At 42.1% G+C, this 144,179-nt stretch overlaps 1 pseudogene; it reads right to left on the bottom strand.

Moving 5' to 3' along the window:
- Positions 1-5,939: 5,939 nt before the first annotated feature.
- LOC134400436 (cathepsin K-like) lies at positions 5,940-78,676 on the bottom strand (annotated as a pseudogene).
- Between the last annotated feature and the right edge of the window lie 65,503 nt (positions 78,677-144,179).

A 144,179-nucleotide genomic window follows, 5' to 3' on the forward strand; every position in this document is an offset into this window, starting at 1 on the left:
TAAGATTCTGGGGAGAAAAGATGGCACCCATTACAAAAATAATCTGATGCTAGTGGAGGCCACCCAGAATGCCCTAGAATGATGCAACACCTGGAGCATTCTGGGAAAACAAAACCAGCAGCTGTTAGGAACAGCTGCTAAATTCTGCTCCACTGCCACCACCATTATAACCAACAGGAAAAAAATATTTCTAAAGAAAGCAACATAATGAATATGAATGTAACTAACAACATCAATGTGAGTCTAACAAATGAATAATGAAATGAATGTGATTGTAATGAATGAATGATGAACAAAAGAAGTCTTTTACACTGAAAACAAATGGAGCAACGAAATGAACATATTTTCCCGCTCACCCCTACTTTGGAGTAGGAGACATTTTGTGCTTGGGAAGAAAGGGCAAATATAATCCCTACAAAATCTCTACCATCTCCATTTTAATTGCTTTAGTGTCACTTTTTCAGAGCAATGTTTTTTGGCAATTCCAAAGAAATGTAGTTACAAATGTTGTCCTTCAGACCCATGCAAAATGAGGAGAACTTTACTCCCTATTTACAAGTGGTCTATCCATAGAGTGAAGTACTATTTACAGTGCAATGCTGTGCATATCTACTCATATGTAAGCCCCATTGCACTCAGTGAAATTTACCCCCAGGTAAGTGAGTATAGCGGCATGTCTACACCACAAGGGTGTAGGAGGAGGATCATGGACTTACCAGTTTATGTAATCGTCCCTGGGTGTCTTGATGGCCATGCGATGTCCCAGAAAGATGTCATGGCCACCACTTTAAAACAAAACAAAACAAAAAAAAACAATGAGAATAGCACACTTGCACTCCACTGCAAAAGGTAAACAACCCCCCCCAAGAAAACCCAACCCTGCTCCCCACTCCCACCCCCGATGGGCACATACTACTGCCGTGCAGCTCCGTGCCCATTTCAAGTGTCTCGCTACTCATGGAGAGGACGGGACAACCCGGGAGCAGTGGCCATATGGCCCATGCTATGGGGGATGGTTCCAGAACTGCAGAAAAGTTGGGTTTTCCACGGTTTCTGATATCCCGGGGTAAGTCCTTGCTTGTCCCATGTTGCCCTGGGATCCCCTGTGCATCATGTGGACGCACAGGGACGATCCAAGGACTACCCCAGGATATAGGCATGGTATAGACATGCCCTAGGATAGCAGTCTTAATTTGACAGATTCTAACTGAGGGTTAGATTCTGAGTTTGAGAGAATCTAATGTAGGGTGGCCAGATGTAATCTTCAATGGGCAACTATATCATGATTTCCACGTCCACATATCATGACAGATTTCCACTCCATTTGGATAACTCTGATGCCATCCATTGTAACCATCTCCAGAGATGTAGCCAGGTTAAATCCCGTGACAATGGGAGGCATTACTGCTGGTAGAATTACAACCCTATGCATGTTTAGACAGAAAAATGTCCTTCAACTCCCAGCATTCCCTAGCCAGCCATGCCAAGGAGATGTAGCACTTTTTTCTGTCTAAACATGCATAGGATTGTGCATTAAATGACTAATTCACACTTGCATACATGTACCCACACTATAGTGCTATGTTTGCGATAAATGCAAAAGAGAATAGGGCTCCTGCACCTTTAATAGTTGGATAGAAGAGGGGATTTCCACAGGTAATCCTCCATTCACACCCCATTGAAGTCAGAAGGGTGAATAGGCTGAGCATCTAAATTCTTGGCTCAGGAATTTCGGAAAGCTTGATGTAAACAAATCTTAGCCAGTTGTACTTCAAATTGTAAGGTATTTTTTCCTCTGACTGTATCTTTCATGTTCAATACCTCAAGGACACCTTGATATATTACATCATAATGGCACTCAAAATTATTAATTGATCATATATTAATAAAACAGTTTTGAAGCAATAAATACCTGGCCAAACATAGAGTCATATAAACAAAACCTGAGGAAAGAATTCCATATTGCCTAGGTAACTAGCACCCAGTGGGGCCAATTCTGATAGTTTCAGGATCTTGACACTGGAAGGATTATAAAGTAGGATGACCATATGGAAAGGAGGACAGGGCTCCTGTGTCTTTAACAGTTGTACAGAAAAGTGAATTTCAGTAGGTGCCATTTGTATGCATGCAGCACCTAGTGAAATTCCCTCTTCATTGAAACAGTTAAAGCTGCAGGAGCCCTGCCCTCTTGACCAGATATAAAAGAGGGCAGGGGTCCTGCAGCTTTAACTGTTGTGATGAAGAGGGAATTTCACCAGGTGCTGCATGCACACAAATGACACCTGCTGAAATTCACTTTTCTATACAACTGTTAAAGATACAGGAGGCCTGTCATCCTTTTCATATGGTTACCCTGCATAGAGTGTGTGTGTTGTTGTGTTTTAACTTTGTGTTGGTAGAAAAAGGTAGTGCTAGACATTTCTAGATTGCTACGCTGTCTCCCAAAAACAGCACATTGGCTCATCCCTTTGTTTTGTTCTGAGCTGCTCATCTGTCTGCATGCTGGGCAGGCAACTTATCCAAGATCTTTCCTACTGAGGCGGCACAATTGTAAATATTCATTTTACTGCTTAGTGGCAGTGGTGCTGTGTGCAAACTTGATACCAGATTTAAAACTCTGGCTCCATTCAACATGTGGAAATACTAAGTAATTCCAAATGTTGTATTAGGTGGTAGATTTCCCCCTCCTCCAAATCACATTAAGCAATGTTGATGAGATTCTGGATGGCGAACAGACCTTAAAAAGAGAGTCTAAGCATGATTGGGTTTGTGTGGGGGGAGACTTGTAACATGGGCCTTTGGCACTGATGTTCTGCAAGCCTATCCCAATCTCATGAGTGGGATGAAAGAAGAGTTTCTATTTTTCATTCTGATATTATATTTCCTACCTTTCTGAAATTACACTATGGACCATACTGGGGCTTTTCTATCATTCTATCATGGCACTAAAGTGTGTGTGAGTGTGTGTGGGCGGTGTTTGTATCCTTGCCTGTGTGAACTAGAGATTTACTTACATATTTTGGCTCTGTAAATCCTACCAGAAATGTATGGACTTCAGGCCAGATATTGCATTAAGCAGAGTGATGCAGTCACCTCAGGCAGCAGATGCTGGGAGGTGGCAGCAAAGTGTTAGAGCAGAGGCCTGTGCCGTACGGACTTCTCTGTTTCCCCTAACTTAGACTGCTGCCTTCAGCTGCAGTGGAGGATGCTCTCTCATCATCAGTGTTGAAGGCAGATTTCTCTGCCAGTCCAGTTGAAATTTGTTCATGGGATGGGAGGGGGCGCCATCTTGTTCTTCACCTTAGGCAGTGAAATGGTTTGGGCCAGCTCTGGTGTGAAGCTCCAGGAGATGCAAATTGGATAAATGATGGTCAAAATCTCACAAACAGATTTCTCACCCTTCTCTAAGCACAAATCTCTCTTGTTTCTAAAACTGCAATTTCTAGTTTAGCTGTGCAAGCACAAACTCTCTGTTCTAGAGAAGAGAATAATTCTTTGGTCAGAATGCTAATTGTTCTGGCTCTAGCAAAACTCACAAAATATGGACTACAGGTAGATACAGGGAAAGAAATGTCCATAAATATCCTCAAGAATGATATTAACCCCATTTCTCTCTTTCATGGTAATGGAGCTTCTGGATCCCTGGTAAACTGTACCCACCACAGTCCCATACTTGGGCCCTGCTTGTTGTAGCATGTATGTTTTAGCACCCCTTACTTTTATTTGGGTAGTTTTCCTACAAACTGTTCAGTATCCTCTCAGATATCTGATTTGTTATGCAGAGGATTTCAAGGTCATGTAGTGTAAAATTTTAATGTAAATAATCTAGACTTTGCATTCTAGAACACATTCATTGTTGTACTTTTATTATACATTAACTGTTTTACAGATATGCCTTAAAATGTAAAATATTCAGTTCAGGACATAATGGCCACTGGAGTGGGGAATCTGTGTGAGTGAACAGGTCGTATGTGCTCAAACCCACAAGTTTCTGACCATGGTTCAGTACCCAGAGTTATCTCATGAAGCTGATTAGTGGGAGATTCAGGAAGTACTTCTTCATGATGGAGTGAAGGCCACCAATTTGGATGGCTTTAAAAGGGGATTAGACAAATTCCTGGAGGAGAAGGCTATCAATGGCTATTAGTCCTGATGGTTATATGTTGCCTCCCACATCAGAGGCAGCATGCCGATGTCCAGCAGTTGCTGTGGGAGGGGGTACAACTTGTATGTTTCCCAAGGCGGCTGTTTGGCCTCTAAGTGAACAGAATGCTAGACTAGATGATCCATCATGGTTCTTACGTTCTGATTATTTAGAAAATTGGGAGTTGACCTTGTGCTCATGCTTTGACTCCCCACTGCATGCTCAGTTCTGCAAATATAAACAAAGTATGCAACTATGGGCGATATCCAATGCTGCCCTTGCATTCGCAGGAATGACTGCTAGCACATCAGGAAGTTAGCACTTGATAACACAATTGGAAACTAGCTCAGAGTAGTGCTTCCAGAACAGGACAGGACAGGTCAACGGAGCTCATGGAAGAGACTTGCCTTGTTCCAGAAGTGCTACTTTGAACTAACTTCTGTGTTCATTCCTGTTGCACTACCAGTCATTTCTGCTACTGCAATGTGATTGGCACTGGAGGACTGCCAGTGTTGGATACTGCCCTGAGGCTTGTACTGACCTCCCAAACTAGAGCTGGAAAGTGGCTACAAACTGATTTATGATCCTCATTTGAAGGACAAAGCAGTTACATGCATGCATGGAAAATGGGAGAGCTTCCAGCCCCACCCCATTGTGTGTGCTTCCCTTCTACATATTTAGTGTGACATCCGTTCATACATTTCATATGACTGGGACATCCATTGCAGATATCATGCCAAATGCATGTATGTCAAGCAGGCAGGGCCAGTGGCGTGAATGATATTGGGGTGGTACCAGAAGCAGGGTTCCACTCTGTCCTTCTCCATGCTTATATGTATGAATGGCAAACATCTGAAGAGGACTTATGTTTTGCCTGAACTAGGAAGTTGCTACCTGACACTATGAGCTTCATCCCAAGTGTTTCCCTCGAATTATCCCCATAGCATAAAGCTGTCGTTGTTGTTACCTAAATCACACCCCAGGCGGCAGCGCTCCTAAGATCCTTTGCATACCAGGAAAAGGGTTTAAGGGGGAGAAATGTAAAAAAATCATAAAAAAATCAACGGATAACCCAATCTGATTCAAATTTGGAATGCTTAAAGGCCTCCTTAATATCTATTACTGTGCCAATTTTGATGTCTTTATCTTTAAAACTTATGCAGATGTAAGCATTTGTTTAATTTGTACTTTAAACATATCAAAACCATCCTCCTGCGCCCCCAGTGGCCGCTCGGAGAACAACAAAAAATTCGCTCCTAAAGAGGTAGTAAAATACACCGGTTCTTTTGGCTAAGAAGCACAATGAAAGCATGATGCATGGGAGTGCTTCACAGTCAAAGCAGATTATAAGCTGGAAAACTTCAGAGTCCTTTGCAAGCATTTCACAGTGATTGCACAGTATAACGCTGGTGTGATGAAGTTATATGTGAGGGGAAGAGGGAACACATGAGCATGAGGGTTTAGCGCTCCTCATAAACACACTCTTTGTGTATTCAAGAGTGGAACCACTGCCTGCTTTGTATGTGATGGGTGAACATTTAAACACATGGGCCTGTCACTATTTCTTCTAGTTTGGATCTCGGAAAGCTCTTTCTTTGGGGTGGGGGAAGTGGAGCCGCCATGCAAATGAGAAAACTCTCACAGCCAAACTATTTCAGAAACTGGAAGACAAGTACAAGAAGTACAAGTGTTCAAATCATGGCTTCTTGGGAGGTTACAGCAACTTGTGCTGCAAAATATTAGTGAACCGAAGCTGCGGTTTTCGAACAGTCTGTCCCTGTCTGTCTGATTTCATTTAATCTTCCTTTCTGTCTCTTACAGTGTGATTGAAGCCAGCAGCAATTGTGAACAGCATGTACACAGGAATTTTAATATTTGTGGTGAATCGTGCCTTTGCCAAGTTAAAATGAGACAAACATGAACGAGGGAGGCCTGGCAAGGGAATAGCAAACAAAAAATTAACAAGAATAATTACAAATTGAAAACCGCACGCTGGGCAGGCTACACAGGAGGGAATGTGGCAAGCAGGGAGGCACACAAGTGGGCCTAACGTCTCTTTTCAGTGTATTACACAAGTATGTGTAACAGACAAAAAAATAGGAAACCATTTCTCTTGCATTGTATTTTATTTAGGTATTTATTTAGGTATTTACAACCCACTGTTCAAGACAAAAAGAAGCCTTCAAAAAGTGGCTTACGAGATAGCTAAACAAGTATAAACACAACTTAAAACAATAAAAAAATCAATTAAAAGCAAACAATTCCCTGCAAATAATTCATAGTTCTGTGACTAAAATTGCAGTACAAGAACAAATACGATAGAGATGTTTGGCAGTTAGAAGGGGTGGGAGGAATCCTAATTTCCGTGTGTATGTTTGTGGATGGTGGTGGTGAATTGGGACTGGATTGTCTTTTTGAGTTTACCTGAAGGAGCTTGCCATGGTCTGGTCCAGTGATGACATAATTGAGATGGTGCATCAGTAGCTACTCCACAGTTGTTGTCTTTCACGTGGTCAGAATTTCTCCAATAGCTGGACCAGGAGTTCTTGACAAGCCAATACAGTTTTCCTTGGAAGACACTGTAGTCAGCAGCCAGAAACATATGATCCCGCTTACTCCTCTTGATTTTGCATTTCAGCTCATAGTAAATACTGTTGGAATAGAAAGAGAATGTTCTGTGGGATGTATCAGTGCTGACCAACTCAGGGACATGCTTATAGATGGCTGACTTCAGGGATGTAACATTCCCAGGGAAAATGTTCACATAATCCAAGATTTTGCCCACAAGCTGAGTCTCATTGCTAGGACAGTCGTCATTCTGGCCTTTGTAGGGCCCATAGGATTCCATGCTGGCAATGCTACCATGTTTCAGGAACCCTTGCCGCTCCTTGCCACCATCACAGGCATTGTTCCCAAAGCCCCAAGAGCAGTCATTGCAGATATGTTGAAACAGCAGGATGAGCTGCCCAGTCTTGAGGAAAAGAACCTTCTAGGGCTCTGGTGCTAGAAAATCTCCAGCAGGAACTGCATAGCCTGATGCTTGACTGGAGTCACTGCAACATAGAATCACCAATCCAAGCTCTCTGGCAGGATAAAGCCCACGTACATCTTCTCAGGGAAAGGCATGCCTTGTCGGACACTATGCTCTTGATGGCCCTCATGATGGCCATCTCCTCCTGAGTGAGGTCAGACAAGTGGTTCAGGACTAACTTGAAGGAGAGTTTGGGATAGTTCTTGGAGTGGAAAAACCTCCTGTTGTGGGTGAAGATGTGCTTCCTGTGATCTATCCCCTGCTGTATCGTAGGTCTTCCCACACCTTTTTTGTAATTTATTTATTGATTGATTGATTACATTTTTATACCACCCAATAGCCAAAGCTCTCTAGGCAGTTCACAAAAATTAAAATCATGAAGAGCATGATTGGTGGAACACCCAGTGGGCCCAGTCTTCCTGTCCCCCAACAAAATCTTCCATGGTGTTTGCCATGATGTGGCGCTCTGCAAAGTCACCTGGCAATTTATCACATAGTTTCCTTTCATTAAGGCTTCAGGACAAAGACAGAAGATGGGAAACTCTTGGGAGAATTGCTGTAATCCATTTCATTCTTATAGAGGGCTCCCAGCAAAGTATTGTAGCTCCTGATCTCTTAGTGCATATGCAACATGCCACAGCTGGAGTTGGTTATTATTATTATTATTATTATTATTATTATTATTATTATTATTATTATTATTTATTATTTATTTATTTATTTATATAGCACCATCAATGTACATGGTGCTGTACAGATTAAAACAGTAAATAGCAAGACTCTGCCACATAGGCTTACAATCTATAGTGTAGATGTTCTTCTTGTCCCCCATTCGGATATATTCTGCCATACAGTGCAGTACTGGCATCTTTAGTAGTCTCCCTTTGAAGGCTTGAAGGCTTTCAAGTCAGGAAAGACTCCATGTTCTTCTTTGGTGCTGTTCAGCTAGAAACACTTTTTGGCATCACCACTTTCTCTGTGTTTACTGGCATTATCCTGAACATGGTGCAATATAGTTTCAACATCCCAGCTGTAGGGTCACCACCTGGCCATTGTACTTACTTCACCTTTTGTTTTCAGTATGGTTGTACCAAGCTTCAAAGGACTCTTCAATTTCAGCATGAGGGAGGAGGAGGATTTCTTACCCGCCTCTCCCTCTGGATCGAGGCGGGGAACAACATCAAATATAAAAATACTATAAAATAAATAAAACTGATTAAAACATATAAAAAATACAACATTATTAAAATAATAGCCAGACATTTTAAAATTCGACTGGGTAGGCCTGCCGGAAGAGATCAGTCTTTATAGCTTTTTTTAAATTCAGTAAGACAGTTGAGTTGGCGGATCTCTCTCTGCAAGCCAGTCCACAGTCTGGGAACGGCAGAAGAGAAGGTCCTCTGGGTAATGGTTGTCAGCCTAGTTTTCACTGACTGAAGTACCTGAGTGTGCGGGGTGGATTGTATGGGAGAAAGCAATCCTGCAGGTAACCTGGACCCAAACTATGTAGGGCTTTAAAGGTAATAACCAACACTTTATACTTTGCCCGGAAACTAATTGGCAGCCAGTGAAATGATTTTAAAATTGGTGATGATTCCTTTGATATGGTAGAGGATTGTGCTGGAATAATTGCATCCATTTCCTAAAGTAAAAGTCTATGAACCCAGGCGAAAACAACAGCCAATTCTACACATGTCTGCTCTGCGTCTTCCCACCCTGAAGAATTGTATTTCTGTAGCGAACCCTAAGTACCCAAGAAGGATAGTTTATGTATACTTCTTATCACGTAGGCCAAACCCATTGGAGCTATCAAAGAAAATCTCTTCCCCCATAGTCAGGCTTCACATGACCTTCTTCGTACATGCACACCTTGTCACTTCCCCCTGGTGTAATCCCTTACTCCTAAGGAATATTTGAGAGCCAATGTGGTGAAGTGGTTAGAATTTTACTCTAGAACTCAGGATACCCAGGTTCAAATCCCCACTAAGCCATTATGCTCAGCAGGTGACCTTGACCCAGTCACTCTTTCTCAGTCTAACCTACCTCACAGGAGCATTATGAAAATAAAATGTGTGTGGGGTGGGGGAAGGACTATGAATGCATCCAGCTTCTTGGAGGAAAGGTGAGAGAAATATATTTAAATAACCAACCAACCAACCAACCATAAGTAAATAAATAAGATGCATGGTCTTTCCAGCCAATTGGCAACTTGTGTTCCCTTGTGGTACTAATCAGGTGAGAAAGACACATACAATATGCTCTATCCAAGCTGCTCTAATATAGGGTGAGCATATGAAAAGGAGGACAGGGCTCCTGTATCTTTAACTGTTGTGATGAAGAGGGAATTTCACCAGGTTCTCCATATATACAAATGACACCTGTTGAAATTCCCTTTTCTATGCAACTATTAAAGGTACAGGAGCCCTGTTCTCCTTTTCATATGGCCGCCCTACTCTAATATTCACATACATGCTCCAGTGCTGTGGGATTTCACGATGGAGCAGTAGGTCCCACATCATGCTGAAGGGGCATGGGTGGACAGAAGGCAGATTGTTATCTACTGCTAGATTTCTGTGTAATTTGCAGTAAGTCAGGAAGGGGTTTGAACAGCCAGTGGTTGAATAATAGAGATGACACAATAGTTTCCCCACCCACCCCACAGACACATTAGGCTCCTTAGATAAAAAAAAGCTTGGGGGAAATAGGAATCTGTGTGTGTGCAAAATGATTGTTGCGTGAGCTCCAGTTCTGAAAACAAAGTCCTGGGCTGAGCATGTGCTTATTCTGTAATTCTATGAACCCCCCTCCCCTATCTGAGACACTATTTTGTACCTGTCTCCAGCTGGTGGGGCTCAGGGCTCTGGTGAAAACAGTTGCAAAGTCTTCCCACCCCGGAATGGATTACTCCAATTCTCTAGTTACTTCCTGCATCATTGTCAAAGGGCTACAGGTAGGGTGACCCTATGAAAAGGAGGACAGGGCTCCTGTATCTTTAACAGTTGTATAGAAAAGAGAATTTCATCAGGTGCCATTTGAATCCATGCAGCATCTGGTGAAATTCCCATTTATTCACAACAATTAAAGCTGCAGGAGCCTTGCCCTCTTTTGAATCTGGTCAGGAGAGCAGGGCTCCTGCAGCTTTAACTGTTGTGAAGAAAAGGGAATTTCACCAGATTCTGCATGTATACAAATGACACCTGCTGAAATTCCCTTTTCAATTCAACTGCCCTCCTTTTCACATGGTCACCCTTGCTACTGGTAGTCGCATGCCAGTGGCATGGGAAGTATACATATGAGCTATGTACAACAGAGTTCTTAATAGCAGGAAAGAGGTGGGGAATCAGGCCTGCCTATTCCCTTTGATCTGGAAATCCTGCACCGTAACCCAAGATTCCCAGATCTAACTGTGAAGGAAGGCACTCTGCCCATGCCCAGAGACACCCTTTGCTTTGTATTGCCTGTGCATGTCTAAGAAAAAAAAGGTCCTGGGGCTGCACTGTTCACATTAAATTCTTTTAATAATACCCAGTTGCATCAGGGAAAAGAGACTTACAGCAGCTTCAGAGAGAACTACTGTCAGTATGTCAAAATAGCAGCTGCAGAGGTTTTAAACAGCTGCAGAACAGCAGTTTTATAAGACCCATTTTGTGGTAAATGGATTTCTCCTGCCCGCTTTTTCTGGTAACCTGGCAACAAAGTATAGGCCTTTGTTATGTTCCATACAGGTGACCATTTCTGTGAGGGTTGGAGCACAACTGCTTTGCCTCAGTGAGTATAGCTAAAAAAAAAATCTTGCTGCGTTGAAACCTCTCTGTGTTCTCTCCTCTCCACATTCCATGTTCTGTTTTGGAGGCAACCTACTCCTCTGACTCACAAATGCCCTTAGGCCAAGGGTACCTGTTGTTTACAGTACGTGTTTGTTTGAAAAGGGGGAAGAAAGGCAGCTGTGTTTCCTGAGGTGCATAATTCCTTTCCAAACAGGCAATCAACTTATTGGTTTTGTGGTCATGATTCTTGTTTGCTTGTTTGTTTGCTTGCTTTTGCTGCCCTGGAGATTCAGGTTAGTGTAGGAAACGGAGTGGCAGTAGTAGAAAGGAATCTGCCCTAAGCTGCTGTACTAAGGCCTGGTTGACACATGGAGTAACATGAGGAGGGAATAGGATGACTAGAGAAGCCTGAGGCAAGAGAAGGGCTGTACCACATTTAGGGTGACCATATGAAAAGGAGGACAGGGCTCCTGTATCTTTAACAGTTGTATTGAAAAGAGAATTTCAGCAGATTTTATCATTTGTATATATGGAGAACCTGGGGGAAATTCCTCTTCATCACAACAGTTAAAGCTGCAGGTGCCCTGCCCTCTTTTAAATCTGGTCATTCTAGTATAGCTCCTGCAGCTTTAACTGTTGTGATGAAGACAGAATTTCATCAGGATCCCCATATATACAAAGGACACCTGCTGAAATTCCCTTTTCTATGCAACTGTTAAAGATACAGGAGCCCTGTCCTCCTTTTCATATGGTCACCCTAATCAATGATATGAAGGGATGGGATACCAACTAGAATGTTTCTCCCTGCTGTACTTCCCCCACAACCTCCTTTGTGTGTGGGGCGGGTGGGGTTGTTGTTTGTTTTTTGTATTTTTATGGGAGGATTATAAATGGCAGCCATTCCTGCATCCTGAAATGGTACAAGCCATTCTACCAGCCATCTGCATTCTGTGGCAAAGAGGTTTTTAGTAAGGAAGCTGATACAATAGTTGTGGTACACTTATAGTGCAATCCTAAGCATGCTTACTTGCAAATAAATCCCACTGAGTTCAACGCAGGCTGAAGTCTTTCTGATACTGATCAGTGGATTTGGCTGTCTGTTGGCATGTTAAGCTCAACCCATATATTTTTAAGGTAAACTCAAATATTAGCAAATGCCATAACCTTCCAGTGATGCCCTTTCCAAAGGAAACTGAACCAAGGTGAGTGCTGCACCCCAGGAGTTTCTCACTATACTTGGAGAAAGGAGGGGGGAAGCAACAATATCAGTGATACTGCATTTGAATGGATTACTAAACACTGGTAGGATGTGGTGCTAGTAAAGTTGGAAGTCTACCAAGCATACTGCTACTGTGACATGGCAGCAAAGCCTTTATCTAAAAATGTCTCTGGCTTTTTCTTCTCACTTGCCTCAGATTTCTCTATTTCCATCTGGTGAATGGAGCAGGTGAATGTTTAAAAATGCAGACACACAATCTAAGAAGAACAGAAACTTGTGTGCATCATTCGCCTTGTACCTGTGATCATGTGAAGCATGTAGTTAGTTCTTCTTGGAACCAAGTGGCTTCCCGAATGGCGACCAACGGGCAAGACACACATTTGAATGCAAGGCTTGTGGCTTTGCATTTTTAGGTACGCTGTTAAGTTGCTTCTAATATGAGCAGGTAGCCATGTTCTCCGATTTTGTTTGTAGTTGAACAGAACCCATCCTAAATTGCACCATAAACTTTGAAGAGGCACTCTACCAGCATCCTTTAGTGAACCTGGCTTGCCCTTTCCTTTGAAATATTATTGAAATCATCCACATTGCATTGACTAGTGCATAGTTGCTCTTGAATCTTCTGCTCCTCACAAATGTCCCAGGAGATTCAATACTCCCAGTACCTCCACACAGTCCCTCAGCTGTTGCTGGGGCTAACCATACCTATACCTCTTAGGGAAGGGAAGCTGTAGCATGGGATCACAATAAAGTTCAAAAATACTTGCACATATGCATGGGTACATCTGAGCATATTGAAAACTGAAAAAAACTAGTCTTTATATAGGTCTGTGTGGTATAATTGCCTTTAAAATCCTAGCTGTTGCAAGGAAAGTAAAACAGGGAGGTGGTGGCTTCATGAACCATTTAATAGGGTGACCATATCTTTATCTTTAACAGCTGCATAGAAAAGGGATTTTCAGCAGGTGTCATTTGTATGCAATGCAGCACCTGGTGAAATGCCCACTTTATCACAACAGTTAAAGCTGCAGGAGCCCTGCCCTCTGTGACCAGATACAAAAGAGGGCAAGGCTCCTGCAGCTTTAACTGTTGTGATAAAGAGGGCATTTCACCAGGTGCTGCACTGCATACAAATGACACCTGCTGAAATTCACTTTTCTATGCAACTGTTAAAGATATATATGGTCCTTTCCATATGGTCACCCTACCATATGAGTAAATGCTCTTCTAAAGCAGGTGAAAATGGTGCCTCTGATTCACACCTGAAAGGACTGGGGTGGAATTGAAGCTGAACTTAAAACCAAAACAAAAAACAGCTTCACAATGAACTTCTGGGGAATGGGTGAAGACTAGAAAAATGCAATATTCTAGATCAGCTTTCCCCAACTTGGTGTCCTCTAGATGTTTTGGACTGCAACCCCCATCATTCCCAGGGAGCATGGCCATTGGGAGTTGTAGCCCAACAAATCTGGAAGGCACCAGGTTGGGGAACACTGATCTAGCTGAATGTCATCTGGTCCTGATTGATGCCAATGACAGAATATGGAGAGTGTTGAAGTTGCCAAAGAGTATCCCAGTTGCTTCACCCAACAGGTAACTGGGGCTGTATGGGCCTTCACCCAGAAATCTCAATGCTGCTGATCTGATGTGGATGCAGAGATTTTGTAGACGTGCAGGGCACATCTGTGAGTACAAACCTGTTTCCATATATGGATTGCTCCCTCTAGATCAGAAGTTCACTTATAAGAGTTTGAAAAAATAATCAGATCCTCCTAAAATATCAGCTCAGTATCCAGTACAATGATGCATGAGAAAATCAGTACCATAATCAGAAAACAATGCCGGGCAGAGGCTTCCTATGAATCCTATTACAGCACCATTATAGGTTTTTCCAGATTCAATCCATCACACTTGATCTAAGGGGATACAATATCACCTTTACTACTGACACTGATGGTTTCACTGCGTTCATCAACATGATGGTGTTATCTATCAAATGAACATGCCACAAAGAACAGCAGAGCATTATTATTCTGGCCATTACTTTCATCATAACTGTTTCGGAGCTTATACCAAAACCATGGCAGATGTCTTCCATTTCAATAATTACAACTACTAATCATGCCTTGGGCATTTTTAATTTGTCATTTACAATCTCCATTGTGTTTGCCCCATTACAGCCCTGCGAGGTGGACTCCAATTAGTCCCATTGTATAGGGAACTGAAGATGGATGATAATGATTTGGCCAAGTCTATATAATGAGCCATTGGAAGAGAAAGGACATGAATCAAGATTGTACAACTCGCTGTTTTGTACCAACAAATAGCCTCAGCAGTATGGGGGTTCCGGCCCAAAATCAAGGCAAATGTTCAGATTCCAGAAAGCAGGCAAGGCAAGCCAAAGCTGGGCCGAGACCAAGGCAAGGCAAGTCTTCATATAGCATCTGGACAGCAATCACATAAGCACAAGGTGCAAATGTTGCTTCAGCAACCAGCAACCCAAGTCTGAGAGGGGATCTGTACTAGTATATGGAACGTTGTTTTTACAGTCATTGAACGTTTTGTTTTTGAATGATTTAAAATGTAGCAGTTTTTAAAATGTTTACTTACTTTTCTCTTTCCATGGGAATGCATTCCTTTTGGCCACACTAAGAAAAGAAATCCATTTGTTCTTTTTCCCTGTCTGCCAATTTCCCCTCCCACTTCCTCTTCTCTACGAGAATCCTCTACTTACAAACGATCCAGCAAGCAGCCTCCCCAAAGTGAAACTAAAAGTGGCTACAAAAAAGAGGCTTGAAAGAAAAAAACGGCTCCAACTTTGGGCACGGAAATTACATAAACATGCCCCCCAGGAATACGATTGGCTAATTAAGAACTACAGGAAACCCATTTAATAAGATGAAATCGGACACATCATACCAAAAAGAATGACTTATTTCAGAGAAGTTCAAAATAAAAACCGGAGAATAGACAACAATAAAACATCACAAACGGAACATCATGTGGCGAAATACTACCAAACACACACTTTAAAATGGTAAGTCACATTCTAACTTGACTAGTGTAGATCCCTTGGTCATCTTAAATATCTGCACCTCCAGCCAGCTGGCTCCAGTAAGAGAATCCTCTTTGCTTATAGGGGACTACCCTGCTTCAACGGCCACTGACTCCAATGGTGTGAGAAAGACCCTGATTCTGCCAGAGCTTCTGGGATGGAGTCACAGGATGACAAAGCAACCTCCTCAGGCCAGTGAAGTGCTGGCAAAACGGCCTTCTCTTGCACTGCAATGTTGGTGCAATGGGGATGTCCCAGGCCAGTTTAGAAAGCAAATATTTATTTAAAATACTTTTTGGCCACCTTTCAGAATAGAAGCCCTCCCAAGGAGGCCTACAACAATAAAATACATAAAAACAGCAAAAATATTAAAAATGTTAAGGACATAAACACAGTAAAACAACAATAAAAGGCCAATAATAAAAACAGCAATAACAGCAATCATGACAAGAGAAGGCCAAAGTAAAATGATATGTTTTCAAGGCCTATTTAAAAGCCTGCCATGATGGAGCATAATGGACCAACGATGGCAACTTGTGATAACCCACCTAACTGCTCTCATGGGGTTGGCAAATGAGCAGGGCCTCGCTTCCTGATCTTAAAGTGTGGGCAGGCTGATTCCCTCTTCCACTCAGATACCTCCTCTGAGTCCATAGGGACATCCTCTGAAGACGGGGAGTTGGAGCCAGGGTCTCATGTCTCTAGGCCTTCACCATTTGTCACTACACAGACCATTTTGGCTGTCATCATTAACCATTTCTTCTTCTTTTTTAGAAAGAAGAACCAACAAAACCTAGTGCAGAGAATTACAACTTTGAAATGGCGTGTCTTGAGAATGAAAGCTTTGCACCAGCATGCAATTAGATTGTAAGCTCCTTTGGGCTGTGAACTATCCTTTTGTAAGTGTGCTTCAGTTACCTGTAAAGTGCCATGTACATAGGGACATAGGAAACTGCCTTACACTGAATCAGAGCCTTGATCTATCTAGCTAGTATTGTTGACACTGACTGGCAGTGATGGTGCTATATAAATATTACTAATGATAAATAACCAAGCCTTGATTGTCAACAGATCACAACACACTTGCATTGTAGTCCCTGCACAGGAGTGCAGGGTTTACTGCTTGATCCATTGACCTATCTTTACTGCTTGATCCATTGACCAAACCTTGAAGTAATCAATTCTATGGTGTGCATATTTTATGTACCCAATAAAACACAAGTATTTTGTGGTTCTTTTCTAGATTTTCATGGCAAATATTTCCTGCCACTATAAATTGTCAGTTGTATTTTCTGACCACATTAAATGATAAATGGAAATTGTCTAGCTACATATCAGTTGCTTGTGTGTCCAGATCTTCTGCCCAGTTGATCATACTTCATATTTCTTCCCCTTTCATCATAGGCTATAATGGCCTTCTGGAGTTCTGGGTGGCTATATGCATAAGACAGAGTTTGGAATAGTAAAACCTCTTGTGCCACAGCTGTTGCAAACTTTGTTTAAACAAGTGTTTCAGAATATTTCAATTTCCTGAAGTTTCAGAAAGCTAGCATATCTGGTTTCAGACTATTCTGCCACACAAGTGAACATCTGTTGGCCCTGCTAAGGAAGACTGTGCTTCTTGAAATGCCTATTGAGATGATCAAGGGATGGGGGATCTCTTGGTACCCGTTCAGGGAATACGTGCCCTGGATGGTTCTAGTTCCCAGTGGTCTCAAGGGAAAGCCAGAGGTAGAGTGGCATGATTAAAGTCCATGAACTGTGAGTGGGACCTAGAGAGAGGTGACCAAAAGATTACTTGTCGTTCCCCACAGCCTTTCAAGCAGTTAGTTTCTGATCTTCCCTGCCAAAGTTCAGACATAACAGACAGAATTAGGGTGCACCTAGATATTCAACTTGAGGTTGGTATATTCCTCTGAATATAAAATGTCCATACGCATTGTGAATCAGACCAAAAACCACCAGTCCTGTTGTCTCTAAAAGCTCCATCCATCAAGTGTTTTATTACACGCTCATTACTGGGCACTCATGGATTTTGCTCAGGTCCCTCACATGACGTCGTCTGCCTCTAGCACGCCTTCTGCCCCATCTGGCCTTCCTGTCTTTAACAGTTGTATAGAAAAGAGAATTTCAGCAGGTATCATTTATATGCATGCAGCACCTGGTAAAATTCCCTCTTCATCACAACAGTTAAAGCTGCAGGACCCCTGCTCCCATTTGTATCTGGTCAAGAGGGCAGGGCTCCTGCAGCTTTAACTGTTGTGATGAAGAGGGAATTTCACCAGGTGCTGCTGGCATACAAATGACGGCTGCTGAAATTCCCTTTTCTATACAACTGTTAAAGATACAGGAGCCCTGTCTTCCTTCCCATATGGTCACTATATGGAGGTCATACATGGGCACAGCAGGTACAACCCCAATTTCCCCCTTTGCCACTCATTCACTGAATGTCTCCATAAGTCTATACACATTTGCCATCCCATTTACAATGTTCATGCAAGTCCACGGGGTTTATAAGGTGGGTACAATTTAAAATGTGGATTTGTTGTATATACACATTATGTTTTCTGCTGTGGACACAAAACATGAGTATAACTTTAAAACATAGTGTGCGAAAGAGCCCCAAGGAGAATAAGAACTGGAAGTAGGACATGGACATAAAAGAATAGAGGAGAAAGATGGAAGTAATGAGGTGTTAATGGAATGGGCAGAGTTGAACCTCAAAAGAAAAGTGCAAGCAAGAAAAGAGAAAAGAAAGCAGAGCTGGTGTTCCACTTCCCTCCCTCCCCTTTTTTTGCTAACCTTTCACTCATTTTGTGCAGTTCTTGTAGATATTTTCATGCCCTAGCAATCATTCTGGGAAAAGAGAGTATTATGTTTAATCCAGTTAAATATTATAAAATTCCTTGTTTGAGCAAAAACAACAACATTAACAACAACTATAAATGAGAATGTTGAATACATTACCCACCTATTTATTTTGCTTTTCTCTGTCTCTGTTTTTCTAAGCAGGGCCTTTCTTCCTGCACTCTTGAGACATGGCAAGCTATCCTTCCGCCCCCTTCACAAATTATCTTCCTCTGTGGGGAACAGCATAAGAACATTTCCTCAAGAGTAATTCCCTACCCCACCCATGAATGTACAAAAGAGAACATTTTTATGAGCCCGTGTAAAATAATATTTGGGTTTTCCCTTTAGAGAGTCTCCATGGGGAACATTCTCAACAGGTGAAGGAGACAACTTCATATCTAGGCTTTCCATTAATCCATTTCATCTACTGAGATTTAGAGATTGCTCTGCTGCCACACATATATAATAGCTTGAATATAATTTAGAGGTATATTAAAAGCAAAGCATTACAGCCACAATATGAAATTCATCTCTCTCAATGATAATAAAAGTTAATTGGTAGTGCCGAAAGTTATTGAGACATCTGAATGTATTTCAGTTGCAGAACAGTTTAAGTAGCAGCTCATCTCCCCCACCTCTCCGGTCCTTGCATAAAAGGGGAAAGTAATATATTATATATAGCATTGTGAATTGAATAAAGACTGGGATAATGCAATTTTGTATTATATAGATCTTATAGCAGTTCTTTCCTTATGCACAATCTTATACATGTCTACTCAGAAGCAAGCCCCGATGAGTTCAATAAGCCTTACTCTCAGAGAAGTGGGTATGGGATTTCAGCAGGGCTGACCCTAAATATATTGCTGCCCGATGATGAATTGGATCTCTACTATTTTTATGCATTTGATATCTATTGCTGCCTTCCCAAATGATAAACTTAGGCATAATACATGCATTCTGGATCGGCGTAGTGGGACTTGTAATCCATTCAGATCTACACCAGACAGGATATAACACTTTGAAAATAGTTTGAAAATGGTGTATGGAATGTGTCCTAGGCCCGAACAGTTGTCAAAACCATTATAAACCATTATAAAGCAGTAGTGTAGATCCTACCTTGGAGGGCACCATGTTGGGTTAGGCTGCCTTAAAGGTAGAATAGAATAGAATATTTGGAACTGTTTCTCAAAACACTTGTGTGATGCCGTCTCTTTTTTCTTCAAATCCCTACTCAGAATCCATTTCCCATGATACCTTTAGTTCAGTCCCTCAGCTTCCATGACCACCAAGCACCACGATGTGTAATTGAAACAGCTGCATATTCTTTCCCTAACTACCCCCACCTCCACTTGCCTACCCTACCTCTCTTGTTTCCCCTGTGTCCAATTTTGGACTGTGAGCTTATTAGGACAGGGACTTGTCCTCTTGTACTCTGTACAGCACCATTTCATTTATTATTATGGCAACCCTGAATGGGTTTTAGCCAGTTACAAGTCATATATAAAATCAAATACAACAAAAATACATCAATACAACACCATGTGCATTAATGGCCGCTTCCAGCCCAAGGGCCAAAATCCTTGGGGGAGCACATTCCATTGGTGGACCAAAGGCAAAATCGATGGGACCAGAAAATGCCCCATATACCAGCATATTTTATTTTAAAGCTCCTAGGGCCAGTAACTAAGCCTTAGGAGAGGCATTCTAATCTTTTAGAATGGAGAGAGAGAAATTGCACTAAAGCCAGAAAGCCTTAAGATCATCTACAGGGGCCCTTCTCCGTGAGCCCCTGCCAAAGGAAGTGAGGCAGGTGGCTACTAGGAGGAGGGCTTTCTCCGCTGTGGCACCCCGGTTGTGGAACGAGCTCCCCAGAGAGGTCCGCCTGGCGCCTACACTGTACTCCTTTCGTCGCCAGCTGAAGACCTTTTTATTTTCTCAGTATTTTAACACTTAATTTTAACTTAATTTTAAATTTTACTGTTTTAACTCTGTATTTTAACCTTATATCAATTTTGCTGCGTGGTTTTATCCTGGTTGTGCTTTTTATATTGTATTTTGTATTTGTATTTTTAACTTGTTGGTTGTTTTATGATGATTTTAATTTTTGTGAACCGCCCAGAGAGCTTCGGCTATTGGGCGGTATAAAAATGTAATAAATAAATAAATAAATAAAATAAATAAATAAGCCACAAACAATTGGTGGTTAGGGGGAAGGTGGGTGGCACCAGGGGAAGGGGGCATGGCCTTCTTGGCAATCCTGTAGGGCCAGACTGGGTCCCCTGGAGGGCTGGATTAGGGCCTGAGGTTTTGCACTGCTGCATTATATCAGTCAATTAAATCAATGCCACAACATGTGGATGATGTTCCAAGGTTCTGTGCCAACCTTTCCATCGCTATTGAAAAAACCCTGAAGCCTGATCATTTTAACATGAAAGAGTAGTACTCTGAAGAAAGATAGTCAGTATTAACAATGTAGAATGTACATCTGTGAAAGTTTAAGGTCTACAGAGGGAAGGTAATAAAGTCAGGCTTAGAGGCCTGAAATTTTTCTGTTGGGAGGAGATATCCCTGAGAGTAGTTAAGATTCATTCCCTGGTTTCATTTCTCCAATTACTTTCTGTTTGGGGGAAAGAAGGTATAGAAGAGTGAGAGAATCAGCCAGACAAGAGCCAGGGATGATCAGAGCATAAGGAAGGAGCAGAAAGATGCACCTTGAAGAAAACTAGGTGCAGCTTAGGGTAAAGGAACTTGTGTTTTTGCAACTGTTATTTTCTGTTAATATCTTTGTATCACTAAGCTCTATTTACTAAAAACCTTTCATTGTAAGTTGCTTGTTTTACTTTAAACTGTTGTGTTTAACCTAAAGTGTCTGGAGTGTCACTCACCCCCACATCTGTAGCCTAAATCTCACGTTATTGGGAAGGGGAAGGTAAAAAGAAGGAAGGTGGAACTCTTAAGGAGGCAGAGATCCTTTAAGAGTTGCTCAGGGTGTCTAGGTCAGAGAAGGAACCCTGACAACATCTTTCTCATTTACAGAGAAGCCATATAGTGACAGTGCTCTGGGTGGATACTATGACCATTATATACATGAAGAAGTCTTCACTTCACATGAGTAGAGCATATGCAACCATCTGCATATTGCTAATCTAAAACCACATGAGAGAATACTGCTGTGTACAGCTGTAGACTATACATGGATTTTCTCTTAATGAGATCTGCATGTGTCCTGATCTCCAAGATGTGATTGATTTTACACAGGGGATTTTGCCAAAAGAAAGGCCAATCACTGCTAGCAGCTGGGGTTTGCCAACAAAATGACATCATATGTTTCCAGCTAGAATACAGAACTATACACAAAAGATTCCCCACAGTAACATTTGAGAAACAAACCTTATTGGGACATGTTGCACTTTTTTCGGATCCAGCCTGCCAAATGTTAGTTTACTATACTCCCTTGAAGTTCCTGGAGATGGTATTTGCAATGTCGTATCTAAAAAATTGGCTTTGGAATTTGAAAAGTAGGCATATCCAAGGAATGAACTGGTTTTGTCTAGAACTAAAATTGGAAGCAGAATAGCATGAGAGGTCTCAAGTGGACATCCTAAATAAGCATCTCAACAACATGCTGGGCATTTTAAGGCAGGGGTGAGTTGTTCTGGGTTATCGCTTTCAAGCTTAAAGAAAGAAGGCAGGAACATTTGAAAATAGATTGGAAAGAGACTACTTTTCAATGCAGTGTGTGAAAATCTAAAGCTGCACACCATGTTCTCGTCACAGTTAAGAGAAAGTCCCAATGGCATTGTTGTGAGTTACTTCTGAGGATCAGCAGGGGCTGTTCCATTTCTTTCAGGGTCCTGGGCAACTTGACCCCTTGACTGGGCTTGGGGGCAAAAGTGTGATGTGCACATTGAAATTTTCCAGAGGGTGCTCTGTGCAAACTCTTAATAGTTCAGAGAGGAGGAGGAGGAGGAAATGCATCATAAAAAAGAGAGAACTAATGAGGAGCTAGATTTGCATTCAGTTTGCATAGGCTAATTGATATGCATTGATATAAAATTGCTTCTCCTTATTTGGCCCTATCCAGAGATCCAGGGCTGATGTAAACTCATATCCGAACATGCCTAGCCACCATCAAATGGTCGTCACCCCTAGCTTTGATTCTAATTTGGGAGGTATAGAGGAGTTTCCCTCCAATAGGAAAATGGAGGAAATGGTACCGTCAAAGCTGCGTGGGGGCACTCAGCACAACAGACTCTGTTTGAATGTTCTGCTAAATGATTCAGTCCTGCTTACTTCTGAATAGACACACAGAGGCTGAGTTCAGATGACATATTAGGCAACAGAGGGGGTAATAACACACTCAGTGCATTAATTTTCCTGTACTCCTCACACGACATGTTGCCCCATTGCATGGCTGAGAGTCCCAGTGTCCTTCTGGGCTGTTGGTGCTCCTCCCTCCCTCCTCCCTCAGTCCTCTCAGCCACATCCCATCAACCATTGCGACTTCTGCCAGCTGTACAGGAGCAGCAAGGATGGTTTTGGCCTCTCCTGTCAGAGAACTCTAAGGCCAATGGAATAGTGCACTCGACCGAGGGGGAGAACCCTCCACACAACATTTTAGTCGATTGTTTAATGGATAAACAATGGAGCATTTAAAAAAATGTACTGTCTGTTGTGTGTGCGTGTTGTGTGTCCCTCACACGACACAATAATTAACTCAACCGACAGTTGCCTCCTTCCCCGCCCCCCCCCATTGATTATCGTTTCGTCCGAACCCAGCCAGAGCCTTGTCCTTAACATTCTGAATAGGCTTATAATAATTAAGAATGGCATTTTTGTCCTGCCCACTTTCTATTTGGCAATAACCACTTTGCCTTTGGACCCATAGATGGATTGCTGAATTGAAATTCAGCCCTTGGACGAAGAGACATCTTGCAACAGAGAGTGTTCCCACAATAGCTTTCTTATGCCCGTACATCAGCCTTTCTTGGTCTGGTGTTCTCCAGATGTGTTGGAGACTGAAGCCTTAGCTAGACCTAAGGTTTATCCCGGGATCGTCCCGGGGTCATCCCTGTTCATGTAAATGACACACAGGATATCCCGGGAGCAGGCAGGGATGACCCCGGGATGATCCTGGGATAAACCTTAGGTCTAGCTAAGGCCTGGGACTCCCATTAGCCCCACCCAGGCTGTAGAGCACAAAGTTGGAGGACACGTTTGGAAGGCACCAAGTTGGTGAATGCTGCCATATATTATCACTTCTGGATAAGGGCAACAGAGACTGGCAAAAAATACTATTTATTTATTTATTTATTAGCATTTATATACTGCCTTATCTGCTAAGGTGGTGTCCAACCATTTAAAATAATAAAATCCCACAACAATAAAGACAATAATATTTTTTAAAAAACAATAACAACTAAGGCTACATACAGTACATACAAATGGAAGTCCTGGTTTTCTCCTCCTCCTCAGATGATTCTCTTCATTGTTTCCTTGATGTTGTAAACCGAAGCAAAACCCTTCACTATTTGGAATGCAGTCCTGAAACAACTAGCAGTGCAATCTGATTGTGTCTACTCAAGAAGTAAACCCCATTGATTTCAGTGGAGCTTACTCTCATGAAAGTATGCTAGGATTGCAGCTTTACATCTCAATCTTTAGAGATTGGTGCTCTATAGAACCTGGGGGCAGGAGATGGAGAGGTTTGTGGATGTAGGGTTTCAACATCCCTTCCCTCCCTGTCCACTGGCATGCCTCCTTTTAACCCTTCCAAACCTCTGTGGTGACCTCAGAAGAAGCCTGGGAGGGGTCTGTGTGTGCATTTGTTTGTTTGTTTGTGAACCCCCCACTTGAATTTCGCCTCCCAAGGTCATAACTGTGCCTACCACTATAGGAGGGAAAATGCCCTATATTTCATATAGTCCCTGGGATGCTCTCCGGGGGACCATAGGATTGCTCTGTGAATCACTAAAACAGTTCTTCAACCAACTCATTCCAGAATTCTGTCTAATTTCCAAGAATTATGAACACAATATTTCCCCCGAGAATTATTAGGACAGCCTGCTGCAATTGTGCCAAAGAAGAAATGTGACAAAGAGGAAACAAAGCAAAGATGCTGTTTAAGGAAAACAACAACCAGAAGACACGGAAATTTAAATGATTTTGAATCAAAGATTGTTCTGCAAGGTTTTTGCATTTTGATTAATAAAGCAGCTCCACCATTGAAAGCATGTCTACTCCATACCAGAGTTCTTCCTCATTTCTGCATTCCAGTACAAGCTTAGGAAGGATGCAGTTCAGTCATTCCTGCATTGAGCAGCGGGTTGGACTTGATGGCCTTAAAGCCCCCTTCCAACTCTACTATTCTATGATTCTATGTGAATGGTTGGGCTAGACTAATCTGTCCATGACAGTATTTCTCAGTTCCTCATATTTCCCAGTTGTAAGTTTAGTTTTCCACTTTCTGCATCGGTTTGAGAATTGCTTTTTAAAAGTGCACACAAAAATCTGTATATTCTCTAAATATAAGTATTTTTGTATGCAGTAGTTGGGGATGGATTTAGGGACTGCAATCCAGGGCCCTCTGGCCCAATTCCCCCACCCCCATGGCTGCCCAGAGAGCAAACCAAAGAATTTCCCCCCCTATCCCTAGTAAGGATGGGCGGATTCACCCGAGTGAATCCTCAGCGGGTGCTCAAGGAGCCACCACTGTCACCCACCGACGCAAGCCATCTGGTCGCACTGGCAGCCGCCCATCCTCCATGCAAGCCGCCATTTTAAAACAAGATGAGGGCTCTATACTTCTATATATTTAATGTTGTGCACAAAGGTGGCCCTAAAGGGCCATTTCCACAAACATTAGAGGACTTGGTGGTTTGGGGGGCAAGTGGGGAGGAGTCCAATGGACTCCCAGATGCAGTTGGGTGCCTACAACATCCCTAATCCCTGGTGAATGGCATGTGGATTGCTGCCAGGGAGACATTTTGCCAGCCAGCAAAATGACAATATCTCAACTGAAAGATTTGCAATGGATGGCATGCTGAGGTTTCATTTTCAACGCGAGTCTTCATATACTTTTCTCAAGATGCATGGGATTAGTCAGCTTCTATTATCCTTACCCTAATTGCATCTAACTGCGACTCTCTTGACTTGCAAGCGCCACAAATTTCAAAAGCTGCCTTGTTTTTGGTATGCAGGGAGAAACACAGATAGGAAAATAGTCAGGAGGATATATGTCACATTTTTAAAAGCCATTCAGCGTTAATATTGCAAAGGATTATCGGGGGTCACAAGAATGAAAGTCATACGTGCAGTTTATGTTGACAATGTACCGAGAGTGATCCCCATTATGGGTTTTAATGCAATTCAATAGAGCCCCGAGGAGTACTGAAAAAGCTGCAAAGATGGAATACTTTCTACACCTAACTTATGTTCATTGATTAGAGAGAAGGAAGGCACTTTCTCTCTTTAATTAATTTAAGTGAAAAGAAGGCCTCTTCCTCCAGGCGTGCAAGGTGGACAAAGGAAGGACATCACCCCCACTTCAATTTTCAAGGACAGTTCTGACTTCACCTACACTGTTCATTTCTATAGGAGGAATTTCATCTTTTTTAAAACAAACAAAGTAAAAATTGGCCACATTTCTAATGATATAAGGCGGGATGATCTAAATTAAGCTACTGAGTGCAACACACAAGGTTTAGAAAACATTTTAGTCGAAGATTAACTTTCATTGGAATGAAAAGCTGTTCCACCTCTGGATGTGTAATACCACAGATGCCAAACATGGGTTTTTCAGACAGTCATGACAAAAATATTGCTGTTCCAATAATAACTCACATTAGCGTTATTAAATCCCTGAAAGCATATGTTTGTAATCCCCTAATGGCTAATACTTACTTTTCAAACACCACATAAATTTGACCACCAAACATGCTTTTGTGTAGTGCTGTAAAAAATGCTGGCACTGCATCAAGTTGCTTAGCATTACAGGAAAGAATCTGCCTCTGATGAAGATACCCTTCAAGGCACTTAGGGCTGGATTCCTTTAAAGAAAGGATGGGAAATCTGTGACCCCTCCCTCCAGATGTTGGACTCTTAACTCCCATCAGATTCAGCCAGCATGGCCAATAGTCAGGGATGCTGATAGTTGTAGTCCAATCAACAACTGGAAGGCCATACATAGGGACATACAGGAATTTTGATTTTGCTCACAAAACGTGTGATCATGCCCTGTTCAAAGCTACGAGCATTAGCATGAGCTCACATCCACCAAAGATATTCTCAAATTGTCGAACATGTGCTCATGATCATCTTGCTCCCAATTCCCAGTTTGATTTCTACAAATGTCCTAATTTGTACAAATTTCCCCCAGTAGATTGAATCAGCCCCACTTTAGTCGGTGGAGGAAATTTGAGCAAATTGGGAGATTTGTGCAAAGATGGGGAGATTTGTGCAAACTTCCCATTCAATCACTGCTCAGTTTGTGCAAACTTCCCATTCATCCAGAGCAAGGAGAAATCAAAAGTACAAATAGGAATTGGACATAAGACAAGCAGCAAGACAAAGTTCAGAGAATCCAAGAAATCTTGAACATTGCTTGTTCACCCATCTTTAGCGATAGGTTCCCCATCCCTGCTATATGGACATTAGCATGAATAACATAAAAGTTACTATTAAGACAACTTATTCCAACTCAGTCAGACCATAGGCCTTCTCCTTGGGTTTTTCAGGACCTCCACTGGACCTTGAATAGATTTTACTGTGCCCAAGAGAGGCTTCTAGAAATTACTACATCCACTTGTTCTAAGGCCATGGCTAGATCACAGGTCTATATCCCGGGATTGTCCCGGGATCATCCCTGTGGATCCAAATGACACACAGGGGATTCTGGGAGCAGGCAGGGACGACCCCTCCATTTGCCTGGGATAACACTTAGGTCTAGCTAAGGCCTAAGTTAACTGTCAGTGATGTTTGAACTGAAGTCTAGGGTAAGGCATAAAGACTTCCATGAATGCCAGCATTGCTCCCTGACATACCTACTAGTCCTCAGTGGCAGTTACTGGCTTTAATCAGTACCATTACCATTTGGCAGAGTGAGGTGGCTGCCTCAGGTATTATAATGTATTATTGTATTTTCTTTCTTTCTTTTGACTGTGAGGGAGGTAGAGAGGTACTTGAGGGATTTTCTCCCTCAGGTACCAAAATAATTTCCCTTCACTTGAGTTGTTCTATTCACCTTGACTTGGGAGCAGGGGTGCCATTTGCTGCTATGTGTAAGGCAGTGAAATAGCTTGGACTGGCCCTGGCTTTATTTCTGACAAAGAAACTGGTATTCAGCAGTCATATACAACATGAAAAGATTCCTTGCATGATGCTTTTCATCAAGCTAGGAAAGGTCTATGTGACCGAATTTGTGTTTGCTTGTGAAAGGCACAGATCCTCTTATCAGGAAAAGAGGTAGTTCTCCTGTTCATGGTGAAACTAGTATAAGACTTGGCTGAAGTACTCACTTTCATAAATGGCTGTGTACCTAGTGCACCATCTAAAAATTAATCCCCAGTTTTGCTAAAGTAAGGAAAAACATGTTTGTCTTCCCTGCTGCTCTCTGGCTCACAAGGGACGTGTGTATGTTCTGCTAAGTGGTGGAGATAGTGCCAAGTAACTCATGGCTTTTAGAGAGTTGGTGTTTTTTAAATACGGGGGGGGGGGGGGAGGGACCATTGTTGTTTCTCTGATTCTGCCCATGGCACAATTTGAAAACTGCTTTGTATCTAGCAGGGTGTAAGACTGTTAAGAACGTTATAAGCTGCAAACTTACGGACTTTGTTGTTTTGCTTAACATCTAACCCAAAGAACTGAAGAACTCAAAACCTTGCTCACTACTTTGGAACATTTTAGTTTATCCCAATAAAACTTACTGTAGCTGCAATCCTATGCACCCCATTTTGGACTAAGCAACATCATTGAATGCAGTGGGATTTACCTCTGAGTAAATATGCTTAGGGTTGTTCTACATAATATCCATTCCCCCTCCTAACACCTACATTTTTTATCATTTTAATGGGTAGCTTTGTTCTCTTTCCTGCTTCCTCAGAGCGGAGTCAAGATTAATAAACCTACAAATTTGAAACCAGTATGCATATATTGGAGTTAACACTTATACATTATTATCTTATTGCTCTGTTCAAAAACATTATAAGCAAATAACTTACATGGCTGCTGAGAAACATATTGCAACTTGCCTAACCAACTTCTAGGGATCTTTCTAAAAATTATATCAAACTCTGGGGAGTCTTTGGATCACTGCAAAAATTGAATGGACAAATGTTCGTTAAACCAGTGAATCATCTTTGTAATTGCACATCTGCTAGGAAAGTATCATTCATCTCCAACTGGAACAACTAAAACTATTCTTATAGTGCATAAACCCATCCAGTGGTTGTTACGCTCCACACTTTCTTGGAACATTCTGCTATTGGGATGATGATGATGATGATGATGATGATGATTTCATAACCTGAAGATTTTAGTGACCTCTTTTTAGGAGGAAAAGTGGTCTCATCTACCAAAGAAAACTCTTGAGGAGGTTTACTGCCATGTAGTCAATTTTTAGAGGGAGTAGAAGGTGTTCTAGAGCCTCGTGTGGCGCAGAGTGGTAAAGCAGCAGTTTCTGCAGCTGAAACTCTCCCCATGGCCTGAGTTCGATCCCAGCGGAAGCTGGTTTCAGGCAGCTGGCTCGGGTCGACTCAGCCTTCCATCCTTCCGAGGTCAGTAAAATGAGTACCCAGTTAGCTGGGGGAAAGGTAACGGCTGGGGAAGGCAACGGCAAACCACCCCACTATATAAGGCCTGCCAAGAAAACGTCAGCGAAAGCTGGCGTCCCTCCAAGAGTCAGTAATGACTCAGTGCTTGCACGAGAGAGAGAAGGTGTTCTAAAGTTACCCTCACATTTGAAAATAACATGGGAATAATTTTATTTCTTTATACTTTTTACATTCTGAGTAGAAACATGACAAGAATTTAGTTTCTTTGTTACTTGAAGTTTCATCTGTTTTCTCTCATAGAACCCTTGTTGGGAGGGATGAGGGTATACAATCCTACTCATGAGAAGAATAAAAACCAACTTTTAGCATTTTTCTTGAAGAATTGATTTTTCAGTCTCTGCTTAGAAAATCATCTTCGAGACCTCATCCATAATAGATCATTCTCAACTGTTCTTTTTTTGATCAATAGTTTACAGAACTTTTTTTAAACAAACTGTTTTGAATTTCAACATGTTCTCTGTCATTTGCCAGTTGAAAATGACAGCAAAAAAAGTCACAGTGCAAGAATCGTTCATGTTCTTCATCTTTCTTTGAAGCTGGAGATTTCTTAGCTACAAACTATTCAGAAGATTTTGGTGTAGTCTTGATGCTTTAAATAAGGGGAGATCTCTGGGACCGCTACCAACATTTGCACCAGTTGTCCTTCACATACAGAACTATTTAACCTCCATTGATCTGTGAAATGCTTGATAATTGCAACAACAAAAAATTGACAAGGATTTCGGAAAGATGATACAGTTTGGTGTCAAGTAAGATGAATTTCATATATTCTACAGTACTTCTTAAAAATCTAGCTTTAGGCTCGGATCCAGGATCTCCCTGTTGTTGACAGAAGAACTCTGCTCACGAACATTGTCTCTGTCCTCTCCACAGCTCACCCCATTTAGCAGCATCTCCTGACCCTCTGTGTAGCATTTTCGGTTAGAGCCCAGTTTTTATTGAGAAGTTTAGTTTTTAAGGATTTTAATTGGTAATCCCTTTTTTATATATATATATAGGTTTTTACCTAAACATTTTTTTAATGAATTTTTATTGCATTCAATTTGTGTGGTTTTATCTCACACCTGACCTTGAGAGGATTCCGCCCTTAAAGGTGGCCTGGGAATAATTTTAAATAGGTAGGTAGGTGATTAATAGATAGATGCCAGGGGGAGGAGTGGTTGAAGAAGTCTTCCACCAACCCAGTTGTACATGCCTAAGGCCAGATCCAGTCCTTATTCTGTTCACAGAAATATACCACAGCCTTATTGCTGCCATTGGATTTTTGTTGTTGTTGTTGATTTTAAATCAGTTTAAAAATTGAGTTGGGGTGAGTAGTGAGGCAGCTAAGTTTGTCAACACCAAATTCTCTAGCGTGTTTAAAACAAAAAGTGACAGTAAAGAGCTCCAAAAGGATCTCTCCAAACTGGAGGCCTCAGCATTAAAATGGCAAATGTAGTTCAATGTATACAACTGCAGAGTGATGCACAGTGGGGCAGCAAAAAATAATAATCACACACCTTAACTTCACATATATATTGATGGCATCTGAACTGATGAAGATTGACCCTGAAGATATCTTGGGGTTGTGGTGGACAGCTCAATGAAAATGTCGATCCAGGGTGCAGCTGCTGTGGAAAAACATTTCACCTTGGGCAACACCAGAAGCGGTCCAAATGGGCCTAGGTTTAAGCTGAATCAGATGCACATCCTTACAAATAATGCTAGGAGCTGGGACAGCAACAAGACTCTCTGATACTATATAGTTTCTTTCTTATAAAGCAATTGCTAAGCCTTTGCAGGGCCAACATTTGGAAGGAAGCTAGCAATGACTGAAAAAAGGAAATTAACAAATAAATAAAAATAAAATCCATGAAGACAAGGAGCCTATCTTGAAATTTGTGCCATTATGGGTATACTTCTCAAAACATAATAGTGAAATAATAGCTGTTTGTTACCCTGGGGAAATTTACTCAGCATATGTACTCAGCTGGATAGATTTACAATGTCCATGGAATCTCTAATAAGGAAAAATATTTATTCATAGGTTCATACTGCAAAAGGACTATTATGTGTAATGAGGTCTTCTTTGAGTGATTGCACTTGGTGACTAAAGTTGCCCCACTATTTCCATTATCAATTTAGGTGTGGCTGCTCAGACACTTTATATATTCGGAGTGAATGTTACTTAATGTAATGGAGTGCATTTGCTATTCGCATAGAGGCTACACAATAATGTTGATTCTCATTTTCAGCACTCATCAAGTGGTAACAAGCATAAATCTATGCCTTCTAATGGGGCTGCTCCCATCATGAATAAAAGGGCAGTTTCTACATAATTCAGCCACAAGAAGGAAGGCTTATCAAAATACTCATTAACATAGTTTTAACAGTGTAAATAAAGATATTCATAAATACATAAAAATATACCCCTCTATACTGAAGCAAAATAATATAACCCCCTCCCCTGCCCCCCAAAACTAAAAACCCATCCAACAGCAGCAGAGTATTCAAAAACATGGTCAAAACCAACAGCTATGCACCACCAAAAATGGTATCCCAGCTTTCCTGCTCTTCTCTGGGACTCTCATAAGCCACCACATGTGCTCCAGTTAAGATTTTTATCCATGTGAAACATAAAAGCAGAAATAACTAACATGGCAAGAACTGGCAAGCGCAAACGATAAGATACATAGGCTACACCAGTAAGGTGAAACACTCGTTGATTTTATTTGATGGTCTCTCTTCACAAAGTTCTCAGTCTGGCATCCATCTTGGAACCATATCCAAAAAGCACAGCGCTGGAGCATGTTCATTTCCAAATTTTCTAAATAAACATGTTTGCCTTTTGACCACTAGGTTGCAGCAGTATAAACATATATTATGCAGACAATGCAAAAGTGGACACACCTACGGGCCAAACAACATTGTTACATAGAGCCATGTGTAACAAACTACCTGTTGCCGAACATCATTGTAAGTTGCTTTGAATTTGTGCAATTGAGAGTGGAGAGAAAGCAGGGAGTGTTGATGCTTAACTTTTCCTGCAACTCTGCTTTCACCGCGGCTTTTCATTCTGCAGATTTCACATTTGTGTTTCTCTTCATATTTGTTCCTTTGTGACATGTAGTTTGGCTCCAACATGTTTGTGTACTTTTTGACCTTGCAATTGGCACTGAATAGTTGGATAACTTTGCAATCATATTCTCCTATGATTGCTCAGTATTGATTGCAGAATTATGGTGTGCCTTGTGATACAAATGTCCACAGATCTCATGACTGATTGATTGATTGTATACATGCTTGGAAGCAACTAAGGTAGTTTTCAAAACATAAACACCATAATCAAATAAAACATAGCAAAACATTTAAAAATGCATTCAGTAAACCATAACAATAATTTTAAAAGCCAAGTTAAAACATGGGGTTTTGCCCCCTTCCTAAAAGGACTATAGCATATATCTCCTACAAAGGATGAAAGTTACCTGAGCCAGGAATAGTAACTGCTTCACTTACAGTTTTTCACCATTCTAAATCGATGAAATGCCTCTCCTCAGGTTTATTTACTGGCAGGAAGAACTTTAAACTAAAATAGGCTGGTATTTTTGGCCCTGCCCCTTTTTGCCTTCAGGCCCCACCCACCACTAGAATGTGGCTCCCAAGAGCTCCTCCAAAATGGAAGCGAGTCCTTGGGTGGACGGATGTTCAACACCCCTGCTCTAAAATGAGAAGTGCTAGAGGGTTGAAGCTCCATTATGGCTACATTATATCCCTTGACTGTAGCTGCTCGTTCCCCTAATCCCAGATGTTGGAGACTTGTTGAGGGTAGTCAAAAGAGAAGAATGGACATTCTGCACATGCCCAAAGACACTCTTTTTGTTATTTTATCCCATGTCCTAGCATTGAAAATAGGTTTCTGTGCTAAACTCTGCTGGCTCCTACCTTGGATCATGTCCCTTTATGCTCCAGCAGAAAATGACAGATGAGATGAACATTGAGAAGAAATAAATTTTTATTATAAATTTTAGCAAAACAAAACAGAAACAAAAAATTAAACATGTGCGTGTAACTACATACTTCAGACTCCTCAGTTTCAAATATTACAATTTTTTAAAAAAGAAAGCATTGAGGAGAAATAATACAGTACTTTATCCAATAAGAACTGCTATCAGTTCTTATTGCATCTTCTAACAGTTCTAACTGCTATCTTCTCACATCAGTCCGTTGGTTTCTGTTCACCACTCTGCTGCTAAGATCATCTTCTTGGCTCGCCGCTCTGACCATGTAACTCCACTTCTGAAATCTCTTCATTGGCTTCCAATTCACTTCAGAATCCAATATAAACTTTTCCTGTTGACCTACAAAGCTTTTCACTATCTAGCTCCTTCCTATCTCTCCTCTCTCATCTCACACTATTGCCCCGCTCGTGCTCTTCGCTCCTCTGATGCCATGTTTCTCGCCTGCCCAAGGGTCTCTACTTCCCTTGCTCGGCTTCGTCCATTTTCTTCTGCTGCCCCTTATGCCTGGAACGCTCTTCCAGAACATTTGAGAACTACAAGTTCAACCGCAGCTTTTAAAGCTCAGCTAAAAACTTTTCTTTTTCCTAAAGCTTTTAAAACTTGATTTTGTTCTGACTTTATACTGTTAGTTTTACCCTACCCAGTGCCTGTTTACCCTACCCTGTGCCTGTTTGCTTTCTCTTCCCCTCCTTATTGTTTTATTATGGTTTTATTAGAATGTAAGCCTATGCGGCAGGGTCTTGCTATTTACTGTTTTACTCTGTACAGCACCATGTACATTGATGGTGCTATATAAATAAATAAATAAATAAATAAATAAATAAATAAATAATAATAATAATAATATCAAAATGATGAGTAACAATAAGAATAAAAAATCTGGAATACTCCTCTCCTCATATTAGCATTGCAAGCAAACTTTGCCACAGCGACCATTCCATTCCCAGTATGAACCACTGTAAAAGTTGTATCCTGCCCATGTTGTTAGAGGAATATAACATTTAGCAGAGAGAGCTGTAGGGACATTGCACTTTTAATTGAGTGTCATAAAATTCAGACATTTAGTGCTTGCAAGTGGAAGAGGGAGGCAGATTACCGCAGGATTCTCAGACTTCCAGAGGCAACGCCAAAATACCCAGAACAGCAACCTCAAGGCTAGAATGAGTTATTGCAGTCATCTGTACTGAGAAGCGAAATAATCTACAGGGTGGCAAAGATTTGCAGCTGTCTGACAGCAGATGGTCTTTGGAGGTTCTTTCTGTTTTTATGTGAATACATTGCTGGAGCATAGAACAAGCAAACGACTGTGTGGAACACTTTGCCACATGCCTGCTCTTCAAGCCACGTCAGGATTTCGGGTGTTCAGTTAAAGAGGATGAATTAGCATAATTTCCTTAGCAGGAAGTCAATGGGAGTGAGGCAGGCCTGAAGGAGGGAGGGACACGGTGCAATTAGATAGTTTAAATGTGTAGGTGCTGTAAAGAAAAGATTGACAAATAAAATGGACACATCTTTCCCACATTTAGACTTCTTGTTTGAAATCTGTTTATTCCAAGCTATTCATCTTTCTTTCCTTCTTTCCTTTCTTCCCTCTTTCTTTCTCTTTTAACAATCTTCCTATTTTAAAAAGAAAACAAATGTAAGCTTCTGTAAACGTCCAGGCAAATATTATCTGCACGATAATGTGCAACATTTCCCGGTTACAAATTGTTCTTCAAGACCAACCTCAGTCAGATAGTTTTTATTCCAGCCAAAGTTCAACAAGCCCGCTTTAAAGCTCCATCTGCCCAACAGATGATTTCCTGCCTGCTTCCTGCCTTACAGCAGGATTTCTACTGGATTCCATTCCTGTGAAGAACTCATTTCCTCCCTAAAGGACAGGTGGTTTTTTGTTTTTTAGGCTCCAGAACTACCCAAGCAGATGTCAGAAGTGTTCTCTAGTTCAAATTTTCATGCTAATTTTTTTCCATCATGTTTGCAAGTCTGGAATTTTCATTTGCATCCTGTGTCTTTGACATGAGGGAAAGAAAGGAAAATAATATTAAACTTCCATAAAAATGCAAATCAACACAGTTCAGAAGTGTTTGTTACTGTGAGATCTTGCTACAGCTTAAATGATACCCTAGCTACTTAATTATTATTTTTCTGTGTCAGTAACATTTGCTGTTTATAATCCACCATGGTATACGCATTGTTCTTGTAGTAGTTGTATTGTTCCCAAGAATATGGAACTTAGATCCAAACCAGACATTACTTTAAATCTGTGTCTAGCAGCTATATCTCCCCCCCCCCTTCATTTTTACCCCAGGGCAGGCACAGGGAGCCTGATCCAGATGGGCCAACCTGTACCTAATCTCGAAAAAAAAGCCCTTCTAGACACAGATTTAAAGATTTAGGCCACAGCTAGACCTAAGGTTTATCCTGGAATCAACTAGGGTTCGCCCCTGCCTGAGCACTGGATCCCCTGTGTGTCACCTAGATGAACAGGTTTGACCCCTGGACAATCCAGGGATAAACCTTAGGTCTAGCTATTACCTTAAAGTCATGTCTAGCCCTATTCATGCATTCTGTATAAGTGCAATGCAAACACTCTGGGCTCATTCTCTCCTCACACATTTCTGAAGGGACTCACAGAGAGCAACTTTTTGAAGAGAAAGGTCTCCTGTATTTGTGAAAACTCTCAACATGATTGAGTACCCTGATTTTCCTGCATTCTCAAATGCATTGAGACCTTCCATGGGATATAGCAGGCTCTCATCTACAGAACGTTACCCTCCCAGAGTAGAGGGCAATGGGAATGTATGAAGAGACATACACATTTGCCTTCTAGACATATAGAATGCCCGAATAGGGCTTCTGTTTTGGCCCAAAGCAGCTACTTGTAAAAGAAACATTCTGATGGCAAGTACTGTCTGGCCGTGCTGAGGCATCTTTGATTGTCTTAATTACATATAGAAGGTGTTGCATTGTAGGGGGCCATGTGTCCTACTTCACAAAGGACTGTCCTCTATTTGAAGAGCTGTCAGAGGTCAGTCCTCCATTTGAAGATGTCCTCTTTTTGATGAGCTGTGCTGGATTAAAGTCAGTGCAGCAAGGGCCTTGACTTGCTCATCCTTAGTTAGCATTTAGAGAGCAGACTGAGCAGCCACAAGGATCGCTGTAATCCTCACTATAGTGAGATGTATTGTATTTGAATTATAGGGCATTATCCAACACTGTCCCTGTACCTGTTTTGTGGCATGGAGCCAGTGTTTCCTAGAGCAATCCTGGGAATGAGGCAAAATGCTCGTTTCTGGCATGGGACAGGTCAGTGCAGCTGCCTTCTGCAATCTCTGCTTACCTCTTCTGCTCTGAAAACATTGCCATTCGCAATAATAATAATAATAATAATAATAATAATAATAATAATAATATTTGTTACCCACCCTAGCTTCCAATTATGCCATCAGTGGGTCCTGCTGGTGCATGGGCAATGTTGAATACTGCCCATGGTTATTTTTCCCCCCTAAATTTGTGCATCATGTGTATGGGGGTTAGCATATACAAATTTTATGCAAAACTGTGTTATCTTTTTGGTGATGCATTTCCTCTTTTCTTTTCAGTGATGTGTAACAGCCACCCTAATTGTGACTTTTATTTTAGTCGTGTTTTTCAGGAAGGCTCTCTGAGAAAAGTGTCATGTGTAGCTATAGCAGTGATGTTCCTGGCATCACTTGGAAAACCTGTGCAGCGGAAGAAAGGAGCTTGATGCAGATGACTATGTATCAGCGTGGACCACTGTGAAACAAGCAACCACAGCTACCCCATAGCATTTGCATTCTCACTGTAGGGAGGAAAAAACTTTTAGAAGACAACTTTTTTCCTAAACAAATCTGTGATGTGTATTTTCCCTAACATTCAAGTGTCTGTGTGCGTGTGTGTTTTAAAAAGTAAACCAGTTTGTTTGCCTCTAAAATTAACTCATTAAGAAAATAGATCAAAGGCAACACACTTCCCTTGACCTGTTTATTTCATGTTTTGCTTGTCTTTGACCTAGACTTTCTCCTCCTGCATAGCAATCGTATCACTTGATCCATTTCATTGACTTTGGCACACAGCAGGTGGGGTGCCAGAGGTGGGGGAAGTGGATTCCTTCAAAGCCTGCCTTCACAAAAAGTTACAGTAAACTTGTTTAATTTTACTTTCATAAAATGTTTCAGCCAGGATTGTGTGATTAAGAGGACATGGTGGCTGTGTTGCCAAGGCCACTTAAGAGAAATGGAATTTTTCAAGTGTTAATATTTTTGTTGCTAGTTCCCTGTTACTGCACTGGCCTCAGATGCAAAGGCCACAGGGAAGCGAGTGACTCATCAGCAATGGTTAGTCTGAGTCATCCATTAAATTCCTGCAACTGCTCGGAAATGCGTTCCAAAAGTATTTTCTCTCTCTACCTGATGGAAACATAGAAAGCTGCCTTTTACTGAGTCCACCCACTGGTTCATCTAGCCCAATATTGCTGACACTGACTGGCAGCAAATCTCCAGGGTTTCAAGCAGACATTTGTATTAGCCCTACCAGCAGATGTCAGGGATTGAACCTGAGACCTTCTTTATGCAAAGCAGCTGCTCTATTGCACTGAGCTATAGTCCTTCCTGTGAATTCCATTTGAAAAGAACAGTGAGATAACTAAGTTTGATTTAGAAAACTCAACGAGCAAAGGTGGCCCAAGAGCTAGCTAGCGCTCTCTCTCACTCGTTCGCTCTCTTGCTCTCTCACACACACACCAAAAGTAGTGTTCCCCTCCAACACGGTAATCATCACCAGCATCATCTAAGTAATTGATAGTTTGCTGCCTTTTGATGGTACACTAAAAAATTCATGGTATGCTTTTATACCCACAGAAAATTCCAAAATCCTTCATTGCTAACCTGTACAAGTTTTAAACAACATTTGGTGATTTCATATATGGACCTCCCTGCTAACTGCAGATTCTGGTGAATATGGCATCTCCCTTCCTTTCTAGATTTGATTTTAGCCAGAATTGAAATTTGACATTCTTCATAAACCACGACTTATTTCAGTTAAAACAAAAATAAGCAACATATGAAAACAGACTAACATAGCTGATTCTTCCTAAGACAAATAACAACTTATTAACATTATATCATTGTCTGGGGAACAACAAGTAGTCATTAAGTCATCAATGGAATCTTCATTGCCATGAAGCACTTAATATATTGGGGGCGGGGGAGGAATGCCCCGATGCATTTGTGATATCCAGTTAATCCAGGCACTTCAGGGAGTCTTTTTAAAATGTCATGAAAGAAATAAAGAGTTTAACCATGTATTCCTAAGGGAAATTCCCAGCATCCCTCCCTCCTTCCATATATCTTTTTATATAATGTACATAAGAAGATTTTTCATTAAAAAGAAAAAGCTGACCCACTTTCAACACAAATCAACATTTTATGCAACTGTCTTAAATTGATTTAAGAAGATTTTGAAGTATTGCACTGGCTGTTCTGTTTGTTTAAACTTTCAACAACTTCCCACATTGTGTACTGATTGCAGAATATAGTTTGCACCATTTCAAAATAGGATTGAAAATAGCTCACTGGTAGGGAAAATACTTTGCACCCAGAAGGTCCCAGATTCAATCCCTGTCATCTCAAGGTAGGGTTGGGAGAGATTCATGTCTGAAGCCCTGCAACAGGGATGTGTGGATTAGCAAAACTCAACCTGATTGAGGGCATCCCAATTTCACCTTGAAGTTTATTCCAACTTGCATCCCTATCAGATTGCATTTTTCTCCTATCGATTAAAGTATCTTTGCACATTATTTTTCCAGAAGTAGGCATTCACACACACACAATTGTACACAATTTTACAACACATTTTTTGGGTTCTGCAAATCCCGTCACAAACTCAGAAATGTACAGACTTTGAGGGTGGGTTGCATTTATGTCTGTGTTTAGGTCCAGGAGTTGTGAATTAGGTAAATTCTGTTGTTGTTGTTTTAAAAAATGCACTGAAATGAGTCCACCCTAGAGAGCTGATGCCAGTCAGTGTAGACAATACTGAGCTGGATAGATGCCTGATTTGACTCAGTGTTCAGCAGTTTCCTAACCTTCTATACCTGGCTTGAGTAAATGTGTTTCATTTTTGTCCTCAAGGGCAAAATGGATGAATTCTATTTTAAAAAATAATGCATTCAGGAGGAGGGAGCTTTCAAAAATTCTTCCCTCTATTGTTCTTTTGCAGCTATTTTTGAAGACAGCTAAATTAAAAAGTTAATAGAGCTAGCATTCAATTCATAATGGCAATGACAGAAAAATTAGAACCTGTGGCAAAAGGAACGTTAAAATAGAGTCTGCAATGGCATTATTGACAAAAAAATAACCCTACCTATAAATCCAGATGACTTAATCCAGCAAGATCTTATGAATGCTGGAGCTCTAATGACATATCAGAGCATCATGACTGACAGAGGGCATGTCCAGACGAGGGGGGTGGAGGGGAATGATCTTGCGATTTTATGATTGCGAGATCGTCCCCCTCATCTACACGCGCATGCGATGTCTCAGGAGGAAGAGGATGTCGCACCCACCATTTTGGGTTTTTTTAAATCGAAAATGAGCACAGGAGCACTCCTACGCAAAAAGTAAGTTTTTCTTTAAAAACAACAACCTCCCGCTCCCCCCACCCCACCCAATGGGCGCAGAGCTCCTGAAGAGCTCCGGGCTGCATGCCAGGCTCCCTGCTCCTTGCGGTTACTCACAAGGAGTCAGGATGAAAATGGGATGGATGCCCACATGTCCTGCAGTCTCGGGACGAGTCTGAGACTGCGGGAAAAACCAGAATAAAACTTTAGGGCCATATCCTGGGGCATGGGAGGGATCATCCCTCCCTGCCCCTGGGATCCCCTGTGCATCATGTGGACACACAGGGCTGATCCCGGGGCAATCCCTGAGATATCGCCCCCATCTAGACGTGCCCAGAGTTAATCCTAAGGGAAGAGCTGCACCTCAGTGGAAGAGCATGCAAACAATCCTAGGTTCAGTTCCTGGTACATCTAGGTATGGTTGGAAGGGACTAGTCTCAGTCAGTCTAGTAGACCAACAACTTCCAACCTGATGTTCTCCTGATGACTTGGACTATAGTTCCCATCATTCCCAGCCAGCATGATTATTGGCTATGGAAGCTGAGAATGGTGGGAGTTGCTGTCCAACGCATCAGAAAGGCAACTGTTTGGGGAAGTTTACTATGTTCCATTGGCTCCAAAGGAAGGTCGGTGCCCCTCACCCTGATGGAATGTGGAAGCCTGTTCTTTTCATAGGATCTCCATGTGCTCATCAGAGCACATGCCAGGCTCTAGTTAGGAAGTGGCAACAACCCAAGTGTTAATTTTGTGTGCAGCGTTTCTGCCAAATTACTTCTAATGCATTCAATACTTTTATAATAGTATAAATATTTTATAAAATACTATAAAATATGCTGTTATCATGTGTGAATTGCCTTTCCAACCATAGCATTTAGAAACACCAGCTACATCACTAGTCAACATGACAGCGTTAGTTTCCATGTCCCTATTCCACAATTTTCATTAACTTTCATGCAAACAATGAAACGGACAAGGAGATAACATGCTCTTAGATGTCACCAAATACCAACTAGGAGAACCTGACCCATGGCATTGCCATGGCAAGTGTAATGTCTGATCCCATTCAAACCATACAAAGATGTCATTTTAAATCCCTTTTGCCTTCTGTTTCTTGCATTGTTCAGTTTGGAGCTGATAAGGGCAATGAGTTTCTCACACTTCAGGACTCCCTGAATTGCCTTCAATCTGACAGTTGCTTCCAAAGGGTGGGAGAGTGAATCACCCCACAACCGCAAAAAGTGGGAGAATGAGAAACTACAAGACGAGGCTATCAAGTGCTTGGAAAAGCTTCTTGGCTGCATCTGCTGTCATCTTGATTTTTCCTTCTTGGGTGCATAACAGGGAAAGTGGATCCCATGGGGTAACTCTCACACTTGTTACCCTACATTTTCTCAGTCTGACTGAGTGTAAGTAATGGAACAGCTTTTTAATGGCCCACTATCCCAAATGCCCTTATAACCCTTCAGTAGAGCTGGTTTGTGGCTGACAAATATGACAGGCAATGCTAGTGAACCCTTAGGCCAGCAATATTCTCATCTCTAATCCATCATAGACATCAAAAAATAATGAGATCTCTTGAAACAGTGCCAGGAGTGAGCTCATGCGACACTGAGATGATGAATTAACTCAACCACTTAAAAGATAGTATGCCATATCCCAAGAAGTGTCGATAATTTTATGGTTTATGATAGGTTCTTTTTTTGTGGGGAAAGGCTGGTTTGGCCACCTTAGCTGGACTATCCTGGCCTCTAAATCCAATCTATTTCTTTTTCAAAATTCTTGCTCTCAGGATGCAACACTTTTGATTCCCCCACATGGAGCATGCATACACAATTCACACAGTAAGAAGGTGTGTAGCTGACTCAGGGTGCATTGGAGAAATGTTGTCGTAATGCCATGTGAGCAGTTGACAGGCGAAAATATATCTGACATGACAAGATGCCTCCAGGCTTTCCCATTTCCTCAAGCATAGTCCAGGTAATGTGTAACCAGGGCATCTAAGTCCACATCACCACACAAGCACAGGATTTGGTAGCTGGTGCAAAAGTCAACATCCTGAGAACTCCAATCTTTTTTCTTTTCTTTTCGTGTTTTAATTATGTTTTAAAAGCAACTTTGCTAATTTGACTATAGAAATAAGCCTGAAAATGCTAGCTAAACTTTCACAAGCCAGGGAGTGGGTGGGATGAAGTGGAGCTGATTCTTGGTCATGCTGTGGCTTGGTCATGCTGTTAGGGTGATGCATGCTTGAAAGACCAGTATGGCCAAGAGGCAGGGATGTAAGGGCTCTCAAGTGATGCATCTTCTCAGGAGAGAAAGCAACAACGGACACTGCCATCTCCAGTTGCCCTTCAGCATATAGTGTCATAGCTGACAGCAACACTAGAAGAAAGGAACACCTTAGGACCAAGATACTTGAAGACACACCTTTGCCCTTATCATCCTCCCTGTTCACTGAGGTGATTGTATATGGGTCAGAGATCTGCTTGGAAATCACCAGGAGTAGGGCTTTTAATGTGTTGGCTACCATGATGGAAGGTCCTGAGATCAGACATGTGCCGACGTTATTTTGTTTATGGCATTTGCTGAAAAGTTTTCTTTTCAAGCAAGTATTTCCTGACTATTGACTAAATTCCAGATACTGTGTTATTGAAGTTTCTGGTTTATTGGGTTTTTTGGGGTGTGTATGGATATTTTGCATTTTAATTTGTTGTACTCTGCTCTGGTAATGTTTTGATGCAGAGCAATTTATAAATTCTATTTCATTTCATTTCATCATTTCATTTATTGCATTTTTATACCGCCCAATAGCCGAAGCTCTCTGGGCGGTTTACAAAAATTAGAACTACAACAATATTTAACAATATACTAATCAGCAACATCACAATAATACTCAAAAATATACTAAATACAAGTTCACAGCAAAACAAACCAGATAAAAAGAAAAGAAAGCTTGGTTGGAACAGCATTTCTCCCCCTGAAGCAGCGCCTCTCTTCAGCTCCAGCCTTGCTTTTAAAGCCTCCAGGTGGGGGGGGAGGGGAGCAGGTGGAATAGCTCACCCTTGGTGGAACAGCGTTTCTCCCCCTGAAGCAGTGCCTCTCTTCAGCTCCAGCCTTGCTTTTAAAGCCTCCAGGTGGGGGGGAGGGGAGCCAGTGGAATAGCTCACCCTTGGTGGAACAGCATTTCTCCCCCTGAAGCAGCGCCTCTCTTCAGCTCCAGCCTTGCTTATAAAGCCTCCAGGTGGGGGGGGGGAGGGGAGCCAGTGGAATAGCTCACCCTTGGTGGAACAGCATTTCTCCCCCTGAAGCAGCGCCTCTCTTGAGCTCCAGCCTTGCTTTTAAAGCCTCCAGGTGGGGGGGGAGGGGAGCCAGTGGAATAGCTCACCCTTGGTGGAACAGCGTTTCTCCCCCTGAAGCAGCGCCTCTCTTCAGCTCCAGCCTTGCTTTTAAAGCCTCCAGGTGGGGGGGGGAGGGGAGCCAGTGGAATAGCTCACCCTTGGTGGAACAGCGTTTCTCCCCCTGAAGCAGCGCCTCTCTTGAGCTCCAGCCTTGCTTTTAAAGCCTCCAGGTGGGGGGGGAGGGGAGCCAGTGGAATAGCTCACCCTTGGTGGAACAGCGTTTCTCCCCCTGAAGCAGCGCCTCTCTTCAGCTCCAGCCTTGCTTTTAAAGCCTCCAGGTGGGGGGGGAGGGGAGCAGGTGGAATAGCTCACCCTTGGTGGAACAGCGTTTCTCCCCCTGAAGCAATAATTCTATAATTAATAAAGGAAGTAAGGAAGTAAATTTTCCCACATAAGAGATGTGAATTTTAGCATCTCAGAGCAAATTTAGCATCTCTAAAATCCTTGAAAGAGCTAAATATCGCCCAATCTCAACCTTGGTCTAAGGAGGGCTAACTCACCTCAGAGGTCTATAAATCCATTTTCTTGCACTATAACCCCTCACAAAACCCCTGGAAAACAAAACTTGCTTAGGTCCTCATCAGTCTCCACAATGCAGACTTCCAGCTCTCACTATTCCTTGCCACCTTCTTGTCTTTCTCTCCCATGCCATTTACAAAGCAGCCTCTGCAGCTTGGACTCACCCCTGGCATCCCACCCATATCCATTTTCCAAATGCCATAACCATCTTTAGGTGGAACAACCAGTGTGGTGTAGTGGCTAGGGTGCTAGACTGGGAGTCAAGAGATCTGGGTTCTAGTCCCCACTCAGCCATGGAAACCCACTGGGTGACTTTGGGCCAGTCACAGACTCTCCACCCAGCCTACCTCACAGGGTTGTTGTTGTGAGGATAAAAATGGAAAGGAGGAGGATTATGCATGCCGCCTTGGGTTCCTTGGAGGGAAAAAAGGCAGGATATAAATGCAATAACAACAACAACAACAACAACAACAATTCAACCTTATCAAACAACCTACACCATACTATACATACTCACCCGAAACAATCTTGGAAAATGCAGATCATAAAATATACTGGGACAGAACAATTCATACTGACAAAACAATACCTTGCAACTGACCAGACATAGCAATCATAGCCAAAAAACCAATAACACACATACCTCATCGACATAGCAATTCCGAATGACAAAAATGTTGTTGAAAAGGAAGAGGAAGAGCGAAAAAACATACACCACTGGCCATGGAAGTTAAAGAACTATGGCAACAGGAAAAGGTCACTATTGTTCCATTAGTCACATCAGTCACTGGCATAAAAAAAACTATTCAGAAATCCTTCAGAACCTGGGCCTACCAAAATACATCCACACCACCATCCAGAAAGCAGTCATACTTAAAACATGCTCAATTGTCAGGAAATTCCTGAATCTGTAAAAGACAGCATGACTTGGCAATGCCTGTCATGTCCGTCTAGAAAAACCACCATGAGCGAGAAAGAGACAATAATAATAATATTAATAATATATCAGGAGCTAGTGCAGCTGGGTCTCCAGCCCCACACAATCTCTTACAGCTTATATTGAGTCAAACCATTAGTCCTGGCTCATAGTGGCTCTCCAATGTCATAGTCAAAGATATTTCCTAGCCCTTTATCCAAAAGCATTTTAATTAGAGAGGCTAGGGACCAAGCCTGAGATCCAATTCATGCAAAGTAAGGGCTCCATCACAGGGGGTGTTGTCCACCTCCATCAAATCTTCCTGTCGTCAATTGTTGTCCTTAACACCAAGTTAAGCCATTGGCAGGAGGGGGCACCTCTTCCACCCAGCCTCCCTTGCACAACCATTTCATTTTTATTAGTTTATAATAAATAGAACCATTACTGTCACTCATTTCCCAAGGAACATTTGATGGCATTTTAAATTAAGGATGGCTAAATGACGACATCCCTATCTAAAAAAAAAGGGGGAGGGAGAACAGATGTGACCTGAACAATTCCTTTTTCTAGAAGCGGCTTAAATTAAAAACTTTACAAGATTTGGGAATTTTAGGTCCTGGAACAAATCTCAGGGACTCGTGCCAATCTTTAATTTAGGTTATAGTATCTTAGATTCCAAAGTGCAAATACGAAGCTTAGAAAGCTCCAATTCCCAGGAATCAAAACCCAAGCGCAGGTCCTCCGGGGAGAAAAAGATAATGCTGAAAGCTGAGACAACTGGGCTTCCCAAAACTCTAATTTAACGCTTGTCAAATACTGGAGATCCTCAAGGCATGCCACATTAAAAGCCATGTGATACTAGAAATAAAACAGCTGGGGTCTCTGTAACAACATGGGCTCAATCCTGCCAGTTCCCCCAAGCACCAGTCTTTTACAATTGCAACACAATTGTTCACTGGAGTAAAGGGAAATGGCCAGGTACCTTAACATTTAATTTTGTATTGGGGGTTGATAAAGATTTATGCCATGGAATGGTTTGTCAAGGCTTCCTTTGAAGGCATCTTGACCATTGTAGCGCCCAAGAACCTCATATTTTCACACACAGGGAAAGCATCAATAACATGAGTAGGGGATTATCTTGTTCATGCTGGGCTATTTCAAAGTAATGGTGTGGCTTTCAAAGTCCATTTGCTCCATCCTTTGTCCCAGACAACCTAATTGCAAATGCCTGACTTTACCCTCGCCAGCTGTTTCGCACATATTGAACAATGCCGTTGCTTTCCCTGATACAAGGGAAACAGCCTGGGACCACCAAAGCAATAAATACAGACATGAAATAAGATAAAATTACATTTTAATGGGTAAGGTTTTGCTGCATTTTTGTTGTTGTTTGGGAGGGGGAGGGGGGAATGATTTACCACCCACGGGTGGAAATTGCTTTAGCCTTCCAGTTATTATTGCTGTTCAGTAAAGTGGTCCATTTATATCCCCAACTGGGAGTGAAGATATTTTCCTCTATCTAAGCCTGAGAAGATCACATTAGTTCATGAACAAGTAATATCCTCCATCGCTGAGTAGGGTGAAGAGCTATACTTTCTGGCAGATGCAATGCCCCTGATTGCCTTTCAATGGGTATTACATGTTAGATGGTTTTGAATGTTTTGAAGCCCATTGTTCTGCATGGCTCATTGTTTCCTTTGTAATATATTTTCTAGGAAACAACAAAGAGATTGATGTATTTAACTGTATAGCAGGCCATTTAAGATTAGGCTCATCAAAGAAATGGCATGATGTACATGGGAGGGAGCAGCTTCAGGAATCCTATTCCTAAAGTCCCAATTCCTTGTTGTCTGCATTTTTCAACAGGAACTTACTCTCCAGTTGTACTGATTTCAGCCAGGACACCTAAAATATTTGGAGGTCTATCCCATTGGAAACCCCTCCATTTATCCTGGTTTTAATGAGGTAATAATATTTCTTATCACTATAGATGCCTCTATTAGTTAAAAGCAGAAGTACTGAGAGTCAGCATCATTAACAGCTACCAAATTTACAAATAAAACTCTATGTTCTTGGTATTCTTTACCTTATGATGATGTGAAGTATTATAATGGTTGTTTATGTAACTATAAGTTCTCATTGAGACCAGCAAAGAAAGAAACTGATGTAGTTTCTTCTTTTAAATAAAAGCGCTATTATTATTTTTATATTCAAATGCTGAATATATTACTATATTTGTCCGACTATTCTTCCCAGAAGCCTTAGTGCTAAATGCAAATTAGCTGTTTTATTTTTAGTAGTTCCCTTTGCTCCTGCCAGCTCACAGAAAAACAGGGTGCAGGAATGGTTTGGGCAATGAAAATGCTTGGTCAGTCAGCCATCTACTCCCTGAATTTATTGATGACCTACATCAGTCAAAGCTTAACCTAAAGAATAAAAAGAAGGGTGAGCTTTATTTGGGGGCAATTGTTTACTCCTTACCAAACTGCCATGCCGTGGATAAAGCAAGTTGTTTTCTTAGGGGAGCTGTGCACAATTTGTTTCATGCCCTTCACCTCCCAACATTTACTGTGAGTGGCATATTCCATCTATGTCTGTAGACCCATCTACTACCCTACACACAAATAGTGCACTGTGTGTTAGTGACAAACTAAGCTTATGGACTCTGCAGTTAACTTGAGCTGAAAATATTGTTATCATTTGTCAGGGCTGTCTTGATTCCTGGGAAGAGGTCTATCACTCAGGTTTTACCTTAAGTGTCACCTGATGGATTGGACCATGGAACTTTAGTATTTCCTGATGGCCCTAAGCATTTGGAATGGGATGCCCATCAGAGTTTTGGGTGAGGGATGAAGCAGTGTGTCCATTTAAACTTTAAATTTTATAGTATGAGTCAGAAAAAGAGAGAGAAAGAGAGAGATGTGAGTTTGTAGCTGGAGTGTACCAGACTGGGGGACACAGCTTGGGAGACAATAGGGTTCCACTCTTTTGTTTAGCAGAACTTGGTGCCGAATCAATGGTCTTGCTGCCTGTTTGGGAGATTCTGTTTCAAGTTGATTCCAACAGGATCTAATGTATATTTGCAAATTATACATTGTATATTCCCAGTGCTGTCCCATCCAAAGGAAGCGAAATCTAGGAGTACTAACTCACTGCTCGAGAAAGGGGAGAACACTTCAGAATATTAGTAGCGATGCTAGTAGGGTGCCCTTGGCTCTTCAAAGGAGAATATGTTTGTTGGGGCTTCAATCTCCCCATCAGAACAACTTTGGAGTCTGGGATTGTTGCTTTTTGACCAGTCCTGCTTTTTGATAAGCAGTTGCTGTGCTACCTAAGGGTGCTTTAAAAGCAGCAGCAGCAGCAACAGCAGCAGCAGCAGCAGCAGCAGCAACAACAACAACTTCTGTGGAGGCTACTGTCCCTTCTTAGACAGAGAGGAACATGCAAGACCAATTCATGCTTTTGTAACCTCTCTGCTTCTGGACTGCATTTGTGTTGCTGCCCTTGAAGACATCTTGGAAGCGTCATCTTACGCAAAGCACTGTCATGCATCCCCTTTCAGGTTGAAAACACAGCCACCAATTTTGCTCCAAGCAACTGCCTCCATGATTCCATGTTCAGTTCAAGGTGCTTACCTATAAATCCCTTCATTGGCTGAGTTTCACATGTCTCAAAATCACCTGCCCATGTGTTTATTTATTTAGCATATTTATATCCTGCCTTTTAACTCTGAAGTTCCAGCTCCATGCAAAGTAAGAACTGTCATGAGATGCAAGACCTTTTGTCAATCATCCTAAGGCTGTAGACTGAATCCCCTCTGAACTGCACAACTCTTGTTGCGTGAGTGGAGTGCGTAAATAAAGATACGACACACAGAAAATGGATTTAAAATAAGGGCCACTTTTATTGAAAATTCTGCAAGAGGTGGAAGCCTAAGCAGGCATCCTATCTTGGCCATCCATCTGGCCTTAAAGGGATCGGGCGAGTCATTCGTAGCCAGAGAGGTGTGGCCTGTATTCCACCACCCCTCTGGCTTCCCCAGGATGGGGTTGGTAGGCCTTCCGGTGTCACTCCCCCCGTGTTACAAAACTCCGGGTGAGTGAGAAAGGTTGGCCTCAGAGGTAAGCCCTATCTCACCAGCTGTTGCCACAAGACTCCCAGCTGTGAGCCTCAGACGTTGCCCCACACCACTAACGGTGCCAAAGAATGCTCACCATTCCTATGCTCGCCCACAATGCCCGCAAATAACCGCCAAAAGGAAAGGATAAGCGGAGCTTAATCCAACCCTCCCCACCTAAGCCTAATGGCCTCCAACAAACCCTTGTGAAGCTCTTGCAGAAATAAGTCACTGCCCAGGTCCGATAAATGGACCCCATCACGCCTATAGAGCTCCCTCCGGGATCTAGATATCACAGGATGTTTTATGCTAAATCCCCCGTCTGCAACCAGTTGTTTATAAACTTCACTGTTAACTCCACGCCGGGCACGCTCCATTGGCCTGTAATCGCTGTTAACACGCTAAGTGATTCTGGGCAATATGCAAGACCAGACAATCAACACCTTGGGCCAGTGTCTTTGGACTGTTTGGAAATCCGCTAACACTTGCAATACAAGGGCTTTTCCCTTGATTACGCCAATATCGTTACCCCCCAAATGGATAAGTAAAACTTGAGGGGGGGCAAGAAACCAACGCTGCTGAAACAAAGTGGGCAGGAGACCAACCCACTGGATGCTGGCAAAGCAGTCCAAACCGAGGTGTGATCCAATACCCGATGCAGATGCCCTCCGTCCAACCTAGTAGATCAAACTGTTGCCACAGATGATCACTCGCAATGGGGAATGCTCCCCCTGGCTATCTAAAAAAACCATAACATTTCAAACGGAGAATTGTATGAACCTATTTTGGGAATTGTCTAACATAAGAATGAAATGCCTTGGATTTCCACCTGCCCACAGATTGAATTTAGGCTGGAGAAAAACCAATAGCTTCAGCTGTGGAGGCAGCCCCAATGCTGAATGAATGGGTGCCAAAGTTCCTTTTGTCCAGGCCAAGTGCTGACAGAGCTCTCTTAGTAATAGTCCAAAACTGTTGACGGGTACAGACGGAGGTACTGTTAGCGGGTGGTTCATCTATCCAGCGAGGTGATGTTTGCCCTGTCCTGGACGGGGTTGCACTCCCCCTGAAGGATCGGGTCCGTAGTTTGGGGGTGCTCTTGGATCCAGAACTGTCACTTGAGGCACAGGTGAACTCAGTGGCAAAGAGCACCTTTTATCAGCTTAGGCTGATATACCAGCTGCGCCCTTATCTGGACAGAGATAGCCTAGCTACAGTTATCCATGCTCTGATAACTTCTCGTTTGGATTACTGCAATGCGTTATACGTGGGGCTGCCTTTGAAAACGGTCCGGAAACTTCAACTGGTACAAAACAGGGCAGCACGGTTACTAACAGGGACTGGCCGGCGAGATCACATTACGCCAGTCCTTTTACAACTTCATTGGCTGCCAGTCCAGGTCCAGGCCCGATTCAAAGTGCTGGTATTAACATTTAAAGCCCTAAACGGCTTGGGGCCAGGTTATCTGAAGGAACGCCTCCTCCCATATGTACCTGCCCGGACCCTAAAGTCATCCTCAGGGCTCCTTCTCCGCGAGCCCCTGCCAAAGGAAGTGAGGCAGGTGGCTACCAGGAGGAGGGCCTTCTCTGCTGTGGCACCCCGGCTGTGGAATGAGCTCCGCTTGGCACCTACATTATATGCTTTTAGACTCCAGGTGAAGACCTTTTTATTCTCCCAGCATTTTAACAGTCTATAAATAAATTTTAACTTGGTGATTTATATTTGTAATTTTGCATTGCTGCTGTTTTTATCTGGTTGAGCTTTTATATTGTATTTTATATTATGGTTTTATACTGTTGTTTTATACTTTGAATGCTTTTAATTTTGTGAACCGCCCAGAGAGCTCCGGCTATTGGGCGGTATAGAAATGTAATAAATAAATAAATAAACTGGTATTTCATCAGTGGAAGCCTGTCTTGGTGACGGAATAGTATTCCCTCACTTTGACCCCTGATTAAGAGGAATTCTCTCAGAGCCTGGACTGGACATAGCTCAGCTAATGGGGCTGCTAACAATGGCACTAACGTTCCTTTGCCGCCCTGATCTGTTTTGGAAGGCCTTAAATGAATATTTATCCTAAGGCTGTAGACTGAATCCCCTCTGAACTGCACAACTCTTGTTCTTGATTGACCTACTACAAGGTATGCAAAAATCATCTATTCCTTTTGGCCTTCAGTTCAGCTGACTAGCTAGAGGGTTTCCCTCCAGTGGTGCTGAGTTGTCATTGTTTTGTTGGTGTTGGTTTGTTTTTAGTTGTGTTATTGAATTTGTTTTGAGAACATAAGAAGAGACCAATAGCCTATCGCATTCAGCAATCTGTTCACACAGTTCCATCAGTTACAAAATTCCATAATTAACTACATGCTATGTAAAGAATTTCATAGTATGCACTCAATGAAGAAATGCTTCCTTTTGTCTGTCCTGAATCTCCCTTCATTCAACTTCACTGGATGACCCCAAGAGTGTAGTATTATGAGAGAACCCTTCTCAACTTTCTCTGTGCCATACATAATTCTATACACTACTATTACATCTCCCCTTGCTTATTTTCTCCTTGTTTTCTGAGCTAAACTACCCCAGCCACTTGAGTGCTGCAGAGCAGCCAACCAATGGTGAAAGGTAGATAACCAATGGTTTTAAGTTAATAAACAAAATAAGCAATGAATTATTTATTTATTTATTTATTTATTAAACTTATATACCGCTCCCATAGCCAGGGCTCTCTGGGCGGTTTACAGAAATTCTAAAATTGAGGTAAAAACAAGTGTACAAAATTTAAAACTATAAAACACAGAACATACACACATAAAACATTAAAAACCGATTTAAAAACTAAACATGTGGGCAATTAGGATGTGCCACCATATGCCTGGGCAAAGAGGAAAGTCTTAACCTGGCGCCGGAAAGATAGCAGCGTTGAAAGATAGCAGAATAATTATGAGCTCAATTTGCTCAGTTCAAAGTGTGCCACACAGAATTGGACCAAATTCTGCTAAGATCTAATATGGATAAAGGCAGGTTTGGGGGAGGTAATCCCACATGAACATCATCATCAGGAACTTCATGAACTTAAACTTTGAGACTCAATTTCTACTATTCAAAGTGCTTCACACGCATTATCTAGTTATAAGTCTTACAACAACCCTGTAAGATAAGTCAGTATTATTATCCCCCCCCCATATTGCAGAGGCCAAGAAAGAGCAGCTTGCCTAAGTCACCCAGTGAATTTGTGACAGGCATGATTTGGAATGGGGACTTCCTGATTCGTAGTTCAGTCTCTTTTGTCATTATCCTTTCCCATTGCTTTCTTTCTATTATCAGTATCCATTGATCATGACACAGAAGGGACACCTATTTTCCGTCTACTTGATGGAATTTGTTGTATGCTTTTGTCTTGCAAAATTTGTGGCCTATGGAATTGTTCAATATGGTGAGATAGCTCATTTCGGTGATTTTTTTAAAGAGTGAGGCAGTTCCAAACAATAATTGAACAAAGGCCTTAGCTAGACCCAAGGTTTATCCTGGGATCGTCCCACGGTCATCCCTGTTCGTGTAAATGACACACGGGATTCTGGGAGCAGGCAGGGACGACCCCGGGACGATACCAGGATAAACCTTAGGTCTAGCTAAGGCCAGATACTTTTAGAGATGGACAGTCAATAGCTCAGTGTTAACCTTTTGATCACACATAACCTGTAGCAAAAGAACGAGGAACCCTCCATTTTTGTTTTTGTTTTTTCAAAATGTTTTGTAGCCCTTCTTCTTTCCCTGGCTGTTGCCTCCCAAAAGTTAAAGCCATTTCCCCCCTTTTAACTTGCTACACATCAATATCTGCTCAGCTGCTTTAAACAGATTTTTCAAAGTCAATAGAACCAAGAAATACTGACCGAAGAAAATAACCTTCTCGTTACAGCAGCTTATCCAACACTCTGCTTTAGGATAAAACATCTGAAAGGGAATTCTTTGTCTGAAAGCTTTCTTATTCTAAAAAGTTACCCTTTTTAGAATAAGTTACCCTTTTTAGAATAAGAAAAGTTATCCAAAATTTGCCCTTTTGGATTCAATCAACTTGGGAATCTACAATCTTTTGAGTCAATAACATTCTTTCCAGTAGACCGAAATCCTTGAATGGAATGAGCAATGGATACCTTGGCATATGTCAGCAACTGAGTGGAAACTGCTTGCTAAACAATGTTTCTAGATGAGCTGTTTTTGGCCCAATGTTTCTGCGTTGGTTATGTTCTGTCTCTCCCCCCACCCCAAACACACACACACACACACACACACACACACCCTGTCTGAATCATAGATTCCAATTTGCGGACTTTTCCAGAAGACTTCAATTGTACCATGCTTGCCAGATTGGAAGATGGCATCCTTGGCTCCCAAATGGTCACGTGACACTGTTACTGAAGAGTTTTCAAATCTGAGCATGTTAAAAGACAATAGAGTTATATCTCCAGGTCCTGGGGAAGAGGAGTGGATAAGAAAAGAAAAGAAAATTCTGATCAGTCAAGACAGGAGTAGGCAATCTGATGTTCAATAGATGTTTTAGACTACAGATCCCATAAGCCCCAGCCAACATGGCTAATGGTAAGGAATTATTTTGTAGTCCAAATTATCTGGAGAGCACCAAGTTGCCTACACCTGAGTCAAAGATAACGAAGGACACATTTTCCTTATGTACAGGGGAGAAAGATGATTTTTGAATACTTTTGTGTTTTTAGCCCTTTGCTATTCAACTTGCTTGCCATTCTTTTTCCACATCTGTCTTGCGTGTCAATAATGGAGCAGGAGAGAATACAGCCTTTTAATGGACTACTGCATTTTTTCTCATTGCACTGAATGAAAATAAATTGCTGTGCTGTGACCTCTTGGTACATAATGAAATGACACGTCAGTTGCTGAATCTGATATGACTTGGCAGTTGAAGTAAAATGAAATGCCCTTGAAAGCCATCCGGTAGGTGAAAAGTAGTGGCTGCTCTGAAATGGCTTCAAGTTGACTCGGAGAGATTCTACATTGCCCTGAAGGCGGCAAGGGAAATGGCCAAGAAATTTAGTAAACCAGATGCAACCCAGTGCGATATTTTTTTGGCTGAATAAAATGGCTGCCTGCTATTTTGTCTGGATCAGCTCCAGAAACTAGCAAAAACTTTAAAAGGCTATGTCTTTTTCTCAAGTTTCATTGCATCCATTTCTCTTGGCAAAAGTCTATAATGGGGTTAAGTAGAACCCTTCATCAAGGAAATGGAAAGGTGAGCACTTTGTTTCTCCATAGAAAAAGAATGGGCTATGTACATCTTTTAGAATGTTCACACAATCAAGAAAAACCACAAGCACCAGACAGTTAAGCTAAATGGACATGTTTCCAAGGATTCTCTTTATAAAAGTGTGTGATGTACTAACCAGAGGTACATTATTTATTTTTAGGTGGTGCTACTTGCCCTTTTTCCAAGTAGCAATTCATTTTCTTCAAAAAGGCACCAATGAGGGACAGTGTGACACAAAAGAAACTCATCCAGGATTTCTAGTATCTTGCCATCATAGTGTCAGCACACAGTTCTGATTGAAACATCTCAAAAAGATATTGGAAGGGGAATGGATGTCCCCAGCCACTCCTTCTCACTGCAACCCCTCCAGTCCCCTGAAAATGCTACAAAGAAACCAGGCTCACACAATCACCAGCACCCACCATGATTTAATAAGCCACAGTGGGTTGCAGAATGTGCCAGACACCGCTGTGAATATTCAAAGCTGCAGCTTATCGTGCCATTTAAACAACACTACCAAATTGGATACAGATCCCTTCAAAATGCCCCTAGATAAGAAGGTGCTGGGGAAAACTGATGGAACTTTCCCATTTCCGGGACATTCAGTCAGCCTCAGCCACATTGTGAAAGAGCAGTGCTACGGCCTCTTTCTTTTATAATTTGCAATTCCTCCCACTTAGCAATGTGATTGGAGGGGGGACAGGGAGGAGACTGTGGCTATTGGTTAGCTACAGATGTCAGTCTCAAAACTACCTCTCTCTCACCCATCAGCATCTTCCTAATATGATTAGTCATCCATCAACATGAAACGAGCCCTCACATAGCCCAAAAAAGTTCAAATACCTACAGATCCATTCAGGGCTTCCAACTATCTTTTAACTGCAGTGCAAGTTTCTGACGGTTTTGAAACCATCCCCTAACCGCACTAAGATTTTGGAGGTCTGTCAGAGGTCTGACAGAACCCCAAATTATTGGAGTGGAGCGCACACCCCTCGTAGATATGGTTAGACCTGCGCTGGATTGGAATGATGGCATGAGGGAAGATTTTAATTATTTCTCCCCACTGTGGTCCCAAGAAACTCCTCCCATGCCTGCTATTCATAACAGGAAGAAAGCTTACATTTGCAAATAGAAGGTGCAGGATGGAGCCAATCCTGACAGTAACCACAGCAGGCAAAGGTCCTGATCTGGTTCACACACACGCACACACTGGTTATTTGATGATGATGATGATGATGATGATGATGATGATGATGATAAAAAAAAAAGTCAGCCATGCAGGGCCAACTCCAATGAATAAGACCACATCTATTTGGTCCAATAGATTTAGAAAAAAGGCAAGTAAGAGAGGACATGATAGAGGTTTAGAAAATTATGCATAATATATAAAAAGTAACTAGAGATACTGTGTTCTCTCTCTCTCTCTCTCTCTCTCTCGTAAGGCTGTTCACATAACTCGACAGACCACCATCAGTTATTTAATCCATGGTGAGTGGAATGCACGCAGCCACCATTTTGAATATGCAACCTCCCACTCATTACCATTGAACTCAGTGGGACTTACTTCTGAATTACATGATGCACTGGCCATGTTGCTGTTATGTTGTAGGGAAACTTTCTTGTGAATGCTCTGACAAATTGCATCTTGCTGTATCTTGAAATGAAAGAACCTCATGTTTTGGAATGGGCTAGGATGTGTGAGATGCAGAATAGTCACAAGACTAGTTCACTGCACCATCATTACAGTAATACCCTAAAACATGTAGGTTCGGGGAAGGGCATCAGCTAACTTTGTAATTAATTTGTAGGAGGTGGACTTTGGTAATTTTACTAGGCAAACTTATCTACTATATCTTTTATACCATATCAGTTTACATGGCCTGAAATGGCAACTATTAGATGCTCTTTTTTTAACTGAGCACATAGGTTTCTTCCCCTTCCCCTTATCTTCTCTCCCACTGTGGTACTGCATTATCTTCAAAGAACTGCAGCAGGTAAATGAGGTCTGTGTTCCCCTGCTAGAATCGATGCTGGCTGAGTTTAACCAAATTGGCTTTCTCTAGGCACCCTAATGCATGGGGGAGTTTCCAAGCAATGTTGATATAGCTTTATTACAGCTTTCTGAGTTGTCTCTTGACCTTTTTAAAAAATATCAGAGGAAAGATTTTCTCCTGCTCCTCCTCCTCCTCCTCCTTTTCCAGGAATCCTTCACACTCTGAATAAACCTTTCCAAATGTCAGCTAAAGCTTTGCTTATTTCTTTGTTTATTATGCCCTTTCAGCCTCATGAATTCTTGCCACCTGGAAGTGTCCACAATGTACAAATCAACTAAGTTGTTCTTGCTTATTCCTGTGATGAATTTGACTCCATTATTTTACTTGCAGCAAATGCGGTGTCTGCTTCTATACTCAGTCCTTGGCAACCGCTCCCGATAATTGCTTTCCCCTGCAGAAGGCGATATTAAAATATTGTGCTCAGTATGTTGCTGCTTCAGGCCTCCAGAAGTAAGTCATTTGCCTTCAAATTATCACAGTTTGCTCACAATCAGAAAGAAGGTAGACCTCATTCATGGGGACTACATGGGCCACAACACTGCAACTTTAAAGAAGCAGAAGAGGCACAAAGAGCATTACGGCCAGTGTGAAGGGTGGGCTTGGTTGGGCACGTGCTGAGGGCCCACACAGCAGCAGGGACCCACTGACAAGACTTCCATGGAGTTGCTCCTCCTCTTCACCATTGCAACTGGCGTGTTCACCTACCTCTCACTCTGGCCCAGCCAGTGGTGGTGGTGGTGGTGAGAAGGAGGAGGAGGAGAGATGCCACTGCCTGCTTGCTCACTAGCTGTCTACGTGTCAAGCAAGCAATTGGTAGCAATGATGAGGAAGAAGACGAGGAGCAATAGCAGCTCGTGACAATGATGGCAAGTAGATAGATTCACTGAAGGAGGGACACCGTCTGGGTGTTCTGGCAGTTCTGGTTTTTTGCAGGCAACTATGGCACATTGGCACAACCAACCAAGCTACATTTTACCATAGTTGTGCTCTGTAGTGCTACGGAGTGGTTTGCTGCTGAATTTAGATGGCAAACAAGCAAGTTTGCAATTTTCTCTATCTCTTTTGCTTGGGGCACGCCTCAGACTGAGTGGCACAAAATGGCCCCTGGACCTCCCAAAATTGCAGACTCCTGGCCAATGGGAAAACCACAAACAGGACATGAGTGCAACAGTATCCTCCTCCTCATGTTCCCCAGCAAATGGGATTGAGAGGCATACTGCCTCTGATACTGGAGGTAGTCAATATATATTGTTAGCATGACAGTATATCTAAGCCATTGACGTCTGGAATGCTAATGCTACATCCTTAAAGACAGCACCCCATTTCCATCACTCTGTTATATCTAACAGCATTTGCCTGCAACAATGGTCTTCTTCCCCATCCCCCACCCCCGACTATCTAGCCTTTACATAGCCATAAGGTGTAGAGCAACAACCGATTTAGAAAGTTATCATATATACTTTTTGGAACCTCCCAGATCAAAACTGTTAGGGTTTTTTTATGGAAGGAAAACAGATGGAAGAAGTAGTGGGAACATACGAGTGGTGGGGTGGGGTGTGAGGGAGGGAAGGTTTACAAATGGAAGATGTCATTATCTGGACCTTCACAGAATTTAGTAAAGGAGGCAGGGTGATTGCACAAGAAAAGCAGTGGATTACATCCAACAGCATGCTAGCAGAAATCCACTAGTGCAACAGGATTTCCTCTCTCTCCTTCTCCTCCCAGAAACCCTCTCCAAAATCTTCTCCAGAGGGTTTCCCAGCAGATTTTGAGGGTGTGCAGGGGGATTGCATAGGAAGGAGGAATCAGTCCCCTCTCAATAGAATGATACTGTTGGATCCAACCCCTTGTCTGGGAGCCTTCTGGGTGCCTACCCTATTGCTATCTATGACTTCCGCTGGTGCAACTAGTTAAATTTATTTATTACATTTATATACCACCTTTTTTTTCTTTTGCAAGGAACCCAAGGTGGTTTACATCAGTGGTCTTCAAGTGGTCCAGACCTGAGACCCACCTTGAACTCCCAACCTGCAACATGGGACCCACTTTCACAATTTTACAGTTGCTCAGCATGGCAGCAACAGCTTTGCCACAACCCATCTGGATTAATCTTGTGACCCAATTTTGGGTCACGAACCACTGGTTGAAAACCACTGGTTTACCTGGTCCTTCTCCTCTCCATTTTATCCTGTGAGGTAGGTTAGGCTGAGCGTCAGTGACTGACCCAAAGTCACCTAGTGAGTTTCATGCCCAACTGGGGCCTAGACCCTGGATCTCCCAGGTCCCAGTCTAATACTCTAACCACTACACCACACTGGCTCTCATTAAATGCACGTTAAGCAGATGTTAACACATACCATCAGGTACTAGTGTGAACTCATCCGTGGACACAAAGAATTTTGCTTCAGATTGATCCTTGGGTTTCACTTTTGAAAGTGTGTGTTTATTGTTGCCAGAACAAGCTGAACTAGCATTTTATGAAGACAAATGAGAAGGCTGGCATCAGTCCTTACCATGAGACCACAGAGGTTGGTCATGCACATCCGTTTACTATGTACAGTATATAAAAGGATTCTACATTTAAAAAACAACAGGTTTTTTAAACCTGGTGTGTGATGATTAAACTTCATTAAACGTAACTACATTTGGGGAGCTTCAGGTCATTATCCCGTATCTTTACTGAATTGCCTTGACATGTCAGCAAAAATATTAACAATTAACAAATGCACAGCTGTCGTGCCTTTGCCAGGAAAATAAAGACGCTGATTTCCAATGCTCTACCAGCAAACTCCAACCGCTTTAGGTGATGGCTAATTAAGAGGGAGCACGTGCACACAAAAACTGATATCCTGCTTTTAATGAAGTCGGGGAAAGCTCTCCACAACCTGCATGAGGTCAGACATTTACCCAGAGTCATATCTGCATTACACATCATATAAGTAATACAGCCAGGTGAATGTTTATTTTATTTCATGCGATTTTGGCTTTATTAAGAAATTAGAAACTTTGGATTTCACAACTTAGGGCAGCTATGAAAAACCTAACCCATTCAAAGTGAACTTATCAACAAAGGGATCACTATCAATTCATTATTAAGAAGACTGGGGCTGCAATCGTATGCACACCAGGGGCCAAAAATAACACGCAGCTAATTGCATAGATGCATTTTATTTATTTATTTATTTATTTATTTATTTATTTATTACATTTTTATACCACTCAATAGCCGAAGCTCTCTGGGCGGTTCACAAAAATTAAAACTATGAAGTGCATAATAAAACAACCAACAATCTAAAAACACAAATACAAAATACAATATAAAAAGCAGAACCAGGATAAAACCACACAGCAGAAATTGATATAGATTAAAATACGGAATTAAAACAGCAAAGTTTAATTTTAGGTTAAATTAGGTGTTAAAATACTGAGAAAATAAAACATCCATAGGCTGTTAAATGTAGAAAGCAGGCTTGAGAGTGTGGGGGTGAGACAGGAAAGAGAAGTTTAAACCTTTCTCAACCTCCCGTAATACCAGGGATCTCAAATTTATAAGCTACAAGTTATATCGGGAGGAGAATGTCCACTGACAAAAGTTTTCCCTCCCAATAGGCATAGAAGCTGGAGTGGGCGTGCTACTGGGAGTTTAGTGAGTGAAAGATAAATTCCATCTCCCCAATACTAAGCCCAATGGGCGGCAGTTACATTTTTTTAATGGCCATTCAACATTCATGCAATGAACGTCACCTCTAATTTGAACCTTACTTTGAAGTAAGTCCCATTGAATACAGTACTATAGGACTCAATTCTGACTGAGTAAACATGAGGATTGCACTGTAAATTCACCGGGTTGAATCTACGATCACCCTTCTGCAAGAGGAAAGGACTTTCTACCTGTGCAAATTCTTTCTCCCTGCTCACTTACACATACAGCACAGCTCATCCGATTCAGCAGGATCTCCTGACTCTCTGTGTAGCATTTTCAGGGGCTGGAGGAGCTGCTGTGAGAACGGGGGCAGTGGGGAAGTCCACGTCCACCAGCACAGTTGATCCAGCATAAATCTGGAGCCAAACCATCATTTGCAAATTTGGAAAATTTCATTTTAAAAATACATTTCACCTTGTATATATTAACTAATGGGAAAATGTTACCATACACTTGTGTGTGTGTGTATGTGTGTGTAATATAGCAGTTATACAGTGTAATCCCAGAATAGCTGTTTTTATATGGATATTGTTGACTTTATGCTTTTTATGTTTTTAAACTTTGTATATTTGTTTTTAATGTTGACTGTTTTTAACTTTTGTAAACTGCCCAGAGAGCTTTGGCTATGGGGCAGTATATAAATGCAATAAATAAATATAAATAATCCTGTATGTGACCCCAATTGGGATCCCAGGTAAGTAAGTATATGATTGCTGCTTAAGATGCAGAGAGATTGAGAGATCAGATCACGCAGGTCTGCTGTGCTAGCTCCATTGCCTGGATGGATGGATGGATGGATGGATGGATTGACTGAATTTGTCAGTTGCCTTTCTGCAAGAAACCTGTTCTTACATTTCTTCTTAAATCTTAAAATATACAATGAAATATACAAATGCACACAGACCAAATGAAAAATGCAACACCCTAAAATGGAATAATATTCAAAAACAACCACATCCAAACCAGAACAATAGCAGCGGTAAAGCATTAATATCCACCAGTAATTGAGACTGCTTGGAAGAAGATGGGTTTCTACCTGTTGGCAGAAGGAAATCAAGGATGTCCCTGGCAGATCTCCCTCCGAAGGGTATTCCTTCAGATAGATATCAGTGGAGAGAAGATCCTGCTCTGTGTTCTTGTGCACCTCCAATCCATTTCAATATTTCAGAGAAGATTCTGTGCATAGACAATGTAGCTTAACCTTTTCCAACTTGGTGCCCTCCAGATGTTTTAGGCTACAACTCCCAGTATTCCTGACAATGAGTCATGATGGCTGGGGATGATGGAAGCTGTAGTCCAAAACATCTGGAGGACACTAAGGTGGGGAAGGGTGATATAACTTGTACAATTCACCCTGGTCTTAGATTATTTGCTACTTTACTGGAAGTCATTACTGGAAAGTAATCCTACTTTCCCCTTTTCATGATTTGTCCGTGCACTGAAGCCACCAACTGGAAATCCTGTCATTTCTGTGTTCTGTGCAGTACCTAGCACACTGTCAGTGCTCTGTGGGATTTACAGTGGCGTAACAGTGGTAAGATGACAAATCAGAGTTGAGGAGTACCTATGCCGGATTCTGCATCTCAAACATTAAACCGTTCTGTTTCCCCTCCATGGCTGAGCATTGCAAGAAAACTGTCAGTCTTTGTGCTTGCCTTGTTTTGGTGCAAAAGAAGAGGTGTCATGTGGATTTCTGAAAAGTTACAAGCTATTCATGCACACACATGATTGAGCACTGGGCTCCATCCAACATTCCTCTGCCCTTCTTTTGTAATACTCAGTTGTAACATGCATAGTGGCTTTCATCTAGCTTTCTTTTTCCTTGGTTAGTTGTTCCAGGTGGGTTTGAGATTTCCATTAGTATCAACCAGACTGTTTTCCTTACAGAGTCTCATTTGGTTGCTGGCCATGGCTGATGTATTTGCATACGTCCTGTGCAGAAATCACAATGTGTGCATTTGCATGAACACTGTAGCATAGCAAACCATCACTTATCCCAATTACCTTTGTGCTGAAAGCAACACAGTGTGAATGGTGCAAGTGCAGGTTGATTAGGGCTCGTGCCCTGTGTTACCTACACAAGAAAAATAGCCTCTGCAATCTAGCTTTAAACGTGTCTGACTGGTGAAAATCCTGAAATCTAAGCCATTTAAACCAATTGTGGTTCATTACATGTTTATCTTCAAATCCACATTTTAAAACTCACACAAAGGAGAGAACACTGAAGGATGTATCTAACAAACATCTCTTTCCACACCTACATTTTTTTGTTATCCCCTGTTTTCCTTTGTTTGTTGATAGTGGAAGAACTGTGTCGTGCTGCACTTCCATAATAGATGTCACCATGTTCTATACAATTGTACATCTTGACATTATGTTGTTATCAGATTAGGCAGGCTGAATATAGTTGTGTACCTGGTAGTATTTAGAGTCACAGAAGCCAAGGAGGCTGAGCTGGCAGGCCACTCTGCCTCTGCAGATACTTGTGATGGTGGTGGTACAGCTGGTAGAGGGGAGAAGCAATATTAAATAGTCTAATTGTGCTATCGTATTCACAGTTACTCAGAAGTATGTTCCACTGAGTTCAATGGAGATTACTCTCAAGTTAGTTGGTAAAGGAATGCAGACTAAGGGCCTTCCTAGACAAGGGTTTAGCCCGGGGCGAGGCCGGGCTCCCTGCTGTGGATGCAGATTTTATTTATTTATTTATTTATTTATTTATTTATTAATTACATTTTTATACCGCCCAATAGCCGAAGCTCTCTGGGCGGTTCACAAAATGACAAGAGCAGACCCGGCAGGAGAGATGTGGGGGGGAAGAGCAGAGCCAGGGCGGGGAGATCGCGGCCGGGATGGTGGTAGAGGGGGCATCGGACATGATGAGCAGACGGGCGGGCGAGCGAGGGGGTGAGCGGGCGAGGGGGACGAGCGAGCGGAGGGGGTGAACGAGTGGGGGGGGTGAACGAGGGGGGGTGAGCAAGCGGGGGGCATCAGACATTGGGGGAAATCAGGGGCAGGGGAGAGCAAGGAACCCTTTATTTTTTTTAAAAAAAGACTTACGTTTTCGTTGGTGCGCTCCTGCGCACATGGCCCCTTTAACTTTTTTTTTAAAATGGAGGACACGACGGGGTTTTCCTTTCCCCGTTGCGTCTGACATCTGGATAGGAGCAACAGCCCATGCTAATTGTAGCACAGGCTCGCCATGCCTGAAGGCCGGATTCAAAGGTAGGTCTAGCAAGGCCCTAAGACTTTCAGGGCCTTGAAGGATCAAGATGTAAGGAAGAACTGAGACCCATCACATGACTAGGGATTGGTAAGGATTTCATTTCAGCTTAGTTTTGATTAAAAAAGTTACCCAAATTCACAAAGTTCTCCATATTTAGGAGAAAAATAAAATGTGATTTCTCCCCCTTTTAAATGAATGTGGGAGAAATGAATACTGGCAGTTTCATCCATCCAGGCCAAGGGCTTTGGGTGCTTAGCTCCCAAAAGTCTGGGTTTGAATCCTTCTGTATTTAGCCATGTAAATGCTGGATTGGAATTACCTCTCTTTTTCTTTTCTTTTCTTTTCTTTTCTTTTGACAGGCTCCTCATCTTTAACAATTATACATCAGTCAGGTTCAACACGGTCTCTCCATGCTGGGAATAGCTGTGCCTGTTGCAGATGAATGACAATTTCTTTTCAGTTTGTATTTCATAAGAATTTACCAAAATTCACAAAATCTTCAGGGGAAAAAGAACTTGAGGTGTTTTTTTAAAATTCAAATATGGGTGAAACTGATAGTGAATGGGAAACTGAAAGTGAAGCTTCCTCCCTATGCACAGCAGAGAACTGCAGATCTTAACCACACCATAGAAATATGGAAAACAGTGCGAAGTGGCTAGAATTCCAGAAAATGGGATCAACCGATTGTTGACATGCAGTTGCATGGAACAAAGTGGAACAATGTCTCACTCCCTAAGCTTGGCATGGACTGGTCATTGATGGGGGACAACGGGCATTAACAGGGAAGCGGCTCTTCCCAAGTATTAGGAATGTGAGTTATATCAATTTGGGTGTATGAAATTAGTTTTGCTTTGTTCAGCAAAGCTCAACAGATTTTCAGGAGGGTAGATTAAGGGGCTCATGGTGCTTTGGCACCAGCAATGGCTGTCTGCATGCTGTTCCCTTTTACTGCTTGCAGATAAATAGGTACTGGAAAAAAATATTAGAAGTCGCCAATCCTTTTTCTTCCAAAGGGAAAATTAGCCTATAGAGCAGGAGTGGGGAACCCATAGCCCCTTGACTACAATGCCATGATCCCCAATCACTAGTCATGCTGGCTGGGGCTCATGGGAGTTGGAGTCCAAAACATCTGGAGGGCCATAGGTTCCCAGCCCCACCTTTTTTTTAAAAAAAAATAGAACCCTGCAATGCTCCAACAAGAGCCAGATGCAAAATATTGATGGGAAACCAGAAACAGTTAAAATTCAAGAGCAGAGAGCATCTGAGCCCATGCTCAGCCAACGAATATATTTTCCACGTCATACTTGACTTCACAAACCTTTCATACAGAAATCCACTCCTGGTTTTCCCCCAAGTGATTTTCTTTTTACCAGCCTAATTTGGGGAGTGGAGAAGAAAGAGGACTTTTTGTAAGTGATATTCTTTAAACCATTGGGGGTCAGAAAACACTGTGGATTCACTGCAAGGGTAGACAGATTTCAGGCTTGGAAATTTTACTTTTATTTTTACTAGAACCATGAAATCCACCCCAGGTCATTCTCTTGTTGCTACCGTTAAACAATTGGGAGTCAGAAACCCTTGCCAATCTACTGCAAATCACCCAGAGAGGTACCAATAGATCCGAATCTACTTCCTGCTCACCTATGCTATTAAAGATGCTCTGAAGCATCTTTGGCTCATGGAAGGCAAAACATGAACAATATGCTTTTTTCTATAAATGCTCCCCTTTCTTAAAATAAAACAAAAAAACCCCAACAACTCCATAATACAAACCCAATGAAACTGCACGATCTCTTTCACTGGGTAACTTCACATTTTGGCCATTCTGGCAATGATATTGGAACCCCCACAAAAATCAAATAAATCAAATTTTGGAAAAGCCAGGCAACAGAGCTTTAGAACTTAGGGCATTGGAATCTCAGCTCTTGTTAACATGTGCCCAGCGATTTCTGGACTAAACTGCCTGTTGTATGCATTCAGGATCTCTCCACAGAACACTGCATTTGAATTGAATCTGTCCAGAATATGATGCCCCATCAAAGCAAGTTGCCATTTAGTTCAGGAAAGGGTGCACTAGTGGGGTAGAGCCCTTAAAGATAAGGAGCTTGGACTATCTTCCTTCACTCCTATCAGTGCACCTCACAAGCCTGATTACTGAAAGCACAATCAATGTAAGCCGCCTTCATTACTCTTATCTTACAATACAGAAAAGTATCGTATCTCCCACTTTACAAGTTACTTTCACATTCTGGCAAGGCAGAGAAGAAAACTCCGTTTTGAGATCAGCTTTGCCTGCCAAAATCAAGCGGCTGTGTCTGTGCACTTGGATCTGCTGCCTGCTTTAATTAGAAATCAACACTTCCATCCTGGTGCCAGGAAATGAAATCTAGGGATACTTAGCTTCAGGCCTGTGCTTAGTTTTTACTCAAATATGTATTGCATTTATACCCTGTCTTTCCTCTATACATCATGCTCAAGACGGCTAACAACGTTTAAGTACAAGATAAAATGCAAAAGCATAATTAAAATATAAAAGCATATCCATTGAAAACATAACAATAAAATTAAGAAATAAACAGTACCACCACCAACCCGCCCCCACACAGTTAAAACCTAATTCAGCAAAGAGCTTAAAAGCAAGAAGTGTCTGTTTAAAAACAAATGTGTGTGCTGTTGGAAGAACATCAAAGATGGAGTTGGACTGACCTAACCTCTCTTGGCAGAGGGCTGCAGAGCCTGGGAGCAACCACTGAGAAGGTAATCTCTTGTGTTCCCACCAAATGTGCCTCCAATGGGAGAGAGAAGCATCTCCCCTTAAAACCCAGGAAAACTCATGTGGCAGAATGCATTCTTTCAAATAGCATGGTCCCAAGTCATGTAGGGCTTTATAGGCCATAATCAGCAGCCTAAATTGTGTTCATAACATGTGAGTCACATGCCCTCCAAGAGAGTCACATGCCATGTGGAGCTCTATGTGGAGTATGTTACAGTAATCCAAACAAAATGTAACTCCATGTTTCACCATGGCATAGGAACATACTTCTTATCTGTTTCTTATCAGACAGAGTGATAGATGAAAGTCTTTCTGCTTCCTCACAAAGGATTAGGTGCTTCCCCCTCCCACAACTCCTCCATGTCTTCTGTAAATCCTTACAACACCTTTCTCTTGTCCCAAACTTATTTATGTAATTCGTATTATTTATTGTAAGCATTTATGTACTGCTTTTACAGTATACAATCTCCCAAAGAGGTTTAGAAAAGTGTGGCAGGTGAAACATTTACTTATCGGTCATGGGCACACCTCAGTGCCTAGAATGATACAACAGCAATAAACCACCCACAAGGAGTCCTGGAATTTGTCATTCCCCAGGGCTCCTGGATCCATGTTATGGATTCAGGAAGCCCTGGAGAACTTTGTTTCCCAGAGCAATTTTCCTCTATTCTGGGAATTTTCTGTTCTGGGAATAGAGTGAACCTCTATTCTGTGAGTTTTCTAGGATGTACAAAAACGGGGAAGGAAAGAAAGATCTTGTTGGCACTGGTGTTCCACCACCTGACATATTTGGGAGAGGAAAGGGAACAGTAGATAAGGGAAGAAGGACTTTCTGGCACCAGCAAGGAGTGTGGTCCAATATGAAGCAATATGAGACCAGGTCCAAACCTGAAAGGGTTTGGGCTAACCTCATATTGGGTGAGCCTTTTCAAACAGAAGGGGTTCATATTCTGAACTCCTCTGATTTGAAGATCTCCTTCACTAACAAGAGGTGACAATAAGAATTCAGAAAGGTAGGAAGAGAACCAGAACAAACTCTACCATTAGGCAGGGTAGTTTGGTTCACCTCAGATGGGCAGATTTGTGGGTACCTTTAAATGGCTGCAAGTCCTCAGTTATTAAGTTTGAACATCATTTTATTTGTATCCCACCTGTTCATGCCACATCTTCCTTTGCCTATTGAAGATGGTAGAGCTAAAAGAAGACAGAATGACATTTTTATTTTGGGTGCCATTATACAGTGGAAGAAATTCCAGGCTACCAGGTTCTCTTGGCTCCTTCCAGACAATGTTCTGCATCAGATGTGACTGGTCACAAACACAATATGCCTTTATCTTCCTGTCAGGTCCCTCCCTATCAGGGCAGTGCAGATAACTATACGCCCATCTGTTTGTCCTGGCTGGGGTCATCATTATCTGTTCATTGGGATTTATGTGTTTATTTTTGCTGTCTCCCGTATCCCTTAGAGTCTGTTCATAAGTAAAAAGAAGGAATTGATGAAGAAAGTAAAAGAGGAGGAGGAGTGGTGAAGAACTCATACTTCTTAACATAATATGGGAAATGGGACATACCAAGATCATCCTTACTGTTCCCCCCACCCACCCAAAGAATACTACAGTAGCAAAGGCAATACGGAACATCATCTGAAGATCCTACATTGAATTTAAATACACTATTTGAATGCACTCGGATGATATACTGCTGAATGGGGGGAATGAATCTAAATGTGTCATGCAACACATGGAGACTGAAATCCTATTTTTAGTGACAATCCAAAAGCAATAACACAAAATGATTCATCACTTCCTATTGCACTTGGACAGCTGGCTGTGCACTTTAATCTATGCTAACTCAAGTGGGTTGCAAATTTCATGTACGGCCGCCATTGCTAGGTTCTCAGCATTGTGTAGCCATAATATTGATCTCATTAAACTTGATCATTTTTTTCTACAATAATGGAGTTGCTAAAATAAATATGTTTAAGAAATAAACTCCATTATTATATGGATGGATTTGCTCTGTTGAAGCATTAATAAACAATGTAAAGCCAGAAAGTCCCCAAGCATGTCATGTTTTTCTTGGGCACAAGGAACTTGGGGGATACATCACCCACTTTTAATTTGTAGGAAGATACAGCCATAGAAGGTGGTTCAAATACCAGGGGATGGGAGAGTTAGGTCCAAAGTTAGGTCACGTGATGTGTCCATGAGATCTGCATTTTAGACATTCCAAACCACATGAAACACAGGGGCAAAAGATATGCATCATTCTGTATCCACTGAGCATGCTCAGTCCTCGGGGAGGGGGGTGGTAAGGAAAGTTGCCTTCTTTGATTCTCCCACCAAAGAATGTTTATACTTCAGCAAACAAGATCCACCAAGCATGCTGATAACCCCCCTCTTGCTTTTAGGTGAGCCCATTTTGCCATCAATCTTGTTGGCACTCACCAGGTGAGTTTGCTATTAGGCAGAGTGTTGATTATTTTCTAACTTCTTCTTTTCCTAAGCTACTTTAAGGCTTTGTGTTAGTTAAAAATGAACCTTTTGGGTGCAGAAAAACAGCAGCACATTGAAAATCAGCATAAAGCAGAAATTCTTTACAAACAAAATTGAAATACCACAAAAGAGGTTTAGTGTTTTCCGACACAGTTCTGTTTCCTTAAAACTTTATAAGTCCAGTTTTAGCCATTTTGTCCTGCAGTACACAAATGCCATAAGGCATTAATATTAGGCACTGGACAAATCTCATTAAGCCATTAGGTCCCAATAGGGGGTAATTATATTTTTATCACAAGACAATCACAATTCTGAGGCAAAGAGAAGCACCCAGCTGTGTCTTTTGCCCTGGGGGCATCATTATTGCTTGATAATATCACCTGTGCAACTGTCTGGTTTCATTGCCCAATTAATTTTCCTCCATAGATTGTTCAATAAAATGCCCCCTACAGTAATTCCAAATGATTTAATGACTTTATGTCTTTTGGATTAACATGATGAGGTGTTGTAGGTCTTGAAAATTCACCTCCTGGATAGCTGGCCAATTTTCCTGTGCCTCAGTCTGTTGTTTCATATTGAGAGTACAGAGGGCACTTTTATGGCCATCAATTATCAGTAAAGCTCACCCACATGAATTTCCCTTCCTCCTAAAGATGCTGTGCTCAAAATTCAAAATTATATTTGGCGAAGTTGGAATGTTAGCTTTCATCCTTGGATATTTACATGAGCTAAGTTGTCAGGCAGGGAACAGATAGGGACATTTAGGACCAAATTAGATTAGTTGCAAGAAATGCATTCACCCATTTCAACAGCAGCGCAGGGAGGCCTAATCAGGATCAAGACCATGGTGTGCATGGTGAGGAAGGGGTTAACCTTTTCTACCCAAAACACAGTCCTAATGTCTCCCCCACAAAGTTGCTATTTGCCCCATAGGAATGTCAGCAGTGTATGGTAAGGATGTTGCAGGCATCTGGCTGTGGCTTGGGGCCCAGCGATTTCTCTTGGCTTGGCCCCTCTGGACATCAGTCCGCAGATCCCCATGCTTACCTGACTTGGTGCATGATGAGTCAGGCAAGCACAGGGATCCCTACTTCCTTGCTGAGCTGCCATTTTGCATAAAAATGGTGGTGCCTTTGTCGTAAAGAGAGATTTGCATAAATGGCAGCTGTAAAGGGGCCATTTATGCAAAATGACATGATATTTTAAAGAAGTGGTTGAATATTCAGCCCTCTTGGCACAGAAATGAGCTCCAGTTTGCCAGAAGCAAAGGCACAATTTAGACATTTTGCTACTTAAGGAGAAACATGTGGGAGAGCTCCAGAAGGTGACCAGAATGGCAGTTGAAACTTACTTTGATATTTCAAAGGCCTAGATCTCAACGGTATTGAGAAACATGTTTAGGGCAATGCCTAATGTAGTTCTATAAATCAAGATGGATGGGGTGTTTTCCTCCAAGGAGTGTGTGTGTAGAGTGGGAGGAGTCCCTCATCACACTTAGAACAAAGGGTGCTTCTGAGTAATTATAGCCAGTTGGGGTGAATGAGTCATATCTCCATACAGTGGAGGCTAGTGGCTCCAATTTCGTTCGGACTGTGTATCAATTCCAGGTTTCTGTAGAACCAGACAAAACTCTAAAGGAGATAAGTCCTATTCCTAAAATAGGTTCAGCACCCTGGATAGCTCCTTTAGAATTCTGGCTGGTTCTGACTGAAAGATACAATGGATTCACAGCCCTATTGAAACTGGAGCTCCCAGCCTCCACTGCTTCAGGAGTTGATTGCATAAGCCTTCTAAGATGGATTCAAAATGGGAAGTGGGAATCTCAAGCCAGTGCGCCTAACAGCTGGACTAGCAGACCTGTCACAAAAACCAACAACAGGGGGTTTCACATGACCCCCCTCCACATATCAAAATTGAATGGGACCACATTGGAAGTGGCACTACCTGTAAAATGATATATGTGTGTAAGACCCCACGTCAGGATGGGCCCTAGCCCAACCAGGGTTCTTCTTGCATGGAGGAGCTTTGTGGGCATAACATCAGTGTGCATCTGAACTGCCACTTCCTATGCCGAAGGCATGGGTGTGGCCGCTGGTCGCAGCAGTATGTAACATTGCCATTGGATGCATGGGGGAGAGCGCAGGGCTAGCCCCCATAGCACTGCAAATGCTTCCCATGCTCTTTCCACATGTAGGGAGGAAGTTCATGTGAACACACCCACCCCAGTATCGTTTATTCAGATACTAAATGCTAAGAACTAAGCGAAGTGTTTAGAAAACTCAAAATAGTCAATTTCATTTCTAAAAATAGTATTTGGACCATACGCTCCCTTTTTTTCTTTTTCTTTTTTAAGAAATGTGTAATTCTTAAGAATTCAATATTTTTTTTAGGTAGAAGAAGTTTTGTGAAGGAAACAAAGTCTTATTAAAGCTCATGAGCACAGTATTGGTTGTATCCAATGTTAGTCTAACTGAAATCCCATTCATTTGAATGGATGTACTCTATGGGCTCATCTACACCAAGAAGGATATTCCACTATGAAAGCAGTATGAAAGCGGTATATAAAAGGCAGGATCCACAGTACTGCTTCATAGTGGTATTGAAGTGCACTGACAACTGTTGGGGCCCATTGACACATACAATATACCGATTTCGTACCACTTTCATAGTGCTATATCCTGCTTGGTGTAGATGTGTCATGGGCCTCAATTGTTGTCAGTGCACTTCAGTACCACTGTAAAGCAGTAGTGTGGCTCCTGCCTTTTATACACTGCTTTCATAGTGGAATATCCTGCTTGGTATAGATGACCCCCATGTAGGACTAACATTCCATATAATCCCCAGTAACACACACACACATCAGGAGGGGTGTGTGGGTGGGTGTGGGTGTGAGTGGGTGTGGGTGGGTGTGAGAGAGATATCCTTAGATTTTTCCTTCTTTTCTCTCCTATATGGAGAAACAATGATGGACAAAACTGCAAATTATGAAGGAGGAAAATCATGGAGATTCAGAAAGTGTAAAAGGAAACGAGAGACTGACATGACAGCACATTTTCGTGCAGGATAACATTTTCTATTTAATAGAATGCTTCATCTGGGGATCTCAGCTGGAAATAGTCTATAGCATCTGTATGTTTAATTCATGTCTAATACTTCAAGAATACAGAAATTGAGTGACAAAATCCTGTATTAAGTTTCAGATGCAAGCCAGAGACAATATAAATGCCAAATGTCAGAGGAATGAAACGTTCCACCAACCACACTAAAAATATGAGTGTTTTCAGCTGGAGCACAATCCAGTGGGTGAGCAGGATTAAAGCTGTTGCTGTTCAGAAAGGATAAAGATAGTGAGGGAGGCGTACCAATCCCCCCCACCTCTAATAAAGGAGGGAGGAGACCTTGCTTCATCTTTGCAGGCCAAAGCTTCAAATCAAAGAGGAGGAGGAGGAGGTTTTGGAAATGGAAATGAAAGAGTACGGCATCATATTCATTTTTAACGGCCAATTCCTCGAATATGTAGCTTCCTATAGAAAGCTAGGGAAGCTTAACTTTGATCCTTATAGAGGATAGGAATAATGTAGGTTAATACACAAAACCAATCAAGCAAATGGATCTGTTTTAGAGTGGCATTGTTATACGTGATTCAAACTCTGCATACGTATTTGCTCTGAAACACAAGCACTTGAAAATCTACCCTGAAGATTACACAGTTGCTCACTGAATCCCAAACAAAACAGGGAAGCCATATATCAAAATAAAGCATAATACCCCTATGATATCAAATAGAATGGCATATAGTAAGCTATCTTATCCAACAACAGACATTTTGTCTACTCTGAGTAGCCAAGATCTCAACCAGATGTCCTTCATATCACCTGATACTTAGTCCTTTAAACTGGAGATGCCAGGGATTGAACCTGAGACCTTCTTCATTCGAAGCATGTAACCTTCCACTGAAGTATGGCCCTTCCCGTATATTTTCCAGCTCCCCTCAAAAGGAATGGTTGAGTGAACTATATGAAACAGGGATGCGTTTAGAAGAAGTGCTGCAGGCAAACCTATTTATGCATTTCAGGACAAAAACACGCAACTTCTCAGCTGTTCAGTCTTTGGTCTTTAGGATACCTAAGACTTATTGAAAGACCTCAGGTTAAGGATGAAAACAGGAAAGTCATGGTGAGATCGGATACTTCTCCCAGCAAAGCATAATTGGTGAGGAATTTAGGCATGTAATGCTTTAAGGTATGAATGATGCATCTCAGGTATGATGTATTCATGTCATGGGAGCAGAAGAATAGTAGTAATTCTTTCACCACACTTCCCTGGAAGATCTAAAAGAGAGACAGACAGAGAGAGAGAGAGAGAGAAATCATATAACTTGGTGGTTTAATCTGATCAGATGACACACTAAGCCATGATGGTTAAGTATTTTCAGCTAAACATTATGGCTTAGCGTGTTGTGTGAACCATGAGTTTGTGAGTTGCGGAATGTGGAGTGTGTAAATAACGAGGCGACACAAAATAGCTGGGTATAAAAACTGGGCCACATTTTATTAATGTATATATATCTGCAGAGGGATGAACCTAAGCGGACATCAGAACTTCAGCGGCCAAGAGCCGCTACCAGCTAGGGCGAGCTATTCCTGGCCTTTGGGTGGCGGCAGTCTTGTCGCCACCCACTGGCTCCCCCTTTTGGGGTGGGAGACCTTTCCGGTGTCACTCCTCCCCGTGACGCTAGCCTCCGGGTGAGTGAGAAAGGTCGGCCTCAAGGGTAACCCTTATCTCGCCAGCTGGGCCGCTAGGTTCGCAGCTGGTGAGCCTCAGGCGTTTACCCCTCACCGTTAGGTGCCTTGGAATGCTCACCAATCCTCGTGATGTGAAGATGTCCGCTTCCCTGCCAACAAATGTGACCAAATTGGATAATTAAATTGAAATAACCAATCAACTTATTTAATACTGCCCGCCTGTCTTGCAGTGTGAAGTAGGCGAAAAAACTCACTACCTTAACAGTAGGTTTTGAGTAAAAAATTCCTACTTGGTCTCCTAATGACAACCAGATAACCCACACTGCCTACAGGGAAGGGAGGGAGGGAGCTGCTTTTTCGAAGAAGGGCGAGGGAGCGGGTGAGCGCCCATTTATAGGCTCCCCTCTCCTCGCCCAGTGGCGCCACGTGAGGCTCACCAATGGGTGACCTCCACGCCTCTTAATCACCCCCACCCGCAACAGCCCTACCACGCCCAAGCTTTGCTGGGCGTTGGTTTAAGGCACTTGCGGAATGTGGAGTGTGTAAATAACGAGGCGACACAAAATAGCTGGGTATAAAAACTGGGCCACATTTTATTAATGTATATATATCTGCAGAGGGATGAACCTAAGCGGACATCAGAACTTCAGCGGCCAAGAGCCGCTACCAGCTAGGGCGAGCTATTCCTGGCCTTTGGGTGGCGGCAGTCTTGTCGCCACCCACTGGCTCCCCCTTTTGGGGTGGGAGACCTTTCCGGTGTCACTCCTCCCCGTGACGCTAGCCTCCGGGTGAGTGAGAAAGGTCGGCCTCAAGGGTAACCCTTATCTCGCCAGCTGGGCCGCTAGGTTCGCAGCTGGTGAGCCTCAGGCGTTTACCCCTCACCGTTAGGTGCCTTGGAATGCTCACCAATCCTCGTGATGTGAAGATGTCCGCTTCCCTGCCACAGGGGAGACAAGCCTAAGGCTTAGTCGAATCCCCCCACCTATGCAGAATTATCTCCTGCAAACCCCTCTGCAGATCCAACAGAAATAAGTCATTGCCGAGGTCCGATAGGTGTACCCCGTCACTCCTGTACAGCTCCCTCCGGGATTTAATAATTGATGGATGTTGGATGCTAACATCCCCATGTTTTAAAAGGTGTTTATAAATTTCACTATTTACTTTTTGGCTGGCCCGATCCAAAGCTCTAGGATTGCGGCCAGCCCTCCAATTTTGTCTGGGAATAATGCAGGACCACAAGATAAGAATCCCTGGCCAACGTTGCCGTATCAACTGAAAATCTGCAATAGCTTGCAGGATCAGAGCCTTTCCAGTCAGCACACCCATATCATTTCCTCCAAGGTGTATCAACAACACCTGAGGGGGAGGAAAAGCAACTCGTGGTTGAAACAACATTGAAGGGAGGTGCTCCCAACGCATGCCCCGCTTGCCCATCCACTGGACATGGGCAATTCGACTCAAACCCAGCTGAGTTCCAACGGCTGTACTGGATGCCCTCCTTCCGGCCCAGAAGACGTAACTGTGGCCGCAAATTAGAACACGTACCGGGGCTTGGCCTGCCCTCAGATCTAAAAGTAAACATAACAAAATCAAAATATGCCAGCACCTCACCTATTGGGGCAATTGGCGCACATACGCTTTGTATGCCTGCGATCGCCACCTGCCTACGGCTTGAATCTTGTGGGCTGTAAAACCAATTGCAGATGCAGTTGAGGCAGCCCCAATTCTAAATGAATGGGTTCCAAATTTGTGGTGCCCTAGACCTAAAACTGTCAAGGCCTTTTTAGTTACTGCCCAGAATTGAAATTTAGTTAAAGGGGCAGAGTCTTGATGACAAAACAATGGGCCCGGGGCAGTTCCCCGAAGTGCCATGAAATCATTCAAAGCTTGTACTGGGCATAACTCTTTCTTGGTAGATGGGTAAAGGGACACTACCTGTCCTCTCCCTAATTGGTCGGTTTTGGATCGTCTCAATGTGATGCGTATTTCCTGTGGTAGTAACTGCAAGTCACTGACCATCAAAGCCCTACCTGAATGATCACGTTTTGATGCCACTACCAGCTCTGAGATTCTGAAAGCTCCAAAAAAGGCCGTTAGTGCAGCCGCATGAAAAAGGGAAACCTCAAATGGTGATGAACACATGGCATGCCATTGCGCACCCAGCCCCATCAAAATATCGGGTGAGAGTGGGCACCTAGTATCCGGGGCGGATGGTGTGGCCCTGGCCCACCCCCGTAAGGACCTCCTAATACGGAAGTCAGAAGAATTATCAGGCAGTCCCCGGCACTTAGCCAGAAAGGCGAGGGCCGCTAGCTTACCCCCGATGGTCCTGGGGGCTAAACCTTTCTTCCTCCCTGTCACACAAAACTGAAGTAGGTGATCCACAGGGATAGGCCAAACCTGCGGGAGTTGCATGTTGTCCCGAAATAGGTGAAACTCACTACTTGCTTTTTTGTATGCTGCCCTGGTGCTAGGTGCGAGCGACTGCCACATGGCTGTTTCTATCTCCAGTTGCCAATCTCCCATAACTTCTTCGGCATGACCTCCGGTGTTAATCTTGCCCAAGGGGCCAGTTCCCGAAATTTCTGAACCTGCTGACGCGATAATGCGTCAGCAATGGGGTTATCGAGGCCCGGGACGTGACGGGCCTTGAAAAGTATATTGTGCTGGAGACAATGTAAAGTAAATGCTCTTACTAAATCCATAACTCTTGGGTTCTGGGATGATAAGGAATTGATAACATGGACCGTGGCTTGATTATCGCACCAAAATTGTACGACAGAATTAGACAATTCCTTGGCCCATAAATGTGTAGCCACATATATTGGAAAGAACTCCAAGTAGGTTAAATCTCTAGCAATAGCTGATGAACGCCATTCATCAGGCCAAACCTCAGCGCACCAACGGTCCCTCCAAATGACCCCAAAACCCACCTGTCCTGCTGCATCAGAATAAATTTGCATGTCTGCCTCCAAGAGTAATTGTTTCCTCCAGAAAGAGACTCCATTAAATGCTTCCAAAAAGGAAAGCCAAACATTCAAGTCATCACGTATGGTTTGAGTAATTCTAACGTGATGATGCGGGCAGGTCAAGCCCTTCATGGCGTAGCAAAGGCGCCTAGAAAAGGCCCTTCCAGGGGCTACCACTCTGCAGGCGAAATTTACGTGCCCCACCAATTCCTGCAATTGACGTAGGGTAATTTTTCGGGAGTCACGCACAGCGACCAGCCTGTCGCGCAAGGCAATTAACTTATCTTGTGGCAGCCTGGAACATTGCTGGACAGAGTCCAATTCAATGCCCAAGTATGTAAGGGAAGTAAGTGGACCTTCGGTCTTTTCATGTGCCAACGGCACGCCCACCTCCTCTGAGAGTTGATGGAACTCTCGCATGAGGTATTCGCATTGCCTTGAATTTGCTGGCCCAGAAAAGAAGAAGTCATCTAAATAATGGGTGGAATCTTCTAAGCCAGTCCGATCCTGCAAGGCCCACTCTAAGAACGAGCTGAACCTTTCAAACATGGCGCACGAGGTTGATAGTCCCATTGGTAAACTTTTATCGAAATAATATTGACCCTGGAACTGGAACCCTAAAAGATCAAAATCTGCTGGATTGATGGGCATAATGCGAAAGGCAGATTTAATATCGCACTTACCCATCAATGCCCCAGGCCCGTTTCCCCGGACAATTTCCACTGCCCGGTCAAAAGGGGCATAATGTACTGAGCAGAGGTGGTCAGGAATAGAGTCATTCACAGATTTTCCTCTAGGGGCCGACAGATTATGAATTAATCTGTAGTCGCCTGATGTCTTCTTGGGCACAATGCCCAGAGGTGATACCCGCAGATTGGGGATGGGAGGAACTGAAAATGGGCCTGCAACCCTCCCAGCTTCCACTTCTTTTTGAATTTTAGATCTAACCAATTGTTCAAACTCAAAGATTGACTTCTGATTTCTGGAAAAAGAAGGTTCACGAATCCCTTGAAAAGGGATTCTAAAACCCTCTCTGAAACCTGCTTCTAAATATATTGCATCACTGTGTTTTGGGTATCTATTAAGCAGCTGGCATAGCTGCTCAATTTTGATTGGGCTGGGTCCCTTTTGGAGGAGGCTGTTGGCTACCAGGTTTCCGGTTACCTTGATTGTCTCTGGGATTGCCCCTTCCACCCCTGGTTCTAGTACAGTTTGTAACCGGGTGATGCCCCCCACATTTTGGGCATTCATGTCTGTATCGGCATTGAGAGCGTGTACATGCGCCACGGGAGGTGTACTCCCAACACAGCAGGCGGTTTTGAACCCCTTGACCCGCATTCCCCGACACCGAGGAAGCGGGCTGCTGCTTGGCGAGGAGATGACCACTGTCTGCTCTATCTCTATCTATCTTGGTAGGAGTCATGAACTGCAGCCAGAGATCATGATCCTTCCTATCCCAACGCAGGGAGTGGTCAATTGCTGCCCGCATGCGAAAAGATGTATCATATGCGAGCCAAGCCCCGCCCTCATATTCTGTGTATGCTCTAAATATCATGTCTAAATATTTAGTCATGATACAACCACGGTCAGGGAATCTCTGTTGTACTACTCCCATGTAGATCAAAAAACCAGGAAGCCAGTTCCCCCATGTCCTGGCCACTTTCTTGCGCCTAGCCCTATCATAGTCCCTATCCCCTGACTTATCCTTATCCTTAACATCCGGTTCCCTGAACAGGAGAGAGAAAACATCTACAAATTCTCCCCGAATGATCTTATCCCTAGTTGCAGGCAACAAATGAAAACCTAAAGGAGAAGTTGTGCTTCCTGTTGGAATGGCATCTCCATCAATTCCTGCATAGGGATCCTTAGTTGTGAGGGTAATTGTGCCAGTAGTGGTGACTGCTGCCCCTGCCGGGCCCTGCCATACAGCTGCACATGCCACTGCAGTGGTTGTTGCTGATTGCGTGGCCACATCCCTAGAAGGAGTGGTGTTGTTTCCCACCGCAACCCTTGAACTGTTTTCAGTGGTTCCTGATTCTGTAGTGATAGAGGAGCCTGTCTCCACAGTCTGCGTGACACTAGGCTCCTTATTTGGTGAAGGTTCTGTATTCTGGGCTAACTGTGTAACTGGGGTCAATTCTGGTGTAGGCTGGATGGTTACTGTAGTAGGGGTTTGAGTAAGGTTTGGCGTAACTGCTTGTGTATTTGATGCAAGTGGGGCTGGTTGGCTTGTACGACCTGTCCCACCTTGCATCCCCTGCCAACCAGGGCTCATGAACCACGGACACCAAGCCCAGGGTGGCATGGAGGCCCAGGGCTGATTTGTGTTCTGAGTGCTGCTAGACTCACCTGACATCAATGGAGGCCATGTACCCGGAGGTGGCTGAGTAGCAATGGTGGCAGGAGGATTGTCTGGTATGCCAGGAAGAGGTTGAGTCTGGTTGTTCACAGAGCCATCTTGTCCTGATGTTAACTCTGGTCCTGGGGGGGTGTGACTGGATGAAGCCTCGATGGCATCGAGCCTTGCTGCAACAGATGCCCACATACTTTCATGAGTCTGTCGCCTTGTATGAGGGCGCCCAGATCCTCCCGCCCCTGATGAACTCATTATAGTGTCGGGTGGAGGGATAATGCCTCTCTCTAGTTCAGCAGCTTGTAGCCGTGCCATGAATGCTGCGATATCGGGCCGCTCACCCTCATCTGAAGATGAATCGTGCCTGGGGCGAGGACGTTTTACTGGAGGTTGTGGGGCTTTTCCTTTGCCTTTCTTCCCTCCCAATCCTTTCTTGGGTGGCATTTTAAAAGGCTAATCAACTACTAAAGGTTTCTATAAATTAGATATTATCTATCACCAATTAATATATTTCCCCACTCAATAAAGAGATTAATTGAAAACTAATTATGGAAACTTTCCAATTTGGTCTCCCATCCAAACACAAACCAGACCTGGCCCTGCTTAGCTTCAGCAAAGTGGCTGGCTCCTATGCATTCAGGCAATTCCCTGTGACTCTTTTTAGCTTACTGTGCTTAGAAGTGAAATCATAACAGGGAACCAGAAGGGGGGGGGGCTAGAGAACTGAGTGTTCTAGTACAGCTAAACCAGAGAGGAGAGAGAGAAAGAGAGGAGAGAGGCCCACCAGTACTTTCCCCTTTAATGCCCTGCAAGGCAACTAAATTATGAAGCCAGATAGGACAAGTTTGGCCACTAATGATCCCTCCCTGCTCCTAGAGCCTATAAGGGCTGAATGCGCGCGGGGGGGGGGGAAGCAAGCCACCCACTCCTATCCCTGATCTCTGCAAATGAGGTTGAATGCCAGAAGGCGCTGCTGCACAGCGTCCTTCTCCGCTCAGTCGAGCGCGTGCCTGCCCCTGCCTATCAGGGCTTCAACCCTTGAGGGGAGGTCAAGCAGGTTGCCGCTGCTCGGGGTTCTGGGCACCAGGCTGCGCTGCGCTGCGGCGCGCCGAGCACAGGAAGAAGAGGCCCAGCTAGGCCAAGCCTCGCTGTTGCTGCTGCCTTGCGTCCCGTCCTGCACTGTTACGGGCGCGGCAAAATAGGCCTCGTGATCAGCGTCCTGCTCCGTTGGGCTGAGCCGAGGCAGCTGGGCGCGACAGCCAAGCGGGAACTGCGAGGGAGGAAGAGGTCTCCCTCTTCCCGAAGGTAAGAGAAAGGAGCTCGTCTCCCGCCCCGAGCGGGCACGGGAAAGGTATCCCTACCCCCCAACCAATCAAAACAGGTGCCCTGTTTTAAGCAGGGTGTGTGTGTGTGCAAATTGGTGTTTTGGGGCCACAAGGGTGATGCCGAAATGCGGGGAGGGCCAGCCGGTCCTCCCCCCAAACCTGAGCCCGGATGGGCTGACGAACTACTCCTGTGGTGAGATGCTCCTCGTGCGAGAGCGTCGCTCCCTCGCTCGCTGCTGGCGATGCTCCAAACCTCGCCAGCTGCTTTTTCGAAGAAGGGCGAGGGAGCGGGTGAGCGCCCATTTATAGGCTCCCCTCTCCTCGCCCAGTGGCGCCACGTGAGGCTCACCAATGGGTGACCTCCACGCCTCTTAATCACCCCCACCCGCAACAGCCCTACCACGCCCAAGCTTTGCTGGGCGTTGGTTTAAGGCACTTGTGTGAACTTTTACTAACCATGGTGGCTACATAATTATGGTTTAAAACATGGTCACTAATCATTTGCTGCAAAAGGGTTAGTGGCCTAACCATGATTTAGTGTGTGGTTATTATTTTAATAATAACCATTATTTTAATATCTACCAACATACTCCATGAGATTATAACAAAGAGTAGCTTTACACAGGGATTTAAATACAAATATTTAAGGATCGCCTGACCCTCTATACCCTTGCCCAGTCACTGTGGTCTTCAGGAGAAGCACTCTGGGTGGTGCTGCATGCTCTAATAGACCAGCCCATAGCTACAAAGAACAGAACTTTTGGTGTTGAAGCTCCTGCTCTGCGGAATTCCCATCACATTAACATTAAGCAGGAATAGTTTTGAATTTTAGGCACCTGCTCAAGATATATGTACTTTTTTATTCATGCATTCACTGAAGTGTGATCCAGCTTTATTTATTTATTTTTATTTATTGTATTTCTATACCACCTGATAGCTGAAGCTCTCTGGGCAGTTTCACAAAAGTTAAAACCATCAGATATGAACCAAAATAGAAAACAAACAATAGTATAAAAACACAATATAAAAATATAATATAAAAGCACAACCATGGTAAAACAAAGCAGCAATGCAGAGATATATTTAAATACAAATTTAAAATACAGATTTAAAAAAGCAATGTTAAAAAACTAAGATGATAAACTGTTAAAATACTGGGCAAATAAAAAGATTATATTGATGGATAGCGGTTGGTCAGAGGTGGGGAGCCTGGCTATTCCTATTATTCTCCAGTTCATAAATCTTATTCCAGAATAGATTACATTTTTGTCTCAAAAGATTTGGCAACCAAGGTATGTAAAATGGAATTAGGGGTAATTAAAGTAACAGATCACGCAATAATAAGTTTAGATTTTACAATTAAAAGAGATTATAGAGAAGTGAAAAGGTGGAAGCTGAATACTAGGATTTTAAAATATGACCTGGTTGTGGAGAAAATGCAGAAGGAATTATCAGAAATCTGGGAAATCAACGAAAAGGGAGGAACATCAACGTCAATGGTGTGGGATACAATGAAAGCTGTGACTAGAGGGATATGTACTAGAGAAATGTGTACTTTAAAGAGACAACAAGCTGCAAATGAAAAAAGTTAGAGGAGGAAATTAAGAAGTTGGAGAAAGAATATTTACAAAGTAGGAATAAACAAATATTAATACAAGTGCAAGCAAAGAAAAAGGAATTAGAAAATTTAAATTTGGAAGAAGTACAGAAAAACCTAATCTATTTGAAAAGAGAGTTTTTTGTAAACAGCTTGCGAGGCTCACACAAAAAGAAAAATCTAAGAATTCAATTGGAATAATAAAAGATCAGAGGGGGAAATTATGTTGTACTAAGAAAGGGAAAATAAAAGTATTTCAGGAATTTTATCAAGAGTTGTATAAAAGAAGGGATGTAAATAAGATGAGGATAGAGGAATATATAGATAGAAATATAAGAGGGGTTTGATAAAGGAGGACAGAGAATTAATGGAAAGGGCTATATCGCAAAGTGAAATAGAGGAAGCTATTGAGAAATTGAAAGGGGGTAAATCTCCCGGTTTAGATGGGTTGGGATCTGAGTATTATAAAACTTTTTAAAAAATGTTGGTACCAAAATTATTGAGATTATATAATGGAATAATAGGAGGTGAGAAGATACCGCCATCTTGGGATCAATCATTAATTATTTTAATTCCAAAAGCAGATAAGGATTTGACAATCCCCGATTCTTATCGTCCTATATCTTTAATAAATCAGGACGCGAAAATGTTCTCATCTATTTTGGCAAGGAGGATGAATACTTTCATAGGGAATTATATTGGAGAGGATCAGTGTGGTTTTGTTGCAGGGAGACAAATGCATAATTTAGTTGGAAGAGTTATAAACATGACGCAGGAGGTAAAGAAATCAAAGATAAAAGCGGGAATAATAGCGCTGGACATATTTAAGGCGTTTGATTGTGTGAGCTGGCAAGCACTAAAAAGAGTGATAATAAGAATGGGATTTGGAGATAGATTTAAAGGTGTAATAGAACAATTATACTCTCAAAGCACAGCTTCAATTGTAATAAATGACGGGATTACAGAAAGGATACATCTGGCCAGAGGAACTAGGCAAGGGTGCCCACTCTCGCCGGTCCTATTTGTACTGGTTATGGAATTATTGGCAAATGTGATAAGGGAGGATGGGATTATAGAAGGAGTAGGTTTGAAAAAGGAAATAAAATTACATATGTTTGCAGATGATACTTTGTTAACCGTTAAGGATCCACTTGAGATAATGGGAAGAATTAAACAACATTTGAAAGAATTTGAAGAAGTTACGGGATTAAGAATAAATTGGGTAAAATCAGAAATGGTGACATTTAACTACACAAAAAAAGAAGTGAAAGACTGGGAAGGAAAGGAAGAGAAAATGAGAGTTAAAGAACAAATTAAATATTTGGGAATTAAAATAACTAAAAATTTAGAGGATTTAGAAAAGGAGAATTTATATAAGTTGAAAAAAGATATTATAGATAAAATAGAAAAATACAAAAGGTTAAATTTATCGTGGTTTGGGAGGACAGCTTTAGTTAAAATGAAAATTTTATCTAAGCTTAATTTTGTATTTAGAATGTTACCAATTAGAATATCAGAAAAAGAGATAAAAAGTTGGCAGAATATGTTAAATAATTATTGTAATGGAGGTAGGAAAGCGAGAATAAATAAAAAGTGGTGGTACTTAGCACAGAAGAAAGGAGGATTGGGAATCCCCAATATAAAGGCATATTATACAGCCAATAGGTTAAGACACATAGTAGAAGGAATTATAGGAGTAGGGGAATTAGGTTGGTTGGAGGACGGGGTAAGAAAAGATAGAGAGTGGCAATTGGAAAATATATTTTTCAGAGAAGATAGTAAAAAGAGGGGGGAAGAAATAGGAAACCCTCTTTTGAAAAAGCATTGGGAAATTTGGTGATTATATAAAAAGGAGTTATTTTCGAGTATATCTCCGTTAACACCTGTGATAATGTTAAGGAATTTTCCTGGGAATTTAAAAGAGAGATTGAGTAAAATTTTAATAGAGAAAAAAATAATGAGGTTAAAAGATTGGTTAAGAGAGACGAATATTGGTAGGAAATTAGAAGAGGTGTTTAAGGGGGAGAACTTAACTTGGTTAAATTATCGGCAGTTAGAGCAATGGACAAAAAAATGGGTAAGAGATAATGGGGAGTGTAGTAAAATGACGAAATTTGAAGATTTGATTTTAAGGAAAGAAATTGAGAAAGGAGAAAATAAAAGGATAAACGGTTTAACAAGTGAAATATATAGAATATTGGTTGAAAAGGGAGAGATAGGGGAAATGGGGAAGATGGTATGGGAAACTGATCTGAGAGTGCAGATAGGGCAGCAGAGTTGGGAGGGAATATGGAGACAAAGAGTGTTGAGAAACATGTCTGTGAGAATAAAAGAAAATTATTATAAAATTGTATGGAGGTGGTATCTGACCCCGGTGAGACTAAACAGAATAAATAAGACGAATTCAGCAAATTGTTGGAGAGGATGTGGAGGGAAAGGAACGTATTTACATATGTGGTGGGAATGCGAATTTGTGCAAAAATTGTGGAAAATGGTGTTTATTGAGATAAAAAAAAATGTGGGAATAGAGATGGAAGAGACACCTACAGTGGCATTACTATCACTATATGGCAATTTAAAGTGTAACAAAGAGATTAAAGAATTGATAACAAATTTGTTGACAGCAGCAAGGTTAATCATATCTAGGAACTGGAAGGTGCAGGGAAAGTATCATATAGAAGAGTGGTATAAGGAAATATGGGATATAGCTATTAATGATAAACTGACATGTAATATAAGGTTAAGAAAAGGTATAACAAATGTAAATGAATTTGAGGGAATTTGGAAACAGTTCCTAGAATATGTATTCTCTAAGGGGGGTGGGAAATCACCACCAGAAGAAACAATGAGATTTTGGAAGCAGGAATAGATCCCGAAGGGTGGTGGGGTGCATTTATGATATGTTATGTGATTATGGAAAATTAGATAAGTATAATTTGGAATTATAAGCAATTTATGTTTGTTTATTTTTTCTTATGTGTTAACTGTATTATGTGGTTGTATTTTAAGATGTGAAATTACTAATAAAAAATATTAAAAATAAATAAATAAATAAATAAAAGCATTCTCTACAAGGGAAAGCTGTCGATTTTATAACTAGCCTGAGCTGGTTTCTGCAGGTTTCTCTTCACAGAGCTAGGAAGGCTTTGACTGGAAATGTTAGCCTACCAGAGATCATCAGAGCTGAATTTGAGAGAGGGTTTAGCCCACAGTTCAGCTCTGGAAACTGTTGTGAAAGTTAGGGCTATGCCATAGAACTTGTAATAATAAAGAGAGTGCTTCAGGAAAAAAAATACCGGGCAAATAAAATGGTCTTCACCTGGCGTCGAAAAGAGTATAGTGTAGGTGCCAGGTGAACCTCTCTAGGGAGCTCATTCCACAGCCGGGGTGCCACAGCAGAGAAAGCCCTCTTCCTGGTAGCCACCTGCCTCACTTCCTTTGGCAAAAGCTCACAGAGAATGACCCCTGAGGATGATCTTACATATGGGAGGAGGCGTTCCTTCAGATAGCCTGGCCCCAAGCAGTTTAGGGCTTTGAATGTTACTACCAGCACTTTGAGTTGGGCAAGGACCAGTGAAGCTGGAAAAGGACTGGCATAATGTGGTCTCGTTGGCCAGTCCTTGTTAACAGTTTTGTACCAGCTGAAGTTTCCAGAACGTTTTCAAAGGCAGCCCCACATATAACCCATTGCAGTATATGTATATTAGTTCTAATGATCATGTGATTGTTTTATCCTGTGCTTGTTACTGTTGTGGTGTTTAGGTTGTACACTGCTGTGGCTTTTCTCATGTTCAGTGGTGGATAAGTTTGTAAATATAAATAAATAAATAAAAATACAGGAATACAAACACACATAAACACACAAACACACATACACACTTCTCTGATAAATTAAGAAGAACCTATTGATTAGTATTTGTCATGTTAGGGGTAAAGCTGAAACAAAGATGTCTTGTAGTTTTTGTAAAACAAATGGCCCCAGCCTGAGTTTCAATACTCGCTAAAGAAAGAATGATTGTGGCTCTGATGGATTTGATTGCTCTAACAATGGCTCTTAACAGGGTGGTCTGACAAACTACTTCCTGCCTCCTCCCCCCCCCCCCCTTCAAATTCCATATTAGCACATGCAGGCATCTGACAAGGAAGCACTTCTGAATATGGCTTTGCAAAAAGATGCCTCTGTAAATTGCTGCCAATAATGCTGACAACAACATATCCCAGGCTGAAATGCAAGATGGCAGGGGAGCGGTTGTTGTTGTTTTTACAAAGCTGAAACATCAGACATTAGCTGTACACTGAGGAAAAAGAAGAAATTGGCTATTTTAGAAATGCTTTCTCCATATCACAAGAACAGGAAAGTACTCTTCATTGTCACCCGATTCAAATAATCAGATTTATAACATAGGGTGTGGCAGAATTAAAATGAACACATTCCTAATGTCTTTGTGATCACCTTCTCTTTGGCAGGCATAGAGGTTTCGCCGGTTGCTGCTTTCATAATACCTCCAGGGAGGGGAAGAGCTTATTTGGAATTCTGCTCAGCTGTCACATAAAAAGGTTGATCTTATCAGTACAGGTGCAAAGTCTTGCACACGTCGCAACATCTAACAGCTAAGGGAAAGGTCAAGGATCAAAAGAGAACCCAATCCATCTGTGCAATCACCAAGTTACTCATGCTTCCTTTCTCCTCTGGGCTCTATACTCTATTTTTTACTCTTTGCTCTAATTACTTTACTCTTTGCATAATGATGCCTTGTTTTAACTTGTTTGCTTAGCAAACAAGTTTGCTGTTTGTTTGCATTGCAATAGCTCCTTGAATATTGAGATGTCAGTATGAAATGGAGCATAATTCTACATTTCAGGATTGAAAATGGGCCTTATCCAGCCACCTGATTTCCAGGTGGGAAGAAACGTGTAATTGACACTTATATCAGTGGGCAGTATAAAAATGTAATAAATAAATAAATAATGATGAAATGGTTCAACTTGCAGAGAAAGGTGGCCATTGCCTTGATATAGTCAAAACAAGTGTTCCCTGAGGATGCTGACAAGATTGTTGGGAGAGGTGCAGCCAACTACCTCTTCTCATGACCCTTGCCCATCTTGGTTTAAAATATGATTATAAACTTCTCCCTTACCAACCTGCCTGCCACTGAGGTCATAAGAGGGCATGTTCCTGGTGGTTCCACATGGACCTGTGGACCGAATAAAGTCCACCAGGAGAAGAGCCTTCAGTGCGGTGACCTCTTTCCTATGGATTTCCCTGCCTTTGGAGGTCAGGCAGGTGATAACATTGTTTTGCTTCCTGAAAATGTTGTTTCAGGAAGCTTTCCTTGAGTGACCAGTCATAGTTTTACTAGAACTCAGGTTTTATTAGAACTCTGTTTGTTTTAATGCATTTTTTAAAATGGTGTTTTTATTCTTTTATCCTATACATTGTTTACCATTCCAAAATCTTAGGATGTGGAGCAGTATTTAAATGCTGTAAATAAAATAAATAAACTGCAGATAATTTATGTATCTCCCTTTGTGAACATTGTAGACCACTAGTTGAGATACTGTTCAAAAAGCCACCCTTAGGCCAGGAACACTCATGGCACCCTCCTAAACTATGCTCCCAAGAATATGGAGTGGGACAGAGCTCAGGGATGGAGTGGAGCTCCATGGCAGAGCACCTGCTTTGCATGCAGATGGTACCTGTTTCAATCTACAGCATCTCCAGGAAGGGCTAAGAAACTTTAGACTGAAACGCTGGAGAGTCAGTGTCGACAATACTGGACTAGATGGACCCATCAGTATAAGGCAGCTTCCTATGTTCCTATGGAAGAACTCTGATTGACCACCTCTATTGTGGTCTTTAAGTGGTCCCTAAAGACTTGTTGTTTAGTCCACTTTCAGTCATTGTTATTGGTGGCCTCCTTCCTACAATTTTATCTGATGTGTTTTTATTTTTATTATATGTTTGTTCAATTGTGTTATATGTACCTATGATGATGATGATGATGATGATGATGATGATGATGATATAGCGGTAGTGGAATTCCTGCCTGAAACCCTGGAAAGATGCTGCCAGCCAGTGTTGATAATACTGGGCTTGATGAACCAATGGTTTGACTTGGTATAAGGCAGCTCCCTACAGTGTTAAGATATGGTGCCAAACAATAAGTAAACTAAACTGCTTAAAGAGAAAGCACCTCAATAGTTTTTGAGCTGTGACAACAGCCATATGGATTTGCCAGAGAAAATATGAGACTACACAAAGATGCTGTTCATTCATTTTTCACTTCTTCTTTTTGACAATTTAGGTAAAGAAAACTATATTTGCAAGCTTTCCTTCATAAACACAAGCAACGTACTTAAAAATGAGGGTCATTCTGTCATTATTATTGCAATTCTCAGTTTTTCAAGATTTCAGATTGCCCTGAAGAAACATTAACCTGGTTTCCTAGATAAACTCTTGCTTGCCCAAAGATTGTGACTGCGGGAAATCGGAGCTAGCATACACGTCAGTGAAACAAGCTCCTGATGGTCTTAATGTGTGGATTTCCCCCCCCATCAGCAGTCAAAACAATAGAGATCTAAGAATAATGGACCTGATGCTGATCACTCACCAACTTCACTGATTTCACATTTCCAGCGTACTTTTTAGAGTGAAGGACATGGGGAGAAATAATTATTTCCTGCAGAGAATAGGGTTTTTTTAAAAAAAGAAAAAAACCCCAGCATGAACCCCAGAATATACTGAACACCGGGGAACCCGATGATTTGGAGAATCCCACAGATGATAGCTTCACCCCATTGGCTCCTCAGCCAGGCACATATATCTAATGTTGGATCCTGTGCTTACTCTTGTACTGAGCAGGATTACTGCCACAAGAACAATTGTTATGTGTGTGTGTGTTTTTCTGATTAAGAGTATTCAGTCATAATTCCACAAATGGTATCTTCAACCCATTAACTCCTCTATCAGAAAGGTGTCATAATAAGATTCCCAATTGGTTTTTCTTTATTCTATGAGTTATGCTCCTTTTAAATCTATTGATACAAAACTAACTAGAAAAGTAAAGAACATTGTGGGCAGGACAGCTTAATTTAAATAAGCCATTTACATTTATTTCATAAGTGAGCTATTCTTGACCTTGTGTGAACCATCAAAATTATATAGTAATGGCGGATAGAACACTGACACTTAAACTGACTTGATAATGAAGTTGTTTAATAATGAAATTGTTGAATAATTAAAGGGATGCACTTGAAATATACAGAAGCAATTATTCGTGCAGACTGCAAGAACAATGGCTGGAAATATTTCTAGTGGAAATCATTTCAGAAAAGTCAGTGATATTGCTCTCAATTAAAGTTTTCATTCTGCCAGTATATATTGAATATAAAAGGTCCACTAAAAGGAAACATTTTAAAAATCAGAAAATGTAATACAGTTTAATGAAATTAAAATATGTTTGGGCATGATCCAGCCAAGGTTAAATGGTTTCAGTGCCGTTGAGTTTAATGGGAGAGATATAAGTTGTGTGTTTAACTCACTGCCATTAAAACCAGCATAATGTAAAAATATTTAACTTTGGCTGAATTGTGTCCAGTGTTTCTTGATATTGAAGGAATGAATTCTGAAGACACTTACCCAGCATAACGGGACATGCACTAAACTGAAGGCAGAATTCCATCTGAGGTTGGTTGTCTCAGAGAATGTCAAATAACAAGGGTTCTAGGATTATGATAATGAAAAATCACATTTTTAGATCCTGTAGTTTCAAAACTAAGAATAATTGATGGAATATATTTTACATGAATATAAAATTGCTAAACAAAGTCATTTAATCTAATTGTTTTATAGATATTTTAATAGATTTCAAGTGCCTCATAATTATTGCTTGCAATGTCTCTCCTGAAGTTATTGCATTTTGCAAATTTATTATCTCTCAGTCAATGATAATCAGAAAGATGGAGGAGAATTAGGATTTACAACCACACAACTATTTTGACAGGTGAATATAGGAAATCAACAGAGAATCCATCACATTGCTTTGCACTGTATCTCTAAATATAACATAGATTTCAAATTTCAATAGGCATTTTGAGTGATCACAATTATGGCTGAAATTTTACTAGCAACATTTACAGTTTATAATCTGGGCTTTCAAAGTGCTTATTTATTTATTTATTTGCCCCCTTCCATTGCCTGTACAAGGTCTTGGCAGTGGCAATCATACTCCCTGCTACTGTGGGATGCCATTATTTCTCTATTTTATACCCATAAAGTGCCAGTGTAATGCCAAGAAGCATTGCTCTCACTCTAACTTGGCTTTAATCATAACCATATAACCAAATCTCATTGATAACTTTGCATGTTCAGAGAACCAAATCTTACTGGTACATTGCACCATTATGAAACCAAATTAGAGTGAGGGCTATACTTTCTTATTGCCATCACTATTGAAATTATTATTATTATTATTATTAATAATAATAATAATATTATTATTATTATCATTAATCAATATCCTGTTTTTCCATTAAAGATGGCACTCATGGCCATTATCAAAATATCAACATCACACTACTGGAAATACTACAAACTTAGCAGTTAGACCTTTCTCTTTGTGATAAATTTTGCTGTCAGAATATTACTTAATCTACTGAGGGTAAATTTACAAGAATTTAAAGTAGAATAACAGTATTCTGCATAGATGATAGTATGTGCAATCTATACTCCAAGGAATTCAACAGCAAAATTCCCAAAGGATTTCACTCAGTTTCTTCTTCTCTTCTTCTTCAAATTGAAGAAGATAGAGGAGGCTCCCTGCTCCAGACAGCTGCCGTCTCCACGTGGAGGGTGACAAGGATGTAACAGAGAGGGCGGAGCTAGCCTGCTCATTTTATGCAGAGATGACATGCTTTTAGAATGCCTGAAGAGAACTTTTCTCTTTCTTTGATAATCCTCAAGATCCCTGTCATGTTTGCTCAGAAAGAGAGAGATGAATAACTCACATTCCGAAACAATTACTTTCTATGGAGTTAATTTATCTTGCAGCAAAATTCCATCAGAACTGGATAATGGCAAAATTCTCATATCTGTACATGTACAATTACTTAAAATAATTGCAATTGGGGAGATCAATGAAAATAATATGTTCCATCCATCCCACAAACCATGAAGAATAACCTCCAGGTATTACCTTTGCACAGTAGTACCTTGGCTTTCAAAGTGCTCTATCAGACTTTATGATGCCACATCATCTAATGTGGCAAAAAATCCAAACTTCTATGAGGTTTAGTGTTTTGAATAAGAATCCCCAGAGACCACCCCCTCTCTCTCCCTCCCTCCCTCCATACTAGAGTATCATGTAATAATATATCCTTCAACTAGGCTTGTCAGCCAACCTTAAGAGGAAAAAGTCCCAGTCAGATTTTAGTTTTGGTTTTAAAACTTTAGGTGAGCTGCTCAATTATGTGTGTGTGAATGTGTATTGGTAAAAGGCAGAAATCTGTATAAATATTATGTTCATATATACAATAAAAAATTCACTTAGTGCCTAATATGTAAGTTTTAAAAAGAAGAAAGTAAATCCAATTTAATGTGAAAAGCATTATTATTATTATTATTATTATTATTATTATTATTATTATTTCACTTGTTTTTCTTGAGATATTACTTTTTATTGCTGGTATTCTCTTTGACTGTACTTAAACTGATTTATTCAAGCAGGTTTTGTTTTGGTTTTGTGTTTTTGTCCTTATGGTCTCCAGTTGATTTGTTAATTGCTGATGCTGCTTATTGATATGTTATATGGCTGCTTATTCTTCTTGTTGCTGTTATTTTAACCTTATATTGTAAATTTGTTCACCACCATGGGGTTATCTTCATGGTCCTGAGTTGGCACCACTCCACTGCCAAACCCTGTGGTATCGCTGATGCAGGGTGACGGCAAGTAGTCTTGATGCAGAGAGTCCGCATGGGCTTTCCAGCGGCCCTTAGACTCTCCAGACCTTCCCCCTGCTCTCTACCCAGGCAGACGGCAACTGGTCATCGGTCGCCATCTGCCCAGCCACACCTCCACTGCAACTCTGGAGCAAGGATAGATGGCAGATCACTGACTTTTGTTCTCTGCAGCTTTTCTGGAAAGCTCCGGGGTGGCTGCGCAGTGGCTTCTGTGTCATATAATCAATGCAGCACAACCACACACACACACTGGGGCTTTCCATGTGTTTAGACAGCCCCCAGAAATATATCTAGATATTGAAAGGCAGGATATAGATGCATTAAGGCTGAAATTCTATCCCAGCTTTCTCCTACATGGGGCTCTCCAAATTTTGGAATTGCAACTCCCAAGTTTCCTGATATTGCCCATGCTGGCAGGGGCTGATGGGAGGTGATGTCTAAAACATCTGAAGGGCACCAGATTGGGTTTCACACTATACCCACTATCCTGGGTTTTGGTTCACATAGTGGTTCAAAATGTGGGTATTTAATTTCTCCCTGGTCCCCAATCTCATCCCTGGAAAAGAATAGGTAGATGTACTTAGAACATAATGAGTGCATTTCTGATGCACAATAAATCCTGCTGCACCAACCCTAGGATGAATGATGCACTCATTCATGGGTGCCATCAATGAGGATATTGCAATTCAAGCATATGTGCTTCATGCATGATTCAGTGAAATAAAGACTAAGGAGCATTTTACTATTCTTTCCATGTTGATTACTGACTCACAGGCTGGCTTCTGGACACCTGGGAACTGTAACATCTAACTGTTCAATCCTATACACATATTAATGACATTCAGGGGCCATAAGTTACAGCACAGCACAGCCCTGAGAAATGTTTGCTCATAAGAATAGTGGACTGAGATCTGTCCAGGGTTGTCAGAGGGTGATTAGCATAAATTCATGACGATAACTTTACTGCCCTATAAAAACCATAATTATATACCATTACAAATACATCACTTAAGGGGATCAATATAGATGACTGTAATTTCTTTTCTAGAATGAATGAGTTATACACTTTCATACACGAGATCAAACAAATATTACTTCATCAAAATTAATGTGGATAATTATATTAAGAAAATGAAGATGATATTTTCCCCATTCACATTGATTTCCATTTGACATTTTAATTATTTACCTCATTTCCCTTGAGTTTTGACACTGGTGGGAGACGGAGTGATGAATCATTTGGACTGACCCCTCCAGGATCTCAATATTCCAAGAGATGAGATACTGTCAGAGTTCATTTGCACATAATAATATCCGAGTCAATATTTATATAAAACACTTTTTAGTAATATGAGGAGAGATGACAAAATTGAGTCTGGGAATCACAAGGAGTGGTTTATGAGATCAGTTAAATAGAAATTATCTTCCTGCTTTAAGTTAACACATGGCAAACAAATTAGGGACAAAAACTTAAATTTCATATTAGCTTCTTCAAATTGACAGATCTGCTTCAACATTTACAATTTTATAGTTCACTTTTATTGATATAGCCAAAATGCCAGAATAATTGAATTCTGTATTTATTAGCTGAATAGCAATTCTTTTTACTCTAGCCACTGTCCTGACTGCATATTGCTTACATACATTGAGATAGTGATAAACAACACACAAATAAAAAAAACAACAACTCTGGTGTACAGATGAACAGATTCAATTTAGAACCAATGGAAAATGTTCCTGGAGATGGGGGAGACATTTATTAGGTCCACATTTTGATGCAACCTTTCCACATTTTTGCGCTTTTGAACCAATACGTGATCCAGTTATCCTTCAAAATTCACACTTCTCCAAATGTTGCAATGGAGGGGGAAGTGAAAATCACTTGCAAAAGGAATTGTATATATTAGGCAAAATTGCATACAAAATGCATGTGTTAGGAGAAATGCACACTAACAAATGTTCATGCAATTAAAAAAAAAATCTCAAAATTTGGAATGAACCAAACTGAACACTGGAATAAGGAGACATTGAGAGAAACCAAAGCTGACAGATTCACCAATCCCTAATTTTTCCATTGAATTGAACTGGCGTTCCAAGTTCCTTCCCTGAGTGGAGGAAATGGATAAACCTGCAGGACAAGGCTTCCAAATTGCATGAGGAGCGTACAGGCATAGAGCACTCTATCAATGGAGGCTGGTGGCTCCAATGTCAGTGGGGTGGTTGATCCGCTCCAGATTTCAGTCAGAAACAGACAAAACTCCAAAGGAGCTGTCCAAGGTGCGGAGCTTGCATAGAGTTCTGACTTGAAACCCAGAGGGATTTACCGCCCCAGTGTCATCGGAGCCACCAGCCTCCACTGCAGACTACTTCAGCTCAGACCTTCCCTGCCCAACGGGAAAAGCAGCAGGGCTAGATGATGGGTATGCAATGGGGGCAGGGTCTTGTGAGCACATTCCCAATGTCTCCCCTCCTGTGATGTGGGTGAATGCCAGAAGAAGGCTAATAGGAGACATCAGTACCCTAAATGAGAGATGGCTATTGATGCAAATGCTCTAAAGCTGGACTGCTTCTCAATGGTTTTTCTCTACCCCAGTTAACCCAACACTGCCACCATGTGGTGGCTCATCTGTGGCCACCCATTCTGGAGGAAAAGGTGGGTGGGTGTTTATTTCTAAGATAAAAACTTGCCCGGTCTCATAAGGCCCATAATCCTACCCTTGGCCTAAACTTTGAAATGGGAATGCACAAATTGTAAACTATTTGGATGCTAAGTAGAGACTTATATAGCAACATGGAGCGTGTTCAGAGGAGGGCAACCAGGATGATCAGGGGTCTGGAAACAAAGCCCTATGAAGAGGGACTGAAAGAACTGGGCATGTTTAGCCTGGAGAAGAGAAGATTGAGGGGAGACATGAGAGCACTCTTCAAATACTTAAAAGGTTGTCACACAGAGGAGAGCCAGGATCTCTTCTTGATCCTCCCAGAGTGCAGGACACGGAATAATGGGCTCAAGTTAAAGGAAGCCAGATTCCAGCTGGACATCAGAAAAAACTTCCTGACTGTTAGAGCAGTACGACAATGGAATCAGTTGCCTGGTGAGGTTGAGGGCTCTCCCACACTAGAGGCCTTCAAGAGGCAGCTGGACAACCATCTATCAGGGATGCTTTAGGGTGGATTCCTGCATTGAGCAGGGGGTTGGACTCGATGGCCTTGTAGTCCCCTTCCAACTCTGCTATTCTATGATTCTATGATTCTATGATTTACATACTTCTTTCTCAGCGTAGGTTTGCAATACTTCTCAATATGAAGAATGCACACACTGAAAATAAGATGAAGAAGCTAACACTGTGCTGGCTCCAGGATTTTTAGAGTCCCTCAGTGGAAACACCCCCCTCCAATCTAGAAGAGGCAGGATTTTCTTATGCCACATCTAATCTTCTTGGGTACTTTGTGCAAAGTGGAAATGGTAGCACTGTTGCAGTAGTGGTCCCTCTGTTTGGGCCCCTGGCAAATGCCTGAATGTTCTTCCCTTTGGAGCCAGTCTGGTCAGAATCAGTGAAAACTGCTATCAAACTAGCAGGCCTACGTAACATCAGTTTCTGCTCCCATTCTAGCACATACTAAGAGCACATGTCAGAAACAAAAGGACCCAATTACAAAAAGACATACATGAATTCACCAGAAGTAGGAAACAAGTCTTGAGCCCAGCACCACAACCTTTTTTTTCTCTTGCCAGTGTTAAGTACACTTTCAAAAAAATCTCAGCAATTGTCTCTCTAGATTTTAGAGTTCTGAATAATCTCATCTTGCTCCCAACATGAAACTTGTGCATCAGCAATGTTCCATTATTTCCTTTTTACATTTCCAAATGTTGTACAGTGTGATGTGCAGGTTCAATTTGCAATTGGCATATGTGTGCATCAATAAAACTCTGCCAAGAAAAAAGAAAAGAAAAAAAGAATGCCATCTTGATGTCATTGTCTGTATGGTTTAATCAAGGTCTTGCCATGTGCAGTGTTTTACTAATATGCAAAAAATGAAGGAACTGGAAGATAGGGGAAACTGCCATGTTCCAGTTCTTCAATTAACTTTGCCAATGCTCCTGAGCCCTCCCTGTATCCTCCTCTCACTCTGGCCCAGACAACAGTGGTGATGTGAAAGGAGGAGCAGTAAATACCACTGCCTGTTGGCTCGTTGGCAGTCTACCTGGCAAGCAAGAGGGTGGTAGCAATGAAAAGGAGCAGCAGCAGATGGCAACAATTTTGGTAAGCTGGTCCACTCACTGGGTTCCACTGCAGCAGCCTTGCCCAAGGGCCCTCCAAACCTGGAACCAGCACTGCTGCCACCTGCGAATAAGGGTGCTCATATTTCAGAACAATCATGGGTTTCTAGTATACTTTTAACAAAATGTATCATCTCATCTTTGAAGTTAATGTAGGAGAGGCTTTTTCTGAGTCAAGGAATATCACATACAGCAGGTGAGGTAGAGCTTGCAGCAATGTTTAATCATAGAGGAGGGGGATATGGGCAGCCATTTTGGTCTGGGAATTGGGGTGTTATGAGCATGTGTCTACTTTTGCGTAGTGTCATCTATGAACTGTTGGAGGTCAGGATGTTAAGACTCTTAGGGCATCCAGTATCCTCTTAGCCTATTCAAGGATTTGAGGTGGATGAGAATTTTATTTGGTTCAGAGGAGTTTATGAGATCTTACCAAAATCTGCTAATTTCTTCATGATTGGGATGGAAAGTGTGTGAGATTTGAAGTATTTGGATGTGGGAGAAAGTGACAGTTTAGTCTATCCTGGTAGACATCTTTGAGTGCTTTGGTCTTAGTATTCTGGATTTCAATCCCTGTGAAGTCAACCATGGATGTTTTCAGATGAGGGTTTTATTGTGCAATCATGCTCACAGAATTTTATGAGGATGGGGGTCCAGATGACATTGTCTTCCATTTTTAGCCCTTTCATGCTTAGTGGGGAAAAACTGTTAAGGAGTAAAAGATGGAACAGTTACACAATGTGTTTTGATTGTTAATGGTAGGAAGTAGGAAGCCTCCACCTGGAAGTATCTCAATGTCTGTGGTGCTATACTGGGGCAGGCAGGTACAACATGGTTCACGCCATGCTATGAAGAGCTGTGTCTACTGAATGTGGCCAGTAATGAGAATTTAGTTCAGTTCATTTTTGGGAAGAGCTTACCACCATTTGCAAATTTCTTCATCAAATGGATAGAAATAACTTTGGATGATGATGATGATGATGATGATGATGATGATGATGATGATGATTTTAAAGAAAATGAAGGTGAGAGAAAGAAAATCTGACTGTTTCATCCATCCCTAGCAAGGTAGGCTAGGGAAAGAGCCAAAGTTTCCCTCTAACAACCTTCCTGGAGAAGAAAGCCAATAACCACCCTACGTGGGCAATGCCACTCCTATACTCAGGAACTCTTTACTGCTTTGGGAATTACTTCAGCCAGTAGCTCACCACACAAAGCATCTGTATACACAGAACTGTGAATTCCTAGTTGCAGCCCCAACAACTCCTGTCAATATCACTGTTCCACCTCGATTCCTTTAATCCCAAATTCCTAATCTAAACAAATCCAATGAATGCCTTCCCAGAATGACCCAGATCTCTTGGTTAAATTTACATGAGAAGACCTATTCTTTGCAGCACCATTGGGTATTATTAAGAGTAAATAGTTATCTGGGAAAAACACACAGGCAGCTGCCCCCAGTGCAATTGCTCTCCTCTTCAGAACAGACACCATTCATTCTCTATGGTGAAGAGAATCTTTGCTTCTGCTCTGTAACCAAGAAACAAGGAGAGCATGGAGGGGGGAGCCAATGAAAAATTAGCCACCTGTAAGGTGACGGTAGGGAAATCGTTTTGTTTTATGTCTGAGGTCAGCACAGCCCTGTAAATCAGTGGGCTTTTCTCACTGTTCAGCGGCGTCATAGCCATAAAAATAATATCCAATCTAAAAGTTAAATTTCTTGTACAGAAACAATTAAATGACAATTACATTCCTGAATGAGCCTGACAAGATGTGCTGCCGTTTGCCATCTGGATACCCTCCAACCTGAACATTGTGATGCATCGCCCTGCCTGAACCGCCTTGCTGATCCCATTAGAGGCAAGGTTCGGAAACAGTGCAGTGTTAAAGAGACCACCTCTCCATCTTAAGGTGGATTCTCATTTGTAACCTACCCCCATTCGCAAATGCTCAGGGCGCATGACGACTTTGATTAAAACAAAACCAAGCACTGTAAAAGTTCAACAGAGTTTATGGGTACTTCCAGACACAGGGCTCCTAGAATTAGGCATTGTGCAGCTATTGTGTCTTTTCTGCTTTAATGGATTTTCTTTTCTAGCAAGAAAAAAATGTCGAAGAAGGGGCGGGAAAATGTGAGCGGGTTACAAATAGAAGACAGCAACATCTGGGCCTTTTGTATAATTCGGTGCACAATAGAAGACTTGTCTGGAAAAACTTTGTTTGTTTGTAAAATATATTGAGAAATAAATCCCCAAGCAAGAAGTGCTTTGTCAAGCAGGAAATCCTAACATCACCACCAAGAAGATCCACCAGCTTCAATTTAGGAAATCCTATAGAGAAAAGGGGTTTAAGAGCTACGGAGAAACCACTGGAGATACCTCTACACACCTTTTTAGTCCAGATGCAAATAACTACTCCATTGCACCAATACTCAGCGAGTGGTGTTGACTGCCTTGCAGTCCTTTGGAGTAACCCAATGGATCAACCACAGTCAGGTAAACTAGAAGCAGCAATGCAATGCGATTAAAAGCAGTAAGACAACCCTTTCAGAAAGTCAAATGGTGCAGTAACAGCTTCTAAGCACTGTTCAGTATTGTGTGAGGCTCCCAAGTGCCATTTGGAGGCAAAGATCTGGAACAACCCACTGTCCCCACAGACAGGTTACACTGCAAGAAGGCTTTATGAAAGAATTTTGGAGTAATAGATTTTCTTGAGGATAGAGGTGTAAGACAAGATGCAGATATGTGAAATGAGGGAAACAAAGTGTAGTATTTGTAAAAGAAATCTAAAGGGTTATTACATCTAGGTGGAATAAAGCCTGCTTGAAATCTAATTGTTCAGATGAACTATTTGTACCCAAGCATAATAACAGATTGTATTTGACAACGGCAATGATAGCATGACAGTTTCAGCTGCAGTCATGCAGTCATGCATATGGCTATGCAAGGAGCCATAGCACAATGTATTGAGATATTTGTTTATTTTAATTTTTAAAAAAACAACAACACTTTATGCCAGGTTACACTAAAAAAGGAGGTCAGATTTGCATCAAAGTGATTGGAATTATGATTTAAATCATAGAGGGGGAGACTGATTTAAATCATAGAGTTTTCCATTTTGTAATCCATGCATTTCCTGAACTGATTGCAATAGCAAATTTAAATATATCAGTTAGCAATTAAATATAGCCTGAAAAGGAACATAATTCAAAAGCTTCCACAGTGTGAAAGTGCTGTTGGGGTGGCTGGTGAGTGAGAAAGCTTGGCAGGCTCTTTATTTCAGTGGCTGGGTCCAAGCGTGGGTGTGTCCGTTCCAATAGATCTGGAGGGCACCAGGTTGGAGGAGGCTGGAGTGAGGATTTTTTTAAAAAATCCTAAAAAATCAAGGCATAAACTGATCTATTTCAAACTTGATAGAGCTAAAGCCTTCCTTATGAGCTATCACCTTGCAATGTTTCATCTCTTTGTCTATAAATTTTTTTGCAGATGTAAACATTTTGTTAATTTCCATTTAACAATTCCTATAAAATCAAAGCATGAACCAATTTGATTCAAAATTGGTGGGGCTAAAGGTCTCCTTAAGAGCTATCACTGTGCCAAGTTTTTTTCTATTTATCTTTAAAAATGAGGGAGCTGTAAGCATTTCTGTTAATACCAGTTACCCAGATACTGAACAGTTCTTCAGGGGTAATTTGACAAGGCGGAGGGGCTCTGAAATTGAGGCAGAGAATCACCTCTACAGAGCTCCAGATTGGATTTCAAGACAGAGAAGACCCACTTTGCACACTCCTAATGAATACACACACTGCGGAGTCATGAAGCAGACATTTTGTAAATGAAGAGCTACACCTTCCATGGAAATAGGAATAGATAAAAAGGACCAATATTGCAAGCAATAGAAGAGGTCAAGCTTCATTGTATACTTTGAAGACAATTAACCATGTATCTCTGCTCATCCATTGTCGAAGCAGTGATCATTTGTTTGTGCATAATGGATCTGAAGGTCTCAGTTGCCATTTCTCCTATCAAAGAGCATTTGGCCGCATATGTGACAGCTGCCATCCATGCTTGTAATTCATCTGATTGGGGAATCCTTGGAGGAAAAATGCCTCTTGCTTGTCTTCATCTGAACATGCAGCACATTTACCATGGGCAACTGCCTGGCATTTTTGTCAGATGGCCATGAATATGCAAAGGAGGGGAAGGGGGGGAATAGTCATCATCCTTCATTTCCCAGCTCTACATTTGATACAATCAGAGTGTTATGGTTCAGGCCAAAATTCAATTGCTAAGCTCTACTCATTTGTTGTACTAAGCCAAAGTTGCTGTATGTAAATAAAAGTAAGGAAAGGTGCTGGGCATTGCCATGGATACTAATAAGCAACCTACTGTGACTCTCTGAAGTATCTGTGGACATCAAATTTACTTTAGTAAGGAAGAGATTTTCAGCTGTGGCTTAGCCACCTGGCTAGAGTAGGGTTAGCTGTGCTATGTTGTTTGTTTGTTTGTTTGTTTGTTTGTTTATAAGTTTGATATGTTACCTTTATGGATAAAAACCTTTCAAAGCAGCTTCTACAAAAAATAGTTGAAGAATAAAATTCAAGACAATAAAAAGTTCACAAAGGCCAACATTAAAACGAACTTAAAATTTCAAGCCTTTGGATATTAAAAACCAATAGAAATTTCACCAAAAACAACTACCCTTTTGCTGGAAATACTACAGGCCTTCTGCCCTGCCACTAAACAATAACCCCTCACAAATGCCCTAAATGGTTATATGCATTCTTTGTGCCACACTAGCAGCTTTCCCATGACATAGTAGAATACCCGAGGCCACAGTTTAGGGATCACTGATTTAACCACCTTCCCATCACATATTTTATCTGGTAGCAGTGGGGAATGCTACCAAAGTCCCTATTTTTTAAAATTTATTATTGCATTTATATCCTGCCTTTTTTCCTTCAAGGAACCCAAGGCGGCATATATAATCCTCCTCCTCTCCATCTTATCCTCACAACAACAACAACAACCCTCTGAGGTAGGTTGGGCTGAATGTGACTGGCCCAAAGTCACCCAGTAGGTTTCCAAGGCCATGTGAGGACTAGAACCTGGATCTCCTGACTCCCAGTCCAACGCTTCAGCAAATACACCACACTGGGCTTGATTGCTGCAATATTATTTTTATTTTTATGTTTTCATTGCAATTTTTCCTCAAGAAATAGTTTAAGTAAACCAAACAAAAATGAATACATCCCCCCAATATCAGAAAATGCAGTACACCCATTGTAACCAAAATTGACCATTATCCATTAAGAAAGGTCTTCACAAAATCAACAAGCATACACCTGCTAGATCACTGCTATATTTTTGAGTTGCCTACTTATTTTCCTCTGTCAGACACAGGGAGACATGCATGCATAAAGAGTGAAATGAAGTCCAGACTTTGTACCCTTGTGCAAATCAGTCTTTGAGACTCATATCTGTAAGAAGAGATACTAACGGGCAGGGCAGTTATTACAGAAATCATCACAAGGATAGGTTTTCTTTAGGAAGTGGATCATATGTGATATTATTTCCAATTCCATCGTATTTTTCTCTGCTCAATAGAAAGGCAGACCATCATGTGTCTCCTTCATCTGTTATAGAACTTCTGCTGTCAACAGAAACAGCATTATTTCCCTGGAAGCACTTCCAGTATTTCACAAATCATCTCCTGACTTGAGGCCCACAGTCCTTCTGTGGAAGCTAGTAGGAATAAAACGTGTTCTCCCACCGCCACCGCCACCGCCACCGAGAAGCTGCATGAGAGTTAAGCAATACTTGTTCAACTAATCGGCTTCAATTTGTGGCATGCGTCCAGACAAAGAAATCAGATCTGCAAATCGAACGCTTTCTTTTTTGAGACAAACTCTAGTTTGGCAATAAAACTGGCCTGTTGATTAGCCAACTGATGTAGGGTTAAAAGAAGAAGAAGAAGAAGAAGAAGAAGAAGAAGAAGAAGAAGAAGAAGAAGAAGAAGAAGAAGAAGAAGAAGAAGAAACCCGTGGAGAAGGGGTGGGTTGCATGAAGATAGATGTCGATGCATTTTTATCAGAGCTGGCTCGCTTCTCATTGTCATGTCGCGGCAGTTACACCTGCTGAGCAGAATTTGTTACTACAAACATAACTTAGGAAAGCCACACAGAAATAAATTACTTCTTGTAGCCTGTCATAGGAGAACGATGCCAGGGACAATGATGAGGAACCTTATCACAGCATTAGGCATTTCACCCTATGGTGGACTGGGCGGATGAAAGAGACAGAAATCCCTTCAGTCACACACTCCACTCCTGCAACTAGAATCGCATGATGGGAGAATGAGGCTCCACTTACGCCCTTGACATCACATCCTTGCTTGCTCTCCTCCTATTATCCACACGTTAGTAGGGGGAAATTTGAAGCCAGGAACCCGCTATAAATGTCTAGGATCTCCATGGGATGTAGAACTGACAGGTGGCAGAGCTGCAAGGGGTGTGATGCCAGGATTAGGGCCAGAAAGCATGGCTCTTCTTGTGCAACTGTAATCACGTTGAAGGGTGCTTGAGGGTAGGGATGTCATGGGTTTCCAGCTGGGGCTCGAAGCCTGGCAATTTCTTGCACTGAGTCAGACAAGCACGGGGATCCCCACTTCCTTGTCTGTGTTTTTGCATAAATGGCCCCTTTGCTGCTGCCATTTATGGAAATGACCCTTTACAGAAAGAGACCGAACCTCTATGTTTATGCAAATAGCACCTCGGTGAGTGAGTGGGGGGCCAGGCAGCACACATTGGTACCCACAGACCGTCCAGCAAGGGGAGGGCCAGGTCGGTGGGCTGGTGGGGGTCCAGTGAGCAGCACATGACCTGGACTGCAGTAAGTTCACCCATCCCTACTTGGGGGTATGCAAGATTTCATTTTCATTGCATTTTATTATGTAGGCCCTTGGATTTATTGATGGAGGAATCAATATAAACAACATGGCTTCAATCCAACACAAAGTTAGGTGGGCTTAAGACCACTGAAGTTAATAGTCCCAGTGCTCATGATTGCATGCAAGGGTATCTGCATATTAATCTATGGAATAAATCAGAAATGTGAAGACCTCAGGCTGGAGGGATTTATTTTGCATGCTTTTTTACTAGAACCCTAAGGTCCACCAACAAGAGCCAGGTGCAAAATACTGGCTCAGGCAGGCAGACATATGCTAAGAATTAAGAGACTGAATGCCTCTGAGCACATGCTCGGCCTAGGGATTTGTGATCAGTACCAGAATGGTGGTCACATGTCATTTCACACACAAAAATCACTCCTGATTACCCCAAGCTTTATTCATTTCAACAATATAATTTATAGGGGTGTGCATGGACCCCCCCAATCCACTTCTCTTCCAGATTTGCAACTTCCAGATCGGGTCCACTCCGCTCCGCTCCGCCTAAAGTCCACTCCGGTTCGCTGCGAAGCTCCGGATCCGGATTGGAGCTCCGCTTTTTCCCCCATAGGCTTGCATTGAAATACAAAAAACCCTACAACTTTTTTTCTGTTAAAGTTAGAAACCTCAAGTTTGGCACCATGACACCTCATGGATGTATACACATGCATGCCAAGACTCAAGCAAATCCAAGCATCCCCTGATTTTCGGGGAATTTTTGAAAATCGGACACCCCATTTTCAGACATGGGATTTACTCTGACATTTTGATAGATAAAAACTTGGACGCAGGCACCCTCACAGCTGCCATCTAGATCCACATTTATGGCAAGTTTCAAGCAAATCCCATAATCCCCTGATTTTTGGCGGGGCTTTAACCTCTAACGCATCACCCGTAACCCCAATTCACACCCCTTTCAATATCTCCGTCAATTTTCACATTAGAAACCTCAAACATGGCACCATGATAGCTTATCCATGGATACACATGCATGCCAAGTCTCAAGCAAATCCAAGCCTTCCCTGATTTTCGGGGAATTTTTGAAAATCGGACACCCCAGTATCTCTGGGATTTAAAGCTGCAGACAGCTCAATGGGGCCATTTCAAAGGAAATCCCAACATGCCATGAATTGGGGAGTAGATAAACCTATATGAATCTTCTTCCACACTTGAAAAATTGATTTGGAACTTCAAAAAGTCTAAGTGAGCGCAGGAAGGACTTATTCCCTGAGTCAAAGCAAGACACACACAAACCATCCCTGCGAGGCGGGCGGGGGGGAGGGAGGGAAGGCAGGCAGGCAGCAGACATTTCTGGAGGCACAAGAAAGTGATGCAAGGATGGCTTGTTTCAAAGCCAGCAGTAAGTCATGCATTGCAAAGTGCAAACCATCCCTGTGAGGCGGTCACAGAGGAGGACAGGCGGGCAGATCTAGTATGGGGGAGTCAGTCCCGGCAGATGCCCCACCACAGCAGCACCCCAGGGGGAAGGCACGCAGGCAGGCAGGCAGCAGACATTTCTGGGGGCACAAGGAAGTGATGCAAGGATGGCTTGTTTCTTTCTAAGCCAGCAGTAAAACATTGCAAAGTGCAAACCATCCCTGCGAGGTGGTCACAGAGGAGGAGGAGGACAGGCGGGCAGAGAGCCAGGCAGAGATACGCCATAGATCTAGTATGGGGGAGTCAGTCCTGGCAGATGCCCCACCACAGCAGCACCCCGGGGGGAAGGCACGCAGGCAGGCAGGCAGCAGGCATTTCTGGGGGCATAAGGAAATGAGGCAAGGATGGTTTGTTTCAAAGCCAGCAGTAAGTCATGCATTGCAAACCATCCCTGCAAGGCGGTCACAGAGGAGGAGGAGGACAGGCGGGCAGAGAGCCAGGCAGAGATACGCCATAGATCTAGTATGGGGGAGTCAGTCCTGGCAGATGCCCCACCACAGCAACACCCCGGGGGGAAGGCATGCATGCAGGCAGGCAGGCAGCAGGCATTTCTGGGGGCATAAGGAAATGAGGCAAGGATGGTTTGTTTCAAAGCCAGCAGTAAGTCATGCATTGCAAACCATCCCTGCGAGGCGGTCACAGAGGAGGAGGAGGACAGGCGGGCAGAGAGCCAGGCAGAGATATGCCATAGATCTAGTATGGGGGAGTCAGTCCTGGCAGATGCCCCACCACGGACTTGCCCATTTGATTTTCACAGCAGGAGAGGTGGCCTGCTTACTGGTGCCAGCCTGAGCCTTCCCTTGACCACCACTGCTTTCAGCACGCCTAGCCACAGACGTGAGCCTGCTCCCTCTTCTCATGATGATAATAATATAATACTAATAATAATAATAATATGTATTTAGGGAAATGGGACAAGTGTGTATGCTTTGCCCAAACAGGATTTGAAATGCTCAAACTGTATTGGCTTTTTTGCACTTCACAAGCAGTGCACACAGCACACTCACACAATAATACACAGTCACACACACAGTCCAAGTAACACACACACACACACACACACACAGAGAGAGAGAGAGAGAGAGAGAGAGAGAGAAGAAATAGAGAATATTTTTTTATATATTTTTTTTGTATTTTTTTTATATAGAAGAAAGAAGGAAGATGAAACACAGTCAGGCTTTAAGAGGGGGAAGGGGGGGAACCAACCAAACAAACAAACACTCCAAAATTTAAAAATAAAGTTTATATTAAATCAAAGTAAGGGAAAAACACATAGCAAACTAAGAAAACAGTCAGAAACAAGCAAACAAACATACACACAACCCAAGCTAAATCCTAATCTAATCTCCTCCAACTCCAAACACAGCAGCAGCACCTATAAACTAACTCCTCTCTCCACGAATGCCAACCCGCAAAGAGACTGAAAGGAGAAAGCTCTCAGGGTGGCTCTGCCTTAGTCCCCCCTCCAACGCTGGGATTGGAGGATGCTTCATGAGGTCATCAGTTCTCATCAGGATTGGGAGTTGAATGTGCCTGTCATCACTAAAAAAAAGCCGCCGCTTGCCCTCTCCTGCTTTTTTTACCCGATTTTAACAAAAATTATAGCAAGCGAACCGCACCACGCAGGGAACTGAGAGTAGGCTCAAAATGACCCCCAGCCACGACTCTCTAAGCACAAGAAGTTTCAGAAAGATAGCTTAAAAAACAACACAGTTATCCCCTATTCTTTTCTGCAATGCAATCCTATGGGTGAAATTATCCAAAATGGCAGGTGGATCGCTCCGCAAAAAGAGAAGTGCTTCTCCTATGGCCGCTTCTCTTCACCATGCTTCTAAGGGTCCGTGGTCCGCTTCTACTCCGCCTCTGGGCAAGGCGGAGCAGGCCAATTCGCTTCTGATTCTCCGATTCTAATTGGAGCGGAGCACACCCCTAATAATTTACAACAGGTGGTTGTTTTGTTGCTGCTGCCGTTAAACAATTTGGAGTCAGAAAAGCTTGCCAATCTACTGCAAACACCCAGAGATGTACCAGTGGATTCTGACCTGCCTTCTGCCCACGCCTGGAATAGATGACTGGTTCAGGGTTGGTGGATCCAGAAGGCATGGAAATGAAGAAAGGGGACTTGAGTTCAACAAGTTTGAGAAACCTTGATGTAACCTCTACATGCAGTTTACAAAAATTAAAACCACAAAAACCACTGAAAATATAAAACAACCAGTATAAAAGCATAATATAAAAATACAACCAGGATAAAATCAAGCAGCAATGCAGAAATTAATATAAATTTAAAATACAAATTTAAAGCAGCAAAGTTAAAATTAAGTTACTAGACTGCTAAAATGCTGAAAAAAATAAAAAGGTCTTCACCTGGTGTCCAAAGGAGTGTACCAGGCGAACCTCTTTAGGGAGCTCATTCCACAGCCAGGGTGCCACAGCAAAGAAGGCCCTCCTCCTGGTAGCTACCTGCTTCACTTGCTTTGAGAGGGACTCATGGAGAAGGACCCCTGAGGATGATCTTAGGGTCTGGGCAGGTACATATGGGAGAAGGCATTCCTTCATAGCCTGGCCCCAAGCCGTTTAGGGCTTGGAATGTTAATACCAGCACGTTGAATCAGGCCCGGACCTGTACTGGCAGCCAAAGATATTCCTACTCACATTCTTCTTCTAGCTCTGCCTTTAAAATAATGAAATCTAAATGACATTCCCACTTTCAAAATGAAGCATTCTGCCAAGATGGACCAAATTCTGTTTAACAGGCCTTTAATGACGTGATCACACCTTACGGTGATATCATTTTCACAGTGGCTCTCTGGATGGTTTTGAATTTGTGTATCTTTAATTACTCAGGGTGAGAGACCTTTAAAGGTATTGTGTGAAAGGACAGCTGTATTTACAAAGTTCCAGAAGTCACTAGGGGAAAGTACGTTGCAAGTGGTCGATGAAGAGTAACCTGACCCATTGACAAATGTGACATTTCCATCCTCAAAATTCAGCCTTCTGGAGAGAAATGGGTGAGGAGACCCCAATCTCTCCAGGTGCTGAACAGAATGAGTAAAACCTATCCTTGCCTATAAGCTTCCAATCTATCAGCCATAGGCCTGGATCTCACATAACCATGGTGGCATGGGATCCTCAGGCAGTGCTCTTCCTTCCCACACTACAAGTGTAAGATGAAAAGCCCCAAGCTACATTCCCTCCATGCACCAACATGGACCCTAGGAAAATTGGGTTAACACTGGTGTAAGGAGAAGCCATAGTGTAGGCTCTTTCCACATGGTTTTGGAGCATCTTACCCCCTAGCTATGAGAAAAGGAGCGCCACCGTGGTGGCTTTCATACTGCCATAGTAAGATGAGTCCTGGCCTCTGGTGATAGGGCCAATTTCTCCATAAGCATTGTAGGCTTAGAGCCTTAGGGTGTTTCCACACAAGGCTTTTAACATGCGATCACAACTGTTGGTTACCTGTCTTTTCACATGTGTTGTTCATGACATTGTCATCATTGTGTGTGGCTTTTTAATAAAAAATTTTTATTGTGAATATTAACAAAACACAACAGAAAATAAATGGTGAAAAAGAAAAGCAAAGAAACATCAGCATGTTAACATTCCACACATTTCAGGTGTTCATCCCATCTTTCTTCTGATTGGGGAGAATATGTTTTTGTTGTTGGGTTTTGTTGCAATGGCCGAAAGACATAGAACAGGCATAGAGATAGTTCTCCTTCCCGGTGGGCAATGCTGTGTTCACACGGTCAATTACATGGGGAGGGGGGGGGCATTCCTATCACCTTGCCACACTTTCTGTTGTTCTGCAGTGCAGTTTGCATTGTATTTCCAGCATCAGCAACATCTGTTTTCTGTTTGTTTGTTTGTTTATTTGTTGTTTTCAGCAATGGCTGATTAAGGGCCTGTAAAAAAAAATGAAAGTAATACGAAAAGGTTTCGCGGAGGAAACAAGAAAAGTTGGATTTGTTTTCAGTATTGGAGGAACATACAATAGGGGAGGGGATATACTCAACACATTATGACATTATCCATCAGAGAGCAGGATAAAAATTATGGTGCACACAGCAGAAAATAGAGCTGCTATCACTTGGGATCAGAAAAGTGATGGCAGGATTGCACAAAGAGCACCTAGTGCAGAAATGCTCTTATAATCAGTGATGCTTTCTGAATATGACTGCAAGCCCCTCATTCCATATGAAAACAAGGTTACCACGACCAAGTATGGTATTTTAATACGATTTTCAGCCTGTTAGCTGTATTTATGCTTTGAGTACTGACTAATTTTTAGTCAATATTTGCATTGTGATCACATATCTTGATTACAGGGTTTTTTGTCTCTTCCCTAATAATCAAACCTTGAGTCACTTGTGAGGCACACAGTCCTTTGCACATGTGCCTGAGCATGATCGTTTTCCTATGCTTATGGGCATGAATATTCATTAGATAGGCTTCCTTAGAAGAATGCTGAAAATGAGAAATAAGGGAGGTACTTCTATCCCACTGTTCAAGAAATGCCATTTGTTTTATACAAATGCATGTTTAGGAATACTCTTTTCAATATTGACCTAGTTCTTCACAAAAATATGAAGCTATATTTCCTATAAGCTATAATATTCATGAGAATCCTGTAAACTGAATGTTTTCCAGTCTATAATGTAATTATTCGACATGAATCACTTTTTCTCTAAAGCAAAAGGAAACAAGTAATAGAACTATTTCTTAAATACCTGTCCAAATGTAATTTGCCAGAAGCAACTTCTGCTGAAACTAGGTAGCTGCTGGAACAATTTTTAAAAAAAAAGAAAAAGAAAAAAGAAATGCCTTACTTAATTCATGTAACTGTTTTTCTTTGTTTTTAGCTGCACATCTTCATTTTGTGCACATGGTTCATGAGAACATACCCCATATTCCCCTCTTATTATACAAATTTCTCTGACAGCTACTATACAAGAGGCATATATGAATAGCTTCTTTAACATCTTTGTACTCTGCCCATTTATTTATTTATACACCTGTTGTTTCTGTCTGGTTTGTAATGAGACTTTCCCTTCGGTTTCCTGCTAGAGATGTCTACCTCTAGAAGAAGTCTGAAGCATTCTGAATTGTGTGATCTGAATATCTCTCTCTCTCTCTCTCTCTCTCTCTCTCTCTCTCTCTCTCTCTCTCTCACACACACACACACACACACACACACACACACACACACACACAAACACACACACTTTGGTATTACTCCTCAGGCTCCAGGACTGAACACTGGCACTATGATCAGGTTCTGAGGCAAAGCCTAGTGAGGCCTGACTTCAACAAGCCCTATAGGTATGGCTACTGCATCCACCACAAAAGCAGCCTTACACATCACCACCTTTACTTCACAGGTCTTCCAAGTCAAGCCCTCATGATTTTAACATCATAGTTACTCTTCATACGCTGCCTGCTTTGTATCTTTCCTTCTGCGGCTAGATCCCAAGGTGCTACCTCAAGCCGGCTTATGCTCCTCCAGTCTTCTATCTCTTCCCTCTGAAGTTCCCTTCCAGAAAGGGTATCTATTATCCATGAATATTTATCATTTCTGTGCTAGAGGGATTTTGAAACCCTCATCATAATGGACAAGAAAGCTGTAAGATGACTCATTACAGTCCTGGTGAATGAAGATGGAAGTCTTTCAGAACTTAGCCCATTACGGAAAGCAAAATGTAAGAACAAAGAGAGAACCATCTTCTTTCATCGCAGAAATAAACTAAGTGTGAAATCCATAGACGTACTGCAAGGCTTATGAACCACTTAACTTTTATTCAAATCTAGCTGAATAGAGATTTTCATGCTACAAGATTACAGTTTATTATTATTCATATACCATTCAAGTCAACCAGGTTTGTGAGTGTGCTGGTGCTGGTTGTTAGTCACTTTGTGATCTTGAGCTAGTCACTTTCTCTTAGCCTAATTTTCCTTACAGAGACTGTGAAGATAAATGAGATAAACATTTCAGCAATAATTAATAAGATAAATAAAGATAATACAGCGATAAGATCAGATATAAAAGTGTGGTCTGGGGGTTAAGGCAGCCCCCCTCCAAATCCTATCTGGTGGCCCTCCAGACACCCAGGACAAACCCAGAAAAAAAATGAAAGGCACTCTAGAAATGTGCTCTACCATAGAAAACTTGTTCCTAGAGCATCCCTGGAGAATTCTAGGAAGCATGTTCAAAACAGAGCTTCTGTTGGCTTCTTAGGACACTCTAGCATTGGGGCTTCTATGGCAGGAGCCATAGAGTCTGTCCCTATAGTATTTTTCCCTTTACTTTCCTCCCCCAGAAAAAAATCCAGGTAACAGAGTTCTAGAATCCTTCTGAGCTACAGGCTCCTTCAGCAAGAGGATGAAGAAGGACTAGGGTCAGGATTTCTGGATAGCTAGGTGGTTTGAGAACTGAGATTTCTGAGATGAATGTTGGCTTATCTTATCAAAGCAGATGCCAGGACTCTGAAATTCTCTTGGGCAGAAGTTGGATTTGAGAGAGTGAGAGTGAGTGAGCTCTGTGTGTGCGTCAGTAGTGTGTGTATGAATTGTAAATTCTGCTCACACAAGGAAACAGAGTCTGCCTTATCCCTGGGACAGGGTCCTTCCTTTTTGTTTTGTACCTGTGATCTTGAGGTCTTATCTCAGCACTATCAGTTTGATAATTTCCTCTAACAAATTGTGTTAAGAAACAAAAAACCTTCTCTGGCTGCTAGCTTTGGCAGTCCCTTACAAGAAGGGTCATGGCTGCTTTGAGATCTCTAATCAGATCACTTCATTAATTGGCTTATTAAAGGGTGAGATTAAACAGATTATTTGAAATCTTGTCCTCCTGCACAATTACATTGATTGCCCTAAAGCAATACAAAAGGTGTGAACAACACTAACTTCTGATTGTTTTCTGGAATTCAATCTCTATCAGCCCCATTATCTTTTAGCCTGTTTCTCTTAGGCCTGTCAGAGCTTCCACTGATTTAAAAACAAGACCAAAAACTGCATTCTAAAATTGTCTATCAGATTATAACCAGAAATCAGAACCTACTCACGTCTGCCTACCCAGGAACCTGTGAATTTCAGTTACAGCAGGCATTTATGTTTTCAGAAATGGGATTCAGCCATTGCCTCTTTGTCCCAAAATACAAGATGTTATCTGGTACCTGCAACACCTACCAGTGACTAGTTCATTCAGTCTGCAGTCTCCATCTTGAGCTGAGGGAAAGCCACAGACTTGAGGGCCACAACATCTGACCTACTCTTTGTACATTTATTGTGTGTTTCCACACCCCTACCACTGTTTTTGTACCATCCAGCTAAATGAAGACTTCTGGAGAACTCAAAAGCTTGAACACTCTTGTGGCATTTTGATTAGTGTTTATCAAGGTATTGCCCAGCTGTGGATTTTGCTCAAGGGCACACACTAACTAGCTTTGTTTAGCTTTATTTTGAGAGAAAATATGTATTTAAATACAGATTTAAGAAAAAATATGTTTTGAGAGGAAATTCACATTGAAAAGTGCATTAAAATATATATTGAAATAGTATTTTGAGAGGTGTTCTTTAAAAAAATCAAAATGAATGTGGAACTAGAATGGAATTATGGGTAAAACATGCTAAAGTGATACAGACCAGAGATAGACAGATTTAGCCATCTCTGCAAAATTCTTCTTATTGTTTATTGAATCTAGCAACCCTACAAAAAGGCCTATAGCTTACCTATGGTGCTTCAAGATAAAGGGTTCCTAGCACTACCAATCAAAATCCATTGTGCAGCTGTTCCATTTCCCCCTCCTTAATAGATATTTTGTGGTAAGAAAAAAAGACAGAAGAAGTGATGAGAAAACCTGGGAGGGATGGAAGATTAAATCATCTGGATTCCCTCTCTGTAAAATCTAGAAGCATCCTTAGAGCCTGAGCAAAGCTATGCCACTGAAACCTCCATCCAAAACTCTCTAAAAATATGAAAAAATGTACCAAAATATTTTAACTGTACACACACACACACACACACACACACACACACACACACACACGTAACCTGATTAACTGTATTCTATTTTGTTGTAATCCTCTTTTCCACCTTTTGCTAGTTCTTTGGAGTCTGTGTGTTACTTTCTCCAGCACTGGCACCCATTCCCTCCAGCATCAAAGTAAATTGCCCTTGCGGCAAGGCTAACCTAATAATTCCATGGGCATGGCATGGAAACATCCATGTTACTGTTGTTTTTAACAAAATTTGATCCCTAATTCCTATGGTGCATGGAAAGGTTTTTGTTGTGTTCAAGGGGCATCATCTTAGTCATCATCCCTAGTTTTCTTCTGCCAATGGAAGGCTTCTGTCACTGTCAGTGGAACAGGAAAGGCAGCAATTTTCAGTAATTCCCCTTCAGCCTTATCAGTCCCTGCACTACCTCCAGTTCTGCTCCAGATGTTTCTGGGACCTTCCAGAACAGGTTTGGGAGAGCTCAGGGGCCAAGAGGGAAACTAGTTGGATTCTACTTCATGTGTATATTTCACAGCATTTCTAATTTTGATTTTCAAATGCAATACAATCTTGTTTTTAAGAATACACAAATTTTATCAATTTAATCCATTTGACTAAAACTCTGATGATTGATCAAGATTTCTTTTATCGAGTGATAGCTGAGATTTAAATTAGGGATGTTTTTTAGATTCAGGGAAAATCAACATCTGGTATAGTTTGTCTGGTTCAGGTGCCTGAGTTTGAGCCCTATATTACCACCTGCTGTTGTGCACCAGGTTCAGTGCAAACTGCAAGTTCAGTAAAACTGTGGTGCTCTGCTGGTACCAGGTATGCAGGGAGAAAGTGCTGGCTGAATTGCAGAGGAGCAGATGATGCACTTCACCTATGATATCTGGAGCAGCCTAGGTGGAGTGAACACCAATTCATCTGAAACTTTGCAAGTTTCATCCACACAGAAGGGGCTGCTACCTCTGCAATTTTTACCCAATTCTACCAAGAAATAAATAATTTAAAAAACTTATTAACAGAGTCCCCCCTTTTAAAATCAAAATAGACAGGGTTGTGCCACAAAAACCAAAACACCTGTTTTTCTGACATTTGACAGGCAAACACCCTTCTTGTGGGTAGTGGAGGCGGGTGGCTCTCATTTCAGTGGGGCTGTGAATCCATTCTGAGTTGCATTCAAAACCAGCCAGAGTTCTGAAGGAGCTGACAAAGTGCTGAACCACATCCCCAAAATAGGTTCAGCACCTTGGATAGCTCCTTTAGATTTCTGGTTTGTTCTGACTAAAACCCAGAATGGATTTGTAGCCCCACTGAAACCAGAGTCACCAATCTCCACTGCCTATGGAGCTACTATGCCTGCAAATATTGTCCTAGTCTTCCACAGAAAATAAAAAAAAAGTCTTTTGATTTTGCATGATAGTCAATGGGAAGCCCGAAGCCTCGGATTTCCTAATCTGACTGGGTCTAGTACCCAAGGCAAAGTGGATGTCATCTGAATCGGTCTAAACTAAACTGGGCTATTTTCCAAGTTTTCTGGTGTGTTCCAATACCAGTAAACTTCAGTGCAGTTTGTGTGAGTATTTTCTGAAGTTTAATGGCAGGATTTCCTGTTTGTATTAGCATTGGTTGTATTTTGATTAAAGAAAACATAAGTAAAAGATTTGCATTGGGGCACAGCAGTTGGCAGGGATGCCATGTCTGAAAAACGGATCCCAGGAATTTTAATTGATTAAGGGCACGATCATATGCATTTTTAGACAGCAAAAGTCCTACTACTCCCAGCATGCTTTGTTCTGCCTAAACATGCATAGGATTGTGCCCTAATTGGATCAGTTAGGAGATCAATTTGGCAGTCCTAGTTTTATATGTTTTAACTACTACTGAGATGGCAAAAGTTCCCCTTAGAGTTGTACCTTACAGCTGTTTCTCATTCCATGGCTCATTTTATCCCCAGCTTTACCTATCCCACATGCAGAGCAAGCTTTTCTTCTCACCAAGAACAGGAAATTCTGTGAGGGTGGCAAAAGATATGCACATGAAAGAAGCCATCCTTGTCTAGACGATTATTTTTCAAACTAGGGAAGTTGCTCAGGAACAGAAAGGTGTGAATTGCACCAGCAGGCCACCTCCTTAGCAAAATAACAGAGGGGGGTGCAGCTCTCACTGTGTTGGCACATGTACTCAAACTAATGGACTCCACTGTAGAGCACTTCATAGATTAAAATCATCCACGTATTCTCTATTTAGTAGAAGTTTTATCCTCTGAATTTGTCTATGCTGTTTTGCATAGTATGTCATAGAGTAACATATTGTGCTTTGAGGACTAGTCTGGGGTAGCCTTCTCATTTCCCCTCCTTCCATTTGCATTTGTTTTCCAATAACTTCCATTTTCAACTAGCCAAGGTTTGTAGTTATGTCCAAATGGGTACAAACTATGGATAGGTTTAACTATGGTGATGGCCAACAAGGCAGCTTCAAACTGTGGTTTCTGATCTTGCTTCTCCGAATAAACCCTAGTTAGATCAACTGCAGTGATTGGTTTGGACATGAATGCCAAAATGCCACAGTTACTTGAAAAAGTAACCTAACACGTCTGATTCCCTTCTTGCAGCCTGCAAGAGAAGAAGGGGTTTGAAAGCAGGCTCATGTGTGTTATGGCTGAACCAAGCCATGGGGCGGTTTCCTTTTAATGAGGGCAGAAAGCAGTGCCCTACTCCAAGTTCCCAAAGAGATCAGATCAATTATAGAGGAGTATGATCCTTCTGTAGTGACCCCAGGATCTGTAGAATAAATTTCCCAAAGAAGTGCAACTCTCTTTTAGTCTCCAGGGGAAAAAATGGGAAGTTTTTAAGATGGTCCCTGGGATAATGAATGGCTGTCCGCTCTTACTGCTGTTTTAAATTGGCTTTCATTCATTGAGCTTTATAATGTATCTAATGAGGTGTGTGGGTGTGGATGTGTATCTCAACCTATAAAGCTGAAAGTATGTGAGTGGGTTGTATGTACCCAATTTCAGATGAGGTAGAAACTTGAAATTTGGCACGGTGATAGGTCTGGCTGTACAATGCACTAGAAAAATCCAAAAACATGAAATTTTGGCATTTAAGTGTTTTAACACATTTAATAAAAATAACCTAGGCTTACGCCTACAACTTTCAGCATGCCTTGTTTGGAACTCCCAGCATGCCTTGGTTGGAACTCCCAGCATGCCTTGTGTGGGAGGTCAGACTTACCGACCATTGGTGGCCATTGTGAGTATGTGGGTGAAGGGCCGCTGCATGCCTTTCACAACCCAGACTCCTAAGATTGGTCTCAACCAGTCAACCCAATTCCACATAAAAGAAAACAATCTACATAAATGGGCTGTATCCATTTGCGGTGCCTCCTCTCACCTGCCATGTGTGGTTTTAAAATCATAACTAGATACAAGAGGGTGTCCTTGAGAGGCCAAACTCTGAACATGCTCAAAGGCACCCCATCCTGATATAATTGTTTTCTCAGAATCTGGGAAAAGTGCATGTGCAGCCTTCGCCCTTAAGAGGGAGAGAGGGAGGAAGGGGAGGCACTCTGCACATGCCAAGAAACAGGCCCAACAAAGGGGGACAAGTGCCTGGGCCAGCCCCAGACCTTTAGTACAGGCGCCTGATGGAGCACTTGGTGAGCGAGAGGCATGGACCAAGGCAGTCCCAGCAGGACTTGGCCAGAGCTGAGCCCATCCAATGATAACTGCATACCTCCCCTCCTCAGCGATGCTACTCCCAGATGCTCTATCAAGGAGCAGCATCAACAATGAGAGGAGGGAAGCATCTTTCAGAGGACACAGGCACCTGCAGGATGCCAAAGGCAAGCTGGGAGCTATAGAACTGGCATGTAGAGTGGATGATTTTAAATGGGCTAGCAAACCAGTTCAATATGTGCAAACCAGGTCAATATCTCTCAGTCCTAACTCAGCTCCCACTTTCCTGACCTCTCCCTGTCTTTGTTCTCGTTCTCCCTGACTTTCTCCAACTGCCACTCACACAGCCCACCATTCCATTCTAGCCTCAGCTATCAGGCATTCCTCCATTCACTCTTCTGTTTCAAACGTATAGGCAGGCTTTTACATAAAAATCATAAACTTCATTCAGTAATTCCTACATTTGTCTTGGAATGCTGTAGTTTACTTATAACATGGGGTGAGGGGAACACAGCATAAAAATCGCATCACGTTAAAAGGCTTTGGAAAATAATAATAATAATAATAATAATAATAATAATAATAATAATAAAGAAATCACTTGGCACTGGAAAGCCATTAATGCAGTCACTAGGCCAGCCTGCCTGGGAAATAGAAATCCATAGTCAGGGTGTCACAACTAAGAAGGCCCACTCTCCAGTTGTCTCCCACCACACCTCAGATGGTGTTAAAAGATTAGCACATTATTCAGGGACCAAGGCTTATGTGTACAACTCCCAGCATACCATGGATGGGAGGAAAGATTTACTGAGCTTTCGAGGCCATCATCTGGAAGTGGCTCACCATCCTGGGCCTGAAGGGAGAGTGCTGAGGTCTGCTGCCTCAGTCGCTAGGCTCTATCTGGAGTGGGAGGGAAGGAGGGTGCAGCTCCAGGCCCATCATCAATGGCAACAACCGAGCTAACCATCAATCAGTCAATCAGCTGGCTCCCTCACAGCCTACCTATGGGCACTGCTTGTGCAATGAGCATGGTCCAGCTCAGCCAGACTTCACTTCCATGAACCTTGGTGGCAGGACTCCGATTGGGCAAGTTGGGCACTGCGGTGAAAGGCATGCCAGGAGTTTTTGTTTTCATTTCTATGGGGGGCAAAGAAAATCATGGTGTCAGGTTCTTCCTCAGGCCCGAGTAGGCCCAACAAATGGGGGCAAGTGCCTGAGGTGGCCCTTGGGCTTCAGTTCAGCCTCCTGCTGGAGCACTTGGTGGGTAAGAAGCACAGGCCAAGGCAGGCACAGGCCTTCAACCTGGCCACCCCTGGGGGCTTCCCGGCACTTTCAAGCAGCCCTGGCCTATGTCGAGGGTGAGAGAGAGAGAGAGAGAGAAAAGAAACACATTTAATGGTTGTCCTTGTTTGCCATATGCTGGCAGGGGAAGGGGAGGCATGTGACCCTGTTAATTCTGCTAGACCAAATTTATTGTAGATTGTTTTAATGTTTGTAACCTACCTTGAGGATATGATGATGACAGAAAGACAAAGTCAAAATGTTTGAAATAAATAAATGCAATTTGTCTGCAGTTGTCAATATTCACTTCTGAACGTTGAGATTTGCCAAATGTCAGTCTTGTGCTGCAACATACGTGATAACAATTACTGCTTTATATAGCTACATTCAGACACACAGACACATGCAATTGAGAAAGACTGTGTTCCGGTTCACACATTATTATTATTATTTATTTATATAGCACCATCAATGTACATGGTGCTGTACAGAGTAAAACAGTAAATAGCAAGGCCCTGTGAGATCAAGCCTAGCCTCCCCCTGTGCTTGTGTGCCCCTCTCCTCCTCTGGTACAATCATGAGGAAGAGTTTAGAAATGTTTGCTCCCATTTTTTATTAACTACTCTTTGGTGTGTCATCTGACCTGAGGTAAACTATTTATTTATTTATTTATTGCATTTCTATACCGCCCAATAGCCGAAGCTCTCTGGGCAATTCACAAAATTAAGACAATTCAAAACAAAACAACAGTATAAAACCATAATATTTATTTTATTATGGCTAATCATAACTATGATTAGTGGAAATAAGTCAATTTCAAATCATAGCTTATAAAGCTGGCTTGTTTTTACTAACCATAGTTAAGAATGATCATAGTTTAGGGGTCAGACGACTCATTAAACAGGGTTAGTCTAAAACCATGCTGAAGGAGGAAGCATGTGAGCCTCCAGGGAGATTAGGCAAATTGTCATAATGCAACACCATGGTTTAGTGTTACATCTGAATGCAGCCATTGTGTGCAAACTGTTCTTCTTTTCCATTGCTCAAATGTACCTGATGTTCAGTTCCATTGCTCAAGAAACTGCCTCTGGAAACAATATTTCTGCCAGCCATATCACCTTTGGAAAGAGTGAAGGACAGACATATTAGCCTGGCTGCTGAAAATGCTTATAAGCAACAGCAGCATCGACAACACATGACTGTTTGGAGAAAAGCCCAGTGTGCATATTATTGCCTCTTCCATTCTGGTCTTCACTCAGAAATTATCTGGGTCTCTTGACACAGCTAATGCAAATTCTCCCTGAAAGAATAAGCCCCGAGTTTTAAAAGGAAACACATCACTCAAAAGCAAAATGTAATAAACTCAGGAAGTCTTTTTGAGGAATATTACATTCATATCGTTTGATGAAGTAAATCGGAAGGAAAGACCTTCTAGTTCTGAAATTTCTTTTAAAAAACCCTCTATTATGACACAATGACCTTTCTCTGGTTTCATTGCAAACATTCACAAAAGAAGCATCTTTCTTCCCTTCAAGCATTAATCACGCAAGTCCCACTGTGTCACCTGTCTTAATTAAAAAGAAAAATACAGACTCCTCTATGAGCCTTTTGGATAATAATGCTGCATTGAAAGCTGTCGAAGAGAAAACGAAAATACTCAGTGCATTTCAGGAAAGGAAGATGATAAAATAAATCTTATTTGGCCGCTGGCAAAAAGAGAAAGAATATATATATATATTCACACACACACACACACATACACCTAGAAAAGTAATAAATGAACAACTTATCTTTTACTGGATGTTACTGAATTTTTCCTCTGCACTAACCCTCATAGATATTATTCGTGTTCATTTAAGAAGGCTTAGGGGAGGCATTTCTACTACACTGAATCTGGCAGCCTCTCCAAGGACATTAAATGAACAATGGGGTTGGGGGAGAGGCTCTGTAAAACCAGCTAAAACCTAGCAGAAGCAGAAGATGAGTCTTGCTTCCAACCCATTCAAATTATTCATAGCTTCCAAACACATTTCTAAGCTCGTCTCTTTAATCTGTGAATGCTTCTCTTCTTACTAACCCTCTCACCTATTTTAATTGACCTCATCTTCTATTCTCCACATGAAATATCTGGAGGGAAAGCTGTACTTTGAAAGCTCTTTCATAGTTTTTGTTGGATACAACTGCTGCTACTGACATTAAATTATAGATAGATAGATAGATAGATAGATAGATAGATAGATAGATAGATAGATAGATAGATAGATAGAGAAGAAATAATTCTAAGAAGGATTGTGGTACACAGAAAGATCCATGCGGTACACACGATGTTTGCAGTGCACAGTTAGAAAGTTAAAGCTGGTATATGTAGTGTTTGCGGTGAACAGCCAGAAAGCCCAACGTGGTACACACAATGTTGCTAGTGAATTGCTAAAATGATCAATGTGGTACATGTGGCAGTGGGTAAGTCAGAAAAATCAACATACAATGGGCAGTATATCCAATCCTTCCCGTGCATTAGCTGGACCCATCACTAGTGCAAAAGAAAGTTAGCAGTTCCAGGAGCAGCCAGAAACAAGCAGAACAATTCATTTCCAAAACGGGGCAAGTTAGAGGAGCTTGCAGAAGGAAACTCCATTGACCTGTGCAGATCCAGGAACAAGTGGGTCTTTTTGTTTCCAGGGCTGCTTTAAGAACCACTAACTTTCTGTTGTATGAATGGTGGGTCCCACTTGCACGACAGAACTAGTGAGAGCAAAGAGGCCACGCTGGATACTGCCAATGTTGACAGTAAAGAATCAGTGTACTTCTGCAAACCCAAGGAAATTATCATCTTTCCAATCAACATGCAAGTTCCTCTTCCAACAGTAAACAGCATTACTTGAACAGGGATTTAGAAATATTTCACTTTACCATTGGTAGACCACTATGGAGCTATTTCACTAGTGATACAGCTAATAATAAGTACCCCTTTGAACAGAACTATCTAATCAATTTTCAAATGAGTGTCTGGAGCTATTGCATACACACTTGGGCATTTAGTCCTTTGCACCTTTACTTGTTATAAGCACCACACTATTTAATAAATTCCACAAACTCAGCGCAAAGGTCTATGCCTACCACAACAATACCAACAACAAAAACGATGGACTTTTCTGAGCAGCTTAAAGGTGGAATTAAATCTGTTTCCATAGAAACAGTGCATTATGAATGTTAGTGGGTGCATCTAAAAATGACAACACTGTCAGTCACCTTGCTGTGAAATACTTTGACCATTATATAATGAGACATCCCCACCCACCCCATCCTGACATTTGATTTGCTTTTTCTTCTTAAGACTTCAGTGCATCTTAAAAATAAAATCGTATTTTCATTCTTGGGGGTACTTCCATCTTTTTTTCAGCCTGAGGCTTACTCCCTGTTTCCTGTGAATGAGCCCCATTGAACTCAATGGAATTTACTTTTGAGTAGGATTGTGCTATAAATTACTAAATTATATGCAGTTATTGCTTATGGCTGAGATCCAGAGGGAAGGTGCTTCAATTCACACAAGCAACACTGATTCCCTCTGATCCACTTTTCCAGATGCAGGCTTCTAAAATACATCCCATGCCATTCCAGAGGGTGCCCCATTCTCAGGAGTAGCATAAGGGCTACTCTGGAAAGAGAGAGCAAGAAAGCTTTGTTGGATGAACTAAGGCCCTTTCTACACCATTGTTTTTCCCCAGGGTCGCCCCGGGGTCGTTCCTGTGCATCCAAATGATGAACAGGGGATCCTGGGGTCAACTGGGGACAACCCTGAGGAAACCCCAGAGAAATGGAAAATGGGGATTTCCCGGGTTTTCTGCGGTCCTGGGACCATCCCAGGACTGCGGGAGATGTGTGGGCGCCTGCCCCTGCTTCATCGCACCTCCTCATGAGTAAACACGAGGAGGTGGGAAACAAGCATGGGGCAAGGAGCTTTTCAGGCACTCTATGCCCATCCAGGGTGAAGGGGAGCAAGGTCAGTGTTTTTTTTAAAAAACTACATTTTTTAAGGAGTGCAATTGGGCTCATCTCCCCTATTAATTTATTTTTTAAAACGGCAGACACGACATCCCTCCTTCCTCCCAGGATGTTGCACATGCATATGGATCCAGGGGGAGGATCTTGCTAGCAGAATATTGCAAGATCCTCGGTCTTCCCTCCCAGAAGGCTGGAAGGTGTAGAAAGAGCCTAAGTGTTGTTTGTGCTTCTTTGGATTGAGCTATTTTTTTCTTACTATATGTTTACTATAAAGTATACAGTAAGGCTGTGCATGGTCCTCCCGATTTGCCTCGGAGGCCATTTCAAAGCCCCCAAAATGGCTCCCATTCACCTCACGGTGCTTTGCAGGTTGTCTGCCTCACGTCGGCGCCTTGCCTTGGCAAGATTTGCCCTGTCCCAGGAGACTCAGCCTTGTGGAAAGCCAGGAGCAATTCTGGGCAGGAGTCCATTGGACTCCGGACTCTGTGCTCCTTCCCTTGCCCCCCTCAGCCCCCCAACCCAGAGCTGCTGCTGCTGGCACTTATCCTGTCACCTGCTGCCGCAGGGCCACTGCCACCGCCGCATTGCTGCTGCATCGACCCATCGCTATGACCAGGAAATGCAACATCCTCCTGAGAGCCAGGCCGTGATTTCAAGATATCATGGGGGGTTTGTTTTAGTACATCTGTGGCTGCAAACTATGGTGGCCACAAAGGGCCATTTTCCCTTTAGAGCCACCATAGTTTACGGCCCAGAGACCCCATGATAACTTAAAATCACGGCCTGGCTCTCAGGAAGATGCTATGTTTTCCTGGTCACAGCAGCGATGCAGCAGTGGTGGCAGCGATGCAGCAGCGGTGGCAGGTGAGCGGGGAAAGGGAGGTGAGTCCAGTGCCGTCTGAAGTGGCCTGAGGCAACCCGAAGCTTCAGTATCAATCCGTTTCAGCCTTGGGCTGCCTCAGGACACCCCAGAACTGACTTGGAACTAAGGCAAGGTAGGCTGAATCAGCCCGCCTCACCTCGGTTTCAGGGATTCAGCCCAAGGCAATGCACAGCCCTAGTATACACGGTACTTTTTATATAACTTTTTGATGTTCAATTAGATACAACGATTACTATTCTTACTGATACCACTACTATACTTTTTCCGCCCAATATTTCACAGTGGGAGTTCATCAACTATACCATTAAACACACACATACTTGTGTGATTCCTGCACAGAAAAGACTCAATGTAAACTGTATCCTATGAGACTATGGTCAGATCTACACCAAGCAGGATATGACACTTTGAAAATGGTTTGAAGACTGTATAGGGAGTGTGTCCTGGGCCCCAACAGTTGTCATTACTGTTATAAACCATTTTAAAGCAGTAGTGTAGGTCCTGCCTATAATAGGTTCATTCTGTTTCCACTTTGATCAGTATATTCATGCTTTCCAAGTAGGCATCCATTCTGAATAAAAGTGTGCTGCTTACCTTTTACTTACAGGGATTGCATGAGCCGAGTAATTATTATAACATGACAGTAATATTTTTTTCTAGTGGAAGTTGACGATCCAATCCACATTTCACTATATAAATCAGGCCTACAGAGTTCATGAAAAGTGAATAATTCTACCAGGAGCCTTTCCCATGCTGAGTTAATCTTTCTTTCTAACTTAGACTTACTTACTTACTTTCTCTCTCTCTCTCTCTCTCCTTCCTTCATTCACTCACTTTACAGATATCAAATAACTGATGAAGTGTCATAAAAAGACTCTACATGGGATTTTTATGTACAAATGAACTCAATACATCAAGAGGCCCAAATGAAAATATGAGATAGTCTCAGGGGTGGGGGTGGAGGCTTGTATTAGAGGTTAATAGGATGTCTATTCATGTCAGCAATTAAACTGTCTTGCAATCACAACTCTAGATCATCTAAATGCTTTGCCATAACAAGGTTTTATTTAAGTTTAGAAGTTTTTCATACTGTCCTTGCACTAGATTAAACAAATGCCTTAACAAAACCCAGAAACTATCCTTCAGAATGAATTGAAGTATTGATCGTTACAACCTCTACATTGTCGGGTGGAATAGTTGAAGAGTTTTCACACATAGCAGGCATCATGCTGATAATTTAAGATGCCATTTGTTTCCCCAGACATAAACTCAGATGCTGAGGTCTGGAGAACAGAACTCTACTCATGGAATACTCCTACTGGTGTGGGAGAGGGAGGCGGCAATTTTCTCTTCAGTTTCTTGTGCTCTGAAAGGTTGCGAGACCCTCGAAAACAGCCTACGAGGTGGCACAAGGGACAGCATAGGGAACTGATTAAAAATGGCCACCACTGTCTCATGCACACTTTCTGTTAGTTAAAACCTCTGCTGGATCAAACACCCATCTATGAATAGAAGGATCCCTTCCATTCACAGAAGACCAAATCAGAATCCAAGCCAATATCACAGGCCTGTTTTACAAATTTGTAATGATCTCTGTTACGTAAGAAATTTGTAGAATCTGTCAGGCAAAGAAGCTTGCCTCCCTAGGTGTACCTCAGATAAGTAGGATTTGCATCAACTTGGGCCTGATCTACATCAAGCAGAATATTGCACTATGAATTTGATTGATTGATTGATTGATTGATTGATTGATTGCATTTTTATACCACCCAATAGCTGAATCTCTCTGGACAGTTCACAAAAATTAAAACCATGAAAACCATTAAAAATATAAAACAAACAGCATAAAAGCATAGTACAAAATTAAATATAAAAACACAACTAGGATAAAAACCGAGCAGCAATGTAGAAATTAATACAGATTTAAAATACAATTTTCAAACAGCAAAGTTAAAATTAATTTGATAAACTGTTAAAATGCTGAGAAAATTAAAAAAAAGTGGTATGAAAATGGTATATAAAAAGCAGGAGCCACACTACTGCTTTATAGTGGTATTGGAGTGCACTGACAACTGTTGGGGCCCATTGACACATACCATATACCCCTTTCATACCACTTTCATAGTGCAATATCCTGCTTCGTTAGGCCTTGCTCTTCTTCCTCCTCTCTGAGATCATCCCTCATTTCCTGCCTAACCTCATAACATTCTCACGGTATCTGCTCCCATGTTACTTGCTGCCGTTAGACTCAAAGCAGCTGACCAGCCAGACTATCCTCCTACTTACTTCTTCAGCTTGTTGGATTTTCAGAGGATCCTACTAGCAAGACTTCTTCACTTGGCCAACCCATTGATCCTATGTAGTTTGTACCATGTAGTTTGGGTCTCAGCCTTACTGTAAAATCAATCCTTAGGTGCCTAGGGATGTACAGTTTGTGCAAAATCTGTTCTGTCTGTGTTTCATGAATCGTCAGGCACTTTTCATTCTGTCATCTGCCCATGAATGGAATCAGATTTTAATGTCAGTTTCCATATTTGGCCAAATGCAAATTTGCAGGTGTGCAGATGCACAAATTCCTCCAAAATGTGCAAATTCCCCCAAAACGCACATTTTCACACTTCAGCCTATGGGAGAAGTGCATATTGTTGGCCAGTTTTTGTTGTTGTTGTTGTTGTTGTTGTTGTTTTTTGCATATTTTTCCATGATGAAATTTGTGCAAAATTGCTGAAGGTTAGGAAAATGGTCCTCAAGTCCAGCAACTTCACTCGGCAGCGGAAAAACTGATTTGCTGCAGAATCCATAAGTTGGATTCATAAAAATCCAAACTCATTTGGTTCTGCTGCAGATTTCTCCAACATTCCTATGGTTTCCTCAAATTTCCAGCCATTTTGCGAGGCCCTTCCTCTCCAGAATGACCAAATCTCTCAGTTGTGATGCAATATCTCATGCACTCCTGACATATAAGGAAACTATTGCTTACATTCATCTTTCCTTTTGTTTTCTCTGTTACCTTATTTCAGTGTTTCAATTTATATTTCAGTTATCCTTTAAACAAGGCTTTTGTTGTAAATGTGTTGGTTTCTTTCTGCCTGGCTTCTGTTCCTCTTCTCAGGAACATGAATGTGTGTTCTGCACACATGACTGAGCCAGAAACTCAGCCAGTGTAAAATCTATCTAGCTGTATTGACTTTGATTTACACTAGCTGACTATCTGATTCTGCAGTAGTCTTGAAGGTAATTCTGATGGTGCAATTTTATACACAAATTCACACTTGTGTCAGGGCACTCTTCTCCTAACAATGTCTGTGCATTTTCAGGAAGGTGTGTGTATTTTTTTAATCCAAAACTCCTACTTCTAATTCCAGATGTTTGTACTGTGCCAAACAAAGCAGAGGAAATATATGGAAATATAATGTCAGAAGCAAACAGCCCACAGAGAACCTCCACTGACATCTTTGGAGCTACTTTTATGAATTACATGTGATGTGAGAATTGGACAAAGAATGACTGAGGATGTTTCTTGGGTATGTCAAGCAACTTTCTAAGATCAAAACAGATCCTCAGTGATCTGATATTATTCAACTTTGGCACCTCTAGCAAAAAAATGTTCCAGAAGGTTTCTGCTTTGCTGCATCTCGGAGGATATTGCACTCTAGCTGACAAAAATAAGATCCCAGATGTTTACATATTGAACAGATGAGCAATTAAAACTAAATCTATGTGCTGCACTTGTGAGCTATCTTTGGGTGTATCATTAGAAGTATAGCAGCCTTAATGAAAAAATCTATACTTGATGAGTTTTTCATTATTCACTTAAAAATACTAGCCCTGATCTCTATGGATTAAATCCAATGTCATGCTAGTGAAAGTCCACTAGGGCAATGAGACTTTCTCCATCTCCCCTTCTCCCCTTACCCCACCCTGCAGCCGTCCATGCTGTCTGAGAATTTACTCTGGAGGGTTTCCTCCAGAGCAGATTTTGTGAGTGTGCAGGGTGCTGCAGGGGGAGGGGGAGTCAGCCCCTTCTAACTCCATTGGTGGGAGGAGCTCCGTCTGTGGAATTACACCATTGGATCCAGCCCTATGAATTTTCTCTCTGTCCACTCAGTGGACTTGGATTGGCCCTAATGCCTGCTTTGTCCTAAAACCTCCTGCAAGTCAGGGTCATCTACCCACACACCCCGATCTCTCCCTTGCTCCCACTTGCACATCAATCCCAGTTTAAAGGGCTTGCAGGAACTACCGAAAGTTAAGAGCAGCGCAGTTGAGCCATAAGGGTGTTGGGGAGTGGCAAGAGAAAATGGCAAGAAGTCTACCTGAGCCCCTAACATCTTATGGTAATTAGTAAGATTCAGCAGATGTGCACTGTGGGGTTAAAAACCTCCCCTCATCACATTATGAAAGGCAGTGTTAGGAGTGGGGAAGGGGAAATGACGCCTTTCCCCTTTCCCACTATCTAGAAACCTCCTGGCCCTAAAGCTGTATAGCAATAAAATTCTTAATAGCTGCAGAGGAAAAGATTAGAAGTGAGTGGGGGAGGGGAGTTGGCTTTTTTCTTTCCCACTTTCCTAAAATTTACTCTTGTAAATCCCAAACAATGCCAAAAAGCTTCTCTTCCATCTCAGGAGCAATCCTGTTAGGGGCTAAAGATATACAGCAACATTAGGTTTCAGTGTCCTCACTTGTTCCCTTTAAGACCAAACTTGACTAGTTGTGGCTTCTACATACTCAGGGGGCTCCTCAGGTATACAGAAGTATATTCATTTAAAAGAAATTAAAAGAAAAAGCTGGTTGTGTTGTTGATGTCGTTTTAGGAAGGCCTGTCACATACCTATACGGGACGGTGTAAAAGCCGGAACGGAACGGAACAGGCCGGAACAGCCCCATTATATTAAAAAACCATACCAAAAACAGTGGCATGTGTTAGCAACACTTGAGAACAATATTTTAGGACTAAAACCATACCAATATTATATCACTATTAACCCCAAAACTCCCAAAACGACGTCCGGAACAGAATGGGATGGCCGGAACGGCCACTAGGGAACGAGCGATACCAACCAAACTCACCAGACATGCATAACTAAATGGCAGGGATGCAATAAGCCACAAAAGTTGCCCCGAAACCACGTTCAGATACCCGTTCCGGGCAAAAACACGTATTGCGCAAAACGGGCCGTAACGGCAGCTTCCCAATGAGGAAAGTCAACCAAACTCACCAGATGCGCATAACTAGGTGGGACAAATATAGAGAGCTCCAAAAGTTGCCCCGAAACCACGTTCAGATACCCGTTCCGGGCAAAAACGTGTATTGCGCAAAATGGGCCGTAACGGCAGCTTCCCAGTGAAATAAGTGAGCCAAACTCAGCAGATGCACATAACTAGGTGGGGCAAATATAGAAAGCTCCAAAAGTTGCCCTGAAACCACGTTCAGATACCCGTTCCGGGCAAAAACACGTATTGCGCAAAATGGGCCGTAACGGCAGCTTCCCAGTGAGATAAGTGAGCCAAACTCAGCAGATGCACAGAACTAGGTGGGGCAAATATAGAAAGCTCCAAAACTTGCCCCGAAACCACGTTCAGATACCCGTTCCGGGCAAAAATGCGTATTGCGCAAAACGGGCCGTAACGGCAGCTTCCCAATGAGGAAAGTCAACCAAACTCACCAGATGTACATAACTAGGTGGGACAAATATAGAAAGTTCCAAAAGTTGCCCCGAAACCACGTTCAGATACCCGTTCCGGGCAAAAACGCGTATTGCGCAAAACGGGCCGTAACGGCAGCTTCCCAATGAGGTAAGTGAACCAAACTCACCAGATGCACATGACAAGGTGGGACAAATATAGAAAGCTCCAAAAGTTGCCCCGAAACCACGTTCAGGTACCCGTTCCGGGCAAAAACGTGTATTGCGCAAAAACGGCCGTAACGGCAGCTCCCCAATGAGGTAAGTGAACCAAACTCACCAGATGCACATGACAAGGTGGGACAAATATAGAAAGCTCCAAAAGTTGCCTCAAAACCACGTTCAGATACCCGTTCCGGGCAAAAAAGTGTATTGTGCAAAACGGGCCGTAACGGCAGCTTCCCAATGAGGTAAGTCAACCAAACTTTTTGTATGTCTCTTTGCACATGTGCTATGCAGTGGCTCACCTGTCCCTTTCCCAGCAGACATGGTGCCTGTGCGGCAGTGGACTGCAAATGAACTTCTCAAGCACAAATCATTTCTTCCACAGCCAATTTTAATGCAGAGACAGCAGCAGAGAACAAAGAAGGAAATAAATCAGAGAGAAGTTAAGCAATTCAATAGTCCTGTTTCTAGAAAATCACCGAAAGGAGCATTCTCTACAATCCAGTTCTTGTCTTCAGCAATACAACAGTGTTACACTTCATCTTGGTCTTTGTGCTTAATGGGTGATCAGTGCAAGAAACCCAAGAAGGACACCATGGTTCTGTGCGAGGGAGCATGTCAGGACTGGTACCATCTCTCTTGCCTTGAGATAAATCAAGCTTCTCGTGGTATATTCAAATGTCCAAAGTGTTGTGAGAAATGAATAATCTACACTGTAGGCAAAAAATTATGTTAACAGGTGCTATATGTTAGCATTTACATTTACACACACATACACACACACACAAACAGAGAGAGAGAGAGAGAGAGAGAGTATATATAGATAGATATTATGTACATTGTTTTTGTTCTTACTGTTTGTGGTTATTTTTCTTGTATTCATGTTTTCATAAAGAATATGACTAAAGAAGCGTATATGTTAATAAAGCTTCAGAACATCACAGCCAATGACAATGGGTTATACTGAATCAAACAAATGGTCAACCTAGCTCCCTCTTATTCACATGGGGCTAACCTATTCAAGACACCTAACATACAATTAAAAATTGTGTGATTGGCTTTTAAAAATAAATTCCATGTTTGGGGAGGGGAGGGGTACCTGTCAAGATTGTGGAATGTGGGCATTAACGCTTTGTCTCCTGGTGTGATAAGGGTGACCAGATGACCCGGAAAACCCAGGGGACCTCTGGAAAAATGGAGATCTCCAGGGCAACCGGGACTGGCACCCAATTTCCTGGGGGAAAGGGCTGAGGGGGAAGGCCTCCATCAGCCCTGGAAGGGGTTGGGGGCCACGAATGCAGCCTCCAGTACTCCCATGGCAATCCTCAAAAGACCTAGGCTTTTTTGACAGAACATTTATATCCCACCCGCCACCCAGAAACGCATGGTGAACTACAATGGCCTTTCCCAATTTTGTAATAACCCTGTGGGATAAGTTAGGTTGAAAGATGTGAATAGCCACAGGTCATTGTAAGCTTCATGATGGAATGAGACAGGCCAACTCCAACAATGCCATCATAGACTAATATTTTAAGCACACTATCAAACCACATGACAACTATGGGCTTCTGTAGGAAACCATCTTTGCAGAACTTCACTCTGGATTCTGAGAAAGTTTATTAAATGTTCCAGTTAGTACAATGAAAGTAGTTTATTTGATTGCATTCACACACATAGAAGTTGCCTTTCGAGGCAATTTCCCGACAATAGATAGTGCCTCATTTTCCTCACCCATAATTTTCTTTTCCAGCTAATTTTGGGAATATGAACTATGGCCCGGAATGGGTAACAGAACCCATTCATGGAAATTTCAGAGGTTATTATATCTGTCCCACCTAGTAATGCGCATCTGGTGAGTTTGGTTGACTTACCTCATTGGAAAGCTGCTGTTACGGCCCGTTTTGAGCAATACGTGTTTTTGCCCGGAACGGGTATCTGAACGTGGTTTCGGGGCAACTTTTGGAGCTTTCTATATTTGCCCTACCTAGTTATGTGAATCTGGTGAGTTTGGTTGACTTACCTCATAGGAAGCTGCCGTTACGGCCGTTTTTGCGCAATACGCGTTTTTGCCCGGAACAGGTATCTGAACGTGGTTTCGGGGCAACTTTTGGAGCTTTCTATATTTGCCCCACCTAGTTATGTGCATCTGGTGAGTTTGGTTCACTTATGTCATTGGGAAGCTGCCATTACGGCCGGTTTTGCGCAATACGCGTTTTTGCCCGGAACGGGTATCTGAACGTGGTTTTGAGGCAACTTTTGGAGCTTTCTATATTTGTCCCACCTTGTCATGTGCATCTGGTGAGTTTGGTTCAGTTACCTCATTGGGAAGCTGCCGTTACGGCCCGTTTTGCGCAATACGCGTTTTTGCCCGGAACGGGTATCTGAACGTGGTTTCGGGGCAACTTTTGGAACTTTCTATATTTGTCCCACCTAGTTATGTACATCTGGTGAGTTTGGTTGACTTTCCTCATTGGGAAGCTGCCGTTACGGCCCGTTTTGCGCAATACGTGTTTTTGCCCGGAACGGGTATCTGAACGTGGTTTTGAGGCAACTTTTGGAGCTTTCTATATTTGTCCCACCTTGTCATGTGCATCTGGTGAGTTTGGTTCACTTACCTCATTGGGAAGCTGCCGTTACAGCCCTTTTTGCGCAATACACTTTTTTGCCCGGAACGGGTATCTGAACGTGGTTTTGAGGCAACTTTTTGAGCTTTCTATATTTGTCCCACCTTGTCATGTGCATCTGGTGAGTTTGGTTGACTTACCTCATTGGGAAGCTGCCGTTACGGCCCGTTTTGCGCAATACGTGTTTTTGCCCGGAACGGGTACCTGAACGTGGTTTCGGGGCAACTTTTGGAGCTTTCTATATTTGTCCCACCTTGTCATGTGCATCTGGTGAGTTTGGTTCACTTATCTCATTGGGAAGCTGCCGTTACAGCCGTTTTTGCGCAATACGCGTTTTTGCCCGGAACGGGCATCTGAACGTGGTTTCGGGGCAACTTTTGGAGCTTTCTATATTTGCCCCACCTTGTCAAGTGCATCTGGTGAGTTTGGTTCACTTACCTCATTGGGGAGCTGCCGTTACGGCCGTTTTTGCGCAATACACGTTTTTGCCCGGAACGGGTACCTGAACGTGGTTTCGGGGCAACTTTTGGAACTTTCTATATTTGTCCCACCTAGTTATGTACATCTGGTGAATTTGGTTGACTTTCCTCATTGGGAAGTTGCCGTTACGGCCCGTTTTGCGCAATACGTGTTTTTGCCCGGAACGGGTATCTGAACGTGGTTTCGGGGCAACTTTTGTGGCTTATTGCATCCCTGCCATTTAGTTATGCATGACTGGTGAGTTTGGTTGGTATCGCTCGTTCCCTAGTGGCCGTTCCGGCCATCCCATTCTGTTCCGGACGTCTTTTTGGGAGTTTTGGGGTTAATAGTGATATAATATTGGTATGGTTTTAGTCCTAAAATATTGTTCTCAAGTGTTGCTAACACATGCCACTGTTTTTGGTATGGTTTTTTAATATAATGGGGCTGTTCCGGCCTGTTCCGTTCCGTTCCGGCTTTTACACCGTCCCTACCTATACTCAGTAACCCTGTGCAGGCATTAGCCCTGCTCAAGTGAGGGCTAAAAGTGGGGAGAGGACATGGGTGCACATACAAGCTCTGTCCCCAACTTCTCCATCCACTCAGCCCCCAACTTTCCTGAGTTCTGAAGGGGGCTTATTCTCACTTTTGCTTCAACACAAGTAGAAACCATAAATTGGGAACCCCTCCCCACTTTTAGACCTCACATGAGCAGGCCTAATGCCTTCATAGGGCTAGTGCCTTCCAGACTTAGAGAATGCTGAGGGGAGCTTAGCCACAGAATGCTGAAGGAATCAGTTCAGGAAGAAGGCAAGGAATGAGGAAAGAATGGGCCTTCTTGAACGTCTAACAGTTACAGTAACCTATACTAAAGTAAATATTAGGGTTGGATCTGATTTGTGCTGGATCAACTGCACTTGTGGAATTGGACTTCCCTGTTCCCTTCTTCCCATGGCATCCCCTCCAATCCCCTGAAAATGCTACACAGAGAGTCGGGAGAATCTGTTGAACAGGGTGGCCTGTGGTGTTTGGGGAAAGAGGAATTCCCAAAAATTGGGTGGAGGAGTCTTCCTTTCTCTCATGAAAAGTCCCTTCCTCTAGGGATGGACTGATGTTAATTGTGACACTAAAAATCTCTCCTCCCAGAGCAATCCTTTCCTCCTCATGCCCCAAACATCACAACAATCTCCAGGCTTATTCTACAGAACAATCTTCATATTCTGTAGAGCATATTACAAGTGGAGAACACATTGCAACATTTTGCGGTGGTTATAATTCTACTTGCTAGAGTTAGAGCAGTCTACAAATGAAGGGATTAGTAAACCAGGAATGCACTCACAGCCAGAGCAAACACAGTCCATCAACTTTAGCCACAATGCACAAAAGCAAAAACTTCACTTTCTTAATCCTACCATTAATGGATAATTCAACCCTGCCTTGTAAGCAGAAGGCCTGATTTGGAACAGCTCCAGTACCAAATTGAGCCAGCAAAACATTTCAAATTTGTGAAATGGTGAATCATAGCTCTCCATGTACATTTTAGGGCTGAACTGAATTGACAAGTCATTTCACCCACTCGAAAGTGGCTGTTTTGCTTTGGCTATATTTCAGGAGTGAGGCAAAATTATTTTGGGAGAAAGGGAATCAGAGTGGCTGCCAATTTGTTTTTCCAGAAATGACTGTTCTGAGGAGCTTCTTGAACTTGTGGAGATTCAAAATGGCTGCCACCATAAAAATAAAGAAATTAAAAAGCAGCTGCCTACTTTCCCCATTCACTGGAGGCTACCTTTATAATGGAGAGCAGTTGAATATCTGCAGAAAAATGCATACAAAGTGTCCAGATCATTTTTTCCAGCAGCTCACTGTATTTTGGAGGTGCAATGTTAACCAAATATTCCTCCAAAGAAAGGTCAGTGATTAAAGCAGGCATATATATATATATATATATATATATATATATATATATATATATATATATATATTAAAGAACAGTGTACCATTCCTTGCAACTGTATGTTAAAACCTGAACTACTAGGGGAAATGTCTGTTTTACATTTGGGTAGCTTTCTCTTTTATGTATGGTGTGGGTGTGGGTGTGTGAATGTATTATGGCAAAACAGAAGCTTTGGCATGGAGTCATAAACAATCATGAATATCTATTTGTTGGGAAATCAGATTTAATAAAAATATCAATTTTATTGTAATTTATATCATTATCAGTCCTCTTTCTTCATTCTTTTCTGTCATTTAAGTATGTACACCCTTTCTGATATATTTCAGAATTCCCTGAATAAGGAATTCCAGTTATAACTTCCACTTCCCATATGTACATCTGCTTTTTTTTCTTCTTAAGTTCCCCTTCTTTTTTTCCCTTTAAGTCAAGGAGCAGCCCACATTACAAGGCGTGCAGAAACCCATGACCTCCACCTTCATCCTACTGCAAAGAATTTTTCTGAACAAAGATTATCCTGCTATTAAAATAACAAAAAATCAAGTCGCATTAAGCATTCACACTCATATAGGGAAGGAATGGCTCAGTGCGTTTTAAAAATCTGATTAGCCAAGCATGCTCAGCCGTGGCTGCCTGCCTCCATTGTGTGGAGCCTGCTGGATTCGTGCCAATGTTCACCTTCCTATGACTCAAACCAGCAGGGACCTCTGTGCATCCAGACTGAAATTAATTCCACATTACAGTGAACAAAAAAGGGGAACAAAACCCTTATTACAACACACATTAAGTTCATTATTACAGAAATCCCTCTTTGGAAGATGAAGCTAATCCTCTGTCTCTAAATATTAAACCTAACACTGATATTACAGTAGAGAGATAATACCCTTGCCTTCATCATGGCCAGTCCTTGTCATTTTAATGAAGCAACAAATGTAGGAGCCTGGGTGTTCATGAATAAAAGAGGCCTCATGCTAGATGAGGAATTAGATATTCCTTTATCAAACCGACACCTCATTCCCACACAACAGTCTACTACCACTAGGAAAGGAAGAGTCTGTCAATTTTGCTTTCTTTCAGAGTTTCAGTTTTTCAGTCTTAACTTTGGTTCATCTCAAACTCTGAGAATTTCTATAGTCTTAAGTTCTGTTTGTGCCAAATTTTGAGGTTTTTAAAACTTTTTATGAAAATTCCTAAGCATTTGTGTGCACATTCCTCCTAACACATACAATTTTGCATGTATGTTGGCCTAATATACACATTTTTCAAGCAATTGTCCAAAAATAGTGCATGTTTGAACATTATTTCTGCTAACACACACAATTTTTGATTAGAGAACTCCATTACAGAATTCGAAAAGGTCCGAATTTCAAAGGATAATTGAATTTCAGTTCATATAGGGCTGATCTACACCTAAGGGTGTAGAGGAAGCTAGGGGGAGGATCACAGACTTACCTGCTTCCACGTTCCTCCCCCAGCATCTAGACAGCCATGCAACATCCAGGAAGGGAAGAGGGACGGCGCGGGCGCCATTTTTTTTAAGGTAAAAGGCAGGTAAAAAAAACTATCGCCAACCCCACCCAACCTCCGCCATCCCAGGGATGACAAAATTGCTCTCCGCCCACCCTGAAGGGCACAGAGTCCCCCCCCCAAACAGCTCCATACCACAGTTACACATGGCATGATAGCCACAGTTACGCATGAGGAGGCAGGAAGCCGGGACGGGCACCCCCCCCCCAATGGAGCTCGGAAACTCCCTGAGACCACAGGAAAAATTGGGATTACCATGGTCTCAGTTAACCCAGGGAAACTCCCTTACATGTGAACTGAAAGAATCCCCACACACCCCTAATTACTACTAAGCAATAGTAGGCAAAGCACAAACCCCCATCCCAAACCTGCACTAACATTTTGCATTGCACATCAATATTTCATATCCTTCAATAACAATCTGAGAATCAAATAACATGACTGGCAGCCTCAAGTGATGCATTTGCGGCTAGGCTGTATTTCAGTTTGCAGATAAGGATCAAATGCTTACTGCTTTCCCATATAAATGCCTTCCTGAATATAAAAATTCACAGGGAAGGACAAATTTCCAATCAATATCACTCTCACACATTTTAACCCACAATACCATTCCATTCTGTTCCTGCTTTATTTTTTAATTCCTCTCGAATTTAAATACATACTTACATATGTATTCAAACATGTATTTAAATAAGCATTTTGGGAGGTTTTAAAAAAGAAATACATGTGTGTGGGTAAATGTGTGTTTTGTCTCAAAAGTGTAGCTAAAATTCACTTTTATTCAAAATACAAATTCAAATGGATATTTTGATACTTTTAATTTACTGAGACCTGTGTTGCAATGATCAGAGAAGTGCAACATCCATTGGTAGCTAAATTCCGATCCATACATTACTCATAGTGGGGGAGCTGCCCCATGACTATTCTTGCCTTGAGTCAGGGCAACCATAACCTGGCCGCGAGTTGGAGGTTGTGTGATTATGACCCCCACCACCTCCAATCTAGGCACACCTCTTCAGGCATTGAGGGAGGTTTTCCCATGGCATCTTCCCCCCCAAGTTCCAAGATTTTGCTGGGTAAGCCAGTTTAGACCCAAAGTGGCTCCTTTCCTCACCCATGGGTCCCACAATCCTGAGTGGCAAGTTTTGGTAAACTGCCATCACTCCCACAATGCTCACCTATGTTCTTACATATCTGTGTTTCTTTCCCACACAGACCTGATGTTGTGACCACCTAAGTTACTTATTTGCTTAGATGCCCAACTGGCACTGATAGCCAAGTCCCACTAGATAAGTAGTGTAGAGTGCGTGGGGTGGGTGGGCGGAGGACCATCACTACTATAATTGATGGGCAAAAAAAATCTTCCTTTGCCCATATGCAAGAAGCTATTCCTACACTGCAACCCAAGTATGGGCAGGTGGGCACCAAGATGGCTGCAAAAACAGCTGGTAAGGAGTGGCATGGACTTCAATAGCCCATCCTAGCTCCAACCTCAGCCAGCATTGCACATAGTGATACCCCCCATGCCACACCCTTATCTGGAGCCAGATGCAATGGTGTCCCCATCTGAACCCATCTGGAAAGTTCGATTCTTTAAGTATTACATGACTTGAACTACAATTTTCCTACATTAAAAATTCTCTTTATCATTAAACAATATAACAAGAGAAAGAATAAACAGTTTAAAATTCAGAAAAGCAAAGACATTGGGTCATCGGACCAAAGAACTACGAGCAGGAAGAAACAATCACTAGCACTGTTCCACAATACCTGCACAAGAATTTATGCAGTGCTATTTATTTATTTATTACATTTCTATACCGCCCAATAGCCGGAACCTATGAAGGTTCTATAGCAGTTCCCAGGCTACTTCCTGTGTCAGAAGTTGCACACATGGGAGGATGTTCTTGGTTTTAGTTAGTGGAACTGCACCTTAGGAACCAACTATTCTCTCTTTGAGTGGTACAAAATTATCCAAAAGAAAAGAGGCTCCTAATAATTAAATTAAATTCTTGTTGTTCGCCATTCAGTCTCTGTGAATTCATACCCAGACTTCTGTCTTCCACCAGGTAAGAAGAAAAAGGGAAAACTACAATGTTATGAGTCATCTTGATTTCCAGAATTAAATGGACTGGGCAAGATCCTAACATATACTTCCATGAATAGATGGAGCCCTTCCATTTGCAGAATAGATGCTCCCTTTTGTGAAAGAGGCTCACATCCAGTAGAGCAGGGGTGTTAAACCTCCAGCCCATGGGCCAAATTGGCCTGCCCAGTCCAGCCCTCTGGGATTTACAGACAGCTATGTCCTCTTCCACCGGCCCCATGCCCTCTCTCCCAACCACTGTTTACTTGGCGAATTCCCAGCGTTTGCATAATTTTTTGCACACTCTAAAAGATTGAAATGCCTGTCCTAAAACTTAGTCACTGACAGTAAGAACCTTAAACTAAAATATGTTGTTATATTTGTCCTACCCATTTTACTTTTCTCCTCACCCACTGCTGGAGTGCACCCTCCACAGGTTTCTCTGAAATTGAATTTAGCCCTGAGACTGAAACAGGTTCAACATCCCTACAACAGCTGATTCCACAAATAGGGTTGTCGTGAGCATCCGACTGGGTCCGGGATGCTGATGCCCACCTGCATCTGTGTCGTCGTCCCCCCCCGGACAGTGAAGCACAGATCCACACCTGAGCACTTGCAACCCCCCACAAACGCTCAGCAGCTACCCACCCTGGCTGCTATTGTACAGCGGGGAGAAGTGCACAGTTTCTGGACCTTCCAGAAATTGCACACTTCACCCCGCTGTGTCAATGGCAGCTGTAAAATCCCCATTAACACAAGGGTAAAGTGAATGGCACACTTCCCCCTCTGGAAATGGCGCATTTCCCTCGCTGCATTAATGGGAGCTGCCATTAACTCAGTGGAGGGAAGTGTGTGATTTCGGCAGTCAGAGTGTGCAGCTTCCAAGCACTCACTGGGCCAAGCTAAGCCTGAGAGCCGGGGGTGGATGTCAGCAAAGGGTGATTTCACTCACCCCTATCCACAAACAGCAGGGGACAACTTTTGCCAGTTCTCCCTTCTCCCTGCAGCCTCCTGCACCACCTTCCAGGCTATTCCATTTGGAGGCGACAGGGGCTGCAGGTGGAAGGGTAAGCTGAGACTCCAAAGCTCCCCATCCCATGAGCTCACAGAAATTTGAATCCAACCCACTGTGTGTACCTTTTTGGTCCAGAAGTAATCAAGACTGGAAAGAAATTGGCTTGTTTGTGTTACTGCAAACACCTGAGTTTCAATTTCCTTTCCGTTTGTTTTGTGCTGTGATCTTTCAAGCTTGGCTGTGCAGTGCTGGTATCCTTCAGTGCCCTGCCAATAGCAGATACTGAAAAGGAGAGTGTATCACCCTCCATCTGCCATTTTGTTGCAATAAGAATTAGATGACTCATTTCTCAAGACAAAAGATTAATAAGGCGTGCAGCTAATTTGTAATGGCATTTTTGGGTAAAGACAGTTGGCATGGCTCGATCAGGTAGACAAAACATTTCTCAGGCTTTTGTGTAAATATAATGCTCATAGCCGGTGTACTTCAATACTTATATTTGATGAAAGAGAAACTATGCAAGAGCAATGGCTCCTAGACTTTACACCTAGATTGTTAACCTTGTTAACATTATAATAGCTCTTTACAGCTGAGCTACTGCTGATAATGACTTTTGATTATATGTCACTTCAATTACAAGACGTGTCAGTCTTGTTCTTTGGTGTGTTTTCTTTTCCCCCTTTGGAACCCATTTTTCCCTTTGGCTGTGATTGAACATACCTGTCTTGGCCAATGAATTCAGGTCATATATTCCAAGCAAGATAGAAGACTTTCGATCTAAAACAAATGCTGTGAGGAGGAGAAGCACCAAGGATCTTCCTGCAGCTTTATAACCTCTATAGCTGATAAACTGAACTCAGTAGTTTGTTGTAGTAGTAGTAGTCGTCATCATTTCTTGAAGGGTTTTCAATATTAGGAATTTGCAAACTTTATATAGAAAACTATGCAACCACAACGTAGCTCCATTGTTTTCAGCTGGAGGTCTCTAGAATTGACTGCCTTGCCACTAGTCCAACTATATCGATATAGGTACATAGGGCAGTATCCGATGTGACACTAATGCTGATGTAAATGATGCTGCGCTACCGTAAATGACCTCTAGCACAATGCCGAAAGTGCTTGCTGGCGTGATGGGTTTTCCAGGGAAACCTGCTGCACAGAAAGAACTATTGAGCTAGAGATTATTTATCCTAGCACAATGTAATTTTGATTAGTGGTGTTATTGCATTGGATACTGCCCCTAGTGGGAGGGTTCAGCTGTGGCTGATGAGTGGAAACATGTCTTGGCAGTGCTTGATTTCTAGAAAACAGAGATGGCAGTTCTCCAGTCTGCCAGGAATCCCTTTCCCCTAATCTCCCATGGTGAAGACTCTCTGAAATAACTCAGTGGTGAGGGAAATGTTTTCTGCACATGCTTGTAGGGCAGCTAGGTTTGCTTTTACTTCCTATGTTCCAGCAGTCAAGCCAGGCATTAAAAAATGCCAGGGATGAACCCTGGTAAGGACCTAGTTTTGGAGAATATTCTGGATTTCTCCCATTGAGATCATCTCAATCTAAAAGCACAATCTGGATTCAATCAAAGCCCAGAATTTGTTCAGGAGAACAGCTAAGGAAAAGCAAGGTGAGCAGGTACATACAAATGTGCACTGGAGTAGAGCAGGAATGCACAAAGTCCAGAGCTGAAGTAGGTCAGGTGCTCCATCAGTTGCTCAAGACTGAGTGGGCTGCTAAGGGTTGCATTTATAGGCATGAAGGGAAATGAGGAACCAAGTGGAGGTTAGACCCCATTAGCCACCGTCAGTCAGAAGCTGCCAGAGTTATTGGAGAAAAGCTAAAATCCTTCCCCAAAGCATCGGAAGTGCTGGTGAGAGACACTCGGGTCTCCAGTTATTATATATAGACAGTTAATAAATGACTATGAACATGTCCAGATAACAAATTGCTTTTATCCTGAGTTTACCAATCTGGGCCATATCATTGCGATTAATAATAATTAACCTAATAACTCCTTTTCATTTTTAAAATCCGCTAAAATATACAAGGGACTGGATTAGCCAACGGGGACTACAATGATAAATGCTTCTACAAGAGAGGACATAGTCTTCAGATGTAAAGACAATGTTGTCAGAAACCAGTCTACCTCAACTTGCCCTCTGTTCAACACTACTCTTGGGATGCACTAAATGCTTCCTCAGCTGTAACAAGTGAATAATTCATCTACTGTATTTCCTCCCACAGTCTAACATGAAAGAGTAAAAGGTCTTAGAAAGTTCACTAGCTAGTGAATAATGAAAGTGCTTACAAATGGGATGCACTGCAATGCTTATTAAATATGCAGTGATAGTGTCATGAATCTCATTTCAATTTAGCCCAGGTTGGTTGCTGGTTTCTTGAAGTTGGGCGCTTTGATTCATAAAGCTTCTCTTACACCATTTTCTGAGAGATTTTCCACAAAATTTCAAGCAGCCAAGAAATGGTTACAATCTTGTAGACAGGATAAAGAATGGATGGTTGAGAAAGACTGAATGAGAGAAAAATGCTAAGGGACACCCACCACTATTTCTTGACCACAGGTTCATTTTTGGTGGAAAGGAGGGATATAAATTAAATGCATAAATAAATTCATTATGAACAAAAGGAAATATTCCTTCCTCCCTTGAATACTTATGGATTTCATTGCTATAAAACTTTTTAATGACCTCGATTTCAGATGACTTTTAAAAGGAGTTAGTAAATTCATGGGAAATAGATCTATTATTATAGATAGCAGCTATGATAGCTAAAATTAAATTTCCTTGTTACCCATTTCTGTGTGGATGAACAACTGGGAATACCTCTCTCTGCAGTGTCCTGTTTGTGAGCTTCCAAGAATGCTTGGCTAGCTGGCCATTGTTTTGAATAAAGGGGCAGACTGAACCAGAGGACTTCAACTCCCTGAAGCTTCTGCCAGCATCGCCAATGGCCAGGAATCCTGGGAGTTGAAGTCCAAAACATTTGAAAATCTACTTTCTGCCTGCCTCTCAAGTAGACAATTGGTCTGAACTTTCAAGGCAATTCTTGTGGACTTTTGTTTCCTAGATTAAGCAAAATCAGTGACCATAGAAGCTCAGTAATAAGCTTCAGAAACTGATGATGAGTAACAAACATTTTACAAAAAACAAAAAAACAAAGAGAAGATAACCTTAGCTTTAGGGTGAAAATTCAAAGGCTATTTTTGCAGATACAAAGCTTTTCTACATGAGGTTGTTAATCCAGTGTATCTACCGTCAGTTTTGTCACACAATTGTGAGCCCAAGAGCTTTTCCTTTCCTGCTTTTCCACTACATAACCTGTAGGTGGCACCGTGGTGTTGCAGAATTGGACAATTACACAAGTAGAAAAAGCATTTTCTTTTGCTTTCACAGAATACTGTATTTTCCCTGCACTAACTTGCCAAAAGTGTTGTTTAAAAACTGAAGCAAAACGGGAGGTTCATGATGTTATCTAAAGAACCCATAAACAACCATAAGTAGGGAATGATAAGCACACAATAAATGCCTCATGTAGAAAAACTTGGGTTGGCTTCAAATGAGCTCAAAGATTAAAATAAGTGCCCACACTGTCCCTGGAAAGGGAAATTTTACTACCATCCTAGGTTGAGAGGAGATATGTTCCTTCTGTATTCCTCACTTTGTTAAACCTCTGTTTGCCTTGGCCAGAAAAGTAATAATATAGGGAGTATGCTGACATATCTATAAAGCTAAATAAATCAAGCATAATTCTGTACATCTAGGGGTGAGCATATTAACCCAAAATTTAAATCACTCCACTGGCTGCCAAGTAGTTTCCAGGTGAGGTACATAGTGTTGGTCATTACCTTTAAAGCCCTACATGGTTTGGGTCCAGGTTACCTACGGGATCGCCTTCCCCCATACAATCTGCCACACACACTCAGGTCCTCTGGGGAGAACTTACTTCAGTCACCCAAAACTAAGCTGACAACTGTTACCCAGCGGACCTTTTCTTCGGTCGTTCCCATACTGTGGAATAGCCTGCCGGAGGAGATTCGTCAACTTAACACTCTTTTTCTGAATTTAAGACAGCTTTAAAGACTAGCCTTTTCTGTCAGGCCTACCCAGATGAATTTTAAACCAAGGATTTTTAAGATGTGTTGATTGTTATTTTGAGATTGTATTGGTTTTATATGCTCTTTTAATTAATTTTATGAATTTGATTTATATTGTATTGTTGTACTAATGTTGTTCCCCGCCTCAATCCAAAGGGAGAGGTGGGTAAGAATTATTATTATTGTTGTTATTATTATTAGTAGTAGTAGTAGTAGTACATCCTTCACCAACTATTTATCCTTTTGTCCCAGGCACATTTTTAAATTGCATCACCTGACAATGATGTATGATATTTTAATGATCCACTAGTATATTATATCATTGGCACAATGGGTACAGGCATTTTAGGGTAATTTTTTAAACCAATATTCTTATTTGCATATTCAGTCAAGTTCAGGACAAGAAGTTGGGTATATACAGGGATGTTGGTGAAATCTGCAACAGATTCAAATGAGTTTGGATTTATATGAATCTGATCTGTGGATTTTGCAGAAGCATGGCTTTCCTTCTCCCCTCTCTCCCCAAAAGGTGTATTTTTTTTTAAAAAAAAAGTGGTCTCTCTATGTCTGTCTGTCTGTCTGTCTGTCTGTCTATCTATCCATATGAAAGTGAGAGAGAGACCATGGTTACTAAATAGGATATTATTTCTAAGTTGCTGTTCATCCAGTTGGCTGGCTCTAGAACCCTTGGCATAGTGCTTGTGACTTTGGTTGAGCTAAGTCAGTTAACATGATTGGAAACTCTGATTTCATGCATGCAACCTGCTAAGAAAGTCAGAAAGCAAAAGAAATCTCTCACAAGCACTTTTGTATCAGGATGTTGCAAGCTTAACAGAGTTATTTCAGCTCCATGGAATAAGATTGTGAGTCATCAAGTCTTCAAAGTCTGTCAAGCATTTAAAAATGATGCATGAAGATCAGGCAACTGGAGAGATGAAAGTCATCTGCAGGGTACACAATGATGAAAAATTAAAGAGAGAGCCAGCACATAAACTGAGAAAACTTACTATAGAGCCCTGAGGGGCCTCTTAGCAAGATGAACATAACCAAAATGCAAAAGCCATAATGTGACATGATATCATTATAATGTCTAAAATAAGTTAGCTAATTACATTGTTCCACAAGGGCTTCAGAATCCAGTTCATAAAAAAGGTACTTAAAGATTCAAAACAGCTCATCACTAACAGCCAAAGAAAATAAAGATATTGCTTCGTTTAGAGCCAGCCTTTTTAGCACGGTTCCCTGGAAGATTTAGAGTTTATCATATGGCTATATTTTTCTATAGTACTAGCCAAAAACCCACTTGCGATCTTTCCTAGTAGCTAGGAGGGAATTGACTTGTTATAATTCTGTCTAAATAGATGTTGGGACAATACCAGAACAAATGAGGTAATGATTGCAAAATGAACAAACTAATGGAATTAGTAAACTCTTAGAAGTCATAAAGGCCAGGGGTTCAATGAGCAGATGGTGAAAGCATCTGCTGAAACATTTGGACAAGTTCCAAGAAAAGACCTTGAGAAACCTACTAAAATAATTCATTTGTATCCAACACAATCTGTGCATTGAAACTTTAAAGTAACTCGCATTTTAAAAATGGTTATTATAGCTGATTTTCACTTACTACTAGCCACTGCCACAATTTGGACGCAACATTTATTCAGATAGACTTCTCTTAAGAACCAGAATTTGGAAGTTCTATTTTAGAATGCTGTATTGTAGAAAAGCATGTGATTTTGCCCACCAGTCATTTGAAGTGATCTAGCCCATCAAGGTAGAATTAGACACTATGAGAACTGCATGGCTGCCACCTCAAAAAAATATTTTCTTTGTCCCCAACTTGCTGTCCTCCAAAGGTTTTGGGCTACAGCTCCCAGAATTCCTGACCATTTGTCATGGTAGTTGGGGCTGATGACAGTGGAAGTCCAAAACATCTGGAGGCCACCAGATTGGGGAAGGCTGGCCTAAAAATTCAAAGTATGTAATTTGATGTCACTACATTCTAAGTTTCTTCGCCCCACAAGAGGCAGCCAGTGAAATGAAATGGTAATGGAGATACTACAGTTGACATTGCATCATGTGTTTCAGAATAATGATGGGCATGCATTTGCATACTGTGTAGTTCCAGCATTATAGGCTAAATCTTTGGAACACAACAATATACTGAACAATTAATAGAATCATAGAATAGCAGAGTTGGAAGGGGCCTACAAGGCCATCGAGTCCAACCCCCTGCTCAATGCAGGAATCCACCCTAAAGCATCCCTGACAGATGGTTGTCCAGCTGCCTCTTGAATGCCTCTAGTGTGGGAGAGCCCACAACCTCCCTAGGTAACTGATTCCATTGCCATACTGCTCTAACAGTCAGGAAGTTTTTCCTGATGTCCAGCTGGAATCTGGCTTCCTTTAACTTAGGCCGTTATTCCGTGTCCTGCACTCTGGGAGGATCGAGAAGAGATCCTGGCCCTCCTCTGTGTGACAACCTTTTAAGTATTTGAAGAGTGCTATCATGTCTCCCCTCAATCTTCTCTTCTCCAGGCTAAACATGCCCAGTTCTTTCAGTCTCTCTTCATAGGGCTATGTTTCCAGACCCCTGATCATCCTGGTTGCCAATTCCTCTTGAAGAAGCCATGACTTTTAAACATAGTGAATTAGCTAACTGGCAAACATCAATTTGAGCAGTGTTCCACTGGTGGGGTGAGAGCAATCCCAAGAAGGCTGTGTATCTTATGTCCACCAGCTTAATTGCTTTGACCGATACTGTCCCTATCTCCCCAGGAAGGAGGCAGGTCAAACCCACTGTTGTCCACAATTTCCATTCATAAATTCTCCATTGTTCAAAGTGAAGTTTGCCAGGGCCTATCATAGGCTCTAAAGGTTCACCTGTTTACCTTGGGAGATGTATATTTTTAGCCAATGCCCATTACTGTACTCTGCATGAAAGAAAAGAATGTCTTTCCAGGAAAAGCACTCAACCTTCTTCACCACATTGAGGATGCAAGGAATTTTCATTCTAGCTTTGCAGCCCAATTTCTACTGTCAGTCTGGCTTCTCTTCTCAGGGATAGTCTCTGAGGCTCCCACCATCTCCCACCCAAAACAG

The sequence above is a fragment of the Elgaria multicarinata genome, chromosome 6, assembly GCF_023053635.1.
Source record: "Elgaria multicarinata webbii isolate HBS135686 ecotype San Diego chromosome 6, rElgMul1.1.pri, whole genome shotgun sequence".
In the NCBI taxonomy this organism is placed as follows: domain Eukaryota; kingdom Metazoa; phylum Chordata; class Lepidosauria; order Squamata; family Anguidae; genus Elgaria; species Elgaria multicarinata.